This window comes from Glycine soja, chromosome 20 (genome assembly GCF_004193775.1).
Source record: "Glycine soja cultivar W05 chromosome 20, ASM419377v2, whole genome shotgun sequence".
NCBI classification, from domain to species: Eukaryota; Viridiplantae; Streptophyta; class Magnoliopsida; order Fabales; family Fabaceae; genus Glycine; species Glycine soja.
In genome coordinates this window covers 32982406-33126584 of record NC_041021.1, presented here as the reverse complement: position 1 = coordinate 33126584, position 144179 = coordinate 32982406, and the positions used below count along the sequence as shown (strand labels likewise).

The window sequence follows — 144179 nt, the reverse complement described above, 5'->3', positions numbered from 1 at the left end:
CTACATACATGCATATCTAAACATACATATATATATTTTGTGAAGTATTTTTGTTTACATACATGCATATCTTAGGTATTTTCACTACCTAATCATACATATATATATTTTGTGAGGTATGACTACCTTCTGAGCTTGTGCTTGTTTTATTTAAATTCCTAGGATCATGAGCAACTAGGTGTGTCCTACTATGACTTGAGAAACAAAAGTGATCAAATAACAAGCAGAGATTTAAAAGGTACTAGGTTGCCTCCTAGTAGCGCTTGTTTAACGTCTTGAGCTGGACGCTTGATGGCTTGTCGGTCATGGACCCAGTACTTTGCTTACCTTTGGCTCTAGACTTGGTTGCCTATTGGTCGGCCATGGGTCGTAAGCAACGCTCTAACCTTTTTGTGGATGAGCTGAGGTGAACTCTAGAGGTGATGGCAGTGCGTCTGTTGCCCGCTGCTGGCCATCCCCAGGCTGCTGTGGTGTTTCGCCCTGCGCCTGCCTGGAGACGCAGTACTTCTTGATGAAAGCTCGATTAGTAGGGGGCCTGATGACCTTGCTGGAGGTGATAGGTACTCCATAGAACTGACAAAGACCCGTAATTAGAGCTTGACAACTCCAAGACCCTGTTGGACTTCTTCGGGTTTATTGGGTGTCTTGCAAGCGCGATCCCTGCAAACAATAGCTGAAATCAGAAATCAGTTGAGTGATGTGCACACTTACCTATGATGACGTGACCTTGCCGGGGGGAACGGGCACCCTGTAGGACTACAGAGGCCCGTAACCAGAGCTGGAAACCCCAGGGCCCTGTTGGACTTCTCCGGGTCCACTGGGTGTCTTTGTGGGTGTGATTCCTGCAAATAATAGATGGTATCAGAAATCAGTTGAACCATCTGTATACTTACCTATGTCACGATGGCATGACCTCGCTGGGGGAACGGGCACCCTGTAGGACTGACAGAGGCCCGTAACCAGAGCTGGAAACCCCAGGTCCCTGTTGGACTTCTTCGGGCCCACTGGGCGTCTTGTGGGCGCGATCCCTGCAAACAATAGATGACATCAGAAATCAATTGAACCATGTGCATACTTACCTATGTCATGACGGCACAGACCAACCGATACATCTGCAGGGGGAGATTGGCATTGTGGTCGCCGGGCAGAATGTTACTAAATAGCAACGTCATCCATATCCATGTAAAAGTGGTCGTGTTGGTGCGCATGATCCACACTCGCCTTTTTACAGCGGCACGGGTGAAATCTTGCCCCAGTATGCATACTAGATGCGTGATAGCCTCCCTTTCTGGATGTGCTCGCACAGTTGGTCGCCCTCCAATATCAGGGGGGTGGCCCAGGAACTGATAAAAGGAAACTAACTGGCTCCCGTAACCGGGAGCGCAAGTCTCGGTGAAGCATCTAAGGGCAAAGGACCTTATATTCTCTTAAGGTGTGGATATGGAGCACACTGAAAACGAGGACGCGTAGCCCTCTAAAGGCGAGGGCGTGCAGCCCTCTGAAGTTCAGGACGTGCCGCCTTTTAAAGGCGAGGGAGTGTTGTCCTATGATGGCGAGGACGTGCAGTCCTCTAAAGGTGAGGGCGTGTCGCCCTTTGAAAATGGGGGACATGTAGTCCTCTGATGGCGAGGACGTGTAGTCCTCTAAAGGCGAGGACGTGTAGTCCTCTGAAGGTGAGGGCGTGTAGCCCTACGAAGGTGAAGGTACATGACCCTTTGACGACGAGGACGTGTAGTCCTCTAAAGTTGAAGACGTGTAGTCCTCTGAAGGCGAGGGCGTGCGGCCCTCTGAAGGCGAGGACGTGTAGTCCTCTGATGGCGAGGACATGTAGCCTTCTGAAGAAGATAGGTACTAGTACCCAAGGGTCCACCTTTATGAGAAAACAAGAGGTCGGCCCATCAAGAGGGTCAGTCATCCAACAAGATTGGACACGAGATGTAGGAAATCTATGCAGTTAACATGATTTTTAGGGATGCAGACGCATGCAACCTTTGTTGTGAAATTTGGTAATGCTGACCTCATATGAAACAATGCAATGCAATGGAAAGTTGTACAATGTTCATGACATTCTTACCCTATTTTGTGATTTTGATTTTGATTTAATCTTTTTGCAAAACACAGATTGACTGTCCTTTTGAAAAAGGTGATAATTCATGCAACCCTATCCTATCTTTTGCAAATCTCTCTGGGAACTCCCTCAGAGTGTATGTTCTGTTTGATTTAGTCACTTGACCATTTTGGAGTGACGGGAATGGAGCCGTTTGACGTTTAATCAATCTATTGAAATTCCAGGATTTGTCTCCCTTTTTTTTCTTGTTTAAAAACATCGACGGGTGAGAACTTTTGATCTGCCCCTATGTTCACTTGAGGCCCATGCACGATGCCCCTCATTGCCCCAGTGTAAGGCTTTGAGGTACCAATTGTTATCTTTTGTCATGACCTTGTAGCTGGGAACCTATTGGGTGAAAACTTCTAATCTGCCCCTAGGTTCGCTTGAGGTTTTTGCATGGTGCCTTTCATTGCCCCAGTGTAGGGCTTTGAGGTACCAATTGTTGTCTTGTCTTCACAACCTCGTAGTAAGGAAGAATGAAAGAAGCAGTTGATTTTTGCAAAAAGAATTTTCCAAGGACGAGAAATAGTTGAAGGATCTTTCAGTTGATGGATTAAGTCAAATGACTCCTATGTAGAAGCAAGATGTTTTGATGTCTTGATGATGCTAAAGGATCAAGTGCTTCTAAGTTTTACTTAAGACAAGAATCCAAGAAAATCAAGATATATGATCAAGTTGATCTCTAGAATCTTTAGGAAGAAGTTTCCAAATTGAAAATACAAAAGGTTTGACCAAAGAATTCTATCATTTCAAATTGAGATTTTCTCTATGGTAATCGATTACCGGCAGTTGAAAAATGTTTATCACAGTCACTAGAAATTTGAATTCAAAATTTATAATGTGTAATTGATTACTAGAGGGGATTTTCAGAAAATAATTGCCAAGAGTCACACCTATTCAAATTTTTTATGAATGACCATCAAAGGTGACTTGGAAACACGAACTTAAAGGGAGTTTTCATTGCCCAAAAAGTTTTATCCTCTCAAAAAGATTCCTTGGTCAACCACTTGCATATTCAATAAGGAATTTTGGTTGATTTTCCTTGTACAATCTGTCTCTTTTAAGAGAGATTTCTTCTTCTCTTCTTCTTATTTCTGAAAAGGGATTAAGAGACCGTGGGTCTCTTGTTGTAGGGGATTCTTGAACATAAGGAAAGGGTTGTCCCCGTGTGCATTGTTAATCCGAAAAGAGAGAGTGAAAGTTTAATTGGGGAATAGTCTTTGTATCTTAATTTAACCCCCTTTTTCTTAAGGTAACTGAGACCATTTGTCCAACATCCTATTCTTGATAACTCACTTCTCTCTAAAAAGACAAACTTTCTGGAATGATAAAATGAGGTCACATGAACGTCTTGAAAACACAGTCAATCAAATGCTTTTTTTTCTTTTTGAACTCCCTTTTTTATTTTTATTTTGAAACTTATTTGTTTTGAACTTTACTCGTTGTTTTACGGCACCCCCACCAACGGTCTTGGAAGTCCCAAACTCAGGAGCATAGGTCGCTTTAGCAAACTGACCAATGGCTTGCACCCACTTCCGGTGAAAGTTGAAAATCCTGATGAGTCATCAGAGACATCTAACAACAGCTTTCAAAAGTGCCCCATGTGTGGCACCTCTTGTCAATGTCAGGATTTACACGCGATTCTCTTCAAATTTCAGCCAGCCCGCATCAATTAGACCTTGCACCTTACGCTTCAGGCCCCTACAATGCTCAATGGAATGCCCCGGGGCTTCTCCATGACAAGCACACGTTCCGTTCGAGTCGTATTCTCGGAGAAATGGAGGTTGATGAACCTTGGTTGGGGTTATGGCTACCATTGAATTATCAAATAGATATAGGAGCAAGTCAGCATAGGACACTGGAATTGGGGTGAATTCTACAGGCTTTCTCGCTGCAAAATTCATTTCTTGGTTGGTGCTCTTGGTTTGTGCTAAAGGTGATGTTCGTCATTGGAAGTGCGGACGACAGACTTTGTGGTTATTTTAGGGATGGCCTTTGTGGATAACTGGGCGGTGGGTAAGGAGACGGTTGGTTATTGGCTGAGTAATGACATCGTTGGGTTGGTGGGAAACTTGGCTGTATAGGAATGGCAGTCATAGCACGAACTTCTCCTTCATCCTCACCCTCTTTATTTGCCCCAACTTTTTTTTTTTTGCATTTATCAAAGCAAGATGATCAGATTTGCCTCTTTTCAGACCCACTTTGATCCTTTCGTCGGTGAAGACCATATCATCAAAGCTTGAAGGTGTGTAGCCCACCATTTTTTCATAGTAGAATACTGGTAATGTGTCTACTATTATTGTCATCATTGTTTTTCTCTGTCATTGAGGTGCTACTTGAGCTGCCAAGTCTCTCCACCTTTGAGCGTATCCTTTGAAAGATCCATGCCCTCTTTTTGCACATATTCTGTAGTTGCATCCTATCCGAAGCCATTATACTGACACTGCCTAATGAAGGCAACCACTAGGTCCTTCCAAGAATGGACTCGGGAAGGTTCCAAGTTAGTGTACCAGGTAACAGCTACCCCAGTAAGACTTTCTTGGAAGGAATGTATCAGCAATCCCTCATCTTTTGCGTATGCCCCCATCTTCCGACAATACATCTTTAGATGGTTCTTGGGGCAAGTAGTCCCCTTGTACTCGTCAAAGTCTAGCACCTTGAACTTGGGAGGGGTGATGATATTGGGTACTAGGAACAACTCTTCTAGGTTAGCAAAGGCATAATCTTCACCTCCTTCAATGGCCCTGAGCCTTTCCTCTAGATGATCCAACTTTCCCATTTCTGCCATAGCATGAGGGTTTTTACTTGTTGTGGAATGCAAGAGGTGTAGCTGGGGGTGATACTGAGGGCCTTCCGAAGTGTTTTCAAGGGGTATACCACCAACTGCTTGCCCTTCAGCGGCATATCCGAGCCAAGGCTCGAAGTCGGCTAGATTGTGATGGGGAATTTCATGTGTCTCCCCCACGGTTTAAGAGACATGTGCATGATCATTCGGGGTTGTTGGCTCTCAATGGGTATAGGAGTGGAGTTATTGACATTCTTATTGGGAGTGTACGCAACATTGGGTGGTGTATAGTTGGGAGGCAGGCCATATGGCGGGAAGGCATGCTTGTTTTGACTTTGCGCATAATGGGGGCCGCCCGTACTTCCCAAATCTTTGCCTACCATAGCTGAGGTTGGATGATTCATTTGGTTGAGGCCCGATGGGGACTTCGAGTTCACCTTAGCAACAATGCCGGTAGCGGCAACTGCAACCGCATTGGCTTCCATTATCTTCTTCATGCTCATCATGGCCTCCATCATTGCGGCCATTTTCTCTTTCATGGCCTCCATGTCGGCCTTCATCTTCTCTTGTACCTCCTCTACTTTACCCATTACTCTAGCTCTAGCACAGGTTCGATGAGGGCACCGTAAAGCATGCTTTTTTTTTTATAACAACGATTAAGTTTTTCTTTTTCAAGGAAAAAAATGCAATGAGCAATGCAACCAATGAATAACATGGATGTATGCGAATGATGCACAGTTGAAGTATTGCGAATTTTATGCAGGATATGGGGTTGAATCAATTTAGATTTTCAACATGGTCCAATGACATCTTCGTCAAGTTGAAACTGGAAGTAACAAGGATATTAACAGTCCTAAATGTGTTTGGCAGTAGACGAAGCAGTGATGTAACCCGATCCATCTTCTGCCCCAATTTTTTGCAAGATGGTTACTTCCATACTTCAACTTGACTCGATGAACCTTTTCGTAAAAGAACGAGCTTGGTTCAACCCCATAACCCAGAGAATGGCAATTTTGATCGCCAATACTTCAACAACATTTCATAGAGATGAAAGACTCAAGAACACGCATGCTATGCATGGAAAATATAATTATGAGATTGAGATGCCCGAAGAGACATCCTTTCTTAATTAACCACGCATTAGGTACCATGCTCAATCATTTTGTTTTGTTGTTTGTGTTTTTTGTTTTTTAATTTTAGAAATGGGTTTATAATCCCAACATGGTTGGCTCATGATACCTAACACATGCAACTAAGAATGCATCATGAATTTTCATGCTTCCCCTTTTTTTTGTTTTTGTTTTGTAGAGGAAAATACAAGGATCATGTATGAGCAAACATGTAGAACAAAAAGTATGTTGAACGCATATGCATGATGATGCAATGACTCATGCAAAATGGGAATGTGATAATGGACAAATGCAGGAACGATATGTTCGTTATGATGCCATGAAGGGATGCTTATGCGATGCATGATATGAATGCATTTACGGACACGAGAGTCCGGAAAATCATCTCTCCTTACTTGCGCATTCGGGGGCGCAGTGCCCCATGTGTGCAGTTAAGAAGGCGATATGGATCTTCCGGCCTCCCATGACAAAAGACGAGACCCACATACAATGCATGTGTGACGGTATGATGCAGATGCGCATGCATGAAACGGAAAGAAAACAACACAAAGGGGTAATTCACACATACGAGATTGCAAAGATCCAACTTTAATGCTACGTTTTGGGAATGATGGCGCCTCAACGTTGTTTTAAAAAGGTTACGTAGTACTCTAAAGAAACCAAACATCACTAGCAAAACTATAAACTAGTGCTATTTACCAAAAAATGCATGAGAACGAATGGCACGGAGCGTGTTTGCTCTTTGCCCCTATTTGGGAACCTATAGGACAATATCTAGAGGTCTCTAATAACTACTCCCCAACAATTCATAACTCACACGGCCGTTCTCTAGAGGTATCATCACTCAAGATAATAATATTGTGGCGGTATGGAATACCAACGACAACACATTATAAAGAGAGAAAGCTCTAGACGAAGTTTCACTATTATCAAGCAAGCCGGAGACTTAGCATGATGATAGATTCACCTCCACTCCTTAAATTCCCATGAATCCGGGTATAGGGCCCCTTTTTTACTCAAACCCGTGGGTGCTTATAATACAGTGTAAAGAATGCGAAATAGACAACAGTTATTTAACATTTTACACAGTTCAACAAATGCACACACAAAGTTTCACAAATCCACAATTCCTTAAAATAGGCCTAACTCACAAAAATGATCCCCAGTGGAGTCGCCAACTGTCGCAACATGCCCTTCGCGGGCGAGCGAGGGCGAGGCTCACGGGTGCGCTTTCCAAAGGAGGAAAGATGCGCGGAGTCGCCACCAACGTTTATTTGTGGAAAACGTCGGAAAAACCGAAGGAAACCGGTCAAAAATAAAAATTCTAAGTTCGGGAGTTGTATTTACGCTTGAGGAAGGTATTAGCACCTCTTACGTTTGTCTCGAAAGACAACAGCCTATTTTTTAGAATTGTGGAATTGTGTTATCTTAACTTTTATTTCTTTTTATTTTTTGAGGTCGACAAAAGCGGGGCTTTTGCTCCTATGTACCCTCCTTTGGAGAGGAAATCAGACCTACGTAGTTCTTTCTTAAGCGTGAATCAAGCGATTCTTTTACTTGAAGAGTGATCATTTAAAGGTGTTGGACCTTTAAAAATGATCCGTTTTACTTAGTAAGAAACTGAAATGATAAACTTTCAAAACCTATTTTTTGTGGACGAGCTTGACTAGGCGAGTTGATTTTAGCCTTAGTTTCACTTTAGTTATTAGTCAATTCAATTAAGAATGAGAAATCCCAAAGAGAAAACGTCCGATTTGATTTTTCGCTTTATTTTACTAAAAGACATTTTTTGATTATTATATTATTATTTTACCTCTTTTTTTGATTTCCAACGTGGTTACGGCACGACCGAACGGTCGGAATTCATTTCAAACGAAAGTAACGGATGATACAATTCAAACAATCGGTGGAAATTCATTTTATTTTTAGATTAGGCGAGAAATGACTTAAATAAATGGCTTAAGCACGTCAAAAGGGGGTATAAAAAGTAAATGAAAACGAGAATAAAAATACATGAAACAAAATGTGGACCACCACGGGTACATATAATGAATTGAAAAGCTTGGTTTGAGGTACTTACCCGTTGAAGACTGAAGAAAACGAAGAACGAACGATGAATCTTTGAAGAACGGTCGAGAATCTTTGCGTAATTACTCACGGAAATGTTACGGAAACGTTACGGAAGCGCCTCGGCTTGAATTTTCTTTACGGAACTAATTTTCCTCAGCAATTTCAAGAGAGAGAGAAGTGCCTAAGAAGCTGAACCCTTTTCTTCTTCACTTCTTCCCCTATTTATAGCAAAATAGGGGAGAAGCTTGCCGCCCAGCTCGCCCAGGCGAGCAAGGTTGCTTCCTCCAGAAGCAACAGCCTTCTGGAGGAATCTTCTGGAGGGCCTAAGTGGGCCTGGTTGCTATTTACACCCCCCTTTTTACTAAATGCACCCCCCTTTTCTATTTTTTTTGTAATTATTTTTCCGTAACGTTATGAAACTTTACGAATTTCGTAACGATACTTATTTTCCTTCCGCAAGGTTACGAATCCTTACGGATTATGTATTTACTCTTTTTTGGCTTTCAAAGAAGTTACGGAAACTCACGGATTGCGCAAGCCTGCTTCCTTTTGGATTTCTGAGATGTCTCGGGACTTCATTTATTGCATGTCATCAAGTAATAACCCCCGGACGAAATTAGGGTATGACACGTGCAATACTTCTCAATAAAAGCCCGGGTGATGGGTGGCCAAATAACCTTGCTAGGTGCGACGGGGACTCCGAACGACTGACAAAGTCCTGTGATCAATGCGGGAAATCCCAGGGCCCTGTTGGACTTATCTGGGTCCAAAGGGTGCCTGGTCGACGCCATACCTGCAAATAGATAGATGGCATCAGCAATCAACAGAGCCACATGAATGCTCATCCATGTCAGGATGGCGTACACCAACTGACACTTCAGCAGGGGGAGGTCGGAATTATGATCGTTGGGCTGGATGTTGCTGGGCAGAAACGTCATCCATATCTGGGTCAGGGTGGTCATGTTGGTGCGCATGATCCGCACCCGTCTCCCAACAGCAGTCCGGGCAAAGTCCTGCCCTGGTATACACAACAATTGGGCGATGGCCTCCTCATCAAACCCATCGGCCTAGTTCCTCCTCTGGCCATACTCGCACTCTTGGCCCTCCTCCAACACTAAAGGGTATCCCAGGAACTGGCTGAGGGCATCCGCATCGAAAGGAATCCACTGACCCCTCACCCAAGATCACATATCTCGCACACCCTCCTCTGTAGGCCAAGCATTGGCATAAAACTCGAGGACTATGTCTGGGTCAACTTGGCCATGGGGGTAACCAGGGATGCCCACCGCCGGCGAACTATCTCTTCCTGGAAGTCGGTATACTCGTCGTCCCTGAGCTGGACGTGTCTCTCCCGGAGGAATGACCATCCTTTGATGGCCTCGAAGCGCTGTTGGTGCTCAGCGCTCCTAAAATGATGGCTGTCATATTTGGGAGCGGAACTGGTTCCTTAAACCGCCTTATCTTTCCTGGATCTCTTTGAGGCAAGCTTCCTTGGGGCCATTTCCTAAAAGGACAAACATTTTGGGAAGTTAGTTTTACAAGATAATGCTTATCATAACACAAAAATGACATGCTAATCCCTCATATTTAGAATGAACTCATGCACACTTTTAATGTAAAATATTTATGCACATGCGTATGTGTAGAATATCCCACTATTTATGTCAATGTACAAGGACATCCAACCCATTCTAATTGCCATACATATATATGCATTTGAAAAGAGCACACATTCTCATGCTCAAGGCATTGCGTCAAAATTCACACCTAATCACATCCTAAACATTTGCTATCACAAACTACCTACACATATTTGAAACATATATCATACAAACTTTTATTGTTTCACTCACATTCATTTATATGCATGTTGGAAAACTAATTATGTCATGCATACACTTGCATTCAAAAGGGAATTCCATGCCATCATACACTCATTTAGGAAGCGGCCTCAATATTCATTTAGGAAGATACTCATTCACACTTTGCAAGGAATTTCATGCCATATGTTCATATATATACACACCATTGAAAGGTGTTTTCCATGCTACCTATATTTGCACACATATTTACATACCATTGAAAAGTATTTCCCACACTACCTAGGTGCCAAGTACCTCTCATAGGGCAGCCCAAATTCGAGCAAAAACTCTTACATGCAAATTCTAATTTTCATGCTTTTCTACTTCCAAAACCAAAATTTAGGTTCTTAGTCATAAGTATGCTGCCTTGCATTGAAGCTAAGAGCTGGGATCTCTAAGCTTGGAATTTCACTTGGGCACCCATTTCGGATCCCCTATGTTGTCCCCATATATATAAAACAGTCCCACAATCCTAATTTTACAAAAAACACATTCATATGTCATTGGGGCATTTCACTGAGCACTTGGTGGGCGCATGTTTAGACATAAATTGCAAGAGAACGGGGGCAATGTGGCATGCCCCATTGCTTCAGAATACAACATAGGCCTAAGGCCTTCCCCTACAAACCCTCAAATCAACAAAACAAGCATGGATTCAGACGTGAATTGCTTCACGAATTTCGCAAAAAATGAGCAATTTAAAGCACCAAAACACATCAATGGAGAGCCCAATAACCAAAGGAAATTGTACTTACTTGTGGGGAGTGAATTAAAGCATGAAAAGAGAAGCAAAACTCAACAATGGAAGCTTGGAGGCTGTTGTTCTTGTAATTCCTGTGAGCTTGAGGTTTTTGAAGTGAAGGGGAAGAGTTTTGGATGAGGAAAACGTTCCCCCTCCACTCCTTTATATTTTCATACAGGGGTTGCTCGCCCAGGCGAGCTCAGCTCGCCCAGGCGAGCTAACCTGTACTCCTTTTTTTTTATTTTTTTTTAGGGGAAACATTAAACATGCCTCCCCCCCTTTACGGGTTAGCATCTGCTTACTCAAACCTACTTAAGTTAGAATCAAGCGTCGATTACTTATTTAAAACAAACAATAGTAGAAAATACTGTAATTCAAAGGATACTGGGCTACCTTGCAGCGACATTCTCTGCTTGCCCAGTGCCGGGACGGCGATCGGTCGGTCGTGACCCTATCCTCCATTTGCATCTGTCCCTAAGTACTTGCAAGTACGGAACAAACAATATGTGGCCAAGTGTGACCGGGTCATCGTCCAACCTTGGTTGATTTCTGCCGTCAACTTGTCTCGACTTCTGACCGTGGCCTAAGATGATTTTGTCCCTGTTACCACAAAATATGCATGTGTACGTGCATGCATGAATGTTTTTTAATGCAATGATTTTCTTAATGAAGGTTGGTTAGGTTCAGTTTTAATTTAAGCGTTTGGGGCACCCCATGAACCGAACGAAGAGGGCTCAGGTGATTATAAACTAACACAAGGTTTAAAACCAAAGGGAGGACTGAAGCCCCACCCATCTCCTCTTCTTTTAAAGAAACGAGACAATTACAGTGAAAGGGAATCCCTGAAGGAAACCAAGAAGAACAAAAACTCATAAGTAAAAGAACATGCAACGGTCCTCTCGATTGCCCCAAACTTCAAGCGTAGTATCGCTTAATGACATCGGAGTTCATGGGCGAGGGTAACTCCTCGCCATCCATGTTGGTGAGTATCAGAGCACCCCAGAAAAAGATCTTTTCACCACGAACGGTCCTTTATAATTTGGGGCCCACTTGCCTCGATTTTCCTTAACAGCGTGGGACATCTTCTTCAACACAAGGTCCCCCTTGTGGAACTTGCGCGGGTGTACCTTCTTGTCAAACGCGTTCTTTATCCTTCGTTGATACAAACGCCCGTGGCTCATGGCCGTCAAACGCTTACCTTCAATAAGGTTGAGTTGGTCGTAGCGTGCTTGAGCCCATTCTGACTCTTCTAGGCCTGACTCTGCTATTATCCTCTGAGAAGGAACCTCTACCTCAAATGGGAGTACTGCTTCCATCCCATAAATCAAGGAATATAGCGTTGCCCCAGTAGAAGTTCGTACTGAGGTTCTATATCCGTGCAGGGCGAAAGGCAACATCTCATGCCAATCTTTGTATGACACTGTCATCTTCTGGACAATCTTCTTAATATTTTTATTTGCAGCCTCTACAGCCCCATTCATTTTTGACCGGTAAGGGGTGGAGTTATGATGCTGGATCTTGAAATCCTCTCACATTTCCTGCATCATTTTGTTGTTCAGATTGGTGCCATTGTCAGTAATGATCTTCCTAGGGAGTCCGTATCGACAAATCAACTCCCTCTTGATGAATCTGACTACCACACTTCTCGTGACATTAGTATAAGAAGCTGCTTCGACCCATTTGGTGAAGTAGTCTATCGCCACAAGAATGAAGCGGTGACCATTCGAAGCTTTGGGTTCCATGGCCCCAATGACATCTATCCCCCACATGGAAAAAGGCCAAGGGGCGGACATAACATTCAGAGGATGTGGCGGAACATTGACATTGTCCGCGTATGCCTGACATTTATGACACTTCCTTACATGGGCGCAGCAATCACTCTCCATGGTGAGCCAGTAATAACCGGCCCTAAGGATCTTCCTGGCCATAGCATGCCCATTGGCATGGGTCCCAAATGAACCCTCGTGGATTTCCTCAATCATGAAGTTCGCCTCTTTGGCGTCCACGCATCGTAGGAGGGTCATTGTCAGAAATCCCTAAGGGGTATTCTTTGTTCTCGACATATTGTTTGATTTCGAAGTACCACGGTTTCCCATCCCGCTCTTCCTCTATTGCGTAACAATACGCTGACCTGCCCTGAGATCTGAATTCGATGTACGGCAGATCCCCGTGTAGGGCAAGTTGAAACATGGATGCCAGGGTGGCTAATGCATCGACCATTTGATTCTCTTCTCGAGGTATGTGGTGGAAAGAAATGTCGTCAAAGAACTCGGCTACCCTCAAGATGTGAGTTTGATAGGGTATCAACTTCGGATCCCTAGTTTCCCATTCTCCTTTCAACTAGCGTATTACCAAAGCCGAGTCTCCATAAACTTTGAGTAGTTTTACATCAAAATCAATGGCCGCCTGAACCCCGAGGGCACATGCTTCATACTCGGCCATATTGTTGGTACAATCAAAACCTAGCCTAGCCGTGAAAGGAATACACTGATCATCCGGGGATACAAGAACTGCCCCTACTCCATGGCCCAAAGCATTAGATGCCCCATCGAAGCAAACAATCCATTTGTCTATGTCTTTGTGCTTCCGCTTCTCTTCGAACAGGGCCATGATATCTTCATCTGGGAACTCAGGGTGCATCGGCCGATAATCCTGGAGGGGTTGCTGGGCCAAATAATCTACCAAGGCGCTTCCCTTTACCGCCTTTTGGGTGACATACACGATATCGAATTCAGATAGTAGTACCTGCCACCTAGCGATTCGTCCCGTGAGGGCCGGTTTCTCAAAGATGTATTTCACGGGATCCATTTTGGAAATAAGCCACGTGGTATGGCTGAGCATGTACTGCCTAAGCCGATGTGATGCCCATACCAAAGCACAACACGTCCTTTCCAGCATTGAGTAATTCTTCTCACATGCGATAAACTTCTTGCTTAGATAGTAAATGGCTTGTTCCTTTTTCCCAGAATCATCGTGCTGACCCAACACGCACCCCATAGACTCGTCCAACACGGTCATGTACATGAAAAGAGGTCTTCCTGTTACAGGTGGCATGAGCACCGGGGGGTTTGCGAGACTCTGTCTGATCTTCTCGAAGGCCTCTTGGCAGTCGCCGTTCCACAGGACCGCCTGGTTCTTACGTAATAGCTTGAAAATGGGCTCACATGTAGGGGTGAGTTGCAAGATAAATCTCGCGATATAATTCAACCTACCCAAGAAACCTCGAACCTGCTTCTCCATGCATGGTTCCGGCATTTCAAGGATGGCCTTCACTTTCTCGGGATCTATCTCTATCCCTTTCTGACTTACGATAAATCCCGGCAACTTCCCCGACTTTACCCCAAAGGTGCATTTGGTTGGGTTTAGCTTCAGTCGGTATTTTCGCAACCTTCCGAACAGCTTACGTAGATTGACGAGGTGTTCTTCCTCAATCCGAGATTTGGCAATCATGTCATCTACATAGACCTCTATTTCCTTATGCATCATGTCATGGAACAACGCCACCATGGCACGCTGATAGGTTGGCCAACCATTTTTGAGCCCAAAGGCCATCACTTTATAGTAGAACGTCCCTCATAGGGTGACGAAAGTGGTCTTCTCTACATCTTCGGGTGCCATCTTTATTTGATTATACCCCGAGAAACCATCCATAAACGAGAAAAGGGCAAACTTAGCTGTATTATCTACCAATATATCAATGTGTGGCAGAGGAAAATTGTCTTTAGGACTGGCTCGGTTTAAGTCCCAATAGTCTACACACATTCGCACCTTGCCGTCCTTTTTCGGGACCGGGACAATGTTGGCCACCCACTCCGGGTATCGCGCCACAGCTAAGAAACCTGCATCGAACTGCTTTCTTACTTCTTCGTTGATCTTCAAAGACATCTCGGGTCTCATCCTTCGTAGCTTTTGTTTAACTGGGGAAGACCCAGGATTCAAAGGCAACTTATGCTGCACAATGTCGGAGTCCAGACCGGGCATGTCTTGGTATGACCATGCAAAGAGGTCTTGATATTCTTCAAGAAGGGTTATCAAGCCTTGGCGGATAGGTGCTGTCATACTAGTTCCCACTTTTACTTCTTTCTTTTCCTCTCCGGTCCCTAAGTTCACCAGTTCGGTTTCTTCTTGGTGAAAGGACGTCATCAACCTCTCCAACTCTGGTGAAAGGACGTCATCTTCCTCTTCTTCTTTCATCATTTGGCTTACATCTCGGTCGAAATCGATCGTCAAACCCTCATCGTTAGGATCCTCAAAGAATCGACCCTCATATTTATACCAATCAAAACAAAAGAAATAAAAACATGCAAAATGATATGAGAAAAGGTGGGACTGCAAGAACACATGAAACAAGATCTCTTTGTTTATTTAATAAGGTAGGTTTCACAAAACAAAAGAGAAAGGAAGTCTACAGGCTCTAATTACATTGAATCAGCGGCATAGACCTCTGACTGGCTTATCACGCGCCAGTTCCCCACTTGGGAATCGGGATGGCATGGTTGCACAAAATTTGGCGGGTCTTGAGGGAACTCCTCTCCTACTGCGGCCACCTCTTTCTTGGACACCATTCCGGCACTCGTGAAACACTGGCTAATATGGCCGGGCCATACTCTATCCGCCCGAAGTCTTGACGGCACATTCCTTCTCCCCGGCATCCCGGGTTCATACCCCAATCCATATTTATACGGATTTCCCTTAATATCGACTACGTCGGCATTCCCGAGGCCGTCCTTGCCTAGACCCATTCCGGGCTCAAATCCGTTCTTGAGCATAACCCGTGCCACCATTATGGCCGCGTTGGAGAGAGAAGGTAGCAACGGACTTGATTCCATAGAGGCACAGCTCACCACCTCGAAGGATTGGAAAGTCGTTTCCAATGATTCTTCTGCCGCTTCTACGTATGGTGCGGAGGCGGGGCAGCTCACCAACATATCCTCTTCACCCGACACTATCACTAAAAGTCCACCCACCGCGAACTTCAATTTTTGGTGAAGTGTCGAAGGGACCACTCCCAGCGCATGAATCTAAGGTCTCCCCAAGAGACAGCTATAGGCGGGATTTATGTCCATCACTTGAAACACCACATTGCAAGTGTGGGGTCCTATCTGAATGGGAATGTCGATTTCTCCCATCACTTCCCGCCGAGTACCATCAAAGGCTCGTAACACCATTGAACTTGGTTTTAAACGTGATACACTAAAAGGAAGCTTTTCCAAGGTGGTCTTCGGCATCACATTTAGACTCGATCCATTATCGATAAGTACCTTCGCAACGACATGGTCCATACATCTCACCGACACATGTAGAGCCTTGTTGTGTCCTCTCCCCTCAACGGGAATCTCTTCTTCCGCAAACGCAATATAATTATTGGTGGTTATATGATTAACGATGCCTTCAAAACCCTCCACCGAGATATCATATGCTACATGGGCATCGTTGAGGACTTTTATCAACAGCACACGATGAGACTCGGAGTTTATGAGCAGTTCAAGCAACGAGATCCTTGCTGGAGTTTTATTCAGTTGCTCGACTACCTTAAACTCGCTTTGTTGGATGAGGCGAAGGAACTCATGAGCCTCTTCCAAAGTCACTGTCTTTCCTTGAAGACCCTCCTTCTTTTCAGCCCCTTTTACCACCGGAGAATCCACTTCTTTCGAGGGGGTGGCTACGTCTGTGGGCTCTTGGACCATGGGCGCTTTCCCCTTGGAGGGCAACTCCGCCGAGTGAGGGGAAGCGAGCACCCGACCACTGCGGGTTACGCCACTAAGGCCGGTGATGTTGGTCACCTTGGCCGACAGGGAGTCAACTTCGGTTGCAACTCTCTCCCCGAACGCGGGAGGGGTATACTTCCACGGAACGGCCTTATTGCTTTGATATGCAAACGGTGTCGGCTTGGGCGCTGTCCGGGGGTATATGGGTGTGGAGCCAATCCCTTTCCTAGTAAAACATATTACTAGGGCTTTGTGGGTTAGGGGAACCTTTTTTTCTTCCGACTGCATGCAAATCTGTGGTTCTTCCCTCCCTCCTTTGGACACTTCAAGCTGCCCCCAGTCCATGAGCCGCTGAAGCAATTCTTCCACCGCGGGACAGGTTTCCATGTCGTGTGACTCCCCGAGGTGAAACAAACATTCGTCCCTTTCGTCTCCACCACGGGAGACCATGCACGCCGCTTGCAGCGATTGGTAGATGAAGGGTCTAGAAGTAGCCACCTCTCCTAATCTCTTTGCCCGCGATGGCCCATTCTCTTTGATGGCGTTTACGCTAGCCCCTCCATGACTAGCTAGCGGGTTGGTTTTAACATTTGGGCCTTCCTCTTGAAATGATAGCCAGCCGGCACTAATTAGGTGCTGCACCTTATACTTGAACGGGATGCAGGAGTTAATGTTGTGTCCGGGAGCTCCACTATGGTACACACACTTGACACCCGTGTCATACCACTTGGGGTAGGGTGGCTGGAAGACCTTCCCAGGTATGGCCACCACCAAATGATTCTCCAATAATGAAGGCCATAACTCGGAGTATGCCATGGGAATAGGAGAGAAGTTATCTTTCGGGGGTGGGCGCTGTGCATTATTATAGCTCGCGCCGGGGGCTGTATTATTGACTGGCCGGGGAGTGGCTGGAGCTGTGCATTGGGCCGGCGCTCTTTCTGCTGCGGGTGGTGCTTTTAGTTGAGTCAGGAGGGAACTCCCAGCTCGGATTGAAAAGTTTGGGGGGTTGGGCTGGTATGAGCTTTGGATATTTTGGGGTGCTTTCATCCACGTCGGGGCGGTGGTGACCGCGTGGGCATCTCCTTCCTTTTTCCTCGCGCCCACCACTGGGGCCCTTCTGTTGTTGTTGGGGGCCGCGTTGGAGGCATATTCGAACCTGCCTTTTCTTAGTCCGGATTCAATTCTTTCTCCGACGAAAACGAGATCCGCAAAGTTAGCTGGCATATAGCCTATCATCTTTTCATAGTAGAACATGGGCAACGTATCTACCATAATTGTGATCATCTCCCTCTCCGTCATGGGTGGGATGACATGGGCTGCGAGATCTCTCCATCTTTGGGCATATTCCTTAATGGACTCATGTTCTCGCTTGGTCATACTCTGAAGCTGGTTCCGATCGGGAGCCATATCCGTATTGTATTGGTACTGCCTAATGAAGGCAGTTGCCAAGTCTTTCCATGATCGGATCTGGGAAGCTTCCAGATTGGTATATCATGCCACAGCCGCTCCAGTCAAGCTGTCTTGAAAGAAGTGGACCAACAACTTTTCGTCCGCAGAATACGCCCTCATCTTTCGGCAATACATCCGAAGATGCCCTTTTGGACATGTCGTCCCTTTGTACTTATCAAAATCCAGCACTTTGAACTTGGGAGGGATGATGATGTCAGGCACCAAACATAGGTTTGCTAAATCCGAGAACGGGTAATTGCCGAGGCCTTCTACCGCTCTCAGCCTCTCCTCAAGTGAATCAATCTTTCCCTTATCTCCCGCGAAGGGAATGGATTCTTTTACGGGTGCGGGTGAAGACGGGACATGGCGGACTATGTTTGGTTGGGGTAATTCATGGGGGGTTGGATCCTTGAGGGGAAGCAGAGGGCCTAGATGGGTATCTTCTTCATCATCTTCTTGCAAGGGATAATCGGCATAAGGAGGAAGTTGCCCCTCGAAGGTAGGAGCTTGGCTCACATCTTCCGGAGCAGCACGGGGAGTGAAGTCCGGAGGCAAGCCATAAGGGTAAGCTTGCGGACTGTACCTCCGACCGAACACCGTTGGGTTTCTATCTCGGCCCAAGTTTATTGCGGGCTGTAGCACCGGTTCCGCTTCCCTAACTGCATTGGAGGCGGTCGCCATGGCATTATCCTCTAGAGTTTTCTGGAGTTTTAGCATGGCCTCCGCGATAGAAGCCATTTGATCTTTTAAGGCCGATAGGTCGGCCTTCATCTGTTCTTGCACGCCCTCTTCATTATCCATTTTTCTGGATCCAGTGTTATAGGGGTGCCTTTGTGCTTTCTTAGTTATGGTGAATTCCCTAAAGAAACAAACAACGGTGAGTATGCCACCAAAACATGAATATGCAAATGAATGATCGGAGCACTTAGATCCACCTCAAAGATTTTTAGATAACGTGATGAGTTCAGAACTTCTCGTTTTATAAAAAGAACAAAGCTTTCATCTAGCCAAGATTATACAAAAGTGTTACAACAGAACCTAACGGTTTCAAATTATATGGGCCATCAAATCTATCATGTGTTGACAGTAATTGATTAGCCCATGAATTTCCTTGGGGGCTGTACACACTTCGGCGATGGCTTTTGCTTTGGCTAATAGTCGCGGGAGGTCTTGACTTCCATTCAAGGTCAAGGCGAACCTATCCATCCACATAGTCGCTTCTTGATGCAATGCATCAATCACCCTCCCTCTTGCTTCTTTTTCGGCGTATACTTGTGCGAAGTCCTCTACTAGCTTTTGTTCATGGGTCACAGACTGGTTCAACTCTTCCTTGTACTGCCCTATGATAGCTAGCATGATTTGCTCCGTGGCTTCCAAGTGTTGAGCCAAACTCCTCTTGGATCTTGCGCAAGCAGCTAACTCTTCTTTTAAGATCATGCCATGCACCCGTGACCGGTCTCTTTCCTCTCTCCGGAGCTTGAGCTCATTGTTGCTACCCCACAAAGCTCCTCGGAATTTATCTCGGTCATGTTCCTCCTTGCGGGCCCTTTTGGTTTCTTGTTCAAGGGCTCTTGCAGTGGCCGCGTTTTCCTCTCGTAACTCGATGCACTCTTTCCAGATGTGCGTAGCGGCTGATTTGAACTTTTCTTTGGCGAGTCTTGCCTTCCCTAGCTCTAATTTTAGAGCTTGGACTTCTTCATCTTCCTCCGGAGTTTCGAAGTTCTCCTCATTGATAACTTTAAACTTGGAGAGCCAATCTAACCCTCGCGTATGAACTCTTAGCCATCCATGATAACCACCGATGACGCCATTACGGATGCCCCTAAGCTCTTTGTCTTTCCTCAACGGACTTCTCCACGCCTTGTGGACTCTTTGTATAACCTTGAGACTTTGCGGGCCTAAATCCTTCACAAGGAAAGGCGAGAGACTTTCTTTTGTTGGCGCTCCCCTCATGGGGTACCCTAACTGTCTTATGGCAAGTGCGGGATTATAGTTAATACAACCCCTCGTCCCTATCAATGGAACATTAGGGTAGTCCCCACACGAGAAAAGAACTCCCTCCTTGCCTTCCTTCCATCGAGGAAACCAATTGATTGCGCTGCCTCCTATCCCAACCAAGTGTTGATCCCAATCGACTTTTCTTTTTTCGTCGCACGAACGATGACTTTGAAGTGGACACGGATGTCTTATGTCTTGTTGGAATAGGTGTGAAACCAACCACACACAGAGAGCGGGTAAGCAACAGATAATTCGTGCACTGTTTTTCTCGCATCTTCGGTCAAAGGTATCAAATAAATCCGCCAAGATAGCCACCACTGGACTTTCCTTGCTATGGTGATATGCAAGGAAAGCATCAATTGCGGCTAAGTCCACCAAACCGTCCACGTTCGGAAAGAGGACAACCCCAAAAATCAGCAAAGCTACTGTATCCACAAACAGGCCCCACTTCTGTTGGCTTGCCATGTCCCTTGCCTTGCCTTCCAAGTACTTCCGCGGCAGGCCTACTATGTCGTTCCGAATTTGCTTCATGCGATCCAACTCTTTTGCCTAATCTCCGACCACAGCTACAATCTTACTCAAGGAGGGAAGAAACCCGGAGAACAGGTACGGTTTTCTTCCCCCAAGAGGGCATCCTAATATCTCCTCAAACTCTTCAACAGTCGGTACCATTTGGAAGTCCCCAAACGTGAAGCACCTCAACGGCTGATCATAGTACTGGGCGAGGGATGCGACAGCTTCCGTAAATACTTCCGCTGCGGTCAAATCTAGAATCTTCCCGTACACTTTGCGAAAGGCTTGCCTTTGCAGAGGTCCCATCAATCGTCCCAATTCCTTGAGGCTGGTGACATCTAGACCCTTAACCTTGACTTGATAAAATCTTTTGCCGTTTTGATTTGTCCCCATCATTTACCTAAAAAAAGGGGTGGATCAAGACTCCGACATGAATGATGCAATGCGTATGCATGAAACTGAAAGAAAACAAAACAAAGGGGTAATTCACACGTACGAGACTGCAAAGATCCATCTTTTTAATGCTACGTTTTAGGCATCATGGTGCCTCAACGTAGTATTAAAAAGTTACATATTACTCTAAAGAAACAAAACATCACTAGCAAAACTATAAACTAGTGCTATTTTACCAAAAAAATGCATGAGAACAAAATGGCACGGAGTGTGTTTGCTTCTTGCCCCTATTTTGGGACCCTATAGGACAATATCTAGGGGTCTCTAATCACTACCCCCAACAATTCATAACTCACACGACTGTTTTCTAGAGGTATCATCACTCAAAATAATAATATTGTGGCGGTATGGAATACTAGCGACAACATATTATAAAGAGAGAAAGCTCTAGACGAGGTTTCACTATTATCAAGCAAGTCGGAGACCTAGCATGATGATAGATTCACCCCCACTCCTTAGATTCCGATGAACCCGGGTATAGGGCCCCTTTTTTTACTCAAACCCGTGGGTGCTTAGAATGTAGTGTAAAGAATGCGAAATAGATAACAGTTATTTACATTTTACACAGTTCAACAAGTGCACACACAAAGTTTCACAATTCCACAATTCCTTAAAATAGGCCTAACTCACAAGAATACTCCCCAGTGGAGTCGCCAACTGTCGCAACATGCCCTTTTGCGGGCGTGCGAGGCGAGACTCACGGGTGCGCTTTCCAAAGGAGGAAAGATGCGCGGAGTCGCCACCAACGTTTATTTGTGGAAAACGTCGGAAAAACCGAAGGAAACCGGTCAAAATGAAAATTCTAAGTTCGGGAGTTGTATTTACGTTTGAGGAAGGTATTAGCACCTCTCACGTTTGTCTCAAAGGACAACAACCTATTTTTTAGAATTGTGAAATTGTGTTATCTTACCTTTTATTTCCTTTTTTATTTTTGAGGTCGACAAAAGCGGGGCTTTTGCTCCTACGTACCCTCCATCGAAGAGGAAATCAGACCTACGTAGTTCTTTCTTAAGAGTGAATTAAGCGATTCTTTTTACTTGAAGGGTGATCTTTTTAAGGCGTTGGACCTTAAAAATGATCCATTTATTTTGATAAGGAAAACTGAGATGATAAACTTTCAAACCCCTTTTAGTGACTTTTTTGGGGACGAGCTTGACTAGGCAGGTTGATTTTAGCCTTAATTTCACTTTAGTTATTAGTCAATTCAATTAAGAATGAGAAATCCCAAAGAGAAAACGTCCGATTGATTTTTTCGCTTCATTTTACTAAAAGGTATTTTATTATTATTATATTATTATTTTACCTCTTTTTTTTATTTCCAACGTGGTTACGGCACGACCGAACGGTCGGAATTCATTTTAACAGAAATTAACGGATATTACAAATCAAATGATCGATGGAAATTTATTTTATTTTTTGATTAGACGAGAAATGACTTAAATAAATGACTGAAGCACGTCAAAAGGGGGTACGGAAAGTAAATGAAAACGAGAATAAAAGTACATGAAACAAATGGGGACCACCACGAGTACATAGAATGAATTGAAAAGCTCGGTTTGGGGTACTTACCAGTTGAAGATCGAAGAAAACGAAGAACGAACGATGAATGTTGAAGAACGGTTGAAAATCTTCACGTAATTACCCACGGAAACGTTACGGAAACGTTACGGAAACGTTACGGAAGCGCCTCGGCTTGGATTTTCTTCACGGAAACAATTTTTCTCAGCAAATTTAAGAGAATACGAAGTGCCAAGAAGGCTGAACCCCTTTCCTCTTCATTCCTCCTCCTATTTATAGCAAAATAGGGGAGGAGCTTGCCACCCAGCTCGCCCAGGTGAGCAAGGTTGCTTCTTCCAGAAGCAACCGCCTTCAGGAGGAAGAATCTGGAAGGCCCAAGTGGGCTTGATTGCTATTTGTACCCCCCCCTTTTTACTAAATGCACCCCCTTTTACCTTTTTTGGTGATTCTTTTTCCGTAACGTTACGAAACTTTACAAATTTCGTAACGATACTTATTTTCTTTCCGTAAGGTTACGAATCCTTACGGATCATGTATTTACTCTTTTTTAGCTTTCGAAGAAGTTACGGAAACTCACGAATTGCGCAACAACACCTCTTTTTGGTTTCCGCCACATTACGGAATTTCACAGATCGCGTAATCCTGTTTCCTTTTGATTTCCGGCGCGTCTCGGGACTTACATATTGTTCAACAAAAGGGTACCAAGTATCTTGAAGCGGCCAATTAAAGGTTGCATGTCATCAAGTAATAATCCCCGGACGAAATTAAGGTATGACAACTCTCTATTAGTGTTTGCATTTTGTTTAGCTAATTTTTGGTTTATTTGCGTGTTGCATTGTGTTCTCTGTTTGTTGTGCTTTGGTTATATAGGATGTGGGAAATAACCTTAGTACTACACCATGAAGGTACCTTTACCAAGAATGAAGCTGATGGAAAATTAGAGTATGTTGGTGGGGAGTTAGATGTGTGGGATAAGATAGAAACTAATTATTTAAATTTCTTTCTTCTAACCAATTTGGTCAAGCATTGTAGAAAATATAACAATGTGGGTGACACTCACTAGGTTATGGATAAGGAAGTGGATTTGGAAGAGGGTTTGTGTGTATGTGAAACAAATTTTGATATTCGGGATATGGTCATCACTACAAGGAACAATGGAAATGAGGTAGAGTTGTACTATGACCACAAGGTTGATGAACAACCTATCCTATTTGAAGTCGATGTACCTGAAGATGGTTTAGGTAATCTGAATCCAATTCCAGAAGTTGAGGAAGAAGGAGATAAAGATGATGGTGATGTGGGTAATGATGACAGTAATGAAGTGGATGTAAACACCAATGGTGAGGAGTAGGAAGACATTGCTAGTGAGGAGCATGATGACATTGATGGTGATGAGGATGTAGATGTTGATGTGAGGGTAGGTCGTGAATGGTGGAGTGATATTCCAGAATACAATGATGAAGTCCAAGAGGATGAAGCTAAACTAGTTGGTTATGAATCTGAAAAGTTAGATAACCCGAGAAGTTCTGATGATGAAGGTGGATTTGAAAAAGAAGTCTTCCCTCAGTTCAATGAATGCAGCAAGTTTGGTAATGTGCATTTTGGAGGTGGGAATGGAATTCAGTAACCTGGAAAATATTTAAGGAAGCAGTTAGGGATTACACCATTGAGTTGGGCAGGGATATTAAATGGAAGAAAAATGATGCTATTATCACAAAGAGGAAGACCAAAGAAGATGAGAGGAAAGGATACTAATGAAGAGCCAATTTCAGGGAAGAAACTGAAGAGACAATTGGCTGAATGGACATGTTCCAGATGTGGGTTGAAGGGTCATAATAAGAGAGGATGCAAAAATGTTGTTGTTAATGAACAAGATGAACCTGCACCTGCACCTGCACCTGCTGTTATTAATCAGCATGTTGTTCATGAAGAAATCAACTTATCTCAACCCCCAAGTTCACAAGACACAAACTTAGACCTCTTCTTGGTATGAGTTACCTTTTACCTTGCTTTTATTTTTATTTTTTACTTTAGGAACTAATTAATTTATTTTTGTTTGATATGTAGAGACCACTTGGTGTTGCAGCACAGCCACCAAGTTCACAGCAACCAATGCCTAATGTTCCCTTCAACATGGCTGGATCTTCTTCAAGGTATAGACCACCTCCAATTCGGCCAAACTACAATATTCTGATTCGTAATCCATCAACATCCCAACAACAACCATCCATGTGCTTCATTCCCACACCAAGATTTCCTCATCAAGGACCAAGAAACAATTGAAGTTTAAGAATATAGAACACGAACCATCATGCTTGTTTTGTATTTTTTTGGTGCCTTTAAAGACCAAAAACAATTGAATTTGGTGCCATTAAATTTGGTTTGTTGTTTGGTTTAAGATGGATACAATTAGTGCCATTAAATTTGGTATCATGTTTTGTTTAAAATTGACACACTTGGTGTCATTACTTTGCTTATATTAAGGTTGGATATAAGGATGTGTCATGTTAAAATTGACCATAATACTTGCTGTCATTACTTTGCTTATGTTATGCTTCCAACCCTGTCATGACTCTACTCCATTTTCATTGTGTATTTTCATTGTACATTGTTGTTTTCTTTTGGATAACAAATACTAAAATCATAGGTAATCAAATATAATGACAAAATTGAATACAATGATAACACAGTATGCCATAATTTCATAAAATTCAAAACATGAAACACTACTACAATGGATAACAAATTATAATATCATATTCTCTACTTATGATTACATGATAAAATTAAAAATACCACCACTACAAACCCTACAACTACACAATATGTTAACATCCTAACTTCTCTTTGTAGAATCTCCAGTCTCGACCTTAGACCAAAGTCTGGTATTGGTTCTATTCTACCTATTTCAGTTGCACCATCATCAATGTCTTCATCAACCCACGAAAAGAAATTACATCGATCTGCATCTTGCTGCACAACACAAAATACCCATGTTCAATCTTGCACAAAAATTAGAATACAAAAAACACCATTAACATTACTTACTTGTGGTAATGGACAAGCATAAAACAATCTCCCATTATTCATTGTCGTCCTTGTTGTTCGAATGGTAGCTCTTCTACGACAATAGCAAAGACAGTTTGGCGTGGCATTCCCCCTTGTGCTTGAATTATCAAACATGGTAGACCACAAAATAATAGAAGAAGAACTACAAAGATGGAGAAAGATGAATAGGAGAAGAATAAGAATTGGATGAGAGTATAGGTAGGAGGAAAAATGGAATGAAAATGTGAATGTTAAAGTAGCCGTTAGGGTTTTAACATTTTGGGGAAAAAAATGATCACCTAAATTATGTCATTTTAGTCCCTTTAATGTCAATTTAGTACCTCCTTACGTGGCAAGTAGAAGAAACTGATGTGGAAGTTCCACGTATGCGTCCAGGTGGCACTTAACGTGCCACATCACACATTTACTAACAGTGTTAAGAGACTACTAACGGCAGGGACTAACCTGGCAAACAGAATGTAAAGTCGAAGATCATTTTGACATTTTTTAAATCTCAAGGACCAAATTGATAGCGCCTCCAAAAGTGAGGGACTAATTTGGTACTTTACTCTAAAGAGTAATGTTATATCTTTCTACAAATTCTCCTACTATCTTTTATAGTAAGTTTTAAATGTGTTTTATACTTCCAAAGACTTTATATAATTTTACTTTTTCATTCAATTCTTATAATTAAAGGTAGTAGGAGAAATTGTAGGAAGATGAAGTAGAAGGATATATCCTTACTCATCGATAAAAATGAACTATCTCGGGATAGTCATGTTCCACTTCGGCCTCAATGCAATGGATGAAAATTAGCGTAGAACTCCATCTAAAATGCACCAACCATTAGCTAAATTCACCTCCTTCATATAATTTTATTTGATTTTTTTTTCTCAACATTCTCTCTTTGCCAAAACTAAATTCTGGAAAGTATTAAAATTTTAATACTTTTGAAAACTACTTTTCAAAAGCTTTACAATGCTTTAGAACTGATTTTTCGAAAGCAAAAATAGGGGTTGTATGAATTTAATAAGAAAGACATGAAGTAGAACTCCCAAAATGTTGTCATCTCAAAGTTTGCCCTTTACAATCCCTCTAAGAACTAGCTCTCTTTCTATTACATAGGTGTCATCTCATAACACAATGAGAGGGGAGTTATAAGGTTGGCTTGGTGGTGAAAAGAGAAGGGAGGGAGAAAGGTCGTGGGTTTGAATCCCTCCGCAAACAACTAACATTGACTAATCAAAATAAAAAATTGGGCACGATGGCAATGTTGACAACAGAGGGGTACTCAATGATGGTGTACTACAAGAAAAGGTTCATCAAAGATGGAGGTAAAGTGGGGGGGGGGGGGGGGGGGGGTTGAAGTGATTGTGCTGGAAGTAGAAGGGACATATCTTGGTGGCAAAGTTAATAAATGTAGGATTGATGATACAGTAATACATGTGGCAATTGAGGGGTGCATAAGAAAGGAGTGTCATAGAGGGAAAATGCTTTGAGCGTGTAGAGGGTGGATTCAACCATAGTGTTGAGTGAGTCCAGCTTTGTGTCTCATGATAGACTCATACAACTCTTATTTTTGCTTCTAAAAAGTAAAATCTTGAAAGCTTTATAACACTTTTGGGAAGTAGTTTTTTGGAATCATTGTATCAATTTCAATAAAATAGTTTCAATAAATATTAACATTTTAATTTTTAAAAATTTAGTTTCTAGAAAGGGGTAATTTTGGGGGGAACCGAAAATTCATAAAGGATGTATATTTAAAAAAAAAGCAACGTGCATTTAGAAATTCTGTCCATGGCAGGCAATAAATTCCTACACCCCACGTTTAAAACAAAGTTAGAAGCCCCAAAATACCCTCATAATTAACGTGAGCTAGTGATTATGATTTGAGTGTGGTAAGAATATGAGAGAAGAAAAAACAAGACTGGGCGGTGTGTAGCGCAGCTCTCAAAACACCAATTGAAAACAATCCAACTTGAACCATTTTGAAATGAGTGGAACATTTTGGAACAACATACAAGGAAATTTTAACTGTCTTCGGAACAAACAAAAAAAGTTATTTTAGAAAAAGCAAATGTTTTCCAGAAATAGTAGTCTGAAATGTATTTTTCAATTCAAAAATGTCTCTGGAACATGCAATCTGGAGCGTTGCAAAATTAATTCTGGAATTAGTATTCTAGAGTATAATACATATGTTTTGGTTAAGCAATCCATAAACTCGCACCCTATTTGCATTTCAGATTTCTTAATTTGGTATAATTATCAGATTGAAAAAAAAAATCATGAACTTACTAGAAACTTCACCAACAAAGGAGGGGAGGCTTCAATGACTTCACATGCTTCTTGTAGCTGTTGGAGAGATTCAGAGTCACGAAGGGAGAGAGGGGCGAAGGCACCGCATGTGAAGGAGGCTTAGAGAGGGCAATTCGGGGATTTTGAAAGATAAAATTGTAAAGGGGTGCAGGATAAAAATTGTGAGGTACAGGAAGTAACAGCCTCATATTCACCTAAAACAGGTTGCTTGAGTTCGGGAGAGGAAGAGATAAAGGCCCATTCTTTCCCGCTTTCCTCTTTTTTTACTCTTCACACTTGGCATTTGTTTTTTGTCGTTCAAAATTAGTTTTCAGAATGGCATTTTATATTTTAAAAACTATTTCTAGAATATAAAAAATGAAGAAAAGGTACGAAGAGAAAAATTCAATATAAATAAAATTTTCTAAAGAAATATTTTTGAGCTCCAACAATGTTATTGTTATAGATTAAGTGATTAACCCACCTTACGAGCCATCACTGTTACTCTTATCCCAAGCACTATTTGGAGGTAGGACACCACCACGCAGGCTTGGATCAAACAAAGGGAAATGAGACAGCAATGCTGCACACCGAATAGGATACATAAGTTTAATAAATTATTGGGTGTTGCTAGGTGCACCCAGCAAAATTGCTGGTGCACCCAGCAATTATGTTAACTTACATAATTGCCCCTAATAATAAAATTAATAAAAAATTAAATTTTTTTAATAAAAAGAATTTTCCCCCTAACATTCAAAATCTTCTTCCGCGACCAAAAGCTTCTTCCTCTCCCCGCTTCCAGCTTCCAGTTCTTCTTCTTCTCCGTGCGCGCGTCGTCCTCCATTGTCAGCCAATTGAAGCTTTGAACCTGCGTTCCAGTCGCGTTCCGCCCTATAGGTTAGTGCTCTAACCTCATTTTTTCTCCTTTAGTCGCTTATGATGGCCATAGGGTAGAAGACATCTTTGGTCTGTGCTGGGCTTGGTTGCGCGAGGTAGAAGACAAACCTTCTTCCGCGGAAGGTTCGCTTCTTCCGCGTGTGTGAATGTATTGTGGGAGGTCTGGCAGAAGATGGTTCTTCCGCGGATGGCAGCGGAAGAAGGTTCTTCTACAGGAATCCGCGGAAGAACCATCTTCCGCGAGAAGGAAATGTAACGTCCTAGACACCCGCGAAAGAAGCTGCCATCTGTGGAAGAAGGTTCTTCCACGGGAGTGCTCGGATGAAGGTTCTTCCGCCTGTTTCTGCGGAAGAAGGTTCTTCCGTGAGATAGATTTCCTTCCTACAGAAGAACCTTCTTCCGCGAGTACCTATTTTATTGAATTTTGCAATTTTTTTTTAAAAATTATCCCTGAACCATATTTTGTTCATATTATTATTTAGTTTGTGTTATTTAGTTGCTATTAAAAATTGCATTTATATGTAAATTGAAATTATATTTGGTGTGATTTATACATACATTTGTATGTCTAAATTGAATTGCAATTTGGTGTGATTTGAGTAGGATGATTAATGACTTTATACACTGCATAAATTTAGTGGATTTGCATAAATTATCTGGATTAGTTAGGATTGTTTTCCCCTGATGAATGAGAGGGTTAAGAAAAAAAGCTAAGTTGTGACTTACACTGCCCATAAAACTTCTGAGCAAACAAGAAAGTGTGAAAAAATTACACTGGCCATAAATGATTCCTTATCATGAAAGAAAAACACAAAAGAACCAATTGGAAAAATCAGCAAGGGTTAATATGATACTAAAAACAATAATTGAACAAAGTGACTTAAAAGATTGGTAAATGTAAACTAGAAGTCAGTTGCAGAAACTAAATAAATATGTAAAGGATTAAACTACTATCCTTTGATTTAAAAATTTAAAAAGCAAGACAAACATCCTGAGGCTCTTTCATTTTTGTTAGTTGTATCCTATTTTTTCTTAGCTTTTAATATATATTGCTCATCCATGGCTCAAGAGAACTTAATGAAGGACCTTCATAACACCTAATGAAGAACACATGTTGTTTTGGTTGTTTATTGATCTTAGTCAATCATATTCTTCACCACCCATAGACCACATTCCACTATACACACCTCTTTCAAATATGGAGGATATTAAAAGAAATGAGTCTTTTTAGGTCAAGGACAACGACACTTCTCCTAATCAATATAGGAGATTAAAAAAATTAAAACACATCACCTTCCTTTCATGAAGACTTTGTAACTAATTATAATCAACTTGATGGTCGCATCTTTGAGAAGGTTCAATTGGTTAAACTTGTTTAAAAGCAAGACAAGCTCATTAAGATCCAATACCAAATAATCTAGTTAGCTATAAGAAGCGTAATAAGTGAATATGACAATAAGAATTGTGCATGCCTATGTCAACTGTATTATCAAGACTTTTAAGTCATCGGTCACCTATCCTTCATGGTGAGAATAATACTACCATGTAAAGTAACTCCCAGCCCAACACCATTCATATTGAGATTCCTTACCACCTTCTCACTCGCGTGAGGCTTATTTGTAGTTGCATGATCTATTATGTTGATAACAAAGTTCTAATTAACAACCAACTAACCAACCATTGTCGGAGTGGATCATGATGTTTTTGGTTCTGCAAAACTTGGAATTGCTTCAAGGTATGATCAAATTTGATGACATTAGGGACCCTTTTTAACTCCTAACATTTGAGTCCATGCTCTTGTACAGTGGTGCATATGTGTCCTGTATATGTAATGCTTTCCTACTAACTATCAAAAAGAAAACCTTGAGAGAGTTTGAATCATTTTCACTAGGGTCCATCGATAGGTAGACAAACTTGAAGTGAAAATTGATGAATCGTTTTTTTTTTCTACAAGCAAGTCATATCTCATTAGATGAGAGTACTGTGATGATTAGACAAAAACCTAATGATCCATTAAATAATTACATTGTTAGATTCACTAGAGAAACCCTACAAGTACGCAACCTCATTAGTGCCTCGAGTCAAACTCTACCTCATGAAAGAGGAAAGCTAAGATTATGGAAGAACTTCTCACTTGATATGCCAATTTTAAATATGAATTAAAATAACTCCAACTTAAAGACCATCTAGAAAAATTGGAAAAGACAAGATCCTTTTAAGGTACCTATGGTGAGAATTGATCAATTATACACCTTTGGTGATTTCATGTTTTCACATTCTAAATGAATTCTAGAGTATGGGGTTAATGGATGTTGACATCAAATGCCTTGTCCAATATAGTTAAAGTCTAACATCAGTAAAACTAAGTTTTAACATCCCACTATATAACATTAACAATTGAACCTAACTCATAGAAGCCATAAAGGATTTGATACGTTAGGAGAAAGTTTTTGGTTCATCATTGGAATGAACATTCGTTAATTTCCCTACATAAGACACAAATGAACCTATAAGTGCACTAAGTCAGTCTCACAAATGTCAAAAGAGCCATTCCCCCTCACCATCACCATAACACAAACTTGAAGATAGGGGCATGACCGTCAACATTAGAGAACAATAAAGAATGACACAGAGTCATGAGTAGACAACATCTGGCCAAAGTATAATGTGGCATAAACCATAACTACAGGATTTGCAAAGGGATAAAGAATCAATGTTGCTAGCAAAATAGATCATAAGTAAATTATGGTCCTTTATAAGGGAAATACAAATGCAAAACCTTATTCCCTAAAAATACCACACATGTTCTTCTCCAATGAATATTATGATCTTGTAGTACCTAGCCACGATGACCCCTTATTCAAAACAAATATTGTGGTGAACTTTGAAGTTTTTTAGATATTCGTAGACTAGGTTAGCTTAGCTAACGTCCTATTCTATGACACATTAAGAAAGATTAGCATTATGAGGTTTAACTTGATTCCCCATTGTAGGAACCTAATTAGATTAATTGAAGATCAAATGCAAAGTTTAGATCAAGATGAGCTACAAGTTACTCTAAGGTAGTTCCCCTTGGCTATAACCATCAAAGAAAAGTTCCTAGAAGTTGACTATCACTCAACCTAGAATGTCATGCATGACAAGTCAATCATGAATACTTTTGGGGAAGTACCATTAATAGTGCATTTAGTCATGAGTTTTACACCTACTTTGATGAGATAGCCACTCCAAGAGGAGATCAAATCATGAACAAAATATGCTATATAAAGTCATTAAAAAGAACCTGAGAATATATATTGCTCATCCATGGCTCTTTTGATAAAAATTGAATTTTTAATCAATCAAAAGATGACTAGAAAATATTTAAGAGTCATATTTATACCACTAAGTAACAAAACTAAGAAGTCAATTACAAGGCCAGAAAGTATAAAAAGTCCAAAAAGTTCCAAATTACACACACTTTTATTGTAATGTTTTGCTCCACTCTAAGCTATTTTTGTTTATTGGTAGTCCTGTGTCATCGACTACTCCAAGAAAATTCGACCTCGAATTTGGAGGCAAGGTACCTACAAAATGTATAAGAGTCACGACCCAATAAAAAAGTTAAATTATACCAACAAAACTTACACAATCATAATAAGCTCAACAAAGACATAATAACATATACTCCTATTCTAATGTTGTCTCTACTTCAAGTTCTTGTTGTAGTTATCTAGTCTAGTATCAAACTGACTACTTGATTGCCAAAAACCAAGATCAGAAGTTCGCTCAATAAAGTATAAGAGATTTAAGCTAGCAAACTATTTAATTATTGAATTTCAGCTTTTAGGAGAATTCTTTCTCCTAAATTCTTTGTCCTACTTTCAAAATACTAAACCCAAAAACAACAAGAATATACACACACAAACCAGCTTTGTTAGGAAGAGATTATTTGAATAGACATACAAAACATGTGTTTGAACAAATTTGTAATGCCAAAGCTTTGTTATGAATTATTTGAATATTTAATTTAACGAATAAAAGTAAATGTTCTTCATGATTTCAGATCATGGTTAGAACACGAGGTCTAGGTCGTGCGTTAGGAACCGATAGAGGCAGAGAGATTAGTCAGGATGCACCTCAGGCTGATGTTCCTCAGCGTCATCGGCCCACTGCTTCAGCATGTAGGCAACGGGTTCGTGTGCCTGAGGATGTTACCGAGAGACCTGAGGATGTGCCTTAGTTGCATGAGGATGCTCCTCATGTGTCTAATGGTACCGTAAATATGACAGGCGTCGCCGATGTTGTTCACACAGAGGGAGTGGCTACTGATGCGAGCTTGGGGTCACCTGCTACACATGAGGGATTCCCCGGTGGGCCACGCGACCCATCAGTTTTGACCGGTTATGCTGAGCATGTCGCACACAACATCTGGAGTGGACAGGTACGTACGGTTTAATGTTGAGTAATTAGATAAAAATTATTTGTAGTAGGATTGTTTTTTATATACACATTATTATAAATTGTTATTCAATTTAGGAGCGACCCGATCTGAAAATGGTCTCCCATGGTAGAAAAGTAGATAAAATTGGGAGACCAGCGCCTGAGATCGAAGGCGTGGTTGCGGCTATCGGACTGAGTCCACTGATCAAGTGTTCTGTTATCACCAGTGATCCTAGACTTATATCCGCCTTTGTCGAGAGGTGGCATCGGGAGAGTAGCAGCTTCCACCTCCCAGTAGGAGAGTTGAAAATCACGTTGGATGATGTGGCGTCTCTCCTACACGTTCCCATCATCGACGTGCTTCATGAGTTCGAACTGCTGGTCACTTTAGACGCGATTGGTCTACTAACGGAGCTGCTTGAGGTGAGCAATGAGGAGGCTACCGCTGAGACCCGACAGGCTGGTGGGCCTCAGGTCCGCTTGGGGTGGCTTCGGGACCTATATGAGAGCTAGTGCAGGGCGAGACGATGGGTTGTAGTAGCCCGCACGTATCTGCTCCACTTGGTGGGTTGTACTCTTTTTGCCAACAAGACTGCAACCCATGTACGTATCGTGCACCTGCAGGCTTCTAGGGATCTCACCCAGGCAGGGGAATTCGCCTGGGGAGCGGCAGCGTTGGCCCACATGTACAACCATCTGAACGACGCATCACAGGCCTCTACACGGCAAATGGGTGGTTACATTACACTTCTTCAGGTACGTATCATTACTTATAATTTAAATTGAAGTATCATTGAATCCTTTTTTTTTAATTGATGTTGAGCATGTGTTTGTAGTGTTGGATATACGAGCACTTTCCTACGGTGCATAGATGCGTCGTTGATGATGCTTATGATGAGGGGAGCCCCCGGGCCTCTAGGTGGCTTACGGGTAAGGCTCATATGACAGGGATCAAGGGAGCCCCGTATCGGACACGTATGGATGCCCTGACTGTGACTGACGTGTGTTGGATGCCCTACGCTGAGCACCGGGGAGTCAGGGGCTTTGACTTGATATCCTCATACACCGGCCAGCTGAGATGGGGTCAGATTGTCGTGTACGTTCGACCTGAGCGGGTTATTTGACAGTTTGGCTACATTCAGACCGTCCCTCCACCGTCGGTTAGTGATTCTTTGACGGGTGATGACATAGACGACCGGTGGCTCCATTTTTCAGACCATTTGGTAGGTGCGGGGGAGATCTGTGTAGTTCTTGGGCAAGTGGCGCCATACTACATGGACTGGTTCTTTCGGATATCCCACCCGTTTCTGACACCTACCGAGGAGACTGCTGAGCTGAGACATCCGTCTCCCCCTCATGTTGAGGAGTTCATCGAGCCACCTATCCCTAAGGTTTCAGTCACGTCTGATCTCCCTACGCATTTAGTGGTAAGCATAACTTGTGTAATTTTTCATAATTTTTTTTTAAAATTTGATACTGAGTTTGTTATTTTCACTGAGACAGGTTGACTGCCAAGGATGTGTAGCGATTGTTGAGGAATTGAAGCGGGTCATCAACCTTAGGATGGTCACTGAAGGCACTGACTTATATGATATCATGACTCGTTGTCCGAGGATAGCTAGAGGTGACGCTGCAAATGAGAGTCTTAGGCCGCGACAGAGACGCCGCATAGATTAGGATTTATCTTTTTATTGTATTTGTTTATGTATTTAAATTTTAGTATTTCTTTATGTATGTGATAAAACACATTGACTTACATCATGTATCTATTTGTTTATGTATTTAAATTATCTTTTTACTTAAATTGTTAATTTTAGTATTTGTTTATGTATGTGATAAATATATGCTTTCAAATTTAAATATAAACCACACACATGAGTCACTTTTGTAATGGTATTTGAATATATAAAATAAAGAACATAAAATAATTTAAGGAGATTTTCTCCCGCTTTGTAATTTAAATAAATGGTTAAAAAATATATATACTTACATTAAAGAAAATGAAAAGAACTTATTGTATATATTAAAATTAAACGTAAATTGATGGTAAAAATAAGTTTGAAATTTTTATTTATACTAAAATTATTATATAATTTAAACAACAATTCTTTAATTTATAATTGTTCCTTTCTAATTAAAAAAAATATAAAAGAGACTCAAAATTTATAAATATTTAGTAAGTTGTATCATATAAAATTTGCTTTGTTTTTAAATTTGAAATTGTAATTTAAATGTTAAAATTTATAACTATTCAGAAATTATATAATTTAAGTATATATAGTGCGAGAGGCAACCATGGTGGTTGGTAATTATAAGAACAAATATATATGATTCACGCATCAATCATGGTTTGCTAATTAAACATAAAGTCAATATTCGGGGATTGGATTTGATTCTTTGGACAAATATATATGATTCACGCATCAATCATGATTTGAATTTTTTATTTATACTAAAATTATATAATTTAAACAACAATTCTTTAATTATGAATTGTTCATTTCTAATTAGAAAAATATTAAAAGAGACTAAAAATTAAGAACCATCTCTTTATAAATATATAATAATTCTATTGATATTAATAATTTTAAATTAATGAAATATTATTGGATATGATATTAATATAAAACATGCTTAAGTATCCCTCTTCGGGCTTTTTTTTTTTAAATTATGTGGGAGTCGCGTGACACTCTCGAGGACCCCTATTTGTCATGTTTATACGTCAATGAACCCAAAAAAAATAAAAGCAACCGATTCCTTCGAATCGCTCCTCAAATAAAAGCACCAAAAATAAAAAAAGTTGGTTTTGGGGCAAGAAAAAATGACGGGGGTGACAAAGGTGGATGGTAATTGCTTTCTTGAATGTGCTAGATGGGCCAAAGAAGGGAAGAATTGAGTTCGGGCATTTTGTAACTAATGGAAAACCTTTTTTCTCTTTGTAAATCCGTATAAATCTGCGCCACTAACAAACATGGCTAAGTACCCCTGTTTGGAATATAATTCCAAAACATTTCAACGTCAAATAAAATTATTAGTTAATTTTTTTAAAAATAGTAAAGTAATTATACAAATTTACTCATCAAAGTTAGAAAAAACAATAAATTACAACCAAGGACATTAAGCATCTATTTTTCATACATACTACACATTACAAATGGGTCACAAACATAACAAATTGACATACTAACACATTACATTGACTTGAACATCATGGACACAAATTTAATTTGCACGAAACACCACAACATTTAACTAGCATTCAATCATGCAAGGACGTAACCACCTCGTCCTCATTTTCCATAACCACTTTACTAAAGAGAGCCAAAGTTTCTATTGGCACAAATTGTTTCCAGTAATTGGACTCTACCAACACCTTTAGCACGTCGTCGTTAGATTTCAGCTCAATAATTTCTAATTTTAAAACTTTGTCAGAATACTCTAAATGAGCAGGTTGTCGATAAAACAAATGCCTTACAACTTGGGATTCATGAATCCCATGAGGAGGATTCCCTTTAGGTGCTACTTGCTTGATCAAATCCTTCAATTCATCTATGGTACATCCTTTTGGAATATCAAATTTTTTGGGATTTATTCCTATAAACGCGTAACCCACAAAGTTGTTTTGGCGTGGCATGTTCCACCTTTCGTTGTAATACAGAACCACATCATGGGTAGGGATGCTGGGGCATTCAAGTAAGTTTAAAATTGCACCCGGTGTTCTACCAACAGTGCATAACAACTCAATCGGTCCAACACATGAAAATTGATCATTACACATTAACATGGTATTCACATCCATGTCATGTTTCAATTGCATACATTGGAAGTGAATGTTGTTACCTGTATCTTTGAGCGGTCGCCGATAATGAATTTCATCCATAACTTTATTGTTGTTTAGCAGAAGGGTGTTGTGTATTCTGCTTTTAAGAGTTGAAAAATCACACAGGTTTGGTACTCGCATGGGCACTGGAGTAGAACTTTGAAAATAAACCCCACACTCGTTGTGAATGACGGCTCCATTTGGAAAAATGAATGCCAACCTTGAGTTGACGATCGTTTGAGATGAACTTTCTCCTAAGAATGCCATTGTTTATCGAAATTTCTTTTCACAGACTTTGAATAGCACTTGCTCTTCAGTACCATGGATATGCCCATGTCTCATTTATATACATGGCCGAGGCAGGTGCATGGCTTCACTTTTAACAGACCCGTGACTATTTTTGGTTTTTAAGTGTACAAGTAAAGCAACATCGTGTGACGTCAGTAATTGTCGTGTCACGTGAATCAATGTTGACTCACGCCAGTAATTCTGGTTTCACGTCATTTCTTTTAAATGGACAAGCTTCTGAATTTGTTCACGAAACAATTCATTACTATTTCAATATTAATTAACTACATCAACAAAAATCCAATTGTAAATATCGATACATAAATATTACAAGTTCATTGTCCGCTTAGGTCTACGTGCGTTGTTTTAATTGTCATTAGGCTTAAGTACTGCTGCATTCTACCTACGTATGGAGTTGGCCACTGTTTTGCCTCTGGATACAAATTGCTTGACCACAACAACGCCATAGGCGGTAAAGGACAACGATCTTTCAGATAAACCTTTTGTAAGTGAAATTACAATAATAAGTTAAACGAACAAACCAACGTATTCAATAATTGAAAATATTTTAGTAAACGAATGTTCAATGGACTTGAACAAAATGACTGCCAAACACATGACTGACACATATGATGCGGTGCGTAGAAGAATTGGCCGGTGGCCGACTTTTGAGAGGGAAAAATGTGAAGCTTTGTGGTCGTGACAACGATACAAGGATTACATTATATCTTAACGCAATTACATATCCCATATCCATTATATCCATCCACTTATCCACACTAACCTAAATCACTAAAAAAATACACGTGTCACTCATGTTAACATTATTTATATAAATAAAAAGCATAAAACACATACCTTGGATAACCCATCCACGTGTAGGGACAACCTCAGCTGTTCGAATCTCTCCCTGCCACCAAAGATCTTTATGTAGTCTTGCAACCATTTTCCAAGTTCTTTAATCAATTCGTTATGCATCACGACCCAAGACTCTTCTCCCATACCTAACAAAGCGAAAACTGACCGATATTCACAGTTACCATTCGCTTTCACATTAACAACGTCCTCAATGAAACCCTGCATAAATGGCGCAAATTGATCCAACATCGGGATCATCCTTGCTAGCTTCGGTGGTTCAAAAGATGATGCACTGGGCCTGACTGAGGTGTTGCTGTTTTGAACCGAATGATAAGCATCAACATACTCCCAATAAGACGGATCACGCTTTGTCGATCTTTCGCTTCTTTTCAACACTTTCTTCGGGGCACCTTGCGTCTTAACCTTTGATGGAGGAGGACACATAGAGGTCTCATCGGGAAACGCGAATTCTCAGAGTTTACTCTTGAAAGTAACTTTCCCACAAACATCAAGTTCATCGAATCTTTTACATATTCTATCGATCTCTTCCTTGATGCTGACTTCGGCCTCACATAACCCTTGGTCTGAAAAACTAAGTCTCCTCCAGTACATATGGACTGCATCAAGTGGGATGCTGCCACCATCATACCTTTGTAGCTCGCATGCACATGGAAGACCTAGCGTGGTTCTCAAGACACAACCACAAGAAGACAGATTCTCTCTGAAATGACGTACGCGATCAAACTCAACCGAAATTTCATTTAAAGTGTACCTTGAGACCATTCCCAGAAGCCTCTTGTATAAGGTTTTCTTAAAAACATGACCAACGACATGCGTACTTGTTTTGAATGATGCTCTAATTTCAGTGTGCTGCAGCGTCATCATGTTGTTCATTGCATCCCAAACACTACATAGGTCTCCAACACTATTCTGTAATACCCTTTTTAGAGACCAATGAGCAGATTCAACCCTACATTTAAAACACACAACAGACAACACAAATTAATAACAATCATTTATACTAAAACAATCATTTAAAGAAAATTGACAAAAATAATAAAACATGTAAATACCTATTTGTTGTTGTGTTGCCTAGGTGCATCACCTTATTCGTCCAGGTCGTGAAGAATTTCTCCTTGTGTGGGACAATCCATGTCTCGCATACGTAGTCAACGAACATTGGCCACGGGGAACACGCTACTTGAAACCTTTGAAGGTGCTTAGGGAACTCCTGTTCTGAAGGACAATCTACCAGATTACCCCAGCTATCCATTACGTAGTCCCACGCATTCTTCTGACCAATAAGCGATTTGCACTTTGCCTTCACATTCTTGTCAATGTGAAACCTGCACAACAAATTCTTACACTCCGAAAACATAACTTTCACAGCATTCATCAGGGCTAGGTCTCTGTCCGTGACAATAACAACAGGGAGGCGATCGTTTCTTAAAAAAAGGCCTCGAAAGCGTTCCAATGCCCATACAAGATTGTTCATGCGCTCACCCTCTAGATATGCAAACCCAGCAGAGAAAGTCATCCTGGTTGGTGTCACCCCCACAAAGTCAAGCAATGGGAGCCTATATCTATTTGTTTTGTAGGTACCGTCTATCAAAAAAACAAGATGACACGCATTACATAACTTAACTGCATTTGGGTGACACCAAAACAAATCACGCACCACATCTTCATCCTTCAATCTATGCCAATGAATGTATTGATCACATTCAAGGAGCCTCATTAGGTGTTGCATTTCAGTGTCATCTCCTCTGATTGAAGAATAATATGTACTTCTTGCATTGTAGATTTGTTTGATCGTGGTGCAACTGTTGATGTTGTGCTCCTTCAACGTCAACAGGATGTTTCTTGGTTTCACATTCGACTTCGTCATATCAGCAATGATGTTCTTCTCGTCATCTTTCAATCTCCCAGCATATGGATGTCCAACTAAGGTCTTCGCCAATTCATGGTTGTGAATCCCACATATCAGCTTCACCGACCAACCTTCACCTCCATGCACTGGTTTCCCACAAATCTTGAAGGGACAACCACATTTCCTAGTGCTTGTGTCTCTTCTAACAAATTCTTTCTTCCTACACTTGTACTCACCGCTCCTTTCACACCCAATTAACACAAATGAAGTTCTTCCACTACTACCAGTGTATGTATCAGACCTCATAATTACTGCAACAAAACCGTTTTCATGGGCAACTGTTCGAGCCCACTGCAAAACATCCTCTCGAGTTGCAAACACCTATGATAGAACCCCCAACATATTAATTTTTACAAAAAGCATAAATTAAACCTAACGACTGAAACTGATCAAGATGATTACCTGAGAAGTATTAAAAGCGTTTGAACAATCAACATGTCCTTCATTCACACCACAATCTTGTTCATCTTTAAAATCCATATCAACTTCTTCGGACATCGTACTGTAATATGCCCATTGATCTTCATCCATCTTAATTCAAACTATAACTATCACCTAATTCAACATTCAACTAAATAATTTGAACAATAAAACAACCCAAAAAAATTTACAAACTATGAATATCCAACTAATTCAACATCTCACAACCTCACACAAATATTTAATCTACATCTACATGAAGTGTTAATTTAACAACAACCAAATTCAACTTTTAATTACCTAATTTCAAAATTATAACCTACAAACTTCATTTAACCAAAAAATATTTCAACCTAGGCAAATAAATCAACACTTCAACCAAGTAATATAATTTTATGTTTCACATATATTACACATAGAATTAACCCAAATAAAACACAAAATAATCTTAAAACTAACAAAATCATAAAACTAATTCATCCACACAAGAACCTTCTTCCGCAGTTGAAAAACAACTACGGAAGAAGGTTCTTCCGTGGAAAGACACGGAAGAAGTTCTTCCGCAAGAGTACACGGAAGAAGGTTCTTCCGCGAGCATTCCACGGAAGAAACTTCTTCCGCAACTGCCATTGCAATTGTGGAAGAAGGTTATTCCGTTGATTCTCATGGAAGAAGTTCTTCCGCGAGCATTCCACGGAAGAACCTTCTTCCGCAATTGCAATTTCTACTACGGAAGAAGTGTCTTCCATGGAATGCTCGTGGAAGAACTTCCTCATTTGCTTCAAATTAGACGCTTACCCAAAATAAACAATGTTACACACAAACGCTATAAAATATGTACCTTAGTTGACAAATATCACACCAAAGCAGAGCTCTCTAACTTCACCACACACCAAACTCTCTCAAAGCTCCAAATATTGCACATCACAAGCACGAAGAAACAAAGAAACCAACTATGTAACGAAAAAAATAAAAAGCGCCTTTTTATAAAAGAAAAACGTTCAGGGGTAGTTTGGGGTTTTTCAAAAATTGTTGGGTGCACCAGCAATGTTGCTGAGTGCCCCTAGCAATTCCCTAAATTATTGAATCAAGAACAGAAGTTATCCTCCCAAAATTATGTAAACATTTTCAACACTCTACCGCTGACAATGGAGGGTTTCATAACTAAAAGAAAGAAGTATCTCAAGTTGACTATTAGGAGAGTTGTACATATAGGAAGAGAAACACCCATAACTAATTTGTATTTTTTTATAACGTTTTGTATTTGATTCTTCTTTTAACTATGCAATATTTAACTCTTCAATTTTATTTACCCAATAATTTTAATTGTGCAATTACTTATCCAATAATAGTAATTTCAAGTAATTTATAATGTGAAGTAAAAATCTCTTCTAAAAATTGAATTCTAGAAACATGAAAACCTTACATCCAAAATTTAATTTATAGGGCATTTATAAGATTCAATATTTCGACCACGTGTAGGTGTATTGTTGAAATAAAATTTGACTGAGTAGTTGGTGGACGTAGGTGTATTGTTTGAAAGTAGTAATTTCAATTTGCATGTGCATTGTGTCTAAGATTATTCAATTATGTGTTTTATCTTTCATGGATTAATTTGTTAGTTAATGTTATCTTCGAAGGATCAAATTGACTATAAGTTGTAATGTTTAGAGACTAATTTGTTAGTACTTTGGTTTTGTAAAAGAAAGAAAATTAAACTTTCCATATTGACAATTTAATCCATGATAAACATATTGACATTAGTCTAGTACAGTTGTAACATCTGTGATTTTTGACTTCTCAACAGCTCTCACTTTATGACACTTCATGCGGTAACACTTCACTTAACATTCTTGTTGGTTAGAACCCTCCGTAAGTAACCCTATCTGAGACCTCGAAAATCAATTATGCCTTCTTCTAGGATCAATGAATGATCCCACAAACCAACACAATAATTTTTAATGTATTTTGTCCTCACTCACATATTTTTCGAGAAACTTCCCAGAAGGTCACCCATCACATAACTACTCCAAACCAAACACGCTTAACTATGAAGTTTTTAAGTGATGAACTATCAAAAAGTAGATGCATCTTGTTGGTATAGGTAGCACCAATTAATTCCTTTAAGTCATCCTCAACTATGTAGTCTCATACCCACATAACCTTTGGATCTTTCTCTTTCTGGTGTGATTCGTCCGGGTGTTACAACAGTCATTAATGATGTAACATCTTATATGTACACATGGGTTGCCATGTAGGCTGAAACATTAACATTAACGGAGAAGAATTAACAGTAAGACTAATTTTTCGTACTTTTTGTACATTCAGGGACTAAATTTGAATTTCTCATCTTTTAGTGATCAAATTATCAGTATTTGACACCTTCAAAGACCAAAATGAATATTTATAGAATTGAGATTTTTGAGTAAAGGAATTGTTCATTTATATTTATTATCCTAATTTATTATTCAAAGGCGAGACTTTACTTGAGAATGAGAATATTTTTTATAGGTATGTCACCTCAGACTAAACACCATACCGAACACAGGAGTAGGACGGACAGAAGCAAAGGACGCCGCTAAGGAAAGAAAGTTATCCGACCCAGTTTTTTTTTATAGGAATAAAAAAAATTGCGACTCTCCAAATGGTCCGTCAGATTCACATAATAATATTCAAATTATTGTGTAATGCTTTTTATCATCCTAATATGTTTCTCGTTTCTTGACCTAATGAATGTTCTAAGGAGATTATTCGATACCCATTTTTAATGAATTGTTTAAAATTGCGCCTGTTAGGAGTTTAGATAATGGGTCAATTTTGTGATGTGTGTCATTGGCTGATCAGATTGTTCTACATGCAATTAGGTGTGCAGTGTGTTAGATTTGTGGCAAAATGATGTAGAAGGGTTCTTTTTACAAACATTTTCCCTAAATGGGTCTCTTTTGAAAGAAATTCTACAAGGGGTCTGTTTTTCAGGGTGTTTCGCCAACACCAATGGCGAAACACGCTATTTCGCCAATACCCGTAGCGGCACAGGAGCATTCCGCCAGTACCATTAGCAACACAACACTGTACCTGTGTCAGCTTTTTTTTCCACGTCTGCATGTGGTTTCGCCAGCCCCATTGGCGAAACACACATGCATTTATTTTCGTGTGTCCCTTCTCCACCCATGCATGCATGTATGACATGCATCCACATAGGTTCCACTGGGGCTATTGGCAAAACGCGTTGCCATGGGCACGTGCCATAGCCCAGTGGTGCAGCATAGCCTTGTGCAGTGGTCAAGCATAGGCTGTAGTGTTGGAGACGTAGCCTTTTCAGAAGTTTAGAAGGTGTAGGTTAGCATGTGGGAGGGAGGACGAAAATTTAAATTTCTTCTGTCACCCACTGTCTCCTCCCCTATATATGACCCTTGTATCTGCAATTCGAGATACACAAAGTTAAAAAACTTATTTGGTGGAGAAAAGCTTTAATCACCGGGTAATATAAGTTAAAATTTGATATTATTGCTACTCAACAATAATTTATTTAATAGTAAAATTTATATTTAATTTTTATATTAGGTAAAAGTTTCTTTTAAGTTAAAAGCAGTTACATAGTTATTTTAGTTATTAATTCTATGCGTTTAATTTTTGAGTTATTTTAGTTAGTAATTCTATTTAAATAGTATATTAGGTAGGTGTGTTTAATTTTTCGTAGTTATTTGTAGTGTAAAAATAAACTAATGTTATTTGTTATAAAAAATTATAGATAATATTAGTTAGGTGTGTTTAAAAAATACGCTTAGAAATTATTAATTATAAATAGTTAAAAGTAGACTGAAATATTTTCTCATGTTATAATTTTTTACATTTTTTTAATATTAATACTAATTTTAATTGAGGTGTTGAAATTGTAATCCTTTAAGAGTGCATTCCCACAAGCCTTAGGACGGGTTGATACTAATTGAGTGTTTTAATATTAATACTAATTTTCTTGCTACAACGTGTTTTCTTGTGTTGTTTTTTAATTAAAAGTGAAACTTGATTTTCAAAATTAATGTTTATATTTAATATAAAATTATTATGTTTTAATGAGATAAAACATTTAATTAAGAGTTTAATTCTCACATAAATTATCTTATTTATTATAAATGATCAAACTAACTATACAAAATTTATATTACAAAAAAAGCTAAAAACCAGCTTCTGAAAATGGAGGGGGCACCCATGATGGGAATGGAAGGGGCATGGAGGGGGCACCCATGATGGGAATGGAAGGGGCATGCAACGTGCCTGGCATGCATGCATGGACACGTGGAAAAAAAATAAGGAGAAAAGGAAAGGGGGGCACCCATGGTGCATGCATGTATGAAAATGGAAGGAGTGTGTTTCTCCTATGGTACTGGCGAAACACACTAGACGCGTGAACCTGACATAGCTACAGCTATGTCGCTGGTGATGCTGGCGGAACCCCTCGGTGCCGCTGTTGAACCTGGCGAAATAGGGTGTTTCACCAGTGCCAATGGCAAAACACCCTTAAAAACAGACCCCCCCCCCCCCCCCCCTCCCCCCCAAGAATTTCTTTACAAACAGACCCGTTTAGGAAAAAAGTTTGTAAAAGTAGTCATCATATGTCATTTTGTCTAGATTTGCTTGTTTAAACGCCTTTTCATTGGAATTAGAGTGTCTTTGTTATTTTATTTGCTTTAGGTTTGATTGTGAGATTAGATTTATAGGAATCAGGGTAACTTTGGGGTGTGAAAGCAAAAAATAGAGGATAAATTCTGTTTTCAAATATACTCATTTGACATGTAGTTAAATTGAATATTATGATATTACAACATCTGCACTGATGTATTAAAAAAAAAAAATCTGCAATGTATAACTGTATCAAATAAACATGCCTTAATTTATGATTACATGATTGAACTTTGTGTCTGTATGTTATAATTGGTATTTATCAGTTTTGTGCTGTGAAACTCACTATTCTCACGATAGAAATGATAGAAATGGGAGGAGGGGGTTAGATATTAGAGTTTAAAGAATCATGATAAAGATGGAATTAATAATAGGGTTTTAAGAATAAACAATATGAAAAGGGTAAAAATATTGTTTATATTATTTTTCTATAAAGGGTATTTTAGTAATAGAATATAAAAATAGAAAGGTTCGTATACTAATTAATTAGGAGAGGTAAATATATAAAAAGCCTTTACACTTTATTCCATACGGACCTTTTAGGTCCAACATAAAATTTTTGGACAGTTTGTAATGGAACAAATGATGGAAAAAATTGTTACTGAGGAACAAAATAAGAGAATAAAGGCAAATTAAGTTTATAATTTCAATCCTTGATAAACATAACCGAAAAGAGTTTTGCTTATATTTTGTGGGAAAGATTCCCTGCTAAACGTTACCAAACGACCCAAACCTTCACGATAATAGTTTGTTCTTATTTTGCGAGGGAAATTCTGGTTTTTTTTTTTTTTATCATATGCGGGCAAATAGTTTTTGTTTTTTTATTTGGGGTAGATTTTAAATTATTATAAAAATTAAAATAAATCATAACAAATGATATGATTTATTATTATTTTTTATTTTTTTAACTAAAGTCATAAAATTTATTAAGATTTCAGTTTAATTTTTTTCAATTTACCACTTCAAACACATAATTTTTTATTTTATGACTTTAATGTCATATTTTATTTTTTTATGTTTAATTTTTTTAGAAATTTTTATAATTTTATATTTTCTCTTGTTTTGCTTTCAACTTTAAAAATAAATTGTAAATAATTTTATTTATTTCATTATTAAATAAACATTTTAAATTAAACTTATTATTAGTTTTATTTAATATCTTGAATATATTTTTATTTAATATATTATATATTATTTTGATATTATTTTATTTAAAATATTTTATATAATTTTTGAATATTTTTAATTTATTATATTTTATATATTTAAAATGTAGATAATTTTTTTTAATAATGTTATTGAATTTGATTTATTTTGTAAATGAAATTTTAGTTTTTTTAATAATATTTTTTTTAAAATTTAAGTATTTAAAATAAAAAAAATATTCAAAAAAATATATTAAATAACATTATGTTAGTTTTTTTATTTCATTTACAAAACATATCAAATTCAATAATATTATTAAAAAATTATCTAAATTTTAAATATACAAAATATATTAAATAAAACAATATTAAAAAATTATATAAAATATTTTAAATAAAAAATATTAAAAATATATATAACATATTAAATAAAAATATATAAAAGATATTAAATAAAAATTTAAAGAAAAACAAAAGAAAATACAATATTATAAAAATCCTAAATCAAAAGACTTTAAACATAAAATAAAATAAAATAAAATCTAACTTCAAAGTCGTAGAAAAAACTTGTGACACAAAATAAAAAATAAGTGGTAACAGATGTCTTTTAAGTTAGAAATCTAACACTATTATGATTTATCTCATTTTTGATAATAATTTAAAATTGATCTCAAAATAAAAAAAGAAAAAAAAGCCCCCAAAGCAGAAAATTCTATGATAGATGACCCCTAAGCCTACAAAAATTATATATAAATGTATTTTTTTAACTCAGTATTTCTCAGCTGAGAGCGAGAGGTACTGAAATGAATCCTGACTCCGGAGTATATGCATGTGGAGCTAATTTCTAAAGTCTTTATTTCAGAAAATATTAATGCAAAATAGTATACATATTATCTAAGAAAGTACACATCCATATACACAATGCTCTCCAATAATTACCAGATATTTTATAATTTAATCAATCATTTACTCTCTTTTTTTTTTTCTCTCCAAATTATTTGGATCTAAATATTATGAATTCCAAACCAATAATAACAATATATGCAAATATTTTTGTGTGCGTATTTTAAAGATATCCATAATTAAAGACTATATGTTTAATGTATGAATATAATGCACTTTATTATTTAAGATGGATTGAGTCTAACAAAAAGGAATTATCTCTCATGATGAGTCAAGATTTAAATTCCCATTAAGAAAGATACTTACATTTAATATCGATTATATCTCCAACAAGATTATATCCAAAGAAAAATATTTGTAAGAAGAAAAAAAAAACACATTTACCAGGCTTACACTAACTTTAACTATGAATGGAGAAAACAAATTACTTAGTGGCTCGTAAACTATTATTTTTCTACTAATATTTTATTTGCACTTCAAATGATACCTGAGTTTTATATACAAAGCATGTTTATTAGCACTCAAGAAATTGAAAACTATTTTTCTCAAACACCATCGATCATTCATTACCCCCAACTTAAATACATTCATTTATAATACAAGTTTGGAGGTAGCTTGGTTCACCATAATTATTTATTTAGCTTTGGTGTTTCTTGGCAGTTTGCCAAAAGCACATGGTATTCTCCATGATATGTTAATTTGCTCATTTAAAGCCCCATTGACCATTTCCTCAGCTAAGGGTCTCAACCTGTTGTCGTATTCCTTCTCCAAACATTCATGTGATCACATGTGTCCCCATGTTTCACATCTGATTCTCTCTCCTACCAGGGAACATTTTGACTAAATATTATACTCTAGATATACTGTTTCAGTTATTACAGTTATGGAGTTAGTTGCATTTTGTATACATGTTCAGCCAATGTATTTTATAATGTTACAATTTGATGTGGCAGGTTGTAGAAGGGTATAAAGGGTTTGAAAAGTCCTTTTTATAATGTCCCCTACATGGTGTTATTTTATGCACTGAGAAGCAGACAAGGATTGGTCTATAACTCCATGTTGCACATTGTAAATTCTGATTGCGTAGAAGATCAAACGTGGAATCATATCTAGATTCATTGAACTAACGGATTCACAGTAAAATCCACATTTAATTAGATCCCCAAAATCATAACTGAAACATTGTTTCAATTTTTTTTTTTTTTTTTGCATTTTTAAAACAAATATGAAAAACAACATCTTGACAAAAAAAATCTGATGTAACTTATGTGGAGTTTGTAGGCCTTGGATCTTCTTCATCAATGGAGTGTTTTACTTCTTGAAGATCATGACAGCAGAATGGAGAAGGAAGAAAGATAATTGGAGACACCACTTTTAAGGAGAATATGAGTCAAGAAGAAGTTCACTGCCATAGGAAACCATGAATAAGAGCTTGAAAGTAGGAGAAGATGAGTGGAGGGAGAGGGAGAGGAGGGGCACGAAATTTTGTGCCTCAAATGAGGTATGAACTTTGAAGTGTAATTCTCAAATGATCAAAGTTGAAAAAAATGCGCACACATGATTTCTATTTATAGCCTAAGTGTCATACAAAATTGGAGGGAAATTTGAAGGACATGCATAAAGTGTGACTATATGATGTGACAATGGGGTGTAGCAAGCAAATGCTGACCTCTCCCTTTAAAATTTAATTGGATTGGACTTCTTCCCACTACTAAAAAAGGCTCTTTTACGACGCAGTATCTACGACGATCGTTTAATAACCGTTTTTGTTTGTATAACGGTGGCAATCTTGTAAATATTGAGAATATTGTAAATATTTCAAAAACGGTCATAGGGTCGTCTTTGAACGTGAGAAATTTTAATTTTATATATGCTCGTGTCCGTTCCTCTTCTCCTTCGCATCCATTCCCCTTCTTCTTCTCTCCTTTCCCTTTTCCCTATCTCCACCTTGTTCGTTCCTCTTCTCCTTTGCGTCCATTCCCCTTCTTCTTCTCTCTTCTCCCTTTTCCCTATCTCCACCTTCTCCCCGACACCACCACCACCCCCAACTCCACATTCCTCCTCTGCCTCCATTCTCCTATCCTCTAGTGGAACCGTAAAAAACCCTAACCCTCAAAAAACCCAAACCCCCACCGTTTGGGGTTCTCCATCCCCTCATGGCCCAAACCCCAACTTCTCTCGATGTAGAGCACCCTGCCGTTGCCGACCAGCACGTGGGCTTTTTGACCCGGAGCCTGAGCGGAGAGTCTTGGGCGGAGCGGGCATGGGTCCACTGGGCCAAGCTAGGCCGGCCCAGGTTCATAGTGGCCTTGATGGTTGACAACTCGGAGCTGCCGACAACTTGGAGAGTCTTTGCTCTTTTTTCTTTTGCTGGTTTTCTTAAATATCATTTTTTGGAGAAAAAAAATGAAAATTGATTTTGTATTTTTTTTCTATTTGTGGGTTTGTATATTGGTAAATGCTGTTTCTTTTTAATATTTTTTTGCATGATAGGTGCGAATGTTGATTTTATCGTTGGTTGGTAATGGTGGGGTTGGACTTCTCTTTTGTTTTGTTAAATTTGATGCATGCCGCAAATTTCGGTATACATTCAGCTTATTCTGTGAAAAAAGATTTAACATATTATGGTGCGTGATTCTCTTTGTGTGAGTCATAATGAGAATTTTAACTTTTTGTTCTATGAAATTTAACTCCATCTTATGTGTTTTGTTTTTTGTGTGTCATTTTTAGACCTAAAGGGTTAATTGGTCTTACGTCATAACGGTGTGCCGATATTAGAATATAGGAAAATGGTAAAGAATTTCTCAAATTGCTAGTTAAAAATGAGTTTTTAAGAATCTGAATACTATGAGCTTTGAAACAACCATAGAAGAGCATGTAGTGGATAGATAGATTCTGAGAATTATAGATTTGTTTCCAAAAATTGGAGCATGTTCCTTTCGAAGAGGATTTCCTATTCTGGAAAACATTTATTACGGTAGTTGGTTTTTGTTGATGCTAGTAGTGTCATGTCTGGTAATTGCTAAATTCGAGTTAGCAGAGTTAGTTGATTCAAGATCCATAATGTCACTTTGGCAAAATTTATGAAATATGAACAAAATGCTTTTATTATCTATATTTCTTGTTGATTTTCTGCATCTATAAACAATTCCTTTCTTTCTCCTAAGCAGGGGAAGGTTCCAGTAAGAACAATTCATTTCTGAACAATTTCTTTCTGCATCTATTAACAATTCCTTTCTTTCTTCAAAGTACATGCTGAGGGATATTGGAGAAGAGCAGCTGTCATTAGTTGGCTGGTAAGTCTTCTGAACCTTGTTTAGTCTTCTTCCAACTTTAATGGAATAGCAAATTTCTACCAGTTAACAATAATTAATAAACATAGTGTTTGAGAGTTAATTGAGGTTTATGGCTATGTTTGATTTAGATGATGGAAATAGAAGATAAAATTTTTATTGTAGGGGGTTGTAGGTCCATTTTCACCAACCAAGATGATATAGATATGATTAGCAAGTGTGGTCATGAGCAAACATTTAGTTATTATAATTATAATTAAAACAAAAACTATTAATGGAGTTTATTGTGTTTGATCTATTGGAGACCCTATGTCACCCAAAACATGGCCAAGAAAAAATCCAAAGGGTTGCTGGCTTGCTTCCTTGCTTTGCTCCCTTTGAAAAATGGCAAACAAAGAGGGTGAAAACACAAACATTTGGTCAACATGTTTCATTCTGTGTTCATCTCTCTCTAGCAATGTTTATGCTCTTCTTTGTGGGGGGGCTTACGTTTGAAAAGAGACACTTATGGCTAAAGCTCCCTTTTTATTACTAATAATTATGCTTAGTGTGATACTCTCAACCTTTCTTTATCATTAATTAGTCGCATTCATGCTACAGACCAAAATGATTAAGTTATGGGTCCACATTATTATTCTCTTCCGTTTGCCTCCCCTCTTTAGCGTTGTATTGTTTTCAAGTTTGTCTACCTTATAGCTACAGGGATAATTACACTAGTCTTTAATAAATTTGCATTTATCTATTATCCTGTTAAAACTAAGAGGTTTCATTACCACATCTTCAGGCTTTGCTGCTGGCTCTTGGTGATAGGAAGGGTATTAACCGGTTTGGTAATTTCTCTGCTCCACTTGATGAAGCATTAATACATGTTTCACTGGTAATTTGCATACTGTTTGTAGTAATAATCAATTATTTTTACTGTTAACATGTATGTTGTGGGAAAGTGTGATTTGTGATTTGTTCTTGCTTATAAACATGTTTGAACTTTTTGTAGTAATAATCAATTATTCATACAGGTGCTGGTCATTTTTTAGTTCAATAATAAATAATAAGCAAAATACATTAATATTTTAGATTGTTTGAGAATTTAACTTTATATATCTTGTATAAAAAAATCTTAGAACCTTATTTTGACGATTCATACACATATAAAAAAAATCTTTAAAAAACATTATTATTACGTGACCAAAGTACACCACCCTCCCTCTCTGTTTTGTCTTCACCTTCCTAATTGATGAAATAGTTTTTCAATTCAGACTACTAAAAATTTATGAGGGAAATGGAGTGTCGGTGTCACGACTTGAAAATTATAGCTACGAGTAAAAAAAAAAACAAAAAATGATTCATTAATCTTTTTTGAAACGGGGATGGGACCATACATAGAGTGCCTTTTAATTTCACAACACCTTTCTTCTTCTAGATTTCAAAGACTAGTTGCTCTTGTGGTTGGTGAGGGTTGGGCTGGTCTTGGAAGCAAAAATTAAGAAGAGTGGTGGATAAGAATAAGATAACCTAAATTTCTCACAAGTACTGAACTAATATTTACATGTGTGTGAACCAATAATATGTGTTTTTATTTCATCTTTTTCATAGAGCCAATAATGTTTAGAGAGAATGGCAAATGTGTGGAGTAAAATCACATCATGTGGGTCGATGATTTGCAACCTCTTCAAGTACTCTCTCTTTAAAGCATTTGAGTTTGGTTAGGTACGTAGTAACATCAAATGAAGTGGTACCAGCAAAGGAAAGAAAGAAAGAAGGTAGTCTTTGCCTTGTAAAGAGGAGATGCTCTTGCATTTAATTGTATTACTTTATGAATTTTTACAATCCGGCCTTAAATTTATAACTATTTCTTCAATTCTCAATTTAATTCAACCTTTTAAAAAATATTTAATTTATATGTTCAGTTAATGTAAATTAATATGAATTCATTGTGCTACAATATCATACTAATGAATTGGATGATAGGATGTAGTAATTTTCTATTTGTAGTCATTTACAATATTTATTTGCCACATTTTACGTGGAGTAATGTAACATAATCTATTTCAGTCACACAAATTAATCGCCTAATGAGAGTCATTGAATTAGTTATTTCTGGTTCACATGAATAATTGAGTTGCATGTTTTTTGGTACAATAGTTTTCAATTTTTTGTACATATTTGAGTTGCATTTGAGATCAAATAATATATTAGCATAATTAGTATATGTTAATATATGTTATTTTTAATTATTTATAATTTTTCTGATGGGATATGGACCAGAAAAAATATCAATAATTAAAAATAATATTGAATTCAAGGACGGTGCTTATATTAACAACGTCTTTGAAAGTCAGCATTCAAAGATGGCGCTTACCTCAGCAACGTCTTTGAAAGTGGACATTCAAAGACGGTGTTGACGTAAGCACCGTCTTAGAATGTCAGCTTACTAAGACGATGCTTACGTCAGCAACGTCTTAGAATGCCTACATTCAAAGACGGTGCTGAGGTAAGCACCGTCTTTGAAAGTTGCTTACTTTTTAAGACAGTGCTTTCGGACACATCATTGTAATTTGTAACCTTCGACGACGTTACATTCTAAGACAGCGAAAAACGTCGTTGTATTTCACTTTGGACCGTCGTTGAAGCCCTTTTTTATAGTAGTGTCTAATTCAATTAAATTTATTTCTCAATACACACATCAAATATTCACTTAATACATGTGAAATTACAAAATTATCCCTAATACAAAAACAAGTCTAGGTGCCCTAAAATACAAGAGCGGAAAAATCCTACATTTCTAGGGTACCTTACCTATATTATGGAATCCTAAATAAAATGCCCAAAAATAATGAAATCCTAATCTAATATGTATAAATATAAGTGAGCTCATACTTAGCTCATGAGCTCAAAATCTATCATAAGGCTCATGAGAATCCTAGGGTCTTCTCTTGCATCTCTGGTTCAATCTTCTTGAAGTTTTCTATTTAATACCTTTTAAGGGTAGGATTGCATCAGAATCGTTGGCTTAAAAAGCGTAAGTGTAATATTAATGAATTATATCACTACTACAAAAGTAGCTTTTTAACACGCGAGATTTACATCGATTCTTAAAGAACCGCTTTAGTATAGGATGCGGTGGCATTTTTGTAATTAGGGGGAGAAATTTTGTTTTTAAAGTCGCACATTCTAAGGCGGTTACAAATAACCGCCTTAGAATGTTACCTTAATGCAAGACAACGACGGTCCTCTGATAAGCCTGTCTTTGTTCCTCACGCGCGTGGCCCATACACTAACCCCTCTCTCTACTGAACCTCACTCTCTCTTTCCACAACATAGCTGAACCTCGCTCTCTCCCCTCTCTCTGCTGTGCCCTAACTCTAACCCCTCTCTCTGCTGTGCCCTTCGCTCTCTCTTTCCACAACATAGCTGAACCTCGCTCTCTCCCCTCAAACCCATCTCTCCCTATCTTAAACCCCTAAAAGTTCCTCGAAACCTCGCTCTCTCAAAACCCACCTCAAACCCCTGAAAGTTCCTTGAAACCTTGCTCTCTCGGCAATGCCCATTGTGTGCAGTGGAGCTCGTGCTGTGAGTACGTGAGAGAGCCTGTGCCTGTGACCTGTGTGGCATCTCCCAGAAGTGTAGCTGCTGTGACCCGCCATGGTCTTCGCAGCTTAGGTCATCGTACCGGTAAGTTTACGAATCTCCTTAGGGTCTTTAATTTCTGCTACATATTTCCCCCATTTCCTGCGTTGAACTCCTTTGTACATGCTTGATGGTTTCCTGTTCTAGACCTAGAGAGCTGACACACTAAAATAGCCTAAATACTACGAGGCCTTGACCAAATTTTCAAACCAAATAAATGAGAATCTGTTCCAGAATGTTAAGTGAAATATTGAAAAGAATTTTTATTTCATTGAACCTTAAAAATAAAAATGATGAGTAATGTGGACATGTGGTATCCAAGCTTGTGTATTCAAAAGACATGTGTGTGTGAGTGTGTGATTTGGATTCATTATGGCAAAATCTTAAAATTTTAAAATACAACACAAACATATCAAATGTTTTATTGCATTTGGCATCTCACTTGTACAACCCATCGTTCTGTTTGATGCTTCAAGCATTTTAAACAGTCCTGTACTATAGATCGAGATGGTTTAAATTCATTATCAATCATTATATGCCTAATTTGCTGCTGTTAGATTAGAAACCACCAATATATATACAGCTGGTATCAAGAGCAAAAGAGAAGTGCAGGTGTGTACAGCTCTGTGTTGTGCCCCTAACTGATAAAATTCCACAAAATTGTAGCCTGTAGGTTCAATTTTCAACATAAAGTTGTTTGTCATGTAATTGGTTACTCCTCTGTTTGGAATTTTATAATTAAACTAGGTAACTGTTCATAAGATAATGGCATGTCTGGGAGGACATCATATACAAAACTCGAATATGAAAAATCAAATAGTAGGATTATTTTAAGATGCTGCAACCACTTAAACTTGGTGGTTCTGAGTGCATTGCATCGAATTAGTGAAAAGCAAGCATAAAAGGAAATTATATATGTAGAGTACTTGCAGTTGCAGTTGACTTCAGTTATGGGTGTTCTTTGGTATGAATATTCTTTACCCTAATCCTTTCTTTTCTACAGTGAGGAGGAGTATCGAATCAGAATGATAGATAGAATAGAACAAAACCAGGTGACCCAGTAGCAGTTAAGTCCACTAGTATATCTAAATCAATTTTTGTTTTCCATCGACATCATTGCACGTTTCTCATTCATGGCCATTATACGCCAAAAAGTTGGAACTTTGTCCCGCAATATCACTCAGGGTAGCCCACCATTTTGGTCACATGCTAGTGTGCTACTCGCCAGAATATTTGGAACTTTGTTCTTTAAGGTGAAACTTTGCCGTTCTTACATATAAAAACTGATAATTCAGCATAGTGCTTTGAATACAATATAAGATCAACTATACAGTACTGGTCTTTAATGAGATATCTAAACCTTGGTTTATACTAAAATTAGTGAAGTATTAGAATTTTAAAAAAGTTAAGATCACTTAAGCAATTTCTTTTAGGCCTAAAACAATTTGATAATAATATATTAAATGACCTGTCAGGTCTAGTAAGGAAGCGGCATATTTCATGATTACAAAACTTTTCAACATTAGTAATTTGCCTTATTTACTTTTGAAATGGGATTTTTTGAGTAGGGACTATATGTATCTCTACCCGGAGACACAATTTTATTTGATTGTAATATGATTGTGTAACAAAATTTGGATGCTACTGCTGTATTTGTTATCAATCACAATTGGCATAATCATTCTGTTAGTCTATCCTGTTTGGACGCACGCTGGTTAGGCACACAAATATAGAGTAGCAAATTTGGACTTGGTTGATGTAAGTGAATGAAACAATTAATTTGTTTCCTCTGTCATTCATTTGATAGGAACTGATGTCTAGAGACTAGAATACCCTGCCTATGTGACTTATGCATTGTTGGGAAATACCCAAGTCCCACATCGGATGAAATCCAACATGTATGTCCCAATAGTTTTTTCTTTTGTATAAAATGTTAAGTGAAATATTGAAAAGAATTTTTACTTTCATTGAACCTTAAAAATAAAAATGATGAGTAATGTGGACATGTGGTATCCAAGCTTGTGTATTCAAAAGACATGTGTGTGTGAGTGTGTGATTTGGATTTAATGTATATCGTAGTTTTCACCACATTTTAGAAGTTATCAATCAATATCAGATAGAACCAAAGCATTTAAAAACCCAAAGACAATACCAGACATAGAAATATGTTGATGGTTGTGCGAAAATACAAGGTTAAATTGTAGAAAATTCCACCTTATTCTGATGGCTAAGATTGTGGATTGTTAGACGATATAATTCTGAGTAATTACTGTACTCTTGAAATATTAAGTCATACCAAAACTATAAAAATGAAAGAATAAAGCATATCTGCCAAAAGAAAATACAGATTTTGCATGGGCCACACAATTTTATTATGTGATTTTTTACAAGAATTATATATGGAGCTATTGTTTCAGCATACAGCCTATTCTATCTATGTTTATGGTTTTGCACTTCAGTCAATACAATACTGAACCAAAATACACAGAATGCCAAATGGATTTTTCTTCATAACTAGCATAAATCTGAAAATTGTTGCACACAACATGGCCACTTGCTGCATGGTTTACACCATTGCTCCCTTTGCTTCCTTGTATAGTTGATCAATATGATCCTGCAAAATAATGTTGGCAAAGAGTAATGTTTATTTAAGTCATGCACACTCAAACATCTGATTGGAATTTATAGATCAGCATTTGGTGCTAAACATGGAAGCCAAAACTGATGCACATTTGGTGCAAACTGTGAATCAAACTACTAATTCAAAAGGTCAATAGTTATGAAATTTTGATCAAAGCACAAGAATCAAACCTTGTAGTACTTGAGCAATTGTGGTCTCTTCAATTTGAATGTTGGAGTTATTAAATCTCTTTCTATGTCGAAGGGACTTGGTTCCAGATGAATGGCTTTTAGCAGCTCAAATCCTCTAAGCTGAATATTTCTTTCATGTCAAATGTTTGGTAATACAGGCAAAATATATCATAAAACTAGAAACTGGAAGCATATGATAATGAATTATATATACATACTTGGTGTTTCTGACCAGTGCTGTTGAGCTCATCCAAAATGTGTTTTCTTACAAGGCTAGTAACCTTGATGGTAACAAGTACGTCATTGGCATGACTATAGTTTTCCAACATGGTAGTATACTAGTATGTCTAATGCCTAATGGAATTTCAGTGATATTTGAATTATTCTGAGTCAAGTTCTTAACAAATTATTTTGCTAAATTGTTTGCACGTGTTTCTCCAATAAATGTTTCTCTTGCCAATTTGTAAAGCATCCCGATGTAGGTGGTACCATAACCTTGCATCCAAAATTAAAGAAGCAAAACATAAAAGAGGACATGTTGTACAAAATTCTCAAGGAAGTTACTCTGTCAGCCTGTCTACATTGACTCAAACTCCCCAACTATTCTATAATGTGTCCCTTCCATCTCTTTATCTTTGTTCTCGACAAGCCTCTAAAATGGAGTGTCTATTTTTTTCCTCGACATATCTCGACCTCTTCTCCATCCCTCTCTCACTCTCATTTTTCTATAATAATAACTTTTCTTTATCTACCAATCAAATTCTCTGAGGATTGTGGTTTTGAGGTTGATGAGGTTGTGAAAATTTACTCGTTGCATATCATGACATACATGATAGATGATTTCCTAGTTCTAATTTAATTTGTCCATAATATAGTCATTTGAACTATTTTTTACTAATATATATATATTATCTTTTGGTTTTGATCAGTTCAGATGTTGCACGCCAGTGAAAAATTGTTATAAGAGAGGCAATAGTACCGAGGTTATTGACCAAATCTGGAACATCAAACGCACAAGCATTAGAGAAAATAGACTAACAAGCACAGTTGGCGATAATCTCACAAAGACTAACCAAATATTTAATCTTAGCAGCCTTAGTCATGCCAATACCATTGTCAATGATAGACAATGTGTTGTTGGTCTTGTCAAGAATAATGTGAATGAACAACTCTGGCTGACCTATAAGTACCAGACCTATAAATAAATTCATTTATTTCAAAGGATGAGATGCAGATTCAATGCACTTCATTTATTTTAATTGTTATAAATAAATTCTTTTAAATTTCAAAGAACCAGACCTATAAGTAATCAACATAAAAATAAATACTGTACATGCTTGTATAGTGGGTCCTGGGGACTTCTATTTTTATTTTTTTCCTGATCTGTGGGGGACTTATATATATACTTGATGGGGTACAGCTCATCATGTTGATAAAATTAAAAATATCATGATTTTTTGTGTTTTGCCTCCCTTATTTTTATAAGAAAAAATATATTCCAGGTTCCTATGATTTTACGTTGATAAAAATATATTCTAGGTTCTTATTAATGAAAAACTATGATCAAGTGTTGAAAATGTGACAAATTGAATGTGATTTGTATGGAGTAAACTCTAATTTTTTTCGTTAAAATTGTAAGCGTTTTTTAACTTAAAAAAATAGTATTTTATTCACTACTTTGCAAAATATGATTTAGTTTAGTCTATTTTAGTGTAAAATGACAATAAAAATATACTTTAGTCCCTACCATCTTTGACACTGCAGGCCTAGCTAGTCTCTTCTCCTTCCAATCAACCCCACGACATGGAGCAACTTCCCGCCTCAAACTTCCAAGTTGGTGAACAAATTAGTTTGCATCAAGGAGTGGCAGTTTGTCAACAAGGACATTGGAGTCAAGAAACCAGGTTAGTTAAAAAATTACTTTCTTTTACTCAAATTAAGGTTGCCTTAGTGTTCAACAGACGTTGTGCGTTCGACATAACTTAACCTTGTTTTGTTGTTGTTGTTTGGTAATGGTGGTTGCAAGGAACATATTCGAACAACAGCTGATACATACTTCACTGGGCTGCAAACGGGTCAGTGTGTATTTGTTGATTTTATCTGCTTGATGGATGCTCATATATAGTTGTTACTTAGGGTGATGTTGTTTAAGTAAATTTAGTTGAATGGATTGAAGATTATTTATGTTCATGTTAACAATTTTATATTTTGTGTGTTTAGGGAAATTTGTGTTTGCCTGCATTTATGTGTTTACAATGTATATGTAATTTTATTTTTAGGTGTAGTAGATATAATACTGTAGGTTTTGGGAACAACAAAGAATCTAAGTAAAAGACTTAAGTTAGGGATTATTAGACAAACATAGGTAGTATAAATACAAGCATAGTACAAAAATCCACAAACCTGATCCCACAAATTTGTAATTACTAGAATGATGAGTTTCCCAGTTAAATAACAACAACAAAACCAAAAATATAAATTAAAAAACTATGGAAGAAAATTTGGACCAAATATTGAGAGTTCTAACTTCCAAATCTCCAATCGGACACCAAATATGTAACTTATCTCGCATTATTATATGAGTTTAATGTTTATCTATTAATTTTATATTATCATTCTAATTATATATTATTATTTAAAACATTTTTAAATATTTATTTTAAAAATTAAAAAGTTATTATATATAATAAATCGCTACCAAGGTATCATTCATTATATATGGGGATGTGGCACTTTCATATATTCAATTTTTACAAACAAAAAGAAACATATAATTAAAATTGTTACAAAATTTAATAGTCAAGATCTCCCATTGAAGACCTTGAGCTTAAACACTCTTTCTAATAGTAGTATTTTACATAAAAATAATAATAAATAATGATATTCATACTACAATTCTTACCACAAATTATACCATAAGTACCACATCGGCAAAATATTTAAATCTTAATGTGAAAAAAAAACAAATCTCATCCCTTAACAGGTCAGAATTTACTTTTTAAATCTAAAAAAACAGGTTAGAAAACAAATCAAATTTTAATGGAAAAAATAAATAAGATAAAAATGGAATGAGTTTTGTTTGTTTTAATCATATTTGTTATTTTTTCGTTAAGATTTGATTTTTTTATTTTATTTTTGTTGACTAGGGATGAGATTTGTTTTTTTTTCATTAAAATTTAAATATTTTGCTGACATGACAATTGTATAATTTGTTGTAAAAGTTGTAATATGAATATCATTATTAAAAATAATCAAAGAAGAGAGAATCTTCATAAACATGATCGGTCAAGAAAATTAATTATCCATAAAATTAATAAATATTTTGTAAATAACATGTAACGAAAAAGAACTTGATTATCAATACCACGTTGGTGGATTTCATCATAGGCACTTTTCATGATAAATTGAGCTTGGCTACCCACTACACTTTGAATAATATCGATGATATTCTCAGGTAACAAATGTTATATCGACAAATATTTCATCATAGGCACTTTTTATGTAAAATACTACTATTAGAGAGAGTGTTTAAGCTCAAGGTTATGTAAAATATCATTATTTTTTCACATTAAAATACTACTGTTTTGCCGAGCTGGTTATTGAAGACCAAGCTGTATCTGTGATTCCAAATAGTCAAGGACAATGCTATCCATAAGACCTCCCATTGTTTTTGCTTTTGACAAGTGGATAGTGATTACACATTTTTCTATATTTGTAAAAAATAAAAAAGAATGCATGTGTCAATGACATAATGACAGACAACAGAGAAAGTTACGGTACTTTTATTAGTCAGCAGCACACAAGAAAGAGCGAACAGATCATCGGAAACAGGACATTTCAAAATTTTAACTCTTGATACGTAAGGAATGCTTGCTTTGTGATTGTGTGATACCATAACACATTCTAGTCTAAATCCCTGGACATAATCTTCTAAGAATAGTAATGATAGTAATATAATTATAATACATGAGTGACCTAAATAGCTAGCTTAAGGTAGATGGGACTCGAGAAAGGCAAAAATGTATAATAGCAGAAACAAGGGACCAAAATTGCCAGTGCCAAAATTCGCAATAATAGTATCTTCACCATATCTGGCCTTCCTAAACAGTGAATCAGAGGGAAGAATGAGTAGTGTGTAGTTTTCTTCCTTTTTGTTTTAGTGAATTTTTAACACAAAAAGTGAGACACCTGTGAAAAAAGTGAAAAGGAAATCAAACAAACTCACCTAGTGACTCTAATAAAAATTCATAACTTCTTTTCTTAACTTTGATGATCACCTTGAGCAAAAACTTCTCATTTGAGAGCCCCCTCAACAGTTCTCATTGAGCTTGAGCAAAAACTCACCTATGCTATTTTTTCCTTGTTTCTTAACATCGAGAAATGCCATATTTGTCTAAGTTAGATAGGGCATAACCCATGTACCACACACGCCTTCATTTTCGTTTTTGGTCGGGTGAGGGGTGATTTTTTTTTATTTTATTTATAAAACTTATAATATTACAGATATTATTGTCTAATCAAAATAAATAAAATTAAATGTTGGTTTTGGTTAAAAAAATACCTCCATCCATAACGAGAATTTGGATTTTTGAAATGCAATTAGATGCAACCGAAAACAGTAGTTGGAGTGCAGGAAGCTTTTAGTCACCTAATGATACTAAATCTAAGGTCCTATTTCATTGTCTTTAATTTTTTTTTAAAGAATATTCGGTAAAATAGTAACGAAGACTTGTTAATTTATAATTAAATATAAACTTGTTTGATAAATATCAATTTGGAAAACAAATTGAAATTAAAAAATATTTTTAAAAAGAAACCACTAAAACAAAACAAAAAATTCAATTGATTTTTTTTAAAAAAAGTTATGAATCAAGATCAAAGAGTTTGTTTGATTTTTAAAATAATAACGTAGAGTCTGTTAGACTAAAACTCACATAGTGACTCTAATAAAAAATCCAAGGCTTTCCCTTTGTCCCATTTAATAGTGGGACGAATCTCTAGCACTTGTGCAAAACAAACGGCAATGAAAGTGAGACACCTCTCACTTCTTTTCTTACTTCTTTCAAACTAAATCAAACGCCCACTTAAAAAATAGATAAAAAGAAAAAGAAAACAGAACCATGGCCCACCTTTCTTCCTTGGGTAAGTCGAAGCTTCGGGTACTCCTTTAAAACTGATTTCACTTGGCATGCCAGTACACTCCATTTCTATGTATAGTGTGCATTTTGTTTAGACTTTTTCATGAACAGAGAAATAAGTAGTCCATATAATAAAAAAAGTTGGACAGGAACCAAAAACACAGCAAATAGTTACAAACGAATGTCTAAACTGTAAAACATGAATGATTTCATAGCTTATAGTTTGTACCTTTTCATCAACGCAACGAAAATGGACTGAAAGACAGAACTTGTTGTTCTCAACCAGAGCTCCAGGAGTTGATTTTGTCTTTTCAACTAATTGTTGATACACCTAAAAAAGTTGTACCCAAAATAAATTACTTTTAACATTCTAGAAACAAAATCCATTTGGCTGGTTTTGGAACCTTACAAAATTACAGTATTCAAATTTGTCCAACAATTTTATTTCTGGGGTGTTGCCAAACTTATCATCAAAACTATATGATCTTCCTCAGTTTGATTTGAGTTCTAATAAGTTGTATGGTCCACTACCAGCATTTCCTCCCAATACAAATTTGTTGATTCTCTCTAGAAATAAGCTTTCTGAGCCAGTATCTTCATTGTGTAGCACATTGAGTAAAACTATACGATGCAAAATGGAACTGCCACTGTGAAAAGGAGCACACATCACAGCACATGATATTCTTGAGCGAAAGCCAAGTAAAAAAAATGATGTCTTGTATGCAGCTCTGCATGTCTACTTGTCCATCCCCGAATACACATCTATTATGTATCCTCCATAAATTCCCTCTGTTAGATGAAGAGACTCCCTGGAATTGCTAAAAATGTGCATCTCCTGCCCCTGGAAAATCCATATTTCGTGACTTTTCTGACATGAAAACAAAATGTGATCCATTGAGTTTGCTTTTAACAATGTTCAATACATCAATCAGTCATTATCATATATAATACACAAAAATATTCCAACCATTAACTTAAAAACAGTAATCAAAGTCAAACTACCCGTACGTGTTTTTACATCTACCTCTAATCAATTTTTTTTACCTGATTGATGTATTAAATTATAGTTTAAAATTAACAGTACACATAACTTTGTGTGACCTATGCTATTGCCTATACCAGAACAGCACCCAAAAAAGCAAGCTAAGAAAAAGCCCAATCAGCTTTATTTCCAAAGCCATGATCAAATTAGGCTTCCTCTTTTCTTTTCTTGTTTAGGCTTTTGTTAATAGAACTGATTAGACACCTATGAACAGGTTATTAACCAATTAGACACCTATATATGAACAGGTTATTAACCAATCGAACAAAGTTGTCGTCTCTCCGTAAGAGGTTACCTGTTCCACCTTGCTCTCACTACATACACTGCGACCATTGTTCTCAATAATAACAACCCTTGAAACTGTCAACACCACAATAACATGAGAAGAAAAAAGAAGTGTTCCAATCGGCCAAGAGCTAAGTATTGATTTCTTGAAATAGTAACATTTATTTATGAAGATAATATTTTACAATAAATATTTTATAAGCATTAATCAGAAATAAAATTTCTAATTACATGATAAAAAAACAATATAATTGATAAAAAAAATATTACATCAGTGACATGATATTGTGCTGATAAGTGGACAGCTAGTAGGATTTTCAGGCCCTATCCCATCTCTGAATCATGCAGCTTTATATTATATGATATCACTTCATGAGATGCTCCAAAACTTTCACAAACTAAGCCAATTCAATTTATGTGCATAGTACAATTATGGAGCATCATCTAACGATTTTTAGTGAGTAGGGTAGCTGCACGCCCTAAGGTACTAACTTACCTCTGGTTTCCGCACATGATAGAGGGACGGCTACAAATTTAGATCATTTGCATTTTTCTTTTTTATATTATGATTGACATATGGAATTGAATTTTGATTGAAATTGTACACTATGATGATATGTGTAATATGGGTTAAGACAAAGATCAAGTTGAGATTATAAACTTAAGCTTAATCCAGATTAACATTCGTCAACGAAATTAGTTGTGGTTGTTGTGTCCTACAACGATTGATGGTGATTCGAAACTAGATTCATAGCCAATGGTTTGTGTATGAGGCCAAAAAATAAGACTATTGATGGTTTGTATTAGGGGTATCTCTTGCAATCATGGTTGAAGGGATGCGTGAGATTGAACTTCCCCTTTCATTTGAAACAGGAGAAAACTTTGTTTTGTAACGCCAAAAATCACTTCATATAAAGTACAAGTCACGTTGTTGTCACTTTGATGCAACTTTTGAGGGAAAAAAACAAAATAAATTATACGTACGAGAGATTATAACTTTTTAATTATCTAATTATTGTATCTTATCAATCTTGCAAATGTTGAAAGCATTTCAAACGACTTAAATTGCCCCAGCTGCCATCAACCTTATCTAGGTGCATTGGTGTAAAGGGTTATTGAAATTGACAATAATAATGTAAGAAGTTGAATGAAGTATATTTTGTATACTTTGGCTTCTTACTTTGATAAGATATTTTGGCCTGTATGACTTAAGATCAAATTGACAATACTAGTTCGGATATTGGAGATATTGCTTGTTTATAATAATGCAAGTGTTATATAAAATAAAAAAATACACCACTAATTAAAAATATCATGGATAATTTTATTGCAATGTTGGGCATTGGAATGTGAAATACTACTAAAATCATGACATGACCAATAAGAGATGGATGCAGAAAAGTACAATTGAGGTACTGCTGCATGCTTTGAATTTGGCAACTAAAAACTTTCTTAGTATTCATTCATTCATATGAAACGATTACTTCGAGTGTTCTGTTGGGGTTTGTGTTAGGAATTGTTCCCTTGAAATAGTATGTTATGTTTTAGAGATGCCAAGCACTAGTGCTAGCATGTGGCACTTTTCTTTTTTTGGGGTCAGGGATTTGACCCTATGGGATTCGATCCTAGTAACTATATTAACTACATAGGTCCTAAAAAATTAAAATGGACCCGATCCCATTTGATATTTTTTTTATAACTCCTCACTATTTAATTTGAACATGTGAAGTTATGACTTATGAGTGAACCAAGGACTGACAGCTTCGGAAAAGAAGCGAAGAAGAGTAGCCCCCATCTCCTACTACTATCTAAAAAATTCATTATATTGGTTGAAGTGTGCGTATAATTGTTGGATACCCAACTAGAACCAATTAGACACCTATGAGCAAGGCATAAAAAAAATGGAAAATATAGGCTTAATAAAAAATTATTAGGTAATTTAAGATTATTATTAGTCTCTGCCAATAGAACCAATTAGACACCTATGAACAGGTTATTAACCAGTTGTGATTCCTCTTTTCTTTTCTTGTTTAGGCTTCTGTTACTTGCATGTACATTACAATGCCTGTGCTCTGATGTGAAGAAAGGTGCCATAGTATATGAATAATCATATTATAATGAACCATTTTTTTTACATAGTGTTCTTGTTCTCTTTTTTTAGGTGAAAATGATCTTGTTCTTATCATTTAGTTAAGATATTATTAATTTAATTTTACAGTTAAGATGTTAGTATTTGAATTGGTATTACACTTATGTATAAAGCATACAATTTGGCACACCTTGTGAAGTTTTTACCATCTCATTCAGTTTTACCATTTGTTCCATCCCACTCTTGCCTTAAGTATTACCAACAATTGTACTCTCTTTAGCTCCAGCAAATCCATGCCCAAAAATCATTTCAAGTAAAACCTAAAACAGTAGAAATTACCTGTTATAGCGTTCAAAGACAAGGACAATTAAAGGGCTGGGATGGAAAGCAAAACTCTCCCACTCCAAACAGTTGATCTCTTCCACACACTTTTTTAAAGCCTGCTGATTTTTGTTTGGTTACTATTGTTCTTTCTTATGTACATTGACTATGTCTATGATAACTAACAAGAAATGACAAAGACATGGTAAATATACAGCATAATTAGCTAACACAAACAAGCCAATATCAAGTCATGTTATTTGCAGTTTCATCTTACAAATCTCCTGCCGTAAAAGTATGCACCTCTGTATATGGTTCAACACTTGTATTATCATAAAATTTGTTTGTCAATTGAGTTAGCAATGTATGATTTTATTTAAATTTTCATCAACTGCTGATAAATGATGTATAATTTGTTGTGCTTCACAGCTGTCTACACATTGTTGTGGTTTCCGTGGCTACAATTTACGAGTTTTGTATTGGACAATTCAGACTTTGTTGGTTAACCCACGACAAAATTGATAGTATTTGAAGCTTCCATTACCGCAGCCATCTATCTAGGTATGTAAGTTAATAGGAATTTTATTTGGATTGTAAGTTTGTTGTTCCATAAATTACTATTATTGTTCATAAAAAATATGTGCATTATGAGTGAACCCTAGTTTCCCGTTTGAGATTCCATACCATGATTAATACGGATAGTTTGGATTAGTTGTGGTATGGATTCTTGAATTGTCCATTCGGACAGTTTGGGAACTCTCTCTTTTTACTTCATTCATAGTTATAGGTTAAGTATGTTGTGGTATATTTGATTTGATTTTGGTTTATTGCGTATTGCTTTGTTCTCCGAGTGCATACTTGATTGTGGTCAATTTAGGTGACCGCTTTCATTTTGTGTATTTGGAGACCAATGTGAAATGCTGCCAAAATTTCATCAAATTTAGCATAACATACTTAACTTGTACATATGAATGAAGCAAAAAAAGTTTGTTCCTGAATGGGATAGGACCCGACCTTCATATAAAAAAAGTGAGACTGTCATGCATATGCCATAACAGACGCCCTCTTGTAGTACAAGAAACATGAATAGAAGTTGGATTCAAGCACCCCGTATAAGCGATGAGTATGAAAAAGGGGTTGAAGATTTCTTGAAGTTTGCACAACAACATGCACCAGCTGTGGGTGGAAAGTATTTCTGCCAGTGCGTAAACTGTGTGAATGGAAGGCGTCAGGCATTAGTTGTCATTAGATCACATCTAATTTGTGATGGCTTCATTCAGAGTTATACAAATTGGATATGGCACGGTGAATTGCCAGATGTCTCATTACCTGCCGACAATGAGGCGGTACCGTTAGAAACCGGAGATCGAATGGAAGACATGATACCTGATCTTGGGCAAGAGGGATTTTTGGAAGCTCATGCACCCTATTATGAAGATTTGGAAACAGATTCCAAGTTATCATTGTACTTGGGGTGCACAACCTTCACTCGATTATCTACAGTGCTAGCTTTGATTAACTTGAAGGCTAGATTTGGGTGGAGTGACAAAAGTCTGACTGAGTTGCTTGTCTTATTGAAGAATATGCTTCCCAATGATAACAAGTTACCAAATAGTCACTACGAGGCTAAGAAGATATTATGTCCTGTGGGTCTGGAGTACAAGAAGATTTATGCTTGCCGTAATGATTGTGTGTTGTACAGAAAAGAGTTTGCCGAATTGCGGAATTGCCCAACATGTGGGGTATCACGATACAAACAAAATGACGGGGAATACACTGATGATGTAGCCACATCCAACCCTCGTCCAGCAAAGGTTTGTTGGTACCTTTCAATTATACCAAGGTTTAAGCGATTGTTTGCTACTACTCACGATGCTTCTAACCTTAAATGGCATGTAGTTGACAGAATAAATGATGGGTTTCTCCGACATCCAGCTGATTCTCCACAGTGGAAGACAATTGATCACTTGTATCCTGAATTTGGAGCCGAACCAAGAAACCTTCGACTTGGTCTTGCTTCGGATGGCATGAATCCATTTGGTAACTTGTCCACTAATCACAGTTCATGGCCTGTGTTGCTAATGATTTACAACCTTCCTCCTTCATTATGCATGAAGCGCAAATACATTATGTTGTCTATGATGATATCGGGTCCAAGACATCCAGGAAACGATATTGATGTGTACCTTACTCCTTTGATTGAAGACATGTGCAAGTTGTGGGTAGACGGGGTTGATGTGTATGATGCAAATCAGGGTGAGACTTTTAGGTTGCATGCAATGATATTTTGCACCATCAATGACTTTCCAGCTTATGGGAATTTGAGTGGATATAGTGTGAAAGGTCACCAGGCTTGTCCTATTTGTGAGCAAAACACAAGTTTCATCCAACTTAAAAATGGGAAGAAGACAGTTTATACACGGCATCGTAGGTTTTTAAAACATTATCACCCCTATCAACGATTGAAGAAAGCATTTAATGGTAGCCAAGAGACTGAAGAACCCCCAGAACCGTTAGCTCCCCATGAAGTGTATGATCGGGTGAAAGACATCGTAATTGTTTTTGGTAAGACACAGCGGAAGGATCATGCTAACAAGAACATTTGGAAGAAAAGGTCAGTGTTCTTTGATCTTCCTTATTAGACCAATCTACATGTTCGACATTGTCTCGACGTTATGCATATGGAGAAGAATGTTTGTGATAGTTTACTTGGCACCCTTCTTAACATCAAAGGAAAGACAAAGGATGGTCTGAAATGTCGACAGGATTTGGTCAATATGGGTATACGAGAACAGTTACATCCGCAATCACAAGGTCAGCGAACTTATTTGCCCCCAGCATGTTACACAATGTCAACTAAGGAGAAAAAACAATTTTGTCATTGTCTTAAAAATGTGAAAGTCCCACAAGGATACTCTTCCAATATCAAGAGTCTTGTGTTAGTTAATGATTTGAAGTTGGTTGGCTTGAAATCTCATGATTGTCACATGTTAATGCAACAATTGTTGCCAGTGGCTGTGCGTGGTATATTGCCTGAAAAGGTAAGGGTTGCAATCAGCCGCTTGTGCTTTTTCTTTAATGCAATCTGTCGTAAGGTCATTGACCTAAAACAATTGGATGATTTAGAGAACGAGGCAGCCATTATCCTATGTCAATTAGAAATGTACTTTCCTCCATCGTTTTTTGACATCATGGTTCACTTAATTGTTCATCTTGTACGTGAGACTCGGTTGTGTGGGCCCATGTTTTTACGATGGATGTATCCAGTTGAACGTTGCATGAAGGTGTTGAAAGGATATACAAAAAATCCATATCGACCAGAGGCTAGCATTGTTGAACGATACGTTGCTGAGGAAGCTATTGAGTTTTGTTCACAATATATAGAAATGGCTACACCAGTGGGACTTCCTCAAAGTCGTCATGGCTCCACCATGGAAGGTAGGGGCACACGGGGGTTCAATGTTGTAACCATGGATTGCCAACAGCTAGCACAAGCTCATCTATATGTATTACACAACACAGTTGAGGTAATCCCTTACATAGATGCTCACAAACAACATCTGTGTCGTATTCACCCAAAAATGAACATGATGAGGTTGTTGCAAGAGCACAATAGAACTTTCATATCGTGGTTTAGACAAACAATCTTCGTCGATGACAATGCTTTAGACACATTAAGATTTCTAGCTGTGGGTCCAAATATGAATGTTCCAACTTGGAAGGGATATGATATCAATCAGTATTCTTTCTACACAAAGTTCCAGGATGATAAATGTAGTGTGCAGAATAGCGGGGTCAGTGTTGATGGTCAATCAGAGCACTTTTGTAGTGCTGCTGACAATAATCTCATTGAAGCTTGCATGCCTTACTATGGAGTCATTGAAGAGATTTGAGAGGTTGATTATAGTGAATTTAGAGTACCTCTTTTCAAATGTAAGTGGGTCAATGGAAACACAGGTGTGCATAAAGACAAAATGGGATTCACTTTAGTAGACCTTAAAAAAGTTGGTTACAAGGACGACCCATTCATAATGGCAGCGCAAGCTCGACAGGTGTTTTATGTAGAAGATCCATGCGACTCTAGATAGGCAGTGGTTTTGCAAGGGAGAACAATTTGTATCGGTCACCATGTTGATGGATCAACACTTGATGTCACTGACATGCCATCTTTCTCCAAAGATATGCCTTCAAGTACTGTTGAACAAGAAGAGGATGATGTATATGCAAATCGTACTGATCATGACGAGGGTTTATGGGAGAACATTCGTACGTAACTATGTAAGCACAACCATATAAGTATTACTTAACATTTCTAACATTAGTCATGCATAAATTGCTAAGTTGTTTTGAAAATCATGCACCCTATTACATCATTGAATTTGACATATTTATAACACTTGTTTTTTTCCGCAGGGCCATGGCAACACCACCACCGTCCCCGCCACAATCAGAAAACCCTCCTCAGGTTACTTCGAAAAGGACAAGACAATCCACGAGGCTCAGAAGTTTGACATCTAGATGCTTAGATGGCCCACGGCCAGTTGTGAACGTGAATCCGGCTACAGGTAGAGAGGATCAGGGCCTCATAAAGAGAAATTTCACAGTTATTTAGGGGTTGTCGCAAGGGAAAAAGTTCCTATTGTACACGCGAATTGGAATGTTGTCCCCGACGATCTAAAGAGCTTAATATGGAAAGATATTTTGGTAATTAATTCTAAATACACTTGTATTCATGATTTTTTTGTTAAGTTACTTTTAAAGGATTCATTTACATACTGTTACATAACTCCTTTTGTAGTGCAGCGCAAATTTGATATCCCTGAAGGTGAAAATGCAAAAAAAAAAGGTGATGTCAACAGTTGCAGCAAGATGGAGGCAATTTAAGTCTTCATTGACTTCAAAATTTGTCTTTGCTGACAATGAAGGTCAGCAAATATCTGGTCCTGCAGTCAAGTATGGCCTTGATCCAGAAATATGGGCAGAATTTGCAAAAAGCCGCAAAACTCCTAATTGGCAGGTTTGTTTAAGTATTTCTGTATCTGCAATAATCGATTCAATTTTTGCTTTCGTTGTTTTGTAACATATATATGACTAGTACAAGCTTGTCTTTTTAAGGGTATACGAAAGAAGGCCCAGGAAATTCAAAAATTTAATGACTGCCCTCATGTACTGTCTCGTGGGGGGTATGAACTGCTTGACAAGAAACTTATGGAGGAGAAGAGAAAGCGTGGACATGAGGAACATTTGTGTATTGAAAGCCCAACACTCAACGTCGACCCACCATCCCCAGTTGCAAGACACTTGAAGTGGAAGATCGCCCGCACTAAGCGGCATGGCCAAATGACGTCTGAAGTGGCACAAGAAATTGCAGACAAAATTGTGAGTTCATATATTTTTTGGTTATTGTCATTGGCAAATAATGGTTAGCTAACCTAGTCAAATTTATTTTATTCAAATTCAACAATTCTATATGCATGTAGGATTCATTACAGGAACAAGCAACACAGGGGAGTTTTGTTCCGCATGCGCGACAGGACATACTCAACACGGCCCTTGGCCGACCTGAGCATCCAGGTCGTGTTCGCATCGCAGGGACAGGTGTCACAATAAGCCAATACTTTGGCCAAGCCTCACGTGCTTCTAGCACATCGTCACCATCGATCAACCAACAACAATTGGTTGATATCATCGGTGCAATTAAGGATGACATAAGAAAGCAGCTACAAGATGAGATAAGAAAGGAGGTACAGGATGAGATAAGAAAGGAGGTACAACAAGAACACAAGCAGTAACATGAGGCTTGGATGAGGGCAGTTGAAGAAAAACAGTGGCAAAATTTGGAGATGATGAAGCAAGAGTTAAAAAAATCATTGAAAGTAGAGCTATCTCATATTGCATCACATCAGTTAGCCCCCATTGAGGCGCCAGAAATACAAGCTCTACTTGCGCGTGTTAGCACAAAGGGTAGCTGTGCTGGACCAGAAGGAAGCGGATTACTTAAAGAGCTTTTGAATGGTGATGACGATCCGACGGGCTTGTTCGTAGTTGTTAGGGAAAATACTGTGCTTGCGGGCTTGGGAAAAGTGTTTGAGAATTCATCCACCATACATAATGTTTGTTATGAAAATGATGTTGTTAAGGTTCAGGCTGTCAGAACATACATGCCTCACGCTGAGGTCCCTATTCCTACATCAGAGGTTCATTATCTTGAGCAGGCCATTGGCACATTCATCGCATGGCCGACACATCTTGTTAGGGAAGTAACTAATGAGGTTAGTTTTTTTCTCCTATGAATCTGTTCTATTTGTTGACATGCTTCTTCATGTTGTACACTAACTTCAATTATCATAGGTGGTCGTAGGACCCGATAAGCCTCCATCAAAGTCTATTGGAGAGCCGAACAGGTTAACATTTGTGGCCACAGATGACCCACTGGGAGAATTGGTTAAGAAGTCATATGTGGTTTACACAAAGCCAATGGAGTTGGCATGGGACGAGGCGAAATTTGGGTTACCTAATGCCTCAAATGCTTTTTTCATCACACATGCAGATGTGACTGAAATAATTTTAGGTGACAAATGTTTAAACATATTTGTACTGTAGCTGTGGATGATGTAAGTAAATCATATTATTTGACTGGTTGTCATATCTTATTGTGCACTCCATATTTGTTTAAGAATATTTTTGATTGTGTTTAAAACAAGTTTATGAATGACTGGAGTACAAGCATTGGTTTTTCTCCAGTGTACGGTTTCCTTGAGCCCCAGTCTATATGCTGCACAAAGGACACGCGTGAAGAATGTCAAAAGTACATAGAAACGTGGGTCAAGGAGTCACATCGAGAAATCTACTTAGGACCTTACTTCAATCAGTAAGTCTATTCATGTGGTTGTTATCAATGTGTTTGCATCAGTTTGATGGTGAATTTCATGTTGTTGACTTCAGGGCACATTGGCAACTTCTTGTGTTGTGTCCACGAGAGAACATTATAGTATGGTTCTGTTCTGTACGAAGAAAGCCTGATGTTCACATTAAGTTTGCAGTGAACAAGTACTTCGCAACCTTATTCAATTTAGCATTGGTCATTACTTGTAGTTTACTACTCAAAACATTACATGTTAACTTCGGCTTTTGTTATTGTCAAATTTAGTGCAATGAAGAAAATATGCAGTAATCTCCAAGGCAAGGACAATGCACCTTCACCTCCACCTCAATGGATTGAGGCTAAGGTATGTTGTAATCCCTGTTTTTTTTGAAAATTTGAAATAAGTCTGATGTTTCAATTGGAATGATCCAACATTTATTGAGCGCTTATATTGCATGTAGAGCCATGTACAACAAGGAGCATATGAGTGTGGATATTATGTGATGCATTGGATGTGGTGCATCGTTAGTGCCGGTTTGAAAAATGAACTCCACAACGTATGTCCTCTATTAGACTAACAAATCAATTTGTGTAGTATGAAATCGTACTTAAATGGTTGATGTACTAACTAAATTTTATTTTCTTCCCCTTGGTAGTATTTTTCAGATGGAACAGCATTAGCCACTGACACCATGACGACAATACGCAAGAAATGGGCAGCCTATTTTCTAGAAGTTGGAAAATGGATGTAAATTAGACAAATTTAGATGACATAGGAACATTAATCACCTTTGTAACGTAAAATTTTCATTGCACAAGACACATCATTATGTCTGGTCATGACTTTTAATTCGGCATCGTTACATGATTATGGGACTTGTTTACGTTATTAGTGTGCACTGCTTTTGGGTTGCATTTTGTATTGGTCCCAATATAGGATCAGTTTTTTTGTTGTGCAACTCTAATTGTATGCAGGTCAGCGTTTGACATGTTCCTGCTTGGGTCGTTCAGTCCGCCGCAACCTTCTCATACATTGGTCCAAGAAATCATCGGAAAAGCTCCTCAGGTGCTGCAATAATGACCTCTCTCCTTTTTTTAATTTCAAATTTTATAAGTTTATAATTACAAATAAAAATTGTTTGTTATTTTGGGAGAGACACATGAAAAGACTTTCACAATCTATACAAATTCTATAAAATTTGGCGCCACAGCTTCTATTTAAATCAAATAATTCTGAGATTTCCTTACCGTCATAAGTCACCTTGGCAATATGGCAACCCACTGTTCAGATGCTTGTTAATGATTTGATGTGCAATGTCTTGCCGATTGCATTGAAAGAGAGGAATGATTGTGAGGAACTGGCCATTACAACTCTTGTTAGTGGTAATTTGGAGGAATTAAATGCACATGAGACCGTCAGTGAGGAAAGAGTGAGTAAAATTCTTGATGTGCATGTTCATATTGAGACTTATGTTCCTCCTACATTTGGTATTTGGGGAAATGGTGTACATTTGGCTGTGGTGGGCTATGGGAGGAATGTTGCAACTGCTAAATATTCAGATTGGGTAAGGTCAGTTTATGCAATTTGAATTGTAAGCATTGTTTTTCATTAAAGAACTGTTCTATGCCTTTTCCTTAGACAACTCTTCTATGCTTTTTCCTTAAATCCTATATAAGAAAAATAACAGGGTATTAATGAATATAGATACAGACACTAACGAGTATGAATATTTTTTAATCTATTATGGTTTGCTTAAATTTCTTTAATCAGTTGTCTAGACATTAGGGGCATTTTCTGTTGTAGGTTAAGTTCTAGAAGGGACACATTTACGGATCAATGACACGAACTTACACAAACAAGTAATTAAAGAACTGTTAAAAATTATTTTATATAATATTGTCGTAGAAATTCTCTTTCTGTTCTACCTCCAGCCTGCATGTGTTGTCTGATGACTTGGCTTCTCAGATGATTTGATTTGATTTTTTTTAAGAGACACTAGTGATTTAATTGTTTGATTTCCCTGAAATTATTTAGCATGTCTGTCACATGATTATAAATTTAATTATATAATGCATTGTTGATACCCTGAAAAAAACATTTTTTAGTGACTATAACTCCTATAATGAATTGAAGATGATCTATTTTTCTTTTAAATTTCATTATTAATTATTAATATTTATATCTGCAAGTTGCGGTCTCTGGCAATGTAAAATTACATCAGATTAGTCATTTTCTTGTTGCTTGTTGTGCTGATGTTCCTTCATTATATAGTTGGAAATTTTGTCTACAATGGAGGATTAGGAAACCTCTGGAAAAGCTCAGGGCTCCCTCAGTGAGAGAACTGTTGCTGTCTAATGATGGGGATCATATCCTCGAAGGTTGTGTGGCAAATTTTTTTGTTATTTGCTGCATGGTGAGCTTAATTGATCTCTCTATTTAAATTCTAACTATATTCGGGCTTATCTTATGCTAGAGTTCCTTATGCATGCCTTTTTTTTAATAGTAACCATACTTTTGCATCACCCTCAAAAATTTGATCAAACTTTAATATTCTAACAAGACTTCTTAAATTTGATTTGTTGTAATGCTAAAACTAATGCAACAAGCCTGCTTTAAATAGTAGTGATTGTTGACTAGGATGGACTATTCTCTGATATGATAGAGATTGACAAACATACCTATTATTAAAAACCTCTAAATTCATCTTCTATTCATTTTGTAGTATGGAAATTTTCAGAATGAATTCCTATTTGATGAATACACAATACTCAACTACTCACTGAGTTTCAAGCCTTTTATATGTTTGTGTTGTATTTTAAAATTTTAAGATTTTGCGCTTTCATGATCATTTGATGCTCACTGCATTATTCTGGCTGCAAAGGAATCATGATTTGAGTTTCTTCTGCTCTTTTGTTGTGTGTGGGCATGTATATGTGCATGTGTGTGTATTGGAACATTTTATGAAATAAGCTTACGCATCATGGATTTTACTTTCTAGTTCTGCTTTTGGTAGACAGACATGTGCAAATTTTAGTGTTCATTTCCTATTTCATTTTAGGAAAGGAATTCAAATGATGAGAAGGCCCTGTGTGATTATGGAAAGAAATACTCTTTCCAAGTACAAACAGCTCCTATCAGCGATGGTGTTCTTCCAAGAACAATACGCCAACTAGTGCTTGAGTATGATTGGATTATAAATGTAATTTTTTGTTGCTATATTTTCTTTGACCATAAAGAAACTGTGCCCTTGTGTAAATTTTTTAGTAGAATTTATGTTATTTACTATGGTTTATATTTTAAAAATTTGCTTGACATTAGTATAGAATTAGGGTTTTATCTCGTACTGGTAACAAGAAGACTTAAAGCATTGCCTTTCTATTTTTGTAGTGTTTGAATAGTCTACTTATGATATATTGCCTTTCTGTGCACTGCCTAAGCAATCTAAATTATTATTATTTTTTTCCCTTTCATATGGAGGTCTTAGATCTATTGTATCAGTTATCACAGTTATAAACTTAATTCTTAAAGCCAGTTTGGTAAGGGGGGAGTCTTGCTTTCTCTAATATTGGGATTTTGTCATGGACACAGAGAAATGTTAGTGGGGTAAAATGAAACTAGGTTATTATTTTGTCAGGAAGATGTCACGCTGGAAATGCAAAAGGAATAAAAAGAAATGGGGGCAGTGTCTTATTTTATTGGATTGAGAGACTACTTAGAAGCACTGACAAGTTGCTTCTTATGTTATTGAGCAATTACTTGCATTATGTGCAGGATATGAAGGAGTGAAGGAATTCCATTTCGAGAAGTTGCTCCATCATGGTCATAATGTGAAATCTGGGAGGAGGCATTCATCACAAGTATGACTTTGGTTTTTCAATTTCATTTATTTAGTGTTCAAATGCTTAAGAATAGTATTATACAATAGTTCTTTTTAGAAATTCCAGTATCTATGTTGACTGAGTAGCTAATGAAGACGTATGAAAGCTGTAACACTGTATAACTTCTAAAATTGCTCCTTCCTGGATCTGAATCAACGGGTGCTAATTGTTTCCAATACCTTTAAACTGGATCAGACTAGTTGTTGGACTCAAGAAATGAACACCCTGAATTCTAAATAAAGACAAAAGCCTGGTTTTTGGGCCAGGTTTGAGCACAAACACGGTTTCCCCCTAAGAAAGAGCTTCCACTTTCAAAGCACAGGGAATAACAATTTGACACCTTAATTTCCTTTTACAAGTCTACAACACAACTTATGTATCACTATAACTGTCACATCATCACCTAAAAATATAACTTCCTAATCCAAAATTAATATAAAAATAAATGCCCACTGACTTCCTAATACAAATTTATAACTGCTTAAATCAAAAGTTGGCCTAGCATGTTCTAGCATTCACTAGGGACTAAGCAATTTCAGGTGGTATATTTCTACCGATGCTACAATTAATTCACTTTAGTTTTTAATGGTTTTGTCAACTCGAGTAATTGCAGGGTGGACCTGGGATGATCACAACTGTTATCTAGGTAATTTATTTATTGCTTCTATCTTAATGAAAAAGTAGTAAAAGGATAGAGGTATCCAATTGTTGTCATATGTAAGTCCAATGATAGTGATTTTATTTTATGCATATTTTTGTTGTGTGTTTGTGTATAATCCACTGTTCTTTCTTTGCTGCTATATTTATCATTGTTGTTTCTTGTCAGTGATCTTTCAGATTTAGTGGAAATCATTCACAAGGTTGTAAAGCTGATGGATAATCTTCAGTCTCGAGGAGCATTGAGGGTAAGCTGAAATTATGTGTTTGTGTGTCTGTCATGAGTTAGTGATATCTTTGAAATAAAGTAGATCTAGAATAAACAAGGCAAGATGCCTGTTACCACTTTACAACATATAGTTATCAATTCAACTTCAAGTGCAATACCCTATTTGTTCACAGTGATTTCAATTTCACATTTAAAAATAACAACTTTGCTTCCATTTGCTTTGTTAGAGATATACTAAAGCCATTAATGAGCCTTCACTAGTAGCTCAACATTTTTGGAGAGTTAGTCCTTGACATTAATAATTAATAATGTGATACATAGAAATGTAAAAAAATTATTAAAAAAATCTGCTGCTGAGCATACCAACTAAGATTTTACTACATTTTGATCCTTTTCTCTACTTTATATCTTATAAATTCAAGGTGTCTAGAAAATCAAGGAAAGTGAAAAAAATATTCCAGAAGGGACAGAATCAAGGGACAAACTGGCTGGAGATCATTCTTGCATTCAAAATGAAACTGGCATCTCAACTATCAATCAATCAGCAGAAAATCAGCCACTGCAGGAAGGCCTACCAAATGCAAATTCCATTGGGGAAGATGTTATCCCTGATGATAATGAACATGAAAATCATGTTGAGGAAGTTGGGAACTCCCAAGTTGGGTTAGAACCAATGGGAGCCACAAATTCTGAACATGTTAATGAGGATATGTTGGATGGTACTAATGATTTTTCTGAAGATGAGCAACTACATGCATATAATGCATATAATGAGGATATGTTGGTCATTTGAAGAAAGAAAGTGCCAATTGGAATAACACTCAGGGAGATGAAGAAATTGGTTCATCCCCAACAAAGGTGTGGACACAGGATATCAAAAGTAAGATAAAACCCTCAAACTTTGCTTCTAAGCTTTTATGTATGATTTTGTACTTTCTATTTCTTTTGGGAAATTTTTTTGAAGCACTGAGATGACCATTTTTAGAATGTGGGACCAATTTTCAATTTATGCATGTTGATTGATTGGTTCATAATTATTCTTGATCACTGCAAAGAATTATCTGCAATGAATTTATTCTTATTTTTGTTTCTTTCTTCTGTAGAGACAAGCTTGATGATGTTATTAAAGGCTTTGCACCTACCTCTGGCAGTAACAATGACAAAGATGATGATAAGTACGTTTACTACTTGACATCAAATTTTACTTGAGATTTTATAGTTTCTGATACTTGGTTTACTTGGACATAACAGTGGGGAGCAATTGATGGAAGATGAATCTCAAATTGCTCTAAGGAGAAGGAAGAAACTTGTTCTTGATGGTGATTTGGAAAGACAAATCAAAGATCTCCATGAGAAGTAGGTTTGACCAGATCAAACTTTTGTCTGAACTTTGGAGCATGATTTAAATTAGAGCCTTGTCAAAAAGAAATTCAATCTTTTTTATTTTATTTTTTTTACATCATTGGTACAAACATTCTTAAAAGGAGTGGGCAAGATAGATCAATTCATAGCTTTTCAATATTTTGTTGAATTTCATTATTTGTACTGTATTTCAATTCATAGCTTTTCTTGTACTAATTTAACCTGAGTTTATAAATTTCCAAAAATTAAAAAAAAATCTCCATATTCTACATCGGTTCAATTATAAACGATGTAGAAAATATCCTCATTCTATATCAGTTAGGCGATAAACGATGTAAAAACTCTTCAAATTCTACATCGGTTGATTCAAGACCGATGTAGAAACCTTTCCATTCGTGCCCATTCTACATCGGTTTAGTGTTAAATGATGTAGAAAAATTCCTCATACTACATCGGTTTGACGATAAATGATGTAAAAACCTTTCATTTTCTACATCAGTTGATTGATAACCGATGTAGCCACGTTACCCTATCTAGTAATTCTACATCGGTTGAACTATAACCGATGTAAAAACCTTTTCATTTTCTACATCGGTTGACTGATAACCGATGTAAAAACCTATCCATTCAACATCGGTTTCAGCCTTAGAACCGTTGTAGAAAGTTACCCATTCTACATCGGTTGTAGCTAAACAATCGATGTAGAAAAGCCAGCCTTCAAAGACGGTCATAAAATCGATGTTGTGATTCAACGACCCCGGGTTACCACCACGCGTCTTAACTGATGTAGAAAGGCCGTTAGAACTGATGTAGAAGACCTTTTTTTTAGTAATGTATGGATCAGATATGAATGAGTCATAAAACTGAGTTTTTAGTAAAATAAAATTTGTAAGTTGCTTAAGTATTTTTTATAATCACAGTCATTAGTACTTTTGGGTTTTCAATGGGATATTGAGATATTTTCGGTGGGACCTTTGATTATGGGACTCATCCTATGAGACTTAAGAATGTAATATGCATGTATCGAACTTAACTTTTTTCTAATAAATTTAGTGTGAATTGTCAACTGAATTACACCAATTGAATAAAGTTGTTTAAGTATTTGTGATGTTATTACTCAAATAAATTTTTTTGTCCATTAATTATATTTTTTTCTCGAAAATCAAATCACCAAAATATGATACATATGTATATCTTATTAAAAACCAATACCATCAGGATTCAAAGATATTTTATTCTGAGTTTTTATTTCCTTCTCGATGTCCTAATTTATTTCTTTTGGGTGTTCCTTTGACTCCAATTCATCAATGGAACATTGTCTTCATTCACGTTACCAAATGTTAGCTTTTGTCCTATTGTCTCTTCGCTTCAATTTTCTCTTGAAAACTCTCATTTAAGCATTTTAAAAGGGAGAATGTATACATCGATTAATTCACTTCTAGATATTATCGGTTCAAAATACATTTCTCATCAAACTTTCACTCCTAGATATTATTGGTGGTATAATAATATCTGATATTATTTTGCTGGACGTTTAATAAGCATTTTACTTTTTTAAAAAAATACGTAATTACTTTGTTAAACTAAAAGAGACGCATTATTTAGATGAGAAAGAAAGATTTATTAAATAAAAAAATTTATATTTAATTTTTTTCATGTATAAAATTGTGTCTTGGACCAACAATAATTATACATGGTAAATGAGATTAATATTTGATTCAATCAATTTGAAAACACATGTATTAAAAAAAAGTAAATGAGAAACTCACATCATATCATATGAGGTTTCCTTAATTAATTAGACGATAATAAATGTTATTGCAGATTTGTATATTGTGGTGTTTATAGTGAAAATTCATTTGGGTATTCGAATGTAACTTTGTCAAGTTTCTTATTCTAATAATGCGAAGTCTGGCGTGCGTAAGCCGAACTCTTTACACACGGTGTCAAAAAAAATTTCAGACCTTCAGATTTAACAGTAAAAGATCTAACTGTAAATATGTTGAGCATGCAAGATGTTGATATCATACTGAATAATCATACTGAATAACAAACGCTTTTTTATAGCACTGCTGAGTATGTGGATTCGATCTTACTTATTATCATTTTTTAATCCTTAAAGGTTATTTTGATTAAATTTAAAAAAGAAAATTAACGCAAAATCTAAAAATCTAACAATTGAACCCACACTACTTGTTATAAAAATGTAGTGACACATTCATTTTACCTTTGTTGTATTATTTAGTTAAATGTCTTGAATTTTTTCTATGCTTCTTAGGTCATGTTATTGGAAAATATTTTCTATTATACTTGCAATATTATATTTTTTTACCTTTATTTAATTATGAGAAAATAATATGTTAGTGTAAAAAAAATTATACTATCATATAATTACAAACCATCATATTTTATAGTATAAAAAACTTTACATCGACCAAACATACCCATTAAATTCATTTATTATTGTATTCATTTGAATATCAATATATTTTTTATAGTGCCCTTTTAATAGGGATGACAATAAATAGGTCTAAAAAGGATATTATAATACATATGTTCATATCCATATTTTTAAAAAATCTTTGTATTGTTGTATTCAAAATCATACTTGCGTTGATAGTAACCTTAATACTTGTGTTCTTCCTCATTGAGTACCTAAATGCACATAATGAGCATACTCATACTCGTCACCCATTTTTTTATTAATATAAAAAATTGAAAAATAAATAAAAATAATAATTTAGATTTATTTTTTAATTTTTCATATTAATGAAAAACAGTTGACTAGTACCTGAATGGAGACATGAGTATTAAAATTACTATCAATATATGGGTCTGGGTACAAATATTTTTTTTTTTTTAGTGTGAGTAATATCATAATACCTAGACCCTACCTATTATCATTCTTAGATACTATAAAAATATATATTTATATTGAAATAAATACAATAATAAATAAATTTAATGGTTATGCTTAGTTTTTTTTTTCTCAGTTACGCTTAGTCCATGTAAAGTTTTAATACTATAAATCAATAAAAAATTACCGTTCATTTTTTTAAAGGAAAATTCTCATTGATATAACTTTAAGTTAATTATTTTTAAAGTTAATAAACTTATCAATTTGTGATTAAATAATGATATAATTTTTTTGCACTAAAATATATTATTTTTCATAATTAAATAAAGTCATAATTATTTTGTCATATTATTGCAAGTATAATATAAAATGTTATCTAATAACATGACTTAAAAAGCGTAAAAAAAATTCAGAAAAAATAGATAAATAGTAGAAAATGGTAAAATGATTGTGTCACTGCATGTTAATGTATAATAACTAATTAATTAATAGTCGTGACCGTTCAATTGTTAGATTTTTAGATTTTGTGTTAATTTTTTTGGTTAATCAAAATATTTTAACCTTTAGAATGTGTTTGGATGATGAAAAAAATTTAAATTTTAAGAATTTCAAATGCTTCAATTGAAATTATTTTATCTTTTAAATTTTGGGTTTGGATAAAGAAATTAAATTTCTTTAGGGGTTGGAGCCCAATCACATTCAAAGGAAGGTGACAGCTATACATACACAACTTAGTCGTAACGTGCTCACTCTCCGTGCTGCCATCGGAAACTGGTGGAGACTGCACGTCTCCGCCACCACTACTGGAGTTGTTTTGCGCGTCCTCCTCTGACGAAAGTCGGTGATACGACGGGTTGTTAAACAACACGGCAATCACGAACACCATGCCCGTGGTGAGGAGCCTCCTGCCGACGATCCCCCCCTGCCGTCCGGAAAGGGACACGGTGAAGGCGTTTGGGATCACCAATCACATTCAAAGGAAGGTGACAGCTATACATACACAACTTAGTCGTAACGTGCTCACTCTCCGTGCTGCCATCGGAAACTGGTGGAGACTGCACGTCTCCGCCACCACTACTGGAGTTGTTTTGCGCGTCCTCCTCTGACGAAAGTCGGTGATACGACGGGTTGTTAAACAACACGGCAATCACGAACACCATGCCCGTGGTGAGGAGCCTCCTGCCGACGATCCCCCCCTGCCGTCCGGAAAGGGACACGGTGAAGGCGTTTGGGATCACCATCGAAGAACCGTGGTGGAGGAAGGTGGCGGACATGGAGAGGATATCGAAGCAACCATGGAAAGTGACAATGGTAACAGTGGCACCGGCTCTATCGCCACTGGGAGTGAAAGAAGGTTGACGAAGAGTGACGTTAGCGACGGTTTCAGAACCGGTTAGAGATAAGGGATAAATTTATCACAATTAGGGTTAGAATGAACATGTGTAGGGATCCTTAGAGGATCAAGTTGGGGTTTATTTTGAGAAAAATTGTTATATTGGGATCATGAAATTGTGATTAAAATTGTGTATAAGTGATAAATTGAATATGTGATGAATTGTTAGATAACATGTTACTTTGAGATTATATCATTGTTATTGAGATTGAGTATAAGTGCAAAGTTGAACATATGTTAATTTGCGAGATACTCGTAAACATGTGAGGTGGATTGTGACATTGTGAGATGTTAAATTGTGGACATGAGATATGATTGTAAATAAGTATGGGGTTAATACTTGATGTGACAATTACTTGTGTTGTGAGTTGTGAATTATACAATAACCTAACTGGTGTTTACTTTGAGAAAAATGTTTATGCGCGAGGTGTTAAAACGAAAGTGTAGGGTTCCAAGTTAGGAACCTGAGGTGTTAAATTGTAGCGCAATGCACGAGGTGTTAAAAGAAAAGGGTAGGGTTCCAAATTAAGAACATGAGGTGTTAAATTGTAATGTTATGTGTTAAATGTGTTTGAAAACAAGTGTGAGGTTGTTGGTATTGTATAATTCATGAGCAGTGTTTGCATGCAAAAGTTGTTTTAGAGGTTGGACTTGAATCAGGGAAGTGAGGTCCTAACGGATTCTTCGGAGTCTAGGCCTTGGGGGTAAATACACTCGGTTTGAGTGCTCTGTTAAGCCTGTGTTGATCTCATATGGTTAGAGCATTCTCGCAAAACAGAGTGACCCTGATTGGTCACTTTATGATTTTACTTAGTGAGAGTGATCTAACATACCCATTGTGTGACGTGTCTTGTTGTGTACTCCTAGGCGCCCTGGTGTTGTTTTTCACTAACATGGTTCCACATTGCATATAGGCTTGAATCTTAGTATAATTGTTGCATAACGCCTATAAGTTGTTTATTATGAAATTGATGAGTGTTGTTACGTCTTAACGAGTATGTGATTCATGTGTAACATGATTGGTGATTGAAAAATGATTTTTAAATAATAAAGTGGTGAAGTAACGTGAATTATATTAAGTTGAGCTATATTATAAATATTTCTATAATGTATATTGATTATGTCTTTATTTATCTGTATTTTATTTAGAAATATGATAATTCACTCCTTGTGTGTTATTTGTGTTTGGATCATGCGATAATCTCGAACCTTGTGTTTGTGGGAGCAAATGACTAGGTGGATGACTTTAAAGAACCTCGTGTTAGAAAACGCTGAGACACAATGCTCAGATAGAATGTGACATTAGGACACGAGTTTTTAGTTCAATTGCATAATGTTATTTTACTTTATTTTATTCCACTATTTAACAAAATTTATTTTGTAAACTTTGACGATATTATTCTGAGCATGATATGTTTTTATTTAGTTTTATTTGATAATGATAAAACAAATGTGCTCCTTTTATTCACATGAGTTCTTTTATGCTTAAAATAAAATATTTTAGTCAATTTCACTTGAAACAGAAGGTGTCACACAAGTCACGACTCATGATTAACTAACAAAAATCTTTTAAATATGAATAAATGATAAGTGGAAGATATAATAAAATAATAATATTAATTATTACATTACTACAAAAGTTTCTAGTTAAGAAAAATATGAAAAAAAATTATTCTTGTAAATAGAAGATAATTATTAAAAAATTTACAACAATTTATATATCTTAATCAATTAAATTAGACTTTTTTTAAAAAAATGTTTTTTTGTTAAAAAGGAAATTTATCATTTTTAAAGTAAAAAATAAATTATTATATATATCAAATAATTAAAATATATAATAAAGTGCATTAAATCCTTTTTTATCCTATCCTATTAATTTGCCAAATTATTGATTGACATAAGATTATTGATCATATCCTATTTTTGTTGTAAGGGTGTATTTAATAGGAGCCAAAGTGACAGATAAAAATGAAAAGAAGTAAAAGTGAATGAAAAGAGGAAAGTTGGAGGTGTTTGTTATAGGACGATTTTACAGTGAACTAATCATCAAATGGTACACCAATATCACCAATGACTCCGGTGCCCAACAATCCCAAACTCTTGCAAGTTACAGCGATGAAGGCTTGTACAAAGGCATATGGTCATCGTGAATAGGGGCACCAACAACCACCTTGTTGTGGGATTCAAATGTAATGACAAAAACAATCTTAAAGATTTTAAAAGATTATGTGGGATTGTATTGATTTTGTGGGATTTTAAAAGATTTTTTTTACAAGACTTTTTACAATCAGGATTCTTAACCCAAGATTTTAATGGATTTCTAACACAGATTTTTAAGATTTCAAAGTACTTTATGGATTTTTAAGATTTTGAAAGATTAATACATTTTAAACAAAAAAATAACGGAAGTTACAAAAGTGAATGAAAAAGATGATAAATAAATTATAATGTTTGAATAAAGAAAATAAAAACGATAGAAATTTTAAACTTTTTAATAACAAAGTCATTATTGCCTAAAAAAATAATAACAAAGTGATTCTCACTTCATGTTCGCCTAATTATTAGCATTTCTCCACATATCTGAACCTATATTAGTCCTCCATATATTAGCATCTTCTCGTTCCTGCTCTTGTGTTTGAACAATGGGTTCATGATCATTGTCTTCGTAATTTGGTAACACTGAAGATGAAGATGAAGACTCGTCAGTAGGTTCCACTGGAAATTCATCAGAACGACATTCTTTGCGAAGAAAATTATGAAGTACTGCACATGCCAACACAAGCTCTGCTTGTGTTTTAAATAGAAATGGAGGTGCTGACTTAAAAATTGTGAACCGCGATTTAAAAATACCAAATATCCTCTCAATCACATTCCTTAAGGATGCATGCCGAAGATTAAATAATTCCTTTTCATTTTCAGGGTCATTACCGTGACCTACAAAATCTTGTAGATGATATCGTACACCTCGATATGGGGCTAAAAATTTGCGTCGATTAGGAAATCCACAATCCACCAGATAATACTTACCTTGGGGCACTTTAAGTCCATTCTTCTTTGCCAAAGCATCACTTAACACCTTGGAATCATGTGCTGAACCCTCCCACCCGCTAAGAACGTACATGAATTCCAAATCAAAGTTACAAGCAGCTAATACATTTTGTGATATATTTCCATGACGATCACGATAACTGCTTACATCTCGTCCTTTTACTGATGCGGGAATATGTGTACCATCAATAGCTCCAATGCAATCCTAAAGTGTGTGTATCAATAATCATAAATATTATTATAATAATCACAATTATAATTATAATTTTGTTATAATTAGATAATGATCACATACCTTAAAATAAGGATAAAACCTTGTGCTTTCCCTTATTTTTGCAGGCACAGTTGAGCCTGGTCTAACCATTAAATCAGGTGCTAATGAGTTCAGAGCTTTCAAAATCTTGTGAAAATTTTCACTTGTAGCAAATTGTGATCGGCCAAATGTATTGCGGATTACACAATATCGAGTGTTCTGGCCGACAATCTGTAGGAATGATGCAAGCATTTCTTCAACACAAATAAATCTTGTATCCTCCAAAGGTGTTTTTTCTCTTATAATCGTGCACAACTTTCGAAATACATCAGGATACATCCTATATACTTGTCGAAAGATTGCAGGATCATCGTTTAATGCTTTGTGTATATAGTCATATCCCCGACTAGTAATTTGTCGTCGAGTTAATGGACATTCAATATGTTCACCACGCATCATATTCAAAAACTGATTTAATATATCTATTAAAGCATAAATTGCCATCACATATGTGTATGTGGCTTCATAAAATTCTTCATTTGTTTCCTCGTCATCTATATCTTCATCATTTGTATCTTCATTATATATATCTCCATCCATTTCTTCGTTCTTTATGTCATGGTCATGGTTATAAGTCAATATCAAAGTTAATATCAAAGTTAATACAAATTCATATATAAAATAAATATAACTAAAGTTTAACCACAACAATTTCACAAAATATATAACCTAAATACTTCAACCATAATAGTTCGACCAAAAAACAAACCAAATATTTCAACCAAAATACAACCATAATAGTTTGACCAAAAAACAAACCAAATACTTCAACCAAAATAGAGACCCAAAAGATATAGTTCAACAAACTCACGATGTTTAAAATAATATGTTAATAATAGATGATCAAAATATTAATTATTCCCTAACTTAAAGTTTATCCAAGATGAGCGTTCTTCCGGTGACATCTTCAAGAAAAAATCCTTTTTTGCTTTAGTATTTAACAATTTAGCTGTCTTGAAACGCGTTATGTCATCCAAATTTGGAATTTCTTTTATAACATCCCAAATAATACCCTCAAGCTCTCTATCCCTATCTCTATCTTTTTCTCTTTTCTCCATCATGTTGGATATTTTTTCAAAATTCACAGCAATAGTCCCAATGCCAACAGAAAGATTTTCCAGAACGTTGCCTTGATTGTTGATCCCAACAGCGCTTGAACTCCCTCCATACTCGGATCTCCTTCGCTTGTGACAGTTTTGTTTTTCTATGGGAACCTCTGAATCTAAAGGGGGGTGGGATGGTGGACTTGGTTGGTTTGGTGATGGAGGCTGATATGCTGGTTCATAGTTATTTGGTGTTATGAATGTATCACTATTAGGATCATATGAAAATTCTTCTATCCCAACAGTTCTATTTTCTGGCTCAAAAGTTGTTGCATCTGAATCATCTGGATCGACTGATATAGAATTATTCCCGCTAGAAACTCCACCCCCAACAACGATCTTCAAATACTCATAATCAACCATACTTTTTCCTCGAAGTTTGCTGTGACTTGGGTGGGACTAAAAAAAAATCATTGTTAATATACTACAAATATTATAATTTACTAAATTTATAACTATTAATATATTTAAAAGATTATGAACTTAGCTCACCTTTAAGTAATCTTAAAAACAACAATAGTAACTATGTCTTAAAAACAACAATTTTTGACTTTTAAAAAAGTAAATTGCACAACTTTCAATACAAAATTTCTATACATAATACACTAACAAGTGTCTTAAGGGCACATGTTAGCATTTTCCATAAAAATAATACTCATATATCATAAAATCATTTAAAAAAAAACTATTAACAAAATAACAATAATAATAACACAATAACAATTAAAAAATTATTAACACAATAATAATAATAATAACACGCTGTCAAAAAAATAATAATAACACATTAATAATTAACATTTTAATAATAACACAAGAAAATAATAATAATAATAATGGACGTTGTAAAAAAACAAGTTGAAGAAACAGAAAAAAAAAAGAGTTTTTTATTTTGATTTGCATATACAGTACTAAAAAAAAAGCAATATGAAATCTTGATGCATATCAATTGCCATTCTTTTGATGCATATTCATTGCCTGGACGTTGAAAACAATATGAATACGAAATCTTGAAGCATATACAACACCCTTTTCTTTTGATTTGCGTAATATACATATAGTATGAACAATATTGACTATCGATTGCCATTAAAAAAATAGGTAAAATTGATTGAAAAGTTGTAAGAGAATGAACCTGGTAGTGGTTTGTGTCTTGTTCGGCAGGAGAAGAAAAAGTCTTTGGAAGATTATGAAAAGTCTCAAGGGTTTGGGTGAGATTGTTGGAGGAGTATTTTATGTGTATTTCTAACTAAAAAGTCTCTCAAAATCCATTCCACAAAAGAATCCATCAAAATCTATTTACTTTTGAATACCAAAAGACATTTTAAAAGTGGTAAGAAATCTCAATTGAATACCAACAGATTTTGTTGCCCTAAAAAAAAAATCTTTATTGTCTTAATTGAATACCACAAGATTTGTTTATATTTTATAAAAGTATTGATTGAATACCACAAGACTTTTTAATCATAAAAAAGTCTTTTAAAATCCTTTTGAAATCTTAATCTAATCATCAAATGGTACACCAATATCACCAATGACTCCGGTGCCCAACAATCCCAAACTCTTGCAAGTTACAGCGATGAAGGCTTGTACAAAGGCATATGGTCATCGTGAATAGCGGCACCAACAACCACCTTGTTGTGGGATTCAAATGTAATGACGGTGAATGCACAGAAAAAGAAAATGAAAAGATAAGTTAAAATTGCAATCTGAAAATCGAAAGCACAACAGGTAGCGTACAAGGTTGGTGTTGTCGGCATGGACGACAAGTAAGAGCGACGCGACATTAGAGGTGAATTTTTGGATATCTGTGCTGTATTTGTGTTTAACTGTGTGTGTTTCCTTTGTTTTGTTGTTAGTGAAGAAATGGGAAAGAGGGGATGATCCTTCAGTCTTTTATGATTTTGAAATGATTCACTTAAGTCCTTTTTGTCACTTCTCTTACAGTCAACGTTAAAATAAATTCAATCTTCCTTCACAATTAGGTGAGTTTCATTTCCTCTTTTTGTTTCAGGGAATACATGTTTGCTGATGTGGAGAATTTGACGCATTGCGCTAAATATCTCAACCAATTGGGCATCATGTTCGGATTCTCAAATTCGTTCGATCTCTTCGCAAATGACTCCGTGAGAACAGGACTAATCTCTATGTTTGCGTATGTTATGTGAATGGTGTTGGTTTGGAAAATGTTGTAGGTGAAGAGTAAAGCATGAACAATGGCATTTTTTTCCTTTCCAAAAAGCCTGAATACAAGCGTTGTAATTTTTCTCAATTTTTTGAACCAAAAGCAAAGATTGTGGTTGGGTTTTCCTTGTAATATCTACGCTTTTAAAAGCTCTCAACGAATTTTAAGAATTGTTACTTCAGTTGTGTGTGAATTAAATTGAAAAAAAGTTAAGGTTCATAAGAGGATCTTCAACATTTTTTGTGTTTCTCTAGTTTCCTTTTTTCTTGTTTTTGTATTTGGATTTTGTTTAAATGCAAATACCTAGATGTTTTAGGTTGTGGGTGCTTGTAACATCGTTTTGGGTTGTGGATGTTTTGTTCTAGATTTTGGGTGGTTAGAATCTAGAACATTTTTTTATAGGAAGAAAGTTAACTTATTTCATGAATAATTTGGTGATAAATTCAAGTAAGAATTTGTTCAAAGATTTGGACACAAGCATAAGATATTGATGCCCTAGCTAAGGTGTGAGCAACAATATTGGTTGGTTTCCTAATGAAAGCTCTACATCTAGATATCAAAACACGAAAATCATAATTTTCTTTAGAGTTTGATTTTAAAACATCCACCACATTCTTGCAATCTAGTTCAAAATGAATATTTGCAAGACCAAGTTATTGGCCCATTGTATATCATGCAAAGGCCAAGTGCCTTCGCCTCCCTTGGCAAAAGAGAACCACCAAAAGTCATAGATTTTGCTGGGATGAAGCTTCCATTCTCCCCTCTAATACATATGGCCACTCCATGTTTATTTGACTCATTGAAAAGGGTTGCTTTTGTGTTGATTTTGTAGAAGCCATGCAGTGGTTTCTTCCACATTTGAGGATCCTGAAGGTGTCAACATTGCAGTTGTATATTATTAATGGCAGTGCGTGCATTGGTCCACTCTTTGTGCAGTTAAGAGTTGTGAATGTATGAATACATGGTTTTGATTATGTCAAAGAATAATCAAACAAGGTTGCTTTCAAGATTACTTCAACAAATATTCAAAGGTTAAACATTGTTTCAAGATTAATACAAGGTTGCTTCAACAAACAAACATTACTTCAAGATTAATTCAAGATCAAGCTTTTGCCTCAAAACAAGTGTTTCCATGAGATCAAGACTCTGGTAATCGATTACCAGTGTAATCAATTACCAGAAGACAATTTTAAAAAACAACTTTTAAAAAGGGTTTTGAATTTGAATTTTGAATCATGTAATCGATTACCAAATGTTTGTAATCGATTACCAGCAATGACACTTCAGAAAACACTTTGAAAAGTCATAATCCTTTAAAATATAACTGTGTAATCGATTACCAGAAACCTGTAATCGATTATTTCAGAAATTTTTTTTTGAAAGGACACATCTCTTCAAATCATTTTGAAAAGGCACGAAGGACAGTTTGAAAAGGCACAAAGGGCCTATATATATGTGTGTTCGACTTCGAAAAGTAAGAGAGAGATATTCTAAGAGAACTTCATTGTCAAATGTTCTCTCAACAACTCTTGGGAAAACACTTGCAAATCTATTGAGAATTCATCCAAGAACTTCAAATTGTATTATCATCTCTAAAAGAGAGAAATTCCTCTAAGTTCTTCAACTTGTATCATTCTTATCTAAAAGAGAGAGAAACATTCTTTTGTACTTCAAAGCAAACTATTGTTAATCAAGAGACAACGAGTCTTTTGATTTGTAAAGTTTCCTGAACACAAGGGAAGAGTATCCCTGGGTGGTTCAAAAGATGTAAAGGGATTTACAAAGTTAGTAAAAATCTCAAGTGGGTTACTTGAGGACTGGACATAGGCACGGGAAGTGGGCGAACCAGTATAAATCAAGTTTGCATTCCTCTCTTCCCTTATCTCATTTATGTTATTGCAATTAATTTTGTCTTCAATGTTTAAAGAACATTATTAAATTGATTGCTTCTTCTTTTTCTTTTGCATTCTGAGCCTATCATTTAGAAGGGGGTTAAAAGTTTGTTAGTGAAAAATTTTGAAACTTAATTCACCCCCCCTCTTAAGTTATTGATGTCATTTGTCTAACAGGAGTGCTAAGTGAATGATGTTGGATCAAGTGGCCTCGAAATAATTAAGAAGGGGGGGTTGAATTAATTATTAATGAACCTTTACTTATTAAAAATATATCATTCTTAATGTTACTAAATTCAATTAGGCTTTTACTATAATGTTAAGAAAGTAAAGAACAGAAATAGAAACTTAACCAAAAGTAAAAGCGATAATTAAAATGCACAGCGGAAATTAAAGAGTGTAGGGAAGAAGAAGACAAACACAAGAATTTATACTGGTTTGGCAACAACCCGTGCCTACATCCAGTCCCCAAGCGACCTGCGGTCCTTGAGATTTCTTTTCAACCTTGTAAAAGTCTTTACAAGCAAAGATCCATAAGGGATGTACCCTCCCTTGTTCTCTTTGAACAACCAAGTGGATGTACCCTCCACTTGAACTGATCCACAAGAGATGTACCCTCTCTTGTTCTCAGTTACAACAACCCAAGTAGATGTATCCTCTACTTGTACTACAAAGGATGTACCCTCCAATGTGTTAAGACAAAGTTCTCAGGCGGTTAGTCCTTTGAAACTTTGTGAAGGGGAAACAAAAGATATCTCAGGCGGTTAGTCCTTTAAAATCTTTTGTTTAAGGGAAAGGGAAGGATCAAAAGAATTCTGAGACTGTGTCATTTTGAATTCTTTGAAAAGGGAGAAGGGAGACACAAAAGAATTTAGGCGGTTAGTCCTTTTTTATTTTGGAAAAGGGAGAAGAGAGACACAAAAAGAATTTAGGCGGTTAGTCCTTCGTTCTTTTGGAAAAGAGAGAAGAGACACACAAAAAGAATTCAGGTGGTTAGTCATTGTCGAATTCTTTTTGGCAAAGGGAGAAGAGAATGAAAAGATATAGCACACTTTTGTTTGCTGTGAAAGAACAAGGTTTGGAAACCAGAAAACTTAAAAAGGGAGAAGAGAGACACAAAAAGAATTCAGGCGGTTAGTCCTTGTCAAATTCTTTTTGGCAAAGGGAGAAGAAAGACACAAAAGAATTCTGGCAGTTAGTCCTTCGTTCTTTTGGAAAAGGGAGAAGAGACACACAAAAAGAATTCAGGTGGTTAGTCATTATCGAATTCTTTTTGGCAAAGGGAGAAGAGAATATAAAGATATAGCACACTTTTGTTTGTTGTGAAAGAACAAGGTTTGGAAACCAGAAAACTTAGAAAGCTTTTGGCAAAGGAAGATGAAGAAGAATAAGTAGCAAAGGTTTCTCAAAAGTTGTTCTAAAGAATTGTTAAAAAGTTATTGAAATGCAAGTCAAGGTCTTGCTTTTATAGACTCTTTATGTCTGGTCAAGAAAACCATTGGAAGAGTTATAACATTGAGAAAAACCTAAAAACCATTGGAAGAGTTACATCTCTTGATTTTTATTCACAACTTGTCACAGGTAATCGATTACCAAAATCATGTAATCGATTACACAAAGCATTTTATGAAAAGATGTGACTCTTCACAATTGAATTTGAATTTCAACGTTCAGATACACGGGTAATCGATTACCAATATATTGTAATCGATTTCACCATTTAAAAAACAATTGGAACGTTGAAAATTCAATTAAAAGCTTTTGAAATCAAACTTTGCCACTGGTAATCGATTACAGGAAACTGGTAATCGATTACCAAAGAGTAAAAACTCTGGTAACTTAGAAAATTTTGAGAAAAACTCTTTTGAAAAACAAAACTGTGCTATGTTTGTTTTTTTGAAAAATCTTTTCAATACTTCCCTTATTTATTTTGTTTCATGTGGAGGAGTAGAGAGGGGTAGAATCCTCACCATCTTTGAGTCTAATTTCCTGCCATTTTTGCCTCAATTCATCAATTTGGGAGTGGAACTCATTTCTGATTTGGTGTCCCTAAGCATTCAATTATGAGTGCAATTGTTAATTTTTGAGAGCACATCAATCTAAATAGACTTAGACCACCCATGTTGCACCACTTGATCCAGCTTAGGATTCAGAAGCCATGAACTTTCAAATCTAAATTACCTCTTGACCTTTCTATTTTTCTTAGCATTAATCTTAAGGAGAATGGGTGAATGGTCTCACTTACATGAGATAATGTTGAAGAAACAAAAATTTGGCAAAGAATAAAACCAATCAGTTGTGGCCATGGCTTTGTCTAGCTTCTCCTCAATGGCATCTGGCTTTCCTCTGCTCTTGATCCATGTGAATGGATATCCTTCCATAGGAAGATCATGTAAATTGTAACCAATAGTAGCTTCTCTAAATCTCTGAATGAGCCAATTTGGGTGTTCACAGTTCCCTTTCTTTTTCATCCTGGGTGGTTAGAACATATGATAGCATTTTTTTTAATTTTTAAATATTTTAACCACCACTATGTGTGAATTGTGTTTTGTGTCATTTTGTGATGGTTTTTATCTGCTACTATCTATATATTATTATTGACGTTAGCTTTGCATTGACGAAAGGATTATTTTAAATCATTAAAAAAAATAAAAGACTAAAATGATTTTTTTTAAAAGATAAAAAATAAAATAAATAAATAAGATAAATAATCAAATAGATAATTCCACTTATTTTATTACTATCAATTTAACCTCCTTTTTCTCTTGTTATGTTACTATTGGCTAACTTGTTTTTCTTTCCCAACCTTACCTTTTGTTGCCAATCGTAGGTTCCTTTTATTCACTTATGCTTGTGCGTTTGTCAAGAATGACATGATAATTGATTAGGTCACATTTTAACCGGTAAAAAAATAAAAATTATTAAAATATAAAAATAATAATTAATTTGAAAATAATTTTATAAGTTTTTCTTGAACTATAGATTTATCTTGACAAATCCTGGAACTTAAAACCTAAACTTTTACCTAAAAAAAATCTAGCTTCGAGAATAAAACTTTGTTCTAGATTTCGAGATTATTATACCATCAGGTCATTTCATCCACAATTATATTTAATGTGTTGCCACACGTGAGACAAGAAAACTTAAATCCACTTGGACTAAAAGAATGAAACTTCACAAACTTCATCTGTTGATGCATCAAGCATAATTAAAAAAAAAATTAATCATGACCTACTGTATATACTAAGCAGTGACCAGAAAAAGCCTATAATCGATCATCGAGAGAAACAAAATGTTTGATGTTATCATCTAGATAGTATTTATATTTAGTTGACATACAAATGAATCCCTTGTAGCTGCGTTTGAGCTCCCGAAAATAGATTCTTTCTTATCATTTCCTTGGGATTAAATACCTTTTATATTTGTAGGTAATGCACGGCCTTATTTTTCCCTCTTGGTTAACATAATTAATTAAATATTATTTTATAGAATTAAAAAGAAGTTAAAATTAATATAAATTTAGACTGTTCTTCTAAAAAAATACAAAAATTGCATGTGTTAAATATAATTTTATAAATTTTAAAACACAAAAATATATTTTTTTTAAAAGGTAACCACTATGATATAAAAAAGTATATTCAGATGTTACCATACTACACCCATATTTCATTTTATATCTATTATTCAAATCTATAATTCATATTATGAAATATAATTAATGTTGTCATTTATTCAAATATATATATATATATATATATATATATATATATATATATATTATTGAAAAAAATGCTGATATTTAATACATAAGCTAGGAAGAAATTTCAATTTTAATTATAAAAATAACATCAAAAGCGCTTATAAATTTTTAACTTGTTTTATATGTGATTATTTCTCTTATTTATTGCACTAAAAAGAAAATTCTCTTATTATTACTCTAAAAGAGTCATACATAAAAGTTAGAAAGGATAAGTTCTAAAATTTATTACTAAAAGAATCATATATTTTTTTTTATCATAAAAATATAGTATTATTATAGTTAGCAATGGTACCATAATCAAGAAACTTACATCCAAATAGCCTAACAGCAAGCATCTACGGTTATATAATATTTATAGCTGGACAGACAAAAATATATGCTAACCATATATAGCTGGTAGTGTTGTGTATAACCCTATACCCAAAACATTCAACACTTCAAAGAAAATACAACTCAACCCTGCAGATACATAATGTATAAAGTGTAATTTAGTGGAAAAAAAAAATACTCAAACACTACAGGAACAAAAGTCTTCTATGATACTGGTTTAACAACCGATGTCGTAAGTAAAGCGGTGATATTTTTGTAAATAATTGAAACTTTTTAAAGACAGTTTTCTCAAAACCAACTTTGAAAATACTTTATGACATCGATTTTTAAAAACTGTCTTTGGAAACATGTGTTTTCCCACCTCTCACACTGATGTGACATGTTTTAATTGAGTCATTTTGTCTTATCGGGATTCATACCAACACACCAATAAACAAAATCACAATACCCATGTTTTCTCTCTACCTATTTGAACTCTCGTGATTCGTCGAGGCTTGGCAATGAAACCGAGACGAGCATGGCCAGACCCACATAGAGGTGGAGGCTGTCATGGGGGGCCTCACCGCCACCCGTCTCCTTAAGTATATGACCCCTCACTCAGCGCACACGCGACACTGTCATCACTCACCTCATCGAAACCCTATCCTCCCCCTCCATCCTCTCCAAGTGCTACGACACAATGTCTCTGATGAGGCCTCCTCCATTCTTCATATGTTGGAAGAATTAGTTCATGATTCTAGTTATTTGTGACCGAGGCCTTTGTTGGCTATGATTACTTGTGATTGCATTCCAAGTTTTAAATTATGGTCGCAGTCATGGTTGCAATTTTGTCACAATCTTTAATATTCTGAGAAATTGTGACCATATGTAGTTGATGTGGCTACAATTTCGATTGCCATGTGGTCTTGGAGAACCTAAATGTCTTGACAATGTGGCCACAATCACAATTGCAGACTTCTTTTATAAACCTTGGTTACATTGTAAAACACTTTGAATAATTGGATGAGAATGTTTTGTCTAAAACCATGTGTAGCATACTAACATGAGTAATTGGATGATTCAATTTCCTTGATTAAGAACTTATGACTACTTGTTTTTGTGCATACAAATAAAAGGCATATAAGATTGTAGTAGTTATACTTTGTTGACTGGTACATAGTTGGCTACCTCCCTTTAGGTTTTCCCTTTGCTTCCCTCATGTTTTGCCATTGCTGATTGTAGGACTTGTTCAGTTCTTGTCTAAATGAATGACGTTTGTCTAAATTTTTTGTAACATTAGTATGATTATAAAATGTTGAGAGTTTAATATTCATGAACTATTACATTCTTTAAATAATAATTAAAAGGAAAAAAAGTTACAAAACTGGAATCTGCCATGGTGCTGAATTACGAGTGCACACACATTATATATCCTCTTATTTACTTAGATGTACTCTTTCTCTTGCACGGGCTTTTTAACCATTTGACACAATTTGAGGCACTTGCTTTGACTTTGCCATAACCACCCTTAGAACCTGAATTCTTTTTCTTGTCAGTTTCCTTTTGAGAGATTGTGTCATCATCTTTCCTAGTTTATTTTAATTTTAAATACTACTATACTATAGCTTATTATATAATAGTGGATGGATATTTTGATTACCAATGTGAGTTGCTTTCCCTATTAAGGCTTTGTTCAGCCATTGTATGGTATGGTATGGTTGTGAGCCACTGTCTTAGAAGGCCAAGGGTATTCAGAGCATATAATTTTATAAATCTGAGATTCAGAGCAGCAATTTATAGGTTTTTACTGAGTTCCTTTACCATTTGTAGCTTTTGAATCCTGAATGTAAATCCTCAAAGCGACTGAAAGGTAAATTTAATTAGGTGTTTCAATTTGAATATTTTTGTGCTCAAGCTAGCAGAACGGTTAAATTAATTAAACTAAAATTGATTCCCTTGGATATACCTATACTGTTTTTGATGTCTGTAAGTTTCAAAACTACCTACTATATTTGATTCTCAATTTTCTTCTTCTAATAATGAACCTCTCTTTTCTTTATTGGGTTAATTGAACATCTAGTTTTAGATTACTGTAAAAAAAAACTTGAATGGTTTTAATTACATTATACTCCTTGAAAAGAAGACAATATTTTGATTTTTTTTCCACTAAATTTTCGTTAAGTTAAGTTGTATAAGTTCTTTCCTCATTCATATTGCACATTTGTAACTTTACTTTGCAAGATTGAAGTGAAACACAGTGAATTTGTGGCAGTGTGCTGCCAAAAGATGATGATCTTGTAATATATTGCATTTGTGAGAGAAGTGAAGTTGGAATGCTTGATATGGGAAAAATACAGTGGAAAAGCATTCACAAGCATTATAATACTTATCTATTTTGGAAATCTTTCCAAGTTACAATGATTCCTACTAATCATAACTCGTAAGATCATTTCTTGCATGAGCACATGATAGGCAAAGTTCTGAATTAGGAAGTTACAATTTTGTATTAGGAAGTTATAGCACAATTATTTTATATAGAATTAAAATTAGGCAGTTATATGTTATGATGTAACATTTGTGAATTAAAATGGAAATATGAGACATTTTTTCAAATCAAACTCTCCCTTGTGTATCTATATTCTATTTAAGATCTTGTGTGCTGAAAAAAAGCTTTTGCAAAATAGAAGTCTTTGTTTTGAACTTCTTGAGTTTTGGGTGTTTGATGATTTATTCATTGGAAGAAAATGTTTAGCTGATTTCATAAAGGCAATGTAATTGTATGAGTAAACCCTCAAATTAGTCCCTAAGATTGTATCCACCAATCATTATAGTCCCTTTTTAAAATTTACTCCCAAATTTTGTAAAAAGGCATCCTCCTTGGTCTTTAGTCCTTTTCTATCTCATTTTTTTTTTTTTACTGACATTAAGGACTACAATGAATGACTACAAAGTCAAGGACTAAATAAAAATCTTTAAAAGTCAGGGACAGATGTGGTTCCATGTGGAGCTTGTAGGCCTTGGATCTTCTTCATCAATGGAGTCATTTGCTTCTTGAAGATCAATGGCAGCGGAATGGAGAAGAAAGAAAGATGATTGGAGACGCCACTTCAAGGAGAAGATGAGTCAAGAACAAGCTCACCACCAAAAGAAGCCATGGATAAAAGCTTGAAGAGAAGATGAAAGGAGGGAGAAGGAGCACGAAATTTTGTGCCTCAAATGAGGTTTGAACTTTGAAGTGTAATTATCAAATGATTAAAGTTAAAAAAAATGCACACGCATGACCTCGATTTATAGCCTAAGTGTCACACAAAATTAGAGGAAAATTTAAATTTCTATTCAAATTTCACTTGAATTTGAAATTAAATTTGTGGAGCCAAAATTTCACTAATTATGATTAGTGAATTTTATCTATGGTTCAGCCCACTAATCCTAGATCAAGTCCAAGATTCTCCACTAAGTGTGATTAGGTGTCATGATGCATGTAAAGCATGAAGGACATGCACAAAGTGTAACTATATGATGTGACAATGGGGTGTAGCAAGCAAATGCTCACCTCCTCCTCTAAAATTTAATTGGATTGAGCTTCTCCCAATTCAATTAAATTTCCCAACACACACATCAAATATTCACTTAATGCATGTGAAATTACAAAACTACCCCTAATACAAAAACTATTCTAGGTGCCCTAAAATACAAGGACTGAAAAATCCTACATTTCTAGGGTACCCTACCTACATTATGGATCCCTAAATACAAGGCCCAAAAATAATGAAGTCCTAATGTAATATGTATAAAGATAAGTGGACTCAACCTTGGACCATGGGCTAAAAAATCTACCCCGAGGTTCACGAGAACCCTAGGGTCTTCTTCTGTAGCTCTAGCCCAATCCTCTTAGAGCCTCTTGCTCATGGCTCTGGTGACTAGTCCCTTCCTAGGGAGGATTGCATCAGGGACTTAAGTGACCGAGTCCAAAAACTAATTTAGGGGTTTACCCATAATTGTACAGATGCATATCAAAGACCGGTTTTCTTCCTTGCATAAATCAATTCCCAATGATAATGTACACTTCAGAAACACCATTTTTCTTGGCTTATACTTATTGTATTATAATATAATATTCTTGATCACACAGGGTGACTTCTTAGTACATTTTATGGATATTGCACGAGATGAACTGGCTAAAAAGTATGATGAAGTTTTAGTAGAGAAGCTGGAAGTATAGTAATGAAATATCCTTCAATTTACCCTAAATATTTTTTTCTCCTAGTAAATTTAATTTGTCAATTTCACATTTATTTTTGAAAGGGACCTATATTCTAATTATATGGTTTTCCTTTTCTATTTTCTTGTTTTCCTCTCTGTTGTTTACTTTCTTATAGACCTTGCATTGTGTACTATAGCAGCTGTAGCAAATCCTTGTCATGAAGGCTTAACCTGTGTTGTGGTAAGTAACTAATTCAGCTTGTATTCACACATGATGTGAACATTTCACACATGATGTGAACATTTCACCTTCAGGAAAAATCTTCAATGCTTAAAAGGTTGGACACATTTAATGATCTTGAATGGGCTTGGACTTGAAGAGAGCAGACAATTTTATTTTATCAAATCTTATCTTATTCAGATTTTATTTTGTCTAGATTTTATTTCGTCCACATTTTATTTCATCCAATCTTATCTTATCTTGTCCAGATTTTATTTTATTTATGGGCTTGGACTTAAAACAAATTTGTAAGCTTTGGGGCTGAGGACCTATATAATAGCACCAGGGTTTTAGTTTAGGGAGTTTTTGGGAGAGGAGAATAATTATAGGGTTTTGGAATTCCAGTTTTTATTACTGTTCATGCACATTGTTCACGTAGAATAAAATTTGTTTTCTGCAATTTCGTTTCTGCTTCAATCTACAATTTCGTTTTCTGCTGATTAATGGAAGGCTAAGTCTCCAGCGTTGTTTTCTCTTGAGAATCAAGCACAACTCTCTTTGAGGTTTTGTTATTACTGTTGAATACTGATAAGTTTTTCCTCTTCACCAATTACTTTGTATTTTTTGCTATTAATCCATGCATGCTTAGTGCTTGATTAATTGCCTCTGTGCTTAATTTACGTTCATGCTTAATGATCAGTTTCATTCATGATTAATTGGTGTATGTGTTGCTTAATCACATAATGACAGCCTTATGTTAATTTTCGCTTAGTAATTTAATTTAGGGTTGGAATAAGTGGTTGAACTGGTTAGGGATAAATCCTCGTAACCTAGGATAAGAGACTTGCTTGTGAATCAAGGGGAAACAACATGTTTTAATTCTGTTATTTTCTAATTAAAATTTGCTTGCTGTTTAAATTACAAAACAAACAACCCTTCCCCCTCCCCCAATTCATTACTGTTTTATCACTATCTATTATGAACATTGGTTGACCATTGCTCGTTGGGAGACGACCTAGGATCACTTCCTAGATACTGCATTTTCAATGTTTAGTTGATTTGGGTACGACCTCGATCACTCTATTTTTGGTTCTGGTTTTAGGTGCACTGGCCACTGTCTATAGTGTTATCACCATATAATGGTTTGCTCTCTATCACTGTGTGTTGTCTCCATTATTCTCAATTTATTATATTTCAATTAGCACTAAAATATTCTATTATCTTACTTTGGTGACTAAAACAAATTTTATTTCATAAATCTCTCCTGTAGGTCAGGTGGTCTTAGATACACCATTGCACATCAAATGTCCACAAAATTATCAAATTTTATGCATTAATCAACTTGTTGTTTCTGCAAGTTCAAGTGCTTAATTGACTTAGTGCTAGACATGTGAGGTTATTATTGTTTAGTAGCTCTAGCATGTGTGATCTTGTTTGATAACAAAGCTCCAAAAATATAATTTTTCCGTGTGAATGCTATAATTCTCTCTTCTCAGTCTTTGAATAAAGTTAGAAGACTGAAAGGCTCGTTAGTGGTAGTGGTTTCATTTCTTTCTACTTTTAAGTGCATGTAATTTTTTACTTTATAAGTTGTATCTAGATTGCTTTGTTTCTCTGATAATACTATGTTCTAGAGCACATAATTGATCAAAAGGACACATTAAACATTAAGTTCCTTTCATTGATAATTAGTCTTGCAGGATATGCTTATACATTTTTCCCTACTACTTAGTTTATTATTAATATACTATTATTCTTTTTGTCTGATGAGTTTTTCTTGCTCCACCAGGTCAGGATTTGGGTACTGGTTTCACCCCACCATAGTTGTCACCCTCCACAATTGGACCAATAGTTCTAAAGGGTGTAAACTATGCCTCTGGTGGAGGTGGAATCTTTGTGACCATCATGATATCAAAACTCAAAGTTCATCTCACTGTAATATTTCTCAGCTTTATAATGTCCTTTGTTTTGTTCCTAAATATTTCTCCTACAAATTTTGGTGTTATGGTTACTAACTTACTATTATATTAACATTCCACCACATGCAGAGGTTATTCAATTTGGGAGGTAGAAAATTTGTTGTGGCAAATGTGGGGCCTACTGGGTGTATACCAAGCCAGAAGGACATCAATAAAGCAGTTAAGTACTTAACCAAGTTAGTATATTTTTCAAATGCAGCCAAATGACTAATAACTTGAAAGATGAAAAGGAATCATATTATAGTTTTAGAAAAAAAAAACTACACATAAGTCTCAAATTTTGAGTATACATGTATGAATGGAAAAGTAAAACAACAACAACAACAACAACAACAACGCCTTATCCCACTAGGTGGGGTCGGCTACATGGATCAACTTCCGCCATAATGTTCTATCAAGTACCATACTTCTATCCAAATCATGAAGTTCGAGATCCTTTTTGATAACCTCTCTTATAGTCTTTTTGGGTCTTCCTCTGCCTCGAATTGTTTGTCTTCTCTCCATCTGGTCTACTCTCCTCACTACAGAGTCTACCGGTCTTCTCTCTACATGCCCAAACCACCTAAGTCTATTTTCCACCATCTTCTCTACAATAGGCGCTACTCCAACCCTCTCTCTAATAGCTTCGTTTCTAATTTTATCCTGTCGAGTCTTACCACACATCCACCGCAACATCCTCATCTCCGCTACACCTACTTTATTCTCATGTTGGCTCTTGACCGCCCAACATTCTGTTCCGTACAAAATCGCCGGTCTTACCGCAGTCCGATAAAACTTTCCCTTTAGCTCATGAATGGAAAAGTAAAAAAACAGACAAAAATAAATAAATGAAGAGAGAGAAATTAATAAATTTAACAAATGATGTGGTGTGAAATAAATATAAAAATAGAAGAAAAGGATAAAAATGAGAGAGAAAAATATCACATGACTGAGTTTTTCATATGGATGATGCAGGTTCTTATTATCAATTCCTATAATTCTCTTAGTGTTACCAACCTGAACATGATTAATAGTCCAAAATCTCACAACACGTAAATGGTTGTGAGGGTGCCACATTTTCTCATATTAATATTAGTGCTCTTGGCGATAGTCTTAACACTGATGGATTTGACATTTCTACTTCCAAAAATATCATGATCGAAGATTCTACTATAGCAACTAGAAAAATAAACAAAGTCTACATCTAATCAAAATATATACAATATCGAATTTTCAAATTAGTGTCTTATTATTATTATTATTATTGTTATTATATGTGCAATTCGCAGGAAGCTTTCTCTCCCTGAACCTGTTGATAAGATCATAAATCCTTTTATTGGTTGTTATGAGATCTAAATAACTTATAATACTAATCTCAGGAGGGAGAACATATCCTTTTTTGGTAGTTTGATTTTTCTCCTTCAAATTTTTTCTTAGTGAATTTCAAATGCTATTTAATATTGAAATTTTTTTCTTGGTTGTTCATACTATCTTTTTTTATATATTGTCTAGTTTGAGAAACTAGACCTGGACAATGTTGGCTACCTTGTATAAAAATGCCTTGCTCGTGGTTTAAGGCTCAATTATGTTAAAATTTAACTGATTAGGAGGTATAGTATTTTTCCTTTTTTGTTGCATTTCTTGTATTATACTATGATTGAAATTCCTATGAAATTAAGATTGAAGAAATAATATTTATTGTTTTAGGTTGATTGATTATTATGGTTGATATATAGATGTTTTAGAGCTTTCAAGGAAGGAGTTTGCTACCAAGATCATGTTTTGCATGTAACTTTATTTTGCATGTAGATTCATATTCTATAAAAGTCTTAGAATAAATTATTTCCCTTCTTATTGAGACAAAATTTCATATATTCTATTAGTATATTTTCTTTTGTTCTAACTTAATCAAAGATCAATTGTGGATGCACCCTTATTTTCTCATGTTATAGGAGTATAATCTTTTTCTTTTTAACAATTGTTATATATTTTGAATGACAAAAACTAGACTTGTTTAGTTGTGAGTACAACTCTCAAACTTGGGAGGGCGAATGATACTGGAATTCATTTGGCATGCAAGAATGATGAAATAATTCATGTATTGAAAATAACAGTCATAAAAGGATAGAAATATTGTAATTAATACAAACATATATAATATAGAAAACTAATGTTTAATTAGTTGGCTATATATGTAAATTATTCAACTCTAATATTTACTGTTTTATCTTGTGTTTCTTTTCCCTAATGCGTTCTTTATTTTCATCTTATACATAGGAAATATATTCTATAAAACTTTCTGGAGATCCTAAGCTTTGGGAAGGAAAGCCTGAAAACCAAAACCATGCCATAGTTTTCACTCATGGTGAAGCTGTTCAAACTATTGGCATGAATCAGTTGAAGATATGTCTCATATGGTCATTTGTTCTTTTTCTTTCCCATTTGTAATACCTTTTTTTGGTTATTACAAGGTGCTATACATTGTGCTACAATGGACAAATTAAAAAGATTTAAGGAAAAGGAAGGTCCTTTCAGTTCTATGCTTTGTCGAGTTGAAAATATGTTATATAAATGTTTTAGCTACAAGGCTTCTCTTTTTATATGAGTTTTCATATTGCATTGTGCATATTGAAATAACTCGGCTTCCACCATAGATTTTTAGACAATTTTTAATTTTTAGATGCAATTATAGTCAATTTTTAGACAATTTTTTTTTATAAAAACACATTCTAAGATAGTTCTCTGAAAAACCGTCTTAAAATCCCTAACTATTTTAAAAAAAAAACATTCTAAGACGGTTTTTTGAAAAATTGTAAATAGTCTTAGAAAGCCTACATTCTAATACGGTTTTTGGAAAAATATCTTAGAATCCTAAGTTTTTTTTTTTAAATTTTGTTTTTGAAGAAAAAAACATTTTAAGATGATTCTTTGAAAATCATCTTAGAAGGATACTATTCTAAGACGGTTTTTAGTTAGGAACCATATTAGAATGATACATTTTTCTAAGACGTTTTTTATAGAACCGTCATGACAAGTCTTGACTTTTCATGATATTGGATTCAAAGACAACTTAAAATCATCTTTGAATGTGTATTATAACCTTCATTAAATAGTATTTTCTAGTAGTGAAATCACAACTAGAAAAGTGTCTTTCCACGTCGGTTAAATTCGACTTTCTAAGTCGGTTTTGACCCTTCCATGAAGTGCGCGTCGTAGAATGTTGAAGACTCTACGACGATGATTCTGCAACCGTCTTAGAAAATGGAACATTCTAAGACGGTTATGTCCCAAAAACTGTCATAGAATGTTGGACATTATAAGATGGGAGAACTTGCTTGAAAAGCTTCTATGATGACAGGATTTTTGAGTTTAAATTAGGGCCTTCATTGGTGACGGTTCTGCAACCGTCTTAGAAAGTGTAACATTCAAAGACGGTGATGCCCCAAAAACTATCCTACAATGTTGGACATTATAAGATGGGAGAACTTACTTGAGAAGCTTCTATAATGGCAGGATCTTTGAGCTTCAATGAGGTATTTCAATGGTGATTTTTCACCATGGAGATACAATGGAAGATAAAGGAGAAGTGGTGAGGGGAGACACCATCTACTAGGGAATAAGCCATGGAAGGAAGAGTTTCACCACCATGAGAGTGTCTTGGATAAGAAGCTTAGAGAGGAAATTTCAATGGAGGAAAAGAATGAGAGAAAGGGGGAGCATGAAATTGAAGGAGAAAAGGAGGGAGAGAAGTTGAACTTTGAAGTGTTTCTCACAAGTTTCTCACTCATCAAAGTTGTGACAAGTGTTGCACATGTTTCTATTTATAGCCTAGGTCACTAACTTTGTGAATATCATTTTCATTTCATGTGAATCTAGGAGGAATATTCTAAGGATATGCCAAAGGCATCTTAGCATATTTTAAGAATATGCAAAAGACATCTTAGAATATTCCAAAAATATGTCAAAGGCATCTTAGCATATTCTTTTTAGATGCCATAAGAATGAAAGGTGTGACTCAAGCACATGGGAAAAGAATATGCCACAAGAATATGCCAAAGGAATATTCCAAGAATATTTCAAAGGAATATTTTAAGAATATGCCAAAGGGGAGAAAAATACACACACCTATCCAATAGCTAAGTTGACACCCATGTCAAAATACACGAAAATACAAAAAAAAAAAATCCCTACTACAAAGACTACTCAAAATGCCTTGAAATATAAGGCTAAAACCCTATACTACTAGGGTATTCTTTGTGAATGTATGAATACATGATTTTGATGATGCCAAAGAATAATCAAACAAGGTTGCTTTCAAGATTACTTCAACAAACATTCAAAGGTTAAGCATTGCTTCAAGATTAATACATGGTTGCTTCAACAAACAAGCATTGTTTCAAGATTAATTCAAGATCAAGCTTTTGACTCAAAACAAAGTGTTTCCAAGAGATCAAGGCTCTGGTAATCGATTACCAGGCAGTGTAATCGATTACCGGAAGACAATTTTGAAAAATCAGCTCTTAGAAGGGTTTTGAAATTTGAATTTAAAAGCTGTAACAAATTACCATTGATGTGTAATCGATTACCAGCACCGAAACTCTTGAAATTCAATTTGAAAAGTCATGACCCTTCAAAATATAACTGTGTAATCGATTACCAGAAACCTATAATCGATTACCAATGAAGAATTTCATAAAAAACTTTTTGAAAAGACACATATCTTCAAACCATTTTGAAAAGACACAAAGGGCCTATATATATGTGTGTCTGACTTTGAAAAGAAAAAGAGAGATATTTTAAGAGAACTTAATTGTGAAATGCTCTCTCAACAACTCTTGGGTAAACACTTGCAAATTTATTGAGAATTCATCTAAGAACTTCAAATTGTATTATCATCTCTAAAAGAGAGAAATTCTTCTATGAACTTCAATTTGTATCATCCACTTTAAAGGAGAGAAATATTTCTGTTCATATCAGAAAGTCAGTTGTAATCAAGAGACTAGTTGTCTTTTGGATTGTGAGAATTGTAATCAAGGGACAAGTTGTCTCTTGGAGAATCTTTGAACACAAGGGTGAGGGATCCCAAGGTGTGTTCAAAGTTTGTAAAGGATTTACAGATATAGTTGAAAATCTCAAGCGGGTTGCTTGAGGACTGGACGTAGGCACGAGAAGTGGCCGAACCAGAATAAATCGAGTTTGCAATTCTCTCTTCCCTTATTTTATTTATTTTATTGCAATCAATTTTGTCTTGCACATTTAAAGAACATTATTAAATTGATTGTTGCTTCTTCTTCTGCATTCTGAGCCTATCATTTAAATGGGGGTTAAAATTTGTTAGTGGAAAATTTTTAAGACTTAATTCATCCCCCACTTAAGTTATTGAGGCCACTTGTCCAACACCCTTAACTTGTAGGATAGGGTACCCTTAATTTGTAGGGTACCCTACAAATCTAAAAGAAAAAAAAACTTATTATAATATTTATAGAGAAAAGTGGACCCAACATTGGCCCATGGGCTTAGAAATCTACCCTGAGGTTTATGAGAACCTTAGGGTCTTCTTCAACAGCTCTAGTCTAATCCTCTTGGAGCCTCTTGGTCATGGCTCTGGTGACTGGTTCTTTCCTAGGAAGAATTGCATAAGGTTTGAAGACAAAACCATCTTAGAAGGTGGAACATTCTAAGACAGTTATGCCCCTAAAACTGTTCTAGAATGTTGGACATTCTAAGACAGGTTTAGAGACACAACCTGTCTTACAATGTGATGGTTTTGCGACATAACCATCATAGAATGATTTTTTTTCATTCCCAGGTATTTTACAATAATTCAGATCATTGAATCATGAAAATTGAAATACTTTTAAGGCTGAATCTTTTACAAATAATGCATGTTTCCATGAAATGTAACATCAAATCTCAAAAAACAGCTAAAACAATTCATTAATGAAAAATATAACTTGTGAAATAGCTGTTACATGTGTTTTTCATAAAAAATACAGAAAAGCAAGGTAAGTTTTGTCCAATATGACACAAATTACCAGAATATGATAGCTACACAACATTACTACTGACCTAAAAATAAAAAAAATCCTTGTGATTTTACGCCCAACATGTGGTAAAACCGTCTTAAGGGTCAACAAGCACCTCATTCTGCTATGCAATTTTCATTATTGACAGATGAAAAGACTATACAAGTTGTACATAATACAAAACTCAAGTAGCATGTTAAACAATTTATAGCGTACATAAATGGAAACAATTTTGAAAGGTACAATAGGCTGAAATTTTGTCAAAAAGAATCATGGCCATTATGTTCCTATATTTTAGGCATGTATTACAAATCAAATACTTGTCTCCATCATTGCCTAACTTTTTGTATTTGCCTAGCTTTGGTGCTGAGAAGCACTTTTTAAGTATGACAATCAAACAACAAAGGTCATGGCCATGTAAGTTATGATCCCCTCAAGAAACTCATCTATGTTATCATCATCATCATCAATTTTATGATCACTGGTTGAAGTCAAAGCCCTTTTCCTTGTAAATACAGGTAAAGAAATTTTAATCCTGTGACAGTATTAAATTTAAGGACAAGATTTCTGAAGCATCTAAAAAAATATCAAAACAATAGGGCATGAACTATTAAGAAGCAAGTGAAGCAGAGAGTGTGTTGGTGTCATCATGCAACATAAACAAATGATCATAAACTGAAAATATAGAGATTGTCATTGATTCTGTAAAATTGGCCATTATGTTAGAAAGGTATAGGAAATTCAAACCTTTCTGCATTCTCTCTTTTCTTTCTTGGAAGTCATGTGGATCATCATCACTCTATTAGCGATTCCTAAAAATGGAATGATTCAATGTCTATATGTTCTAGTCAATAAGTGGAAAAAAATAAGAGTGGGGCAACATTGTTCTCACCTTTTTCGCCTATCCTGTTCTTGTTGTCTATTTTGTAACTGCTCCTTATCTTTTGCCTATCCTATTCATTTTATCTCCTATAGTCTCACTTAATCCTTGTAGTTTCTTAAACTTTTATTGGATTCAAAATTTTGGACAAATAATAAACCAATCAATACCTCAGGTTGGAACCTTGGCATGTCTACACGAACCATAGCTTCTGCTTGGGCTATTCTCTGTCTGAATGTCTGAGCCATCTCCTCTGCCTATAACAAAAAAGTTAAGAATTATGTGAGTAAATTCTGCTTCAAAAATTCCAATGCTAATAGAAATGGGTTCAATTAGATTTAAAACATGGAAGTGATGTAACATGACTAAAAGGAAAGTCTTTGAATTTGGACTTAATATATATATATATATATATATATATATATATATATATATATATATATATATATATATATATATATGATCATATCATGAGTCAATGCAGGATATCTAAAACCCCCTTCACGCTAAGGATTCATTCATATCAAATGTGAAGTTTATAAGACTGAACATCAATGAGTGGTCTGACACCCAAAAAAAAGTTTCATTGCAATACATGATATTATGTATCACAGATACCAATAAAAAAATGTGATACATACATTTCACATAAAACAATATAGCATGTCATCAACTTCTAAGAATATAACCAGAGTATTAACTCAAGATTAATTATCTTCTTTAGCAGTGATATGGATATGGACTACCCATGCCAAGAAACTTTGGTCACATAGTCATGAGATTTCCAACTATAATGCATACAAATGTCAATGTTAAAGCATCCTTACTGATTTGAAAGTTTGTGAAATGATTTTAGAGATACAAATATTCACACAATGAAAGAGTGTACAACATAAGTATCCTAGTCCCAGACTGCACACACAAATTTGAAACCAAAGTCTAAATAGCTTGAAATACAAGCACCACGTACCCGGCCATGCAAAAAATACATATGCTGGATAGTAGTATTTGCCTACACTTGGCGAGTGAGTGGAGGGGGAATAACTATTTTCACACACATGATAGAATGATATTATGTGAGGATTAAAACTGCTAAGCTTATCTCATTTGTAAAGTTCACTGGATAAATCCTCTTCAAACAGTGAGAAATGTTGAAGTAACCCTCCCCTGTTCAAGGTACTTTTCTGTTTTGTAGTGAGAAATGTTGTAAGAGTGCATTCCATATTCAAACATCAATAACAAAGTTCCACCATCAAAGAGATGCTTGTTACTTGATGTTCATTGCTATAGGGATCATTATCCGTAAATGAACTCCTTTTTGTAGTACAAGTACACGATCAATGCTATATATCAATGAAAATGCATCACAATCTATGTCCAAGACTCTAAATGTCAACACCAAGATTTTAACCAATGGCCATATATATAACATGATACTTAACAAACCAATCTGAAAATATTACATGTTTAGGTGCAACCAAGAATATGACCCTCTTAAACCAAAAAAAGAATGAGTCCACACCATGCTCTAAATTCTGCACCATTTTTTACACCATTGCTTTTGTAACTTAAGAAAAAGTTTGACGAACACAAAGAATTGTTTAACCACACTAACCTATCTTATGAGTAGTTTCCAGGCTAGTGTTTGGTGCATTTAGTTGTGATATCACTTGAATACCAACGACATTTGCAAACATTGTGGCAGATTCTCTGTGCTTCTTAGTAAGACCAACATACAACATCTCATCCAGTCTCTCTGCAAGATGTACAAGCACTGAAGCATATGCTATAACAATATTGAAGAAAGGAATGGTATGGGAAGCAAACAAGTATATGATGCAACTATCACAACTTCAAAAGCCTATTTAATACCTTTGCAACTTGTAGCACATATTTACCAAGAGTCTTATATTTCTATACACAATTGCACACTTCATGTGCTTCTGCTATCTAAGAATTGTTTGTCAAACCTGCAACTTGATAATTGAGCAGTAAACCAAACTTTATTTCCCTTAATATAGACATCATTATCAAGTATCAAGTGCATACATGATTTGAGCTTTTTAATTGCATTTGGGGGTTTAAATTTGCAAGATATGCAACTAAAATTAAGCACTGCACATCCCATCTTGTTAGCCAAGTTCTATTTAAGTCAAAGCTATGGTATTGGTGTTTGCTAAGGCATAAGGTGAGAGTGGCTCATACAACACTAAAATGGGTAAACAGTGTTGTGGCTTTAAAATTATATGCATCCATTTTTTCTTTTGCTTAAATTATTAGTGGCATTAGAGAAGAAACAATTCTAGGGAAACATACTATAGTTGAATGATGATATTAGAAAACAATAACATATTGAGAGTAGTTCCAGAAAATGAACCATCAGAATCTCAACACTGTTAAAGAAACAGCTGCTGAAGTACCTAGAATGTGGCTCCATTATGTACAACATCCACAACCACAGGATCATTGATGTATTCTTGTAATGGCATTGCAAAATATTCCATGTCATAAGAATCATTGCTTTCAACGATAGTCAGTCCCCTACTGTACCTAGCTTTTGTTTGTCAATTAAGGTCTCCATCATTCATACATAAATCATATGGAAGTACAAAAGAACATGTAAAAGTAATGGACAATTAGTATGACCTAGCACTTGAAAACATACATTAGCCAACATAAAGACATCATGAAGCAAATAATTTTCTTTCTCTTTTGGCAGTCTTACATGCATTTAGAAGCATGGAATGGAAATAAATTTTGCAAAAAAGGTCAATGTAAAACAATAAATAAAATAAGCATACCCTACCAAATAGGTGTTCCTTTATCCATGGAACCAGATACTTCCAAGGCCAAATATCCAGTGTGTTTACTCCTTTAGTCTTAGAGGTTAGGCGTAAAGCCATCTTTGTTGCAGATATCTAGTTTGGATGCAGCAAAAATATAGCTACAACCTCTATTGTCTATTCATAAGTACTAAAAACACAGTCAACTGCATCCCTAAGTATGGTAACAATAGAAGTTCTCTCCCTTGGAAGTTTGGATGTTATATTATAAATAAATCAATAATGTTAACATCAACTTTACCTTATTGCAGAGTGGTAACAGGAGTAACTGAATCCAACAACACAGTTTCATAGTATGATGAAAGGAAACCCACCTTACCCTTGACTATAACATCTTGTGCTTGAAGTTGTCAACAACGTTCCCATGCCATGGTCAAACTAAAGATACCTTAAACTGAAGACCAAGGTATCATCTATTGACTAAATTATGAGGCAAAAAACATGTCCCTTTTAAAAAATGAAAGATATCTAAACATGTGTATTTCTAACTAACTTACATGGCTTTCTTAGCAAGGCTTGTGACTATGTTATTCTGGTTCTTCTCAGAGACCTCCTGTTGAAGTCGGTCTTGTGACCCTTGCATGCAAAATTCTAGTTATTGTCTCCAACAATTTGAAGGTTTATTGTTGTGCCTGCAAGAAAAACAAATTTCAGCATAAACAATTTTAAGGTTTCTTTTAGCTTTTAACTATCCTATGCTTAGGAACTGATCAAGTAGGTTGTCTCCAACAAACACTATCTCTTGCCCAATCTATCTTCGATAACATTGCTGCCAATTATGTTTCAAACAAAAAGCATATAAAATATAAATCACCTGGCAATTTAAAGTCCACAAATGCAGCAATTACAAATGACAATCTCAATACATGAATCAAATTACCACTGAAATAAATGTCAATTATTAACTGAAGTTGTTTATAAAGTTGACAATAAACCTTTTAATCAAGGAAACCATTTCTTCCTATATCATCTAAATCATATTTAACATCCCATGTTTTTAAAAATTAAAAAATATGCTACCCATTTCTTGCGAAGTGTTGTGATGGCCTCCACGTCTAACGCTTTTCCATCAGAAAACCACTACAAAATTGACAAGCCATGACATTATTAGTAATGACCGCAAACATTAATCAACAAATATTAACCAAACTAACAATTAAAATTTGTGTAAGTAAATATACCCTGTTCCATTCATCCTTCAAATCGTCAGTAACTATGCACCACATCCAATGCATCACATAATATCCACACTCATAGCCTCCAGTTTGAACATGACTCTAAATTCAACATACAAAATATATTTAACATTCAAACCATAGAAAGTTACAAGTGTCTTCATTGCAAACACATATTGATTAAATAATTACTAACCTTTAGTTCAATCCACCAAAGTGCAGCTTGATCAAACACACCTTCGAAAGTACTACTTATTGTCTTCATTGCACTTGTTACAAAAATAACAATAACATATATAACATCAAAATCCTTTTCATATATTGTACAACAGTTATACACTAAATCAATTATAAATTTTAGCAAAACCTATTAATTGTAGCTTTTATGTTAATATCAGGCTTCTTCTGTAAAGAACAAAAACAACAACAATGTTATCCATTGGACATAGAACAACGAGTTGCCAATGTGCCCTAAAGTCGAAAATTATAATTAGGTACTTCATAATGCAAATATTTTTAGAATCTACTACAAAAATTTAACTTACTGATTCAAGTAAGCTCCTAAGTACAATTATCATTGTGACTCCGTGACCCATGTTTCAATGTAATGTTGACATTGTTGACGTCCATCCTTAACATTGTGTATAGACTGAGGCTCAAGGAAACTATACACTGAACCATGACCTTTGCTTGTACCCCAGTCATCCATAAACCTATTTCGAACATTTAACATCAATATTGTTAACCTATTACATTCAAACAATATTCATTATGAGGTAATACAAATAAAACCTTGTAATTCAATTTACTTACATCATCCATAACTATAATATAGATATGTTCAAACACTTGTCACCTAATATTATTTCAGTTAGATCTGCATGTGTGATGAAAAACAATGCTTTTACATTTGGAAGCCCAAATTTTGTCTCATCCCATGGCAATTGAACTGACTTCTGGTAAACTTCATACAAGATCTTCATCAATTCTCCCAATGGATCCTCTCCAACACCTGTATTGCACCTTTCAACACGTCCAACCAGTTTCAGCACATTATTGTGTGAATCCTTTATGGTTAATGAAAATAGCAATTACATTTATGTTATGAAATAGGTGTTAACAATGTCAATTTCAATAAAAACAATCAGAGGGAAAATAAATTTACTTACATCAGATATAGGTTTCACAAGATATGTCGGCCATCCAATGAATGTGTTAATGACCTCCCTTACATACTGAATCTCTAACGTCAAAAATGGGACCCGCGTGTCAGCATCGTAAACTGTTACAACACTGACCCTCACCATATCATCTGCATAAGGGATATTGTGCATCGTGACAACACTTTCAAACACCTTTCCCAAGGCCACTAGCCGTGCTGGGGGTTCAATGCGTCTACTGGGGGTGAGTGTTGTGAGGCCATTTGGGATAAATCAAATTTGATCTCCTCCTTCAACTCTTTTTTCATTATCTCCATACTGTGTTTGTTTTCCTCTTCTACCTCTCTCCTCCACTCTTCGTTAAGATTTCCTATGATTCTACCAATTGATCGGGGGTGATTGTTGTCGAAGATATGTTAGAGCCATGGGATGCCTCTCCAAGTACCGACTGATGGTCACACCATGCCCAACTACATGAACATGACCAGGATGCTCCGGATGGCCAAGCACAGTATTCAATATGTCCTTACTACCGTCGAGAACAAAGCTGCCTTGTGTCATCTGTTCCTGTAAATCATCCTGTGACAACCACAAAAAGGAGTTATACTGTAAACTTAGGTCATGGATTTCATACCAAAATATGTATTGCAATGAACTTGTAACATGAACTCACAATTTTGTCAGAGATTTGTTGTGCCGCTGTAGATGTCATATGCCCATATCGCTTTGTTCGGGCCATCTTCCACTTCACATGACTTGCAATCGGGGATGGATGGTCGACGAGCATAGTTGAATTTTCTATAAACTCAGCTCGCTAGAGTTTTGTCTTCCTTTTCTCGTCCATCAATTTTTTTCTAGAAGATCGTAACCCCATAAGACAGTAAGTTGGGGCAGTCATCGAATTTTTGAATTTCTTGAGCTTTTTTCCGTATTCCCTATCATGAAGTATAAATAGTTTCCACTAAATAATGACTTTAACAAACTTAACGTAAATCAAATTTTAACTAAAAACTAGTTACATCAAACCTGCCAATTAGGGGTTTGTCGGCTCTTTGCAAATTGTTCCCAAGTTTTTGGATCAAGACCATACTTTGCAGAAGGATCATGTTTATCTTCACCCTCATTGTCAGCATATACATATTTAGTGGTGAGGAAAGACTTAAATTGCCTCGATCTCGTGGCAACCATTGACATGACCTTTTCCTTGGTAGTTGATCCTTCAGGGATGTCAAACTTACCCTACAATAAAAAATTGTATTCAAATGCTTACTCAATGATGACCTTTGAAACTTAATTAAACAAAAACAAACCGAAAGGGTTACTTAACTGCACTTACCAAAATGTAATCCCATATTAGGTTCTTTAGAGATTCCATGACAACATTCCAACTGGAATGTACAATTGAGATTTTTTCCTACACTAGTACCCCCAAGAAACTATGGAACTTTTCTTTATGGGGGCCTAATCCTCTACCAGTTGTAGGGTTGACATTGATAGTAAGTCGTGGCTGATCCAAGCTTCTGCCAGTCAATCTTCTGAGCCGGGTAGTTTGTCTAGTCTTCCTTGACGTAGTTGTCGAAGGAGCATATGAAGGTGGAAGGGAACTTGGGGATGTTGCCATGGGTCCTGTCTAAAATAAAAATAAAAATCTGTAAACACAAAGTAATTAGAATAACATGTAAGCATCAAATTGTAAATAACCACAATTGTAAAATGTAAAATAGTTAATTTCATATATTAAACATTATTTGGGTATATACCACAGTTACATAGCCGTATTCTTCCATAAACCTTCATCATGATCGTTACGATTTGCATGTACATCCTCCTCCTTATTTTCAACATTTATGGAAGGCATCAGTGGGTAGAACGTGGGCATCTTGTTAACATCAAGTGTAGAAGCATCAATATGGTAAGGGATACCACTTGTTTTCCCCTATAGAACAATTAACCATCTCTAGTCACTAGGATCTTGGACATAAAACACCTGTCTAGCTTGTGCTGCCATGATGAAAGACTCGTCCTTGTAACCAACCTTTTCAAGGTCAACCAAAGTAAACCCCATTTTGTCTTGACGCACACCCACATTTCCATTAACCTACTTGCACTTGAAGAGAAGCACTTTAAATTCACAATAATCAAGCTCCCAGATTTCTTGAATCACTCCAAAATAAGGCATGGACACTTGAATCGGATTGTTATTTGATGCATTACTAAAGTGATCCGAATGAGCATCAATGGTCACCCCACTGTTTTGCACGGTACTTTTATCATCATGTGACTTTGTGTATAAGGAATAGTTGTTGATATCATATCCCTTCCAAGTGAGGAGATTGAGATTTGGCCCAACAGCTAATAGTCTTAATGTTTTAGAGACACTGTCATCAAGGAAGATTGTTTTTCTAAACCAGTTAATGAATGTCCTGTTGTGCTCTTGCAACACCCTCATCATGTTCATCTTTGGGTGAGTAGCTGCCATATTTTGTTTGTGAGCATTTACGGGATAACCTATGCTATGTTGTTTAGTACATATAGATGTGCTTGTGAGACCTACTGTCGATCCATTGTTACAACATTGAATCCTCATGTTCCCCTACTTTGTCGTGAGCACTCATGATGACTTTGAGGAAGGCTAACATGTGTACCAGTTTCTATATACTCAGAACAAAACTCAATAGCTTCTTCTGCGACGTACCTTTCGATAATGCTTTCTTTGGGTTGATATTGATTCTTCGTATAACTTTTCAACACCTTCATGTATCGCTCAACCGGATACATCCACCATAGAAAGACGGACCCACACAATTGTATCTCTCGTACAAGATGAACAACTAAGTGAATCATAATGTCAAAAAATGATGGTGGAAAATACATCTCCAATTGACAAATGATAATGGAAGCCTCATTTTCCAAATCATCTAACTGTTGAGGGTCAATGACTTTGTTGTAGATCCCATTGAAGAAAAAACACAATCGAGTTATGGCAACCCTAACTTTGTCAGGTAATATACCTGGAACGGCTATAGGCAATAATTATTTCATTAAAACGTCACAATCATGTGACTTCAACCCAACCAATTCCAGGTCATTAATGGATACAAGATTCTTGATATTTGAAGAGTATCCTTGTGAGACTTTTACATTTTTTAGAAAATGACAAAAAAAAATTTTCTCTGTCGTTGACATTGTGTGAGATGTTGGGGGCAAATACATTCGATGACCTTGTGATACTGGATGCAACTGCTGTCATATACCCATGTCTACTAAATTTTGACGACATTTCAAATCATCTTTTGTCTTGCTTTAATGTTAATAAGGGTGCCAATTAAACTATCACACACATTTTTCTTGACATGCATTACATCTAGACAATGTCGCACGTGTAGATCGCACCAGTTAGGAAGATCAAAGAATATTGACCTTTTCTTCCAAATGTTCTTGTCGGACCCATCCTTTTTTTGTGTCTTCCCAAACATAGTTATAATGTCCTTGATCCGATCAAAAACTTTGTGTCCACTCAATGGTTTCGGAGCACTATCAATCTCTAATGTTCCATTAAATGCTTTCTTCATTCGTCGATACAGGTGATAAGGTTTTAGAAATCTTCGATGCCTTGTATACATTGTCTTCTTTTCATGCTTTAGTTGGATGTAACTTGTGTCTTTCTCACATATAGGACATGCATGGTGTCCTTTGACCCTATATCCACTCAAATTCCCATAAGCTGGAAAGTCATTAATGGTGCAAAATATCATTGCACGCAACCTGAAGCTCTGCTAAAGATTCCTATCATACACATCAACCCCTTCTACCCATAATATTTTTAGGTCTTCAATCAAGATAACAAGATAGACATCAATGTTATTTCCTAGCTGTCTTGAACCGGCTATCATCATACAAAACATAATGTATTTTCGCTTGATGCACAACCAAGTAGGAAGGTTGTAAATCATTAGCAAAATAGGCCATGAACTATGGCTGCAGCTCAAGTTACCACAAGGATTCATTCCGTCAGAAGAAAGACCAACACTTAGGTTTCTGGGATCCTGTCCAAAATCTAGATACAACTAATCAATTGTCTTCCATTAGGGAGAATCAGTGGGATGACAGAGCAATCCATCATTTTTCCTGTCATCTGCATGCCATGTTACGTTTTTTGCGTCATCTGCATTAGCAAACAATCGCTTAAACCTTGGTATTATTGGAAGATACCAACACACCTTTGTTGGACGGTCGTTGTTTGTGGTTGCATCATCACTGCATTCTTCATACTTCACTTTTTGTAGTGTGAGACCCCACATGTAGGGTAGTTGCGTATTTCGCCAAACTGATTTCTATACACAATACAATCATTAGCGCATGCATGTATTTTTTGGTATTCCATACCCACAAGACAAAATATTGTCTTTTCCTTGTAATGATTCTTGGGTAACATGTTATCTTTAGGAAGCATATTTTTCAATTACAAAATCAATTCAGTGAAGCTTTTGTCACTCCATCAAATCTTGCCTTCAAGTTCACCAAAGCTAACACCCTCGATAACCGTGTGAAGGTTGTACATCCCAAATATAATGACTTCTTAGAATCAGTTTCTAATTTTTCATAATAAGGTGCATGTGCTTGCCTAAAACCCTCTTGCCTAAGATCGCGTAGCATGTCTTCTATACGATCTCTGACTTGTACATCAACTGCCTCAATCGGAGGGACTGTTGACATCTATGGTAACTCACCATGCCATATCCATTTTGTATAAGTAGGACTGATACCGTCACATATAAGATGTGCTCTAATGTCATTCAATGACTGTCGTCTCCCATTCAGACATTTAACACATGGACACAAATATTTTCCACCCATTTCTGGTGCATTTTGTTTCACAAATTGCAAGAATTTTTCAACCCCTCATGAGTTATGTGTCCTACTTTCATCCAACTTCATTCCATGTTTGGTGTACTATGATACGGGATACATTATCCGATATGCATGAAAACCTCTCTTTTTTCATAAAAAGGTGTGACCCTATCCCATTCGGGAAGATATTTTTTTACTTGAATCATACATACAAGTTAAGTAGGTTATGTTGAATTTGACGAAATTTTGGCAGCATGTCACATTGGTCTCCGAGTACGCGACATGAAAGTGGTGACATGAATTCACCATGATCTTGTATGCACCCGGAGAACAAAGCAAGATGCATAAAACCGAAATTTAGTCAAAATTAACACAACATACTTACCCTATAAGTAAGAATTAAGTAAAAAAAAAATAGTCTTCCCAAATTGTCCCAACGGACAATTCAAGATTAAATACAACGATTAATCCAAACTGTCTGTATTAATCGTTGTATTCAATCTCAAACGGGGAACTATGGTTCACTCAGAATGCAGAAAAATGTAATATTAAACAATACTCAAATGTGAACAACAAATGTAATAATTAACCACATAAGTGTGAGAATCACATACATACCTCAAAAGATGCTTGTAACAAAAACTTTGGGTGCGGTAACGACAATGATAATTAGATGATTTTATGTTCAGTCAAGCAAGAAGAAGTTCTTCGGTATCGTTAACTTCGTTGCACACTTAAATAGTAGTACCTACAAGAAATACAAATTGTTTAAGCTAAATGCAGGAATACAATTGTCAAAAGAAAATTAAATCAAACACATAGACGATATATGTATTTGTCATCCACAAAAAGGAGCGGATATGGCATTTCAATGGACCACATTTCTGTAATTGGTCATTAAAGTACAACAAATTATCTTAATAAGCAATACATATGAGATAGCCATTACTTGCCTGCCTTTATTATGTACGATTTATGGTTTGTCATCATAAGGTTACACATTGTTTGTTAACAATGCATGTTATTTTCGGGGTGGTTGGCTGGGGGGGGGGGGGAGGTGACAAAAGTGTTTAAGATAGAAATAGGGGATGGTGTTTTAAAATGTTTATTTTCATTATTTATGTCAAAAAATTCTTAACATTTTTACTGCCTTTACTTTTCTTTACAATATTATAATATAATCAAACATTTATTAAAACAATATAAGACTTCCACTCTTTTTGTCTAAGCTGTGCCTACCATGTGGTGAAAACTTTGTCTGAGTTGAGGGTTTTTGAGCATGTTGTGCTTCCTGTCAATCACTTTGGTGGAAAAATCCCTGATGAATTATTGAGTTATGAAAACTTGACCAAGGTTGATTTTAGGGAAAATCTTTTCTCAGGGTCCATTCCTAGCAATATTGGGAAGTTGTCTAACTTGAAAAGTTTGGTTCTTTCCTCTAATAACCTCACTGGTGAAATTCCAACTTCCCTTTTGAACCTCACAAAGCTTTCAACATTTGCGGCAAATCAGAACAATTTCATAGGTCTTGTACCTCCTGGGATTACAAATCATCTCACGAGTTTGGATGTTAGTATTAATAAATTGTCTGGACCCATTCCAGAAGACCTTTTATCCCCATCACAGTTGCAGGTTGTAGATTTGTCAAATAATATGTTTAATGGGTCAGTGCCTACAAATTTTTCTCCAAAGTTGTTCAGGTTAAGGTTTAGGGGTAATCATCTTAGTGGAAATATTCCTTCAGGTTCTTTTGCAGCAATTCCTAATTTGACATACTGGGAGTTGGATAACAATGACTTGACCAGATCAATACCAGTTGAATTGGAATCTTGCAGGAAAATGACAATGTTAAATTTAGCTCAGAATCACTTGACTGGTGTGTTGCCATCACTGCTTGGTAATATTACCAATCTTCAAGTCTTGAGGCTTCAAATGAACAAGCTTAATGGTGCAATCCCAATCGAAATTGGCCAACTTCATAAGTTGTCAATACTGAATTTGAGTTGGAATTCTCAGGGTGGATCAATTCCATTTGAGATTACAAAGTTGAGCAATATTACTTTCCTGAACTTGCAAACCAATAATCTAAGTGGTTCCATACCAACATCCATTGACAACTTGAAATTTCTCTTTGAACTCCAACTCAGGGAAAACAAACTAAGTGGTGTGATACCAAGCATGCCGGGGAGTTTGCAGGTGTCATTGAATCTTAGTAGCAACCACTTTAGTGGTAATACTCCCAACAATTTTGGTAATTTGGATAGCCTGCAAGTCTTGGATCTCTCAAATAACAAATTTCCTGGTCCAATTCCCAACCAACTAACTTGAATGTCAACTTTGACACAATTGTTACTTGCCAACAATGCACTGCTGTCTGGTGAAATTCCAAAATTCAGTCAACATCTTAAAGTTGTATCTTCTGGAACTGGTCTAATAAATAATACCTCACCTGACCATACAATAGCCAATAGGCCCAACATTGTCTCTAAGAAGGGAATATCTGTTCATGTGACAATTCGCATTGCAATTGTACCAACTAGTTTTCTTGTTGGCATTGTCATTCAACTGGTTGTGTCAAGAAAAAGTTGTTGGCAACCTCAATTCATCGTAAGTAATTTATTAACTCCTAATGCAATTCACAAATCAAGAATTAACTTTGGTAAAGCCATGGAAGTTGTTGCTGATACATCAAATGTTACTTTGAAAACTAGGTTTCAAACGTATTACATTGCCATCATGCCCTTTGGATCAATCTATTTTATCAAGAATCTAAACTTTTCTAACAAGATATTGCCATTGGGAAGTCATGATAAATTTGGAAAAGAGCTAGAAGTCTTTGCAAAATTGAACAATTCAAATGTCATGACTCCTTTGGCCTATGTTCTGTCCATTGATACTGCATATATACTATATGAATATATCTCAAATGGCTCCCTCTATGATGTTCTTCATGGAAGCATGTTAGATTAGGGTAGCAGATATAGTATAGTCATTGGGGTGGCTCAAGGACTTTCTTTTCTAAAAGAAGGCTTTTACTCAATGTGATGCTTCTTTGAGTTGATGGTTGCTACATAAAGATTGTTGAACAAATGTTGGACCCAATGTTTAGGGAAAATTGTATTTTGTTATTGCTTGATATTAGTAATTTGTTAGATGTCTTAGGAAATACTTTATTGGTTATTAGAAATATGTTGGATATGACTTGTGATTAGAAATTTATTTCCCTTTTTTTTGACATGTTTCAACTTTATAAAAAGGGAGCAATGCAATGAATTAACATAGTTCTTTTGATTCAAAATTTATTTATTTTCTCCATTTAGTTCATGTTGTACCAACAAATTGGCATCAAAGCTCTCTTTTGAAGGGTCCTGTAAATTGGAAAAAAAAAAAGACTCATCCTACATAGCACTAGCCCCACCTATTCTTGATGATGACAACTATCCTATTTGGGCAGCCAAAGCCTATAATAGAGACACATACCTAGAGGCAAATGATCTCTCTGGGAATCTGTAGAGGAGAACTATGATGTTCTTTCTTTGCTGGATAATCCAACACTAACTCAACTTAAAAACGGGAAGGAAAGAAAAGCTAGAAATTCAAAGGAAAAAGCTTCTTTATTTTATGCTATCTCACAAGAAAATTCACTAGAAATCAGCATTAGGAATTTGGCACTTCCTTAAGGATGAATGTGAAGGAAAAGAAAAGATAAAGAGCCTAGAAGTGTTGAATCTGGTTACAGGATTTGAGATACAAAAAATGAAGAAGTCAAACATGTTGGATCAAGTGGCCTCAGAATAATTAAGAAGGGGGATTGAATTAATTATTAGTGAACCTTTACTAATTAAAAATCTACCCTTCTTAGGCTTTTACTATGTTGTTAAGAAAGTAAAGAATAGAAAAGAAACTTAACCAAAAGTAAAAGCGATAAATAAAGTGCACAACGGAAATTAAAAGAGTAGGGAAGAAGAAGACAAACACACAAGAGTTTTATACTGGTTCGGCAACAACCCGTGCCTACATCCAATCCCCAAGCGACCTGCGGTCCTTGAGATTTGTTTTCAACCTTGTAAATTCCTTTACAAGCAAAGATCCACAAGGGATGTACCCTCCCTTGTTCTCTTTGAACAACCTAGTGGATGTACCCTTCACTAGAACTGATCCACAAGAGATGTACCCTCTCTTGTTCTCAGTCACAACAACCCAAGTAGATGTACCCTCTACTTGTACCTCAAAAGATGTACCTTCCAATGTGTTAAGACAAAGTTCTCAGGCGGTTAGTCCTTTGAAACATTGTGAAGGGGGAAACAAAAGAATTCTCAGACGGTTAGTCCTTTGAAAACTTTTGTTTATGGGAAAGGGGAAAATCAAAAGAATTCTCAGACTGTGTCATTTTGAATTCTTTGACAAGGGAGAAGGGAGACACAAAAGAATTCAGACGGTTAGTCCTTCGTTCTTTTGAAAAAGGGAGAAGAGAGACACAAAAAGAATTCAGGCGGTTAGTCCTTAGCGAATTATTTTTAGCAAAGGGAGAAGAGAATGAAAAGATGAATAGCACAAGTTTTTGAACAAAGAACTTTTCTTGGAAGAGAAAGTTTTGAACAAAAACTTTTAGAAAGATGAAGAGAAATGAAACCAGAAAGTTCTGAAAGAAAAGAAAAAAGATGTTGAAAGATAGATTGAAACATAGAATGATTGAAAGAGATGATAGATCTTTTTTAATTCATGCCATGGTCACATATTTATAATCTTTTGATGACTCAAGTCAAAGTTTGTGACTCTTGGCAATTTCTTTTTAAAACTAGTCACTTAGAAAAGTTGTGACTTTTGAAAGAATCTTCAGAAACAAGTCACTTGAAGAATTGTGACTTTTGGAAATGAATTTTTCGAAAACAATCACTGGTAATCGATTACCAAATCATTGTAATCGATTACACAAAGCATTTTTGTGAAAGGATGTGACTCTTCACAATTGAATTTGAATTTCGACATTCAAACACACTGGTAATCGATTACCAATATCTTGTAATCGATTACACCATTTTGAAATCAATTGGAACGTTGTAAATTCAGTTTAAAGCTTTATTTTATGCTATCTCACAAGAAAATTCACTAGAAATCAGCATTAGGAATTTGGCACTTCCTTAAAGATGAATGTGAAGGAAAAGAAAAGATAAAGAGCCTAGAAGTGTTGAATCTGGTTACAAGATTTGAGATACAAAAAATGAAGAAGTCAAACAATCAAGATTCAAGAGTATGCCAATAAACTTCTCAACATTGCAAATAAGTAAGATTGCATGGCTTTGAATTTTCTGATTCTAAAATGGTTAAGAAAATACTTATTATTGTTCTTGAGAGATTTCAAGCCACAATCCATTCTTTAGAAAATACTAAAGATCTGTCTAATATTTACCTTAATATAACTATTAAATGCATTAAAAGGCACAAGAAAAAAAGAGAATGGTGAGAAAAGAACAGTCTAAAAAGGGTGCTCTCCAAGCTTTGATAAAAGATTCAGGATGAAGAGCAACAATGAGTAGAAGAGTGACAAGACTGACAACAATAACAAAAATAGGGATTGGATTTATCCATCATGTCCATACTACAAAAAGAGGAATCACCCACAAAGAAAGTGTTGGTTGAGGCCTCATGTTGAGTGCATGATAAGCTTTGGATGCATAGAGTATGTAATAGCTCTAGTGATTCATGATTGGTTTACAGTGGCAGCACAAACCACATGACCAAAAGCTATTAAAAGTGCTTGATAAAACTATCATTTCCAAAGTCAAAATTGGACATGGTGAATTTATTCAAATCAAGGTCAAAGTAAATCAAGTTGTAGATATCTTAACAAGTTTGAAATATATTTCTGATGCTTTATAAGTGCTTGACATTGACCAAAACCTACTTAGTGTTGGAAAGTTGATTGAAAAAGGTTTCGCAGTCATATTTGAAAACATGGTAATGGTGCCTAATTAAAGATGCAAATGGTAGAGATATATTCAAAGTGCAAATGAGGGCAAAAATCTTTGCTCTAATTCTAATGGTGGAAGAACAAAGAGCATTCTAAGCACTGTAAGCAATGCAGAATTATGGCACAAAAGGCTAGGGCATTTCCATCATGTTGGAATTTTTATATGGAGAAACATAATTTGGTGAAAGGTGTGTCGTTGCTCGAAGACAAGCTAGCTGATTGCATGACTTGTCAATAAGGCAAACAAGTTAAATTTGTATATATTTAAACCAAGTTTCTACCACTGAAACCCACAACATGCAGTGACTCACAACCCTCATTAAACGTGGGAAGTAGACTGCAAGCTTGGGACAAAAATGTTGTTCTCATGCAATTCCATAATTCACATTCACCTTATCCTAAGACTAACACACGTATATATGCATGGTCTGCAACCGTCACACTTAACTAGTAACTTTTCTAATGAAGAGATTTAAGTTCCTAGGAAAATTTATTGTATGATCAGATAACATATATCAAATAATCTCCATCATTATTCTCATGGTAGATGTATGCTCTAGCAAACTACTACTAATAATTTATCTAATTTTTCATTTTATTTATTATTTACAGTGCAACTTATATTTTGTCTACTTGGGATTATCAACAATGGTGGCCTTCATGGGTAATCCAATTTCAAAACCAATTTTGATTTACTTTTTTATAACAAAGGTGTGAAACGTTTTAATAACAAAGAAACCAACATTTAGCTATGGCATCTATCTAACTATAGTAGGCATTACTCAACAGTGCACCTCAAGGTTATCAAAATCGAGAGTCTAGGCAGACTCGTGAGAGCTCTGTAGACTCGAATCATAAACTCGTAAGAGTCTACTTCGTAAAAAAAAAAATACCTATGGATAATAAGTAAATATATTCAAAATGCACCATTTTGCAAACAAATGACAATAATGCAGGTTACTTATTTTTAATTTGATGTTGTGTGGGTTTGTTTCTGTCTCAACATTGTTTTTTTAACCATATGCTTTTTAGGTTGTTGGAACTTGTATCTGATTGTAAACTCATAGGTCCTCATGTTCCTTAACTGACTATTTCTTCTGATCTTTGTCAACTTAATTTCCATTCAGTCTTAATTCTCTTGACAGTTATTAGTACTAACTATTTTCAAACAATATTTTTCCAAACCATACTTATCCTTCTCAAATTACTTAAATCATCTATTTGGGTTACATCAATGGGTTGTGTTTGTAAGAGTATTTTAGTGTTGATCCTTCCAGAAATATCAGTTTCAATTGTATTGTGGAAGAGGCAATTCTGATAGGAAGCTTACTTGTTACCTCTTTTGTTCATGCTTCATGATTTCCAAAAGTTAAATGCTCTTCTTGTAGTTTCTTATCTAGATTAATGATTAACATCATTTATCATAGACATTAGGAATTTAGATTTACTAAAAGAAGTTTGTAAACTTGTGCCACTAGCCCACTACACCTTTTCACAGCAGGGTGATCTCTGACTAGACCAACATTAACATGTCCTTTAGTTTGTGTTGTTTCAAATTTCTTGCCCACAAGTACAAAGACAAATTTCTTACCCAAGCTTTAGGCAAAGCCACTAAAGCAAATGCATCACAACAACTGAAAGAAGAATTAGAGCACTAAGCTAACACCATGAAATTTCTAAAATTCTCACCTGGACTCGCGGCTTCTCTCAAGCTCATCGTGGACCTCGTGGGTCGTGGCTCGTGGTACTCGCGGCTTCCAAGCTTCTCTCAAGCTCGTCGTTGACATAACCAGCAAGCTGCCAAGCTTCTCTTGAGCTCGTCGTGTTTGTGGGTGGGACTCGTGGCTTCCAACTGAACCAGGCAACCACCGCACCGCATCGTCTGGTCTTGCATCGTCTGAATAGCTCCAACTCATCGCGAATGAAGAATAGGGACAAACACAAAATGAAAGAAGCAAAATCCCTAAACTAGAGTGGAGCAGTGGGCACAAAACGACGTCGTATCACAGAAAAAAATTTCCAACTGAACTCATGTGACTCGGGTCAGACTCGGGAGTTTACACAAGTCTACATTGAGTCCACCGAGTCTGCTCTTAGTCTGCACAATAATGAGTTTGCTTCCGAGTTGACTCGCAAGGACCAAGTAAACTCTTTAACTCGTAAGAGTCTATGAGTTGACTCTAGAGTTTGACAACCATGGTGCACCTAGCTAGGTTAGAGGCACCCTCAATTTTTGCATGTTTATAAATTTGGTAGGCATGTTTGGTCATTATTGTATTATGAATGAAACCATAAAAAGTAGAGTTTCATACACAGAAATTTGGAATTACATTAACTTTTAAAATATAATACTCATCTACATCATATCAATCATATAACTTGTCAGTTTTGGCTTACAATTTTCTCACAAATTTGATCCTGAAAAAGAAGCCAAACCATATATAGATAAATAAGAGCTTCTAAAAAAATCAACACATACCTCAGATACTAGCCTATTGATCAATAATTGATGCTTAATTGCATAAGGGTATTGCTGGAGCAACACAAGTGAGAGGCATGTGCTGAGAATTCGCTACAAGTACTTGGAAGTTGTCATAAGACAAGAAGTAGGGTTTTTCGATTCAGAAGAAGCAATTAAAGAAACAAAAATCCTAAAATGCAGGAGATCTACATGATGATCAAGTTGAAAGTGGGCCTAGGAAGACTACAATGGTTCATTTTTATGTTGGGCTGGAGGAGTCCCCATTTGGAAAGAGAAGGAAATACAGACTAATTAGGGCTTCTCTTGTTGATTTGGACAGGTGATGCAAATTATTTTCCGAAAGAGGTTGGTTTGTAAGCCTCATTCTAAGTAAAAGATCAATACTCATGCCTTTTTCCATAAGCCATACTTTGAGCATGACATTAGAGTATTTAGGCATTATTTGACAACAAAACTAACCATTTTTATCATACGAAGTTGGTCATGAAATTGGTCTAAATTCAAGAGAATGAGCATTCACTGCTTCGAACCTCAAAGAAATGAGACTAAAGCTTTCTTATGAACTGAAATGCTACATATTCAGGTCCTTCGGTACATACTTTTGTGACTACACTACGTACATACTTGTGATGATCGCACACGACGCCGATGCACCACGAAGGCTGTACGCGATGTCGACCCACCACAGATTTCGTAAAATGCACTTACCTGGATGACGTGCATATGAACGGAGCAACCAACAGAGGTGATCGAGCACACGAACGGGATGACAAAGTGGGACACGAGGTGAACATAGGGTGTTTGAGCGAGCAAGACACGCCAGAATAATTAGGGGTTCACATGCATTTCTATAACAAAAACGACGATGATTCTTTAGCTAAAACTGTCGTCGTTTAAGTTTCCCATAATCACATAAATGTCACTGTCATGCATTCTAAAACAATTCTGTAAAATCGTCTTAGAATGTGTGTCGTAAAAACAAAATTAATTCTTCATGAGAAACCGTCTTAAAATGTGCGTCGTAGAAAGATAATTTTTTAGCGGTAAATGCATACTTTTCCTTTAACTTTATCTTTTTGTTCTTGATTTTACCAAGTTTTTTCTTCATCACCTTTGTTGAAACTTAATTAATTCTCGAGTTACTAATTCTCCCCCCTACAAATAATTTCTTTTTGTTGGTTTAAACCGTTAATGTTTCATAAAAACCCTCCGGCCTCAACTATATATATTGAGATCACACCTGCCACTCTAGTCACTCGTTTGTGACTTACCATCCAAGTCAAGTCTCTTCCAGTTGTAATACTTAATTCGTTCTAGCATCCAATATTCCGATCAACTGTTTATAAATCCCTTTCAATCAATCATTTTATTATTATTTTAAATCAACACCTTTGTTTTCTTGTGCCTCTTTTCTATCTACAAGATAAAACCATTGGATGCCACAAAAGAAAAAAGAAGAGAAAATAATATATCAACAGATCCCTAACATAAAATAATAGATAAGTTATACAATTAGTGTTTTTTAATGCTTAAAATTATTTTCAATGTATTTTTAAAACATTATTCTTAAGAATTAATATTTACTAAAGGAGCATCGATGAAAGATTTTCATTTATTAAACAGACTGTAAACATGATTAACAAGCACTGATGTATAATACTAATAAAATTTAAAACCTAGTTTAAATAAATAAGGAAAACTTATATATATATATATATATATATATATATATATATATATATATATATATATTTCGAATTCCTTTTTTACATGATATATATTTCAAATACTTAAGAAAGATAGATACTTCTTTTTATTGCTTATTATAAATAATTCAATATTATCAGTTATAGTAAAATATCTATTTTTATTACGTTCGCGTTTGGACACATTAAATATGACTTGCTTGTCTATGCGCCCAACCTCCACTACAAACAATTTAAGGTCAAAATTAATCTAAATAACCACCAAACGTATAAAATAATTAATTAGTATATAGAGTGTATCTCGAGATCAATCATCACATGACCATATTTAGTTATGTTTTTCAGTATCGGATATGTTCTCTACCATGGATAGTAGTCAAAGGCATCAAATATATGCAAAGATTGGGATGCCAAGCTTAAGAACTTGTAAATAGAAGAGTTTAATGTTAATAATGCACTTACCGTAAAAAATTTATACGGTTATTTAATTATAAATTATCATTTAAATTATTTAAGATAATTATTTTAAAAATAAATAAATTTATTATTAATAATAAATTATTATTGAATAATTATATATGTAAAATATTTAATAATTTAATGCATAACTATTTTTTCTTATACTAATTATTAAGATGACCCGAATTAAAAGAACTTGGCGGCTTCGTTTACCCTAATTATCTTAAGTAGCCGACCTCAAAAGTCGTATCAAAATCATAGAAAACTGTGCTATCATTTCTTGCAAATAATGATGCAGCAGGAAGAATGTGAACCTACCTACAAATGTTCCACCACTCATATATCCTTGATCTACTTTCCCCACATATCTTTCACATTTTTGTTCGTATATCAATCAACCACAATGATTAGCTTTATTTATTTTTTCTTAAAAACAGTATTCGTAAAAAGTATAATAAATGAAAAGGAAATTATTGTCAGAGTGCTCTTATGTGTACAAAAGAATTATAATTAAATTTATTTGCTTTGTTATATGATTAGTTTGTTTTCTTTGTTATATAACCACCAAAATATGGTCACACCCACGAAGTCTTTAAGCGGCTGATCGAGTCACATGCAGGTTGTGATATAGGTCTTTCTCTACATTTTAAAAGGAAAATTTGTGATATAGTTTATTTCTGACAATATTGATTAGAAGCACCCCGGGTCCTCCTTTCATGCACTGCATATGCAAAGCTCACAGAGAATGTGCAAATGGGATAAAATGGGATCAAAACTTATGTTGCAATGTTAGTTGAGTCAAAGCTTTTCGCCTTTTCGGCAAGATGAGGACGATAGTTAGATTTTTAGTTTGAACTAATGTTCTGTCGTATATAGTAATTTGAGGAAAGCTTGGTTTAATCCCTCTGCCCCAAAAGATTTGGGTTACATGGTTAACAAATTACAAATCGTTTACATGATAACTTGATTTTGCATTATTAATCTTATCATATAACACATATATATTACATGTTTGTTTTTCTTTCAAAATATTTATTTCAATGACTCTTTGGATAGATAGAGGGACTAAAACGAATTTTTTTTTTCAACTTACCGATACTTAAAAAACCAATTTTAAATTTAAAAGATCAAAACCAAAATTTATTTAAAATTTAAAGGAACTAAAAAATTATATATTTAAGCCTTATCGATATTAAGTTTACACTTTTTATAATATATATATATATATATATATATATATATATATATATATATATATATATATATATGTGTGTGTGTATGTCTTATATATCAACTTTAAAAAAAATAGTAGCTACACAAAAATCCAATCAGGCATAATCCCTCATGATCAAATTGCAGAGTAATTTGATCCTGGAAGGGAAGAAAGACAAAGAAGACTGCAAGTTTATTTGAAAAGAAAGAAAAGCTTATAAAAATTAATCAGGATCAAATTACATAACTCTTTCTAGTGTAGGATTGCAATCATAGAAAAATACAAGATTGAAGATATCATTCACAAACACATTGTTAATGCCCTTATTTTTAGTATATTATGGTGGGATAATTATCTCACTAATAATTATCCCACCATCCTTTTCATTAAACAATGACAACATATAGAAATCTTTGTAATTTTTTAATTTTGTTCAATTCTATAACTCTTATATATATATATATATATATATATATATATATATATATACACGAGAAAAGATTAGATTACACTGCTGTAACTTTGACAATTATTGTACTATTCTATAACTTTCAACTCAATAATATTTTGTTAAAACTTACTATTGGATTGAAAGATTGTTTTACATAAATCACATATATAAAATTTTGTATTAATCCAAAATCATTTGTTTCTTCATTTATATAATTTAAAATCGACATAATATAAACATTTCAAAATATACAAAAAAATATGGATAATTTGATTACTTCTTGTTATTGTTTAATTTTGACAAAATTTGATACAAACGATCTTAAAAATATATAAATATAATTTAACGGTTGGATCAATAAAAATTACATTCTATATCAAGTTATAAAAATAGTGTACTGGTGTAATTTGATTTCTCTTTATATTATAATAATAATAATAATAATCATAATTTTAAATATTAATATACTCATACAATTTTATATTAGCACATATTTTGCTATTTTGATTTATATAAATGCATTTTAAAAAAAAATTATCTTCATAAATACATTCACATTTGTATATAATAACTTAGATTAGATGAGGATAATTCAAGTTACTCCATAAATATTTTTCATCTTTACACTTTATTTTCTTTTTATTTAACAGTTTTAATGAATAACTTATCTTTGAGGGTTAAATTAAAAAAAAGAATAAGAATTAAAAATAATTCTTTTAAAGTTAATTATTCTTAAAGTAATTTAATTCCTCCTCAACTTAAATACACACATATGCTAACATAATAATTCACCTCTACAAAAAATTAGAATAAATATCTTGAACGAGAGCATTTTTAGTTATCTTTTTCAATTAATGAGAATGTTTTAGCTACTTTTCTTTGACGGTGTAGTTTTAACAATTTTTCTTAATCTTTTATCTCTTTCAATTTATTGTTTTCAATATCTTTATTTTAAACTTGGATTTCAATATTTTTTTAGAAGAAATTATCAATAATTGTATTGTCCAAGGTCCATAAAATACACGTGTCATGTTACGTGACACTCTGAGAAACGCGTCAATCCTTCACGTTAGTCCTGACACAGGAACACAGACGCTCAATGCTTAGTAGTTGGGCTCTCCAATAGACAAGTTATCTCTAACCTCTTACTAGTAAAATATAATGACATTTCTTTATTCTTGGCATGCATTTAATTATCTACAAAGTTACACATTAAGGTACAATTATCTACTAACAATTATCTCTAAATTACATTTTATATGTAACATTATCTATAAGTCATCGACTATTATATTTTAAATGACAATAATTATCTATAAGGTCAGTTATGTTACCGTAACAACCCTTAGCAACAAGGGCCCGCAACTCCCTCACCATTCTATAAGTATCATCAGGTTCCTTCGTACTCTCTCAACATAATGACTCACATATTCATTCGTACTCACTTGAGACAAATATATTCACTCCTACTTATATGCTTATTTTCTCATACTCTCCTAACCCAAGTACTTATTTGAACGTCGAAATCATTTGTTTTGCAAGTTCCTCCTTTAGTTTTCTTAACAAATGTCACTCTCAGTCCGACATGCAAAGTCTAGGACCCCACCTTAATCATGTCTACCCTGACACGTGTTAGCTTCGAATTTTGGTAAGTACAATGATTAAAAATAAAATATTAATTAATTGAAGAATAATTTTAAAATTGCATTAAGTTGGACAAATGTAGTTAAAAATTATTTATATTTGAGTTCACCAAACTTTTTCTTTTTCTTGTAATTGAATCATCGGGGGAGTATATTTTATCTCAGTTAAATTAAAGAGATAACTTGATTAGCCTATTTCAGAAAAAAAAAATACCTTGATTAGCCTATTTCAGTTAAAAAAAAAAAAACCTTGATTAGCCTATCAATACTAAATGTGTATGTATTAAATGACATTTCTATGACTCAAGTAAGAGTATCTTCAATGATCGTCACTCAATGAATTGTTTATTTTTAGATATTATTGATTAATTTTTTTATTATTGAAGGTGATTTATGTGTTATGTTGGATAATTTTTTTCCTGCAATTCTTCCTTTCTTTTAAGAGGAATGATTACAATAACTTTATAACATTCTCTTCTTAATAGCTTTTAAAAAAATCTCCACTTAATATATTTTATTATTGATTAAAATTTATTAGAAACTACAATATCATAGATGAAATTCATTAAATAAGAAGTGAGATCTATGAAATTATTTATGATTTTTAATAAATTTTAACAAATAAAAATATATATTAAGATAAATATGTTAAAAAATGCATTCCTAACTTTTCCTCTTCTAATTATAAAATCCATAGCAATTGTAAGTGAAGCTAGCCCAAAGCCTTAGCTATCATTATATATTCTTACATTTTTGTTATATATGGAAACCCTTTTCTTTGTTTTTGGTGTGAACCAAGTATCCTTCAATCGAAAATCAAGGATTAATCCTCTGAGGTACTGAGATCTATTTAAAGAGTTAATCTCTTTCAATAAATATTTTTCCATGTACGTGAGTCAAAAATGAAACTCATGATCACATACTTAAAAAAATAAAATTACTTATCAATTATATCACATTAATTAATTATGTGAACCTTTTTCATGTTCGTGTTTTCTTTGTTCTGTCTTGTTTTTAATCTCTACGGTCATTTCAATTTATTTCTTTTGATAGCATTATAATCTCGGAATCTTGTATTTGTTTTTTGGTCTAAGTGAGAATGATATTTAAGATTCTTAGAGTGATACAATGGGTACAATCACCGTTAGGTATGCTTGTGCACATAACTAAAAGTAAATATTGATTTTCGTATATATATTTTTAATATAATACGAAAATTATACTTTTAATTTCTTATCATACGTTGATAAATACACTATAAAAAAATATATTATATATCATTTACTTTTTTTTTATCAATATGCACTAGTAATCCACACATATTACTAATTAAATTCATTATTAAAAAGTATATATATGTAACTTCACTTGAGGCTTTGAGCCATACTCCCTACCATTGAAGCAATAAACACGTACTCAACTACCTCATGCATGTGGTTACGAAACAATGAATTCATCAATGATTAACATTTGCTCTAGAGATTGCAAATTGATATGTACATGTACTACTATACCATTTACTCTTTTTATTGTTAATTTTGTCTTTTTTAAGCAAGTTAATTTTGTTAGAATGAATTGGTAATGGAAAAATAATAAAATATAGTTATTTTTTTATTTTTTTATGAAACGACCCGCCACTAAAGCATGTTTTAGGGAGAAAAAAAATCAAGAGGGACCCTTATAGAAGGAGCGTGAGAAATTGGAGTACAATGGAGTGGGGATTTTGAATCCTTATAGTCTTTTCTTGCAGCATGCCCGTACTTCAATGAATTGATATACTTTTAGTGAATTACTTTTTTATACTTACTAGTATGCAACCTGTGTACATGCACGAGTTGTTTGGTAAGCAAGTTTGCAAATGTTGATTAACAGTAAAATAGTTAAAGTCAAATACACAAAAATGAAAACCTATAGGCGCACAAGTAGTAGGAATAATGGCACCAGAAATGACATTATTTCCATAAAATAGAGATCGAGAAAGAGGCTCACGAATAGCATCAATATCTACTAGAGGGGCAGCAAACAAAAACTACAAAACAAATCCCCCACAGCAGCACCCACATCTTCGTCTGAAGTAAAGAGATAAACTACTTTTTTCTCTTAAAAATAAAAAAGAACAAATAAGATAAACCCAATTTCAAATGATGTAAGCATTGTCACAACTATAGAGAACTTTGCAGCTTGTGAGTTTCCTCTTCCAAGTTCATTTGCCACTCTAACACTGCAAATTTAGAACTATAAAGTTAATATTGAGCAGCAAACAAAAAACAAATAGAAAATTAAATGACAACTAATTGATTTTTTTTGTGATTTCTTAATTATATATATATATATATATATATATATATATATATATATATATATATATATATATATATATATATATACTATTTATTTGGTAGATGATGACAAAAACAATTGTTACAACCATAAAAAGGTAAAGGGCATTCTTACCTTGTTGCAGCCATGAAACCAAGCGCTATCATCATTTCCCATCCATTGATGTTAATACTGTAAATAATAAAATTTGCTTTCAATCTTTAACGGCAAAGCAATACTAAATGATATGAAACATGTTGGTAAGAAATTGTTTTCAGAAGAAAAGAAAAATTCAAAGGTGATAAGTTATACACAGTAATTCGTGTTACACGAATTCATCCCACTAAGCAATCTCCGAAATTCAAAATATAATAAGCCATATCAAGTATGCACAAACTAAATAAATAAACCACGTTAATGTAGTCTGCCTTATATCACATTAAATGATTAGATTCTAATCCAACTAAAGATAAAAGTTAAGAAAGGAAAAAACAATAATCAACTACCTTCTTCCTAGATTTTACATAGGTATTCAGCATTTAACTCGGGCAAATCTTTGTACTCAAGCAAAAAGGAAGCAGAGAATCATTTGTATTTTCTTAGCACTATCACAGCCAATTGTAAAGACAAAATTTCAAATGGTCAGGGAATGAAGGATGGGGGAATAAAAAGGGAATAACAGTGATTTAAAATTTCAAGTCAAACTCCGGTCCTACCCCTTACACACCAAGCTACTGATAATGCATAGTCTGGTATGAACCTATGAACTACCTTGATATTAGTAACGTGTACCTTGTAAACATACCAATTAACAAAGACAGAAAAATGCTCATTCTGCATTGTTTTTCTTCAACCAGTTAAAACATCATATTAGGTACATGAGACATGACTTCAATTTCATAAGCAAGACAATAACAAAGTGTGAAAGAGGATATACTTGAATTAGTCCAAAATTCATTTTGAATACAAATTTTCAAGCTCCGGAAAGCACAACCTATCAATAAAGCAATTGTTAGAGGATTTGAGCATGATTTCATACTTCTAATAACTCCTTAGAGCTTAATCTAGATAAATAATGTCTTAATCCTACATCAATTTGTTATATTGTGATATGAACTAATCCATGAGAAGAAGAGGAAATTAAATTTGCAAATATATATAAGAAAAATAATTGAAAAACAAAGAAACTTTAGGTTTATTTTTTGGTCATTCAATAAATAGTCAATATTTTTTAAAGAAGAAGAAAAATACTGTTCTTTATTCAAATTGAGAAAAAGAGGTTCATACATCATGTTGCAAATAGCTAACAATCTAAGGTGAAACCTCTTTTATTCAGTATCTTTTCTGAAGCATGAAAGCTAGAGAAGCCAACTTATTAGCAATAATGTTGCAGCTTATTCTTACCCACTGAACACTAGGTGATGAAAGAGATTGCATCAATTGAATGCAATCTTTGATAATGCCATCAAAATATGTGTAATGCAGCGTTGGTGCCTTATTACATGACTTCAATACACCATCTCAAGGCCAGAGATTCTGCCACTTTGATACTATAAGTATTTGGCATAAACTTTGTTGCAATTGCAAAAATTTCACCCTCATGGTCCTAATAATGATTCCAATGCCAAAGTTTGCTTTTAATTTGGCTTTGGTAATGGCTTCTTCCATCTTTCATTCCTCCTTGTAACACTTTTATTGTCTTCAGTAAGCGGTAAAATGAGGTGGTGTACCTGCTGCATATAATCTGCTCAACTGACATTTTCTTTTGCGTGAACACCATTGGTTGATTTGGTTCCTACAATAACGTTAAATAAAGCAATTGGTATTATGATGTGACTAACTTTAGAAGCTTTTAAAAGATCATTCAGTAACATATAAGCTCTGGATTACCGTTGATACTACACATTACACTAAGTTTTGTTTACCAACCTCATTTAGATGTAAAACACAAGCAATTGAAGGGAAGGGGCTAGTAGTGAGGGTAGGGGTAGGTAAGAAATTATTTGTGCAAGAAAATTCAATCTCAGGCCATGAACAACTTAAAAAGTAAAAAATATTAAAAAGCACTATTGGAGGAGAGATATACATATACCTGGGTATTTATGAGTGAAAGTATCTCATATACTTGGTCCTTTTCCACCTTCCCTTGCAGCACCTTCATACTACACAACAAACTGGATGTAACACAAGCAATTGAAGGGAAGGGGCTAGTAGTGAGGGTAGGGGTAGGTAAGAGATTATTAGTGCAAGAAAATTCAATCTCAGGCCATGGACAACTTCAAAAGTAAAAAATATTAAAAAGCACTATTGGAGGAGAGATATACATATACCTGGGTATTTATGAGCGAAAGTATCCCATATACTGGGTCCTTTCCCACCTTCCCTGGCAGCACCTTCATACTACACAACAAAATTATGTATCTTAGATTCTGAATACATAAAAGGTAATTGACAACAATAAACAAAATTGGAAGATTGTTCATGGGCTGAAACCTTCTTCATGAATAACATCGATTTACTTACTAATTTGAAAAAATAGCACTACTCCATCCATCCATGCATGCTGCATTATTGGAAACTCACCTGTTAAGAGTAGCTGACACAGTTTCCTGGACAATAGCCCTCCAGTTGTAACCTCTGTTTGCAATAACATATATTGCACCTTCGTCGGTCACCATCTTCGCACTCTTCTCACCAATAACCTTTATGCACACCTGCAATACATTCCATTGATTTCAGTAACTGCAATCCCAGTCTCTTTAATTCAAAAAATTAAAAATCCTATGGTAATAGGTTGATAAATTCAACCAAAAAAACATATAACCCACAACCTATCTTAAAACTTTTTCATCAATGTTCTAGATAAAGGTATAAATCAAAAGAGATAAAGGAATAACTTTCAAGGGTCATCATCCTACCACATGATTATAAATCAATATATGGAAAAACACATATACCCATAAAAGTGTAAAAGCTAATTGAAGGTAAAAGGAAAAAAAAAGGAGTCAACTTTTTATTTTCCAGCTATGGTTGGATTCATAAAACATACCCCATATGCATGCAATGTCTGAAACATCCCCAAAAGCCTGATTAGATTAGATTTGTCACGAGGATTTTGAAGAAAAACGAAGAAGACGAAACCGATTCAAAGCAATCTTAAGAATTCAATCAAAAGACAGAGATTAAAAAAATAAAGAGAGAGAGAGAGAGAGAGAGAATGCATAAAAAAAGGAAGGAAAAAAAAGAACCTTAGTTTGATAGCCTTCCCTTCTCATATGCAAACACACAAATGGGATTGCTTTTGGATTCTTCGTCGTCCATGTCTTCTTTACATAAATTTTAATTTTTAATACATTATATTAAAATTGAAGTGTTTTCTTATCAAATAAATTGAATTTTAATATTATTATAATATTAATAATTCTTAATTTTAATTCAATTTGTACATTACAAATTTTTCACGCACTATATTAATTAATAAAGATGAAGTAGCTTAATTTTAATGATTTACTTCCATAATAAAGATGAAGTAGCTTTAAAATTATTTCTTAAAAAATTTAAAAATAGCCATATAGAAACTTACTAATTTAAGACATGTGTTACAAATAATTTTATCCCTTAATTTTTTTTTTGTGAAAGCTTAACATGTATCTCAATAACTAAAGGGATTAATCTCAATAGCTAAAGGGATTAATCATTGATTCTTAGTAAAAAAAACACCAAATTCACCTATAAAGTACATTAAAAGTGTAAAAGTATACCCATATAGAAACTTACTAATTTAAGACATATGTTACAGATAATTTTATCCCTTAAAATTTGTTATGTGAAAGCTTAACATGTATCTCAATAACTAAAGGGATTAATCTCAATAGCTAAAGGGATTAACCATTGATTCTTAGTAAAAAAAAAGACCAAATTCACCTACAAAGTACATTAAAAGTGTAAAAGTAAAAGTGATTACATTTAGAAAAAAATGACTATTTATCTAAAAATATAGATAATATATTATTTATGATGTGTCTGCAAAAAGCACTATGATAAAACAAAAATAATCAAGTTGCACACAAGTGCTAACGACAAAACACATACCCAGTGAAGATTACCATAAAATTACTTGTACAAATGCTCTTTGTGCAACATCTTGATCTGTTTAGACTTGGATAATACTAAACTCAGGCAAAAAAAAAAAAACAAAACACAATGGAATACACATGGCACTTTTTCTCACTTTTTGGTCATTTTGTCCTTACTTCATTGGTTGACACGTGCATTTTGGACTTGCTTAATTTTTGGATGCGTGCATTTTGGCCTTCTTCTTTTGTTGATTGGTACTTTCATTTTGCTTTCAACTGAGGCATCAACAGCCAGCTTTTTCCTCCTGACTACATCTCCTTATTTCATTTTTTTTTAACAAATTTAGTCAAAACAATCACTGCAGACACATTACCAAAAAGCTAGCAGCAAAATCAATGACGAAAAAAGAAGCTGAGACACAATGCCAATTGCTGCTTATCAATCGTAAATTTTTTTCAATTTAACTTATAAAATAATTATTATAAAAATTAATAGTTTTTTTATATATGATAATTTTTTTTATTAAATAACAATAACAATATAATTGGTATAAATATTATTCATTTATTAAATTTTAGTTGGAGAGAATAAAAGTATCATAAGTTTGTAAGTCATTCACATTCATTATAAAAAAATATATAAATATAAAAAAAAACAATATAATTTACTAATAAATCCAAAGATTTCCTTTTAATCCAAACCCAGAGACTAAATGTATATAAATTTATATGCAAACTCATTCAAAAGATTGATTTTTGTTAAAGTTATTTTATCATTAATTAATCATAAATTTTTTTAGCATAGCTTATAAAATAATTAAAATAATATTTACAATTTAATCTATAGAGTATAATTTTTACAATTTAAAATAATTTTTAAAAAATTATAATAGGCCCATGACACATTTACTAATATAAATACTATAAAGAAAAAAAAACAACTTTTTTATGCATTATCTAGAATTGTGACACAAGTCTACATATTAAAAAATATTAAAAAGAAGAAAGGATATGACTCCAATCAATCAAGATTTATAGTATTAGGTTCTAACATGGTTATTAAGAATAACTTCAGTAATTTTGAAACTCCATGTGGTTATTATTGACTCATTTGCATTAATGCGGAGGCAAATATTAAAAGTTTTCAATTTAAAGTACTTGCATTCCTTACATATAGCACAAGCGAATTAATTAGTGGCAGATTGTATCGAGTCCCAACAAAGGCTGCTTCATTGGGTGAGAGAAGCAGCTTATACTTCAATCCAGATAAAATTCATGCAAACCTAAGACATCGAACCTACATCGCCCATAATAGAAATATTCATTAAAATGAGGATAACCATGTGACCTCGTTACACAGGAAAAATTGCATAAACTTACATAGCACACTAAATCACTACATATCCAGGGAAACAAAGGAACACAACGAACACATGCAAGACTTAACTGTAATATCAACAACTATATAGATGAAATCATAACAAAGAAAGGAGACTACAACAATATATGCATGTTTTAGAATATCTTTTTGTATGCTTAAACAACATTACTAAACCATTAAAACCATTTTTTACACCTCCAAGGAAATCCTATCCATGAGAACTCTTTTGTACAATTATGCATCTTCTGCAATTGATTGTCCTGAATTATGAACACAACAAAAAAAAAATACAAAATAGATACTATTAAAAAGAGCCGAAAAACAAACCCAGATAACCAAGATAAAAACGGTATTATATTAGCATAAGCAACAATACCTTCAAGGCTCCAATTGCTCCAATTTCAGGTTCATAACCATGTTTTCCCACCATAACCTGCATAAACTTACATAGCACACTAAATCACTACATATCCAGGGAAAGAAAGGAACACAACGAACACATGCAAGACTTAACTGTAATATCAACAACTATATAGATGAAATCATAACAAACAAAGGAGACTACAACAATATATGCATGTTTCAAAATATCTTTTTGTATGCTTAAACAACATTACTAAACCATTAAAACCAATTTTTTACACGTCCATGGCAACCCTATCCATGAGAACTCTTTTGTACAATTGCGCATCTTCTGCAATTGATTGTCCTGAATTACGAACACAACAAAAATAATACAAAATAGATACTATTAAAAAGAGTCGAAAAACAAACCCAGATAACCAAGATAAAAAGGGTAGTATATTAGCATAAGCAACAATACCTTCAAGGCTCCAATTTATCCAATTTCAGCTTCATAATCATGTTTTCCCACCATAACCTCATCCCCTGAAGACAAATCTGAAACATTGAAAACACAAAAAACAACAAATTTAATTTCAATTACCGAATCCAAATATGCAGAAAAAAACCAAAAATTAAAACATTTCCCAAACCTTATCACAGAGGTCACCCACAACGGAAAAAAAACATCTCAAGTTTTAAAACAAAAAGAAAAAAAATACGAATACACCATTCAATTTCAGATCCAACTAGCGGAAATCTCGCCCTATGCAAAATTTTCAAAAAAAACCCTCAAAATCTGAGAAATCCCAAACACAATCCAAACCATACCAGACCGAAAACCCCAATAAAAAATGTAGAACACTAAGAAATTAAACAAAGGGGAAAAACCAAAGGGTAGTAAAAAAACAAAACCCTAGAACCAAAACACCAACCTTTATCTCACCCCAAATGAAAAACAACAAATCGGTTGTTCACATGAACGAAAGAGAACCCAACTTTGCAGTGCTAGCTATCAAATCTATCACCTCAAATCTCAAGAACCACATGCATCTTACATTAGGACTTAGCTGAAGAAGAAGAGAGGCAAAGCAACGAAGCACGCCTCTGAGATGAAGCCAAGGAAAAGTGGGACGCGTCAACAAATGAAACAACCCCACCGGAAAGCTTTAAAGAGCAAAGCATGTGGCACAACAAAACAGTGAAAACTAAATTACTTAGTAAGTACGTGGCACAACCATAGGAGTGGGAATTGGACACCCAAAATGACCAAAAAACCATTAAAAGGGACAACTGTCTAATTTTCAAGCATGAGCACACCAGTAATTTTCCTATACTTCTCTTTTATAATATAGGATATAGATAGATTACTTTTTTATACTTATAGAAGCATTCGAGTAACACACGTGAATAGGACACATATAACATTACTTTAATATAATCTTCCTTTTGCTGTGCCAAAAAAAGAAGTTAATTTGCGATCCGATTGATTATGAAATTGTGATCGAAGATATCACTTTATTTCAATATAAACCGATTAATGGGAGGCAAATTATTCGGATGCCAAAGTCAAATAGAAGTTGTGTATGTTTTTTGTAATTAAAATATAATTAGAGTATATTTCCATTGATGAATGAAGAGAGTTCAAGTGAAGTCATGTAATTAAAATTGACAAATGGTTGCGGTTATAATTTCGTTGTAAAAAAAAAAAAGCAGAGGATAGGTGTCACATTCTCAATCAAGCGGTTTTTCTTAGAAGCCACATGTCCTAGGCAATTTACTTTTTTTGTTATAAATAGGTGTCACATTCTCGATCAAGTCTTTGTAATTTTTATTTGGTTTTTGAACAACATACTACTCTTATAGTACCAATTTCACCGCACTTAATTATGGCTACCAAGTTTTACGGAAAAGATGTATGTTATGACTCATTATTTTATTTTAGATTAAATTAGATATATACTTTCTTGCATTCATCTGTCTACAACTCCTTCTTGCCGGGTACATATAATTCATTTACATCTTATATAGTGTCAATTTTCCATATTAATTTTTTCTATACAAGTGGTGATGCTTGTAACCAAAATGACTTATATCTAATCGTAAGAATTCGAAATTTTGTTAGAATCACTAATATTTTGAAGAAAACTTGTATACTTTTCAACATCAGAATTTAAACATTTTCTCAGATTGAAAACAAGTAAGTTGTTAGTTTGATTAAATAACCCTTAAAGGCATTTTGGTTAAGATAAAAGTCTTATTTTAAAATATTTTTTGTTGGTTTATTGTTTTTCGAATCCTTAACCAGAATTTCTTATCAACACTATCTAGAGATTTGCAAAAAGGTTTCAAAAAAGTTTATAAAATTTGCATACACACTATTCAATTCTTTTTCTAGTGTAACTTTTTTCCAAACTTTGTTAGAAGTGAAATGGACAAATGAATGCATACTTATCCAAGAGATTCTTTAAGTTGCAAAGGATAAAGGTATACGTGTAATATTAAAAAAAAGAAAAATATTTATACTTAGTTATTCATTTAAAACGTTGAAAATGTACTTACATCATGAATACTTGAATAATGGTCACACAAAACATGTCTTGCTCCCTTTAGATTTCCATGACATCTTAAGGAATTGCGTACTATTGGAGTGCAAGTATGAAGATTAAGTCTTACATTAGATAATAATGAGCAACCTAGACAATATATTTATGTGAGAAGGACTCAAAAACTTAATTAATGTCTTAAGATTTTGGGTTAACTTTGGTATCAAGATCACTTGTGTGGTTTGCTAGTGACTTGTTGGTGGAGATCTCCTAGAGTTTTACACCCTTGTATTCTCAACAAATTGTATTAGAGAAAGTCACACAAGTGAACTTGAACCACATTAAACCCAAAACCTTAAGACATTAGATTTGAGGGTCTATCTCAGTTATATATTGCTCAACTTACTCATCTTTTCTTAATGTTGGACTTCATATCTTCACACTTGCACTCTAACAATCTTCCCTTAAGTGTAAGTATATTTCACATGATATGCTTCCCTCAAAGCAAAAACACTTTCCATCCATGAATATTACTTGAACTATTAGTGGCCCTTATACATTACTACAAAAAACAACTTATACGTTGGTTATTAACCGTCGTCTTAGGCAACATCGTAGAAAATCTTCACTTTCTATGACAGTTCTATAAAAAATTATCTTAGACAAAGGTATTCTTTTAAGATGGTTCTTAGCTAAAAACCATCTTAGATGGGTACCTTTCTAAGATGGTTCTTAGTTGAAAACTATCTTAGAAGGGTAAACTTTCTAAGAC

General features: G+C 35.2%; 5 protein-coding genes, 5 long non-coding RNA genes and 3 pseudogenes across 11 annotated transcripts; 6 read left to right on the top strand and 7 right to left on the bottom strand.

The window, feature by feature from the left end:
• Positions 1-32842: 32842 nt before the first annotated feature.
• On the top strand, positions 32843-34124 carry LOC114402008 (protein MAIN-LIKE 2-like). The gene is made up of 4 exons (XM_028364563.1): positions 32843-33001; positions 33097-33474; positions 33625-33756; positions 33837-34124. Exons 1-4 carry the CDS (start codon positions 32843-32845, stop codon positions 34122-34124), a joined length of 957 nt encoding a protein of 318 aa, XP_028220364.1.
• A 3191-nt stretch (positions 34125-37315) lies between these two features.
• On the bottom strand, positions 37316-38410 carry LOC114402006. Its single transcript, XM_028364562.1, has 2 exons — positions 37967-38410; positions 37316-37345 (listed from the first exon to the last, which is right to left on the bottom strand). The coding sequence occupies exons 1-2, from the start codon at positions 38408-38410 to the stop codon at positions 37316-37318; spliced, it is 474 nt and encodes a 157-aa protein (XP_028220363.1).
• An 11431-nt stretch (positions 38411-49841) lies between these two features.
• Positions 49842-52207, top strand: LOC114401684. The gene is made up of 3 exons (XR_003664330.1): positions 49842-50340; positions 51122-51214; positions 51931-52207. It is a non-coding gene; the product is annotated as an uncharacterized LOC114401684 (long non-coding RNA).
• Positions 52208-56498: 4291 nt separating this feature from the next.
• LOC114401695 lies at positions 56499-57050 on the bottom strand. The gene is made up of 3 exons (XR_003664333.1): positions 56994-57050; positions 56776-56895; positions 56499-56578 (listed from the first exon to the last, which is right to left on the bottom strand). It is a non-coding gene; the product is annotated as an uncharacterized LOC114401695 (long non-coding RNA).
• A 9682-nt stretch (positions 57051-66732) lies between these two features.
• On the top strand, positions 66733-68292 carry LOC114402005. The gene has a single exon (XM_028364561.1). It carries the CDS (start codon positions 66733-66735, stop codon positions 68290-68292), a length of 1560 nt encoding a protein of 519 aa, XP_028220362.1.
• A 5371-nt stretch (positions 68293-73663) lies between these two features.
• On the top strand, positions 73664-77040 carry LOC114402004 (annotated as a pseudogene).
• Positions 77041-77216: 176 nt separating this feature from the next.
• Positions 77217-77733, top strand: LOC114402249. The gene is made up of 2 exons (XR_003664396.1): positions 77217-77299; positions 77703-77733. It is a non-coding gene; the product is annotated as an uncharacterized LOC114402249 (long non-coding RNA).
• Positions 77734-85381: 7648 nt separating this feature from the next.
• LOC114403078 (protein ALP1-like) lies at positions 85382-86980 on the bottom strand. Its single transcript, XM_028365800.1, has 2 exons — positions 86236-86980; positions 85382-86145 (listed from the first exon to the last, which is right to left on the bottom strand). The coding sequence occupies exons 1-2, from the start codon at positions 86791-86793 to the stop codon at positions 85447-85449; spliced, it is 1257 nt and encodes a 418-aa protein (XP_028221601.1). The 5' UTR covers positions 86794-86980; the 3' UTR covers positions 85382-85446.
• Positions 86981-87104: 124 nt separating this feature from the next.
• Positions 87105-87856, bottom strand: LOC114402003 (uncharacterized protein At2g29880-like). Its single transcript, XM_028364560.1, has 2 exons — positions 87849-87856; positions 87105-87755 (listed from the first exon to the last, which is right to left on the bottom strand). Exon 2 carries the CDS (start codon positions 87717-87719, stop codon positions 87105-87107), a length of 615 nt encoding a protein of 204 aa, XP_028220361.1. The 5' UTR covers positions 87720-87755; positions 87849-87856.
• Positions 87857-88927: 1071 nt separating this feature from the next.
• LOC114402002 lies at positions 88928-111692 on the bottom strand (annotated as a pseudogene).
• Positions 111693-119678: 7986 nt separating this feature from the next.
• On the top strand, positions 119679-121788 carry LOC114402001 (annotated as a pseudogene).
• Positions 121789-136475: 14687 nt separating this feature from the next.
• LOC114401617 lies at positions 136476-137778 on the bottom strand. Of its 2 annotated transcripts, none has more exons than XR_003664311.1 (4): positions 137646-137778; positions 137393-137462; positions 137155-137224; positions 136476-136857 (listed from the first exon to the last, which is right to left on the bottom strand). It is a non-coding gene; the product is annotated as an uncharacterized LOC114401617 (long non-coding RNA). The 2 variants fall into 2 exon arrangements; XR_003664312.1 differs by having other exon boundaries at positions 137586-137772.
• Positions 137779-141157: 3379 nt separating this feature from the next.
• LOC114402987 lies at positions 141158-142008 on the bottom strand. Its single transcript, XR_003664563.1, has 3 exons — positions 141920-142008; positions 141343-141419; positions 141158-141228 (listed from the first exon to the last, which is right to left on the bottom strand). It is a non-coding gene; the product is annotated as an uncharacterized LOC114402987 (long non-coding RNA).
• Between the last annotated feature and the right edge of the window lie 2171 nt (positions 142009-144179).

Excerpts from the sequence above, each read along its gene's own strand:
- LOC114402008 (XM_028364563.1), top strand. The coding sequence starts at position 32,843 with ATGACAGGCGTCGCCGATGTTGTTCACACAGAGGGAGTGGCTACTGAT. Across the intron at positions 33,002-33,096 it reads ACAACATCTGGAGTGGACAG|GAGCGACCCGATCTGAAAAT; the intron begins GTACGTACGGTT and ends TATTCAATTTAG. Across the intron at positions 33,757-33,836 it reads GTTACATTACACTTCTTCAG|TGTTGGATATACGAGCACTT; the intron begins GTACGTATCATT and ends ATGTGTTTGTAG.
- LOC114402006 (XM_028364562.1), bottom strand. The coding sequence starts at position 38,410 with ATGTGTCCTCCTCCATCAAAGGTTAAGACGCAAGGTGCCCCGAAGAAA. Across the intron at positions 37,346-37,966 it reads ACGTGGATGGGTTATCCAAG|AAGCTTGTCCATTTAAAAGA; the intron begins GTATGTGTTTTA and ends GAACAAATTCAG.
- LOC114402005 (XM_028364561.1), top strand. The coding sequence starts at position 66,733 with ATGAATAGAAGTTGGATTCAAGCACCCCGTATAAGCGATGAGTATGAA.
- LOC114403078 (XM_028365800.1), bottom strand. The coding sequence starts at position 86,793 with ATGGATGGAGATATATATAATGAAGATACAAATGATGAAGATATAGAT. Across the intron at positions 86,146-86,235 it reads GGTTTTATCCTTATTTTAAG|GATTGCATTGGAGCTATTGA; the intron begins GTATGTGATCAT and ends CACACACTTTAG.
- LOC114402003 (XM_028364560.1), bottom strand. The coding sequence starts at position 87,719 with ATGGTTGATTATGAGTATTTGAAGATCGTTGTTGGGGGTGGAGTTTCT.